The 116,434-nt window shown below is 44.4% G+C and overlaps 3 protein-coding genes and 1 non-coding gene across 9 annotated transcripts; 1 reads left to right on the plus strand and 3 right to left on the minus strand.

Moving 5' to 3' along the window:
• The first annotated feature begins 2,580 nt into the window (after positions 1-2,580).
• noxo1b (NADPH oxidase organizer 1b) lies at positions 2,581-6,642 on the plus strand. The gene is made up of 8 exons (XM_023809152.2): positions 2,581-2,717; positions 2,915-2,995; positions 3,081-3,153; positions 3,247-3,430; positions 3,586-3,791; positions 4,205-4,318; positions 4,898-5,015; positions 5,574-6,642. Exons 1-8 carry the CDS (start codon positions 2,652-2,654, stop codon positions 6,151-6,153), a joined length of 1,422 nt encoding a protein of 473 aa, XP_023664920.2. The 5' UTR covers positions 2,581-2,651; the 3' UTR covers positions 6,154-6,642.
• Positions 6,643-31,214: 24,572 nt separating this feature from the next.
• LOC111842571 (peptidyl-prolyl cis-trans isomerase FKBP10-like) lies at positions 31,215-38,345 on the minus strand. 2 transcript variants are annotated; one of them, XM_023809306.2, is made up of 10 exons: positions 38,024-38,345; positions 35,633-35,778; positions 34,902-35,091; positions 34,660-34,805; positions 34,018-34,207; positions 33,700-33,845; positions 33,235-33,424; positions 32,816-32,955; positions 32,375-32,538; positions 31,215-32,077 (listed from the first exon to the last, which is right to left on the minus strand). In XM_023809306.2, exons 1-10 carry the CDS (start codon positions 38,209-38,211, stop codon positions 31,889-31,891), a joined length of 1,689 nt encoding a protein of 562 aa, XP_023665074.2. In that variant the 5' UTR covers positions 38,212-38,345; the 3' UTR covers positions 31,215-31,888. The 2 variants fall into 2 exon arrangements, with proteins under 2 accessions (XP_023665074.2, XP_023665073.2); XM_023809305.2 differs by having other exon boundaries at positions 32,816-32,958; positions 38,024-38,344.
• A 2,349-nt stretch (positions 38,346-40,694) lies between these two features.
• trnam-cau (transfer RNA methionine (anticodon CAU)) lies at positions 40,695-40,766 on the minus strand. The gene has a single exon. It is a non-coding gene; the product is annotated as a tRNA-Met (tRNA).
• Positions 40,767-51,309: 10,543 nt separating this feature from the next.
• rhbdf1b (rhomboid 5 homolog 1b (Drosophila)) lies at positions 51,310-86,949 on the minus strand. Of its 5 annotated transcripts, none has more exons than XM_023809182.2 (19): positions 86,586-86,949; positions 66,765-66,909; positions 64,849-64,988; positions 63,861-63,968; positions 59,575-59,788; positions 59,067-59,273; positions 58,710-58,832; positions 58,304-58,467; positions 57,312-57,563; positions 56,772-56,883; positions 56,556-56,630; positions 55,991-56,152; positions 55,736-55,836; positions 55,385-55,448; positions 55,125-55,216; positions 54,799-54,874; positions 53,707-53,807; positions 52,878-53,031; positions 51,310-52,391 (listed from the first exon to the last, which is right to left on the minus strand). In XM_023809182.2, the coding sequence occupies exons 2-19, from the start codon at positions 66,879-66,881 to the stop codon at positions 51,972-51,974; spliced, it is 2,682 nt and encodes an 893-aa protein (XP_023664950.2). In that variant the 5' UTR covers positions 66,882-66,909; positions 86,586-86,949; the 3' UTR covers positions 51,310-51,971. The 5 variants fall into 5 exon arrangements, with proteins under 5 accessions (XP_023664950.2, XP_023664951.2, XP_023664952.1 ...); XM_023809183.2 differs by lacking the exon at positions 86,586-86,949 and adding an exon at positions 86,142-86,253; XM_023809184.2 differs by lacking the exon at positions 63,861-63,968.
• Positions 86,950-116,434: the final 29,485 nt, after the last annotated feature.

Raw genomic sequence — 116,434 nt, forward strand, 5'->3', positions numbered from 1 at the left:
CCTGCTTTGCCTTTCAGAAACATGTTAACCAAACAGACATATCATGATATGCTCCATCTTTGAAAGAATCCTCTGCATTTCTCTCCTGCTGCATGGGAGGAACTGAAACATGGAATGGGGCATGCATGTTTGCACGTGTGAAAGTTATCTGGTCTAAATCCTTGGAACAACTGGTAATAGGTGTGGTTGCAGTGTTTACAACTTATTATTTACATTTCACTAAAGCACTCGTGCTTCAAAGCAATAGAAATTACCTGAGCCAGTTATTAGTCAATCATTAATCACAGGGGTGTTAATGTACAAACACTATCAATAAATACTTCTTAAAGAGTGATAACAAGGAAATAGAGCAATATGATAAATATTTTGAAATCTCCTCTGAGAAGATTTTGGACAAACCTATAAGGGACATTGCAGTGTTTCACACATTAACCATATAACAACAGCTGCAAGATTAATTATGTTTTATAATGTTGAATTATTGGATCTCTTACCACACACAGTGACAGCCATGTGAATCACAGTAAATCAAAGCACAATTATAACCTTTAATTCTAACTAACCTTAATTCCACTTTCAGACGAACACAACTGGAACACGATTAAAAAAATAACGGAAAGTTAAAAAAGCAAAGAAATTGCTACAAATCACTGAGGCAGCAATAATACTTTAGGCTGAGGACCAAGACCTGCGGTGAGTGATTTATTAGTAAAATGATGTAATGCTAAAATGACATACTGACGTAATGCACTTGTAATCCAGTTAAACTTCTCAGTCTTGTGTAACCTGCCTAAAAGGAATGTTGTACAATCTTGGTTAAATAACCTGTAAACAGTAGATAAGTCTGGTTTTTACAAATAATGTAGTTGAATATTATACATTAGATTAGAAAATCAGACAAATAACTCGTAAGACACAGAGATAACATCTAAACTCCACAAACATAGAACGTAACCTAAATGATAGAGGAAATGTCACACCATTTCCTTGACATGAAGCAGTGTTGTTGGGTTACTGTAAATGTCTATATAAATATATGTTTAAATATAGCCAGTTTCCTGGTTTACCCAGGGTGATAAAGGCTTTTTGTTTCTTGAAGAAACAGTTTCTTTTCCTAGCTTCCCTGTGTTTAGATTTTTATCAGAAATGTCAACCATTGACCCAGAAGTTCCTACACAATGCCTTGCAACATCCATCCATACATACATCTTCCTTAACTACAGTGGACCTAGAACCTCTCCCAGAAGTAGAGTGAAAAGGCAGAGGTAGATGAGATGCCAATCTATCACAAGGCACACACTTTCATCATGAATTCACATGTTTTGAGACCCTAATTGACATAACAGCATGTTTTTGACTATGGGAGTACTAGAGGAAACCCACAGAGACACAGGAGACCATGAAAACTCCTTATAAACACACAGAGATTGGAACCACCAAGCACAGGGCAGTAAGGCTTGAGTGCCATCTAAGAACTGTGCTGTGCCATCAATAGCACAGTTATAGCTTTTACGCCATCTGTGAAATTACACAGTGACATCAACACAATGCATCCATCCAAATCAGACCCCTGTTTCTGCCATCCATCGATGACAGCATTCAGTGTAACAAAAGCCTGCCAAAACACATTTCTGGTGACCTGTCGGTTTTCACTCGGCTGCTGTGAAAGCAACAGGGATTCTGCGAGGTTGTCTGTGAAGTCACCTGTGGCAGAGATCAGGCATAAGGGGATTAAGGGACAGCCGTGAACTGAAGGCTCCTTGACAAGGCCAGGTGTGATAGCTATTCCAGATGGCAATGACCGCTTTGACCTTGGGTAGTGACACGCACTGGGGCCTGTTTTGTCAGCAGCCTCAGATCATTGTGCCAGCTTTCTCTGCCAGCTGCCTCTCACCAATCACACTTTGAAAAGTCACCTGCGCCAGTCTAAGTAATTAAATCAAGATGACAGTTCCGTGAAGATTTCTATGATTTATGGAATTTAATCAGTTGTCCACAGAGGACAATGCATGTTTACACTTGGTAAACATCTTTCACAAGATTTTTTTTGTGTGTGTGTGTGTCGGAGTTACTGAAACGGAACGGTTTTACTAAGACTGAGAGATCCCTCTGCTCAGGTGTCTGACAACTACAGCAATGAAGGAATATTTGTTCTTAATTCAGTGTCACTTAGCTGTCAACACAAATTACGTGTGGCAATACAAAATTGCTAAAGATGTGCAAACATTTTGAAATTTTAAGACTAACACGCAGAAAACATTTTAAAATTATGATTATTCTTTTACTATGCTATAGGAAAAGGTTCGTTGTTATTTATACTTTATCAAAAAAGCAATTATTAAATTCTAAGCCCTTTTAAAATTTGTCTCGTGATCCTCATTTTAAAATCTTAGCTCAAGACAAAACGTTTTATTTGTAATGTTACATTAGATTAAGGGTTCGCCAGCTCAGTATACGTTCGTCACCTGTTATTGTATAACGTCGGTATTTTTGGTTTTTATGTGCACCTATTTTCCGTATTTGTGAAATACGTATGACGTCTCATCAACTCCGCCTTATTCCAGTGTTATAAAACGGGACTTGAGAAGTTGAGAGTCAAGAGTTGATATTCTGCTTTGAACTCTATAGTACTGTAGGTTACAGTCGCAAAAATGAATGATCAGCGTTTTCCTTTACGTGTTAGACTCACTGGAGTGATGTACAAGGACGCGGACAAGGTAAGGAGCAATAACTATGGAAAAAATATGTTTTTTCATTTTTTCCAAATCCATCTCAAGGAGTTCTGAACCGGATTGATTCTGTCTTTATAAATAAACCACCACAAGAATCACGCCAACTTTAAAAATATTATTGCAACAATTCAGTAAAGAAATTATCATTTTAAAATATATATATGTTTTATTTTCTTTTGCAGAGGTTCCTGACTGTGGTGCTTTGGTCAGATGAGAGTGAAATTATTATTTACAGGTCTTTTCAGGAATTCAAGAAACTGCACGTAAGTTAATCACGTTTCAGATATTAGACCAGTACCTGAAAAGTCCTTTAATTTAATAATTCTGACTTTCATTTTGTTCCAACAGAAGAGTTTGAAACGGAAACTTGCTACAGAAAGCCGGTTTCGTAAATCAGAGCGGGTCCTTCCCAGGTTTCCAGGTATACATTGATATAAAGATATAATGTATTTACTTACACATCAGAAAGCCATCGAAGACCGTAGTGTGTGAAAAAATGCAAAATTTGTTCCAGCAAAAACCATAACGCATAACCTTCAAAGAAAGGGTCCGAGCAGGTCGATGCTCCGCTTGAAGTACATGGAGAATTACTGTACCGAGCTGTTGGCATGTGGACACAACATCGTTCAGAGTTTCGAGATGATACAGTTCTTCACGCCGCAAAATCACGATCTACAACCGGATTATGCTAAAAATAGGTACGTGATTTAGCAGCTAACTATAAAAAAACATTACGCACTTTGAATTTAATGTGAACCAAACATACCTTAAATTACGGTGTATTTGAGTCATCTTTACGAGGCTTAAAATGTTCAGCCACAACGTAATGTCCTAATCTTGTATTCTTTTTCAGTATTGTAATCATGCCATCGGAAGACATCGGAAGCCAAGACACAGATTATGTGGACAGCAAGCGTCTCAGTTTTGGTAACATATCCCAGCCCTTCCTATCTGAGACGTACCGTTGTGTCGCCGCATACGAAACCAAAGATACAAAGAACAGGCCGTTCAGCGTAGCTGTAAACGAGACTGTGGATGTGCTCATCAAAGACAAAGGAGGTATGCATCTTACAGTTGTCCTGGGTGGTTATAAGCATTGGGTAAAACAACCGGATTATCACATTTTCACAACTGTAGAAAAAATGGAATAGAAATATGTAATTCTGGGAACTTGGAATTTGGAAATTCATTTTAACACGATAAATCATGGATAATTAAAAAAAAAAGATTATGATGGTGTTTTTAATGTCATTCATGTTTTATTTTAAAAGCAGATTATGTAAGTCTTGGAAATGTTCCCTTTAAAATAGATGAGATAGAGAAAGTGATTTAAAAAAAGCCATATATGTGTATGATTAGAATTATATTAAAAGATTTCCTCTATCAAAGATATATTTGAAATACTTCTATGAGCTTCACATGGCAATGTCTGAGGTCCACAGTTAGTATTGACGCCATCTCGTCCCAATCAGGCTGGTGGCTTGTGGAGAACACGGAGAAGCACCTGGCTTGGTTCCCGGCGCCTTATCTAGAGAGCTGCGAGGATGATGATGAAGAAGATGACCTGAGTGAGTGCCCTATGGAAGGTTAGTGGCAACCGTAACCAGCAACTGAGTGTTCGGTTTCCATGTCAAAAGAATGCACTGCCCCCCCCCCCCGCCTCCCCCCAGTGATGTTAAAAAGGATGTGGGTAATAATGGCTTTCTGAAAGAGACTACAGATGCTCCTCTACTTACAAACTTTCAACTTACAAACTTTCAGACATACAAAGGAACAGGACTGTACGTCCAAATTGTGTTCATTGGGCTCCCATTTCCTTTCCTTTTTTCTGCCCGCCAATTCCAGCTAGTACGACATCTAGCCGCTACTCCCGCCGCACTGCAGCGTAGTGTTCATACTCCCAGCATACTAGTTCTTTGTACTTGTGTATACCCTTAAAATGATGTTGAATAACGACTTACGAACATTTCAAGTTATGAACTGTCTGTTTGCTCCTAACCCACCTACCCATTGGTCACCAAAAAAAAGACATGTACAGAGTATCTTTGGACACTCCAGAGCACCCTATTCATAAACTCCCTGAAGCACACAAGCATCCATTAAATCGCAGTTACAGCGGAAGTTCCTGTGTCTTTGTGTAACCGGGTTCCTCTGTCGGTCCACAGGCAGGCTGTACTGTATGGCAAGATGCTATCGGGCCACCAAAGAAGACGAGGTGTCTGTGAACATCGGCTCTGTCGTCGAGGTGCTTCAGAAGTCTGCCGACGGCTGGTGGTTCGTCAGGTGGAGCATTCCTTATGCTGAGAAGCCTGGGGAGGGGAACCATGTATTCGAGCTCCAGAGCACTGAAAGCGTTCTCCTTGCCAGCTGGATTATCCGCTTGGCATGTTGCTGGGCAGGCAGAAGCAGCAGTGAATTCTTGTAAATGTAACTTTCGTTTTTTGCTCCACTGTTTTTTACTATACCATTCAAAAGAGAATACAGGAAGGAGAGTAGCAGAAATGTTTGCTCTACAGTTTAGTGTAGCGGTGGTCAGTGTGTGTGTGGGTTTTTGCTACAACTCGCTAATTAGATTACTAATTAGAGGGCTGATTATCTGAAGAGTCCTCACACCTGGGTTTGAACAACTGACCTATTGGTTACCCCAAAAACCTGCATACACACCGGCCCTTTGCGGATAAGATGAAAGTGATGAATAATCTTTTTGAGGTTTTATTGGGCGGACAGAGAAACAATAGTGGTGGAGGTGGGGGCAGGGGGGAAGCACCCCTCAGTCCATCGCAGTTGGGACCCACTGCAACTCTTCAGTTTATTCTCTAACTCTTGTATTTTGTCCCACAGGCACAAAGGAAATGCTGGCTATGTGCCGTCCATGTATCTGCGGCCATACTGCAACCCCCACTTGCGCTTTCAGGCGCTACAGAAGGACATGCGCAGCTCCAGCCTATGTCTGGCACAACTGCACCTCCAAGAGGCAGCGCCGGGTCTTACTCCACCCAAGGGGGACAGCCTCAGGCCCACCTTCAGACCAAGGTCCCAGTCCATGGAACTTCTGTCTGCTAGCCCCATCCGATCAATCACGGAGGAGCCAGCAACAGGCAAAGATTGCGAAGGCAGGCCGAGCGTGGCCAGCGAGGGCAGTGAGCTGAGCTTTAGCGATGACTGTGGTTCCCTCTGCGGCAGCTCCGTCAGCGCAAGCTGCTCTGACAAAGAGGAGCAGAGGCCAGGCTCCCAGGCGGCCAACAGCCATGGTGACCAGGCCGATGGGCGAAAGCCGTCCAGCACCACCTCAGTTCCGAAGGTGCCTCCACGCCCAAGAGTCCAGGAGATTTTATCCCGCTGTACAACTATTACTCGCAAGGCTGCCCAGACCTACGTAGCCAGCCAGTTAATGGAACATGGAGAGAGAGAGATTTGCTAAACTCCAGGTACAGGACATTAATAAGCTTAGGCCTAAAGTATTATCTGTTTCAGTTATGATGTTTATAACTTTATATTTATGAAATACTAATTTTTAATGAAATAGTCTATTTTATACTGTAGTCCAAGTTTTTATTTTATAAACACAGTAATTCATTTTAGGCTGATTTCTAGAAGATGATTAAATGTAGTATCACATGAATTTTTTTATATTTATAAGTTTAGTTAGTATTTCAAATACTGTGTTAACATAAATGTCCGGCAAAGATGGTTTCTGTAGTGCTCATTTCTCTTCATATGCTGTCATACAATGGTCTAATCTTTATTCAAATATTCCTTTATCATTTGTATTTTCCATACTGGAAAGCATTCTTGTGTTTTATATGCATCTTACTCCTCTGCTGTTATTCAGTTCACTGTGCCACAGTAAATTATTCTGCAAAGCTATATATTTATTGATAGTACCTAATAAAATTGTGCAATTTCAGTATTCTGGAGTTTTGTTGATTTCAGTGTCTCACTGTAGCAGCTCTCCTCAATTTACAAGCCTTTGAATGGGGAAGGTTCAATAGGGCCAGTTCTAGGTTGTCCAGTTGTGCAATGTTACATTGTCATTTCATGTCTTCTACAGTGTTAATTTAGCTGTACCCTTCAGGCAATACCTTTCACAACAGGAAGAAATACCACTGACTCCTGAGATGAAGGTCAATTGTCATCCACTGCACAGCGTGACGTTTCCTGTCACAACAGTCAATCTCCTTCTGGCTGTTTGGTGATTGACATATGTGTTCCTTAGAAAACAACCTGTTACATGCAATAGGAACCTTAACATGCTACCTACATGACATACTAAAGAACAGTGACTCTGTTGTCCCTCCAATGGCAAAAAAATGGCCTTCCTTCCTTTCTCTTTACTTTAAAGAAGGCAAAAACTGTTGAGAAAGGGCATGTCTCTCTGTCCGCTGTGGAATAGTGTGGGGGACCCTAGGAGAATCTCGGCCTGAGGAAAGCAGCCTCCTGGGGGCAGCAGACATCCCCAAGTCTGTTGCATTGTAATTATTCTGCAGAGAACTGTAGCAGGGACCAGAATTTTAATTGACAGCACTAATATATATATATATATATATATATATATATATTAGTGCTGTCAATTAAAATTCTGGTCCCTGCTACAGTTCTCTGCAGAATAATTACAATCAGATTACAGGGTTGCTGTGGATTAATTTCGATTAATCGCAATTAAATATCATTAATTTTTAATCTATATTAATCACATTTCATTTTGCATGAGCAAACAGACTCAAGAAAAAAGAGAATATATATGCACTTAACATGTTTATTGAACATCTTGAACACGAGTTTGATGCATTCCATCTGCCACAGAAGTGCAATACTGAGGGGTTAATTCTATAATAATGCAGCTTCTAAAATAATTAAGCTAACAGACACAGGAACTGATACTGGGCTGGGAGGACGGGGTGATCTCGCCCCAAACAGTTGGGAGAAATCAGGAACTGACAGTGTGCGAGCAGGTCAGGGTGACCTCATCCCAGACAGCTGGAAAACAGGAACACATCATATAAGCGATACTTATTTTAACTTTTGTTTAACATAAAGGGGGGGGGAACATGTACTCACGGACTTACTAGAGCAAATGTCAAAATATGTTGCAGTCAAGTAGATGGAAAAGTACCGGGAAGGGGGGGGGACACCCCAGAAGGCCTATAAAGAGACAGAGCCGACACCTACTGTATAAATAGTTCGAGCTTCTTGTTGTACATGCTGAATGTATGTCAGATGGTCGCTCCCTGATTATAATCTGTCAGAGAATAAACTGGTGACTTGCAACTACTCCTCGTCTGTGCTGTGAATCTCTTATCATCAACGGACCCGGCGGAGTGTGACTCCAACAATACCATGGACCCATATCAAAAAGCAAGATTTTTTTGCTTAGCCGGACAACTTGTCGGATTTAAGGTACCTCAGTTTATATGGTCTTCATCTTCGTTCACTTACAATTAGCCCGAACTACCGTAAATCTGACAAATAATCCCGACTAATGAAATCCTATTCTAGCTCAGTTAATTGCCATTGTTAGCAATATCAGTTGATAACACATTACGCGCGGTGCATTACGTATAAAACTCTGTACTCCGAACTCGGGAGCCTCTGGGCTGTTCCGATATTTGTCGGATCTCCGAGAAACGGGAGCGCACATGTCGTCACTTCCAGCTTCAAAACTCCGGAATACGTCTCGAAATACCAGTTCCGAGGACAAATGGAATGCACCAAAACTGCCCGAAATGGGTTGACATAGAGATTTCAGGGATTTTGAGTCATTCTGCGCTGCGGATGGGTTAATTGCGTTAAAAATTTGAATCAGATTAATAATGATGATGGATGAATCCGCGTTAACCCGTTAATTTTGACAGCCCTAATATATATATATCCGTTCCGGACTAAAAAGTTCGAGTTCTGATCGAATTTTTCCCATAAGAAATAATGGAAAACCAATTTATTGGTTCCCACCCCCCCCCCCAACCAAAATTACACCTAAATATGTTTTTCTTTCTTTTTAGCATTTAAACACAAATTGAGCAGGATAAAACAAGAAGAGCATTTTTTTCTTAATGGCTTTCAAAACGATAAAGATCTTATCCCAACATTACCCCTGTCCTGCCCCGATCGTCCACTCCTTACGTGTGCCACGCCCCCTCGCTAACCTCGTGTGGGATCCCCATGTAATCTGCTGTTTCTGGTTGTTGTCATTAGTCCTCTCTATTTATAAGTCCGCGTTTCAGTTTGTTTCCCCAGTCCGGTCATTGGGTGCGTTGAACAGATAATTCATAAGACATTGGCTTTTTTTGTCCAGATGTTTTTGTTCTGTCAAGATACAGGGCGTCTTTGTGGGTCACAACGTTATGTTCAATAAATATGCTTGTAATGGTTGAAATTTATGTCTAGTTGTATATGATGGATGTTAACACAATCAAAAATCAGCTTGTAGTGAATCCTATAGCTAGACTCCAGACTATTTTGTTTACAAGTCTAGGCCACATTGGCTGGTGTGATTTCACAATATCGATAAGTCTGTCAAGTTATAGGGATTTAATGATAGTGATAGCAGTGATGATAATGATGATGACCCTCCCCACCTGGCACATAAAAAAAAGCAAGAATCAAGTTTTTACAATGAAGAGACATATGTTAGAGTCACTAGGTGTGGACATTCTCTTTTGTTTCATGGACTATCAGTCATAGTTGTAGTTATAAATGCAAGTAATAGAGCTATTAGCTTAAATACCCTGTTGTGTGTACACAGTATCTGTTAAATTGAAGCAGGAACTTCTTTAAATGGTGACATAAAAGAATTCAATCATGCAGTTATTACAAAGTTACTTATATGGATTTATAAGAATTAGAGAGAAAGTCGAGTGTGATTTCATGAAACATACGTTTGAAAATGTTACATAAAAGCATAATTTAACCAGTTTGGTTTCCTTCCAGGAAACATTTCCTGGGTTAGGAATTTCAGACATGACCACATATGTAAAGCAAAAGCGTACACTTGAAGTATTGCAACAGCTTTTTCATGATCAGCAAAGTGCTGGCATTCATATAAACCTCTGTAATCTTGTGTATAATGGAATTCAATGATTCTACAAAATAGGTTGTAGTGAATCTATCCTTTAAGTGCGGGTAGCTGTATTTCTTTTATGGACTGTAGGCTGTTGATTGTCCATCTGCTACAACTGCTGTGATTCCATAATGTTGATAAGCTGATCAGTTAGGGGAAGCTCCTGGATATATTTAAAGGGGGATATCATGAAGGTGATAACAATGATGACAGTGATGATGATGATGATGATGATGATAAACATCATTCCCAATTGTTTATTAATGAAGAAAACTGAGGCTCCAAAGCCTGTTGATGGTGGGACTATCATTGTCAGATGCCAGGAGTCACTACTAACCACAGTTATTGTACTCATCAAAGTTGAGGCAGCTGGAATAATTAGGGGTCCAACCGTTGTAGCTGATTGATCCCTATAGTTTTTTCTTATTGTGCTTTGTGTTGAAGTAATTAGCTTGAGTAGCTTGTCAGCATTTGCATGGCTAAACCACTGGCCATATGACACAGACCTGTTGTGGTTGCTGTGGTTACAGTCACTCTAAAGAGGAGGGACTTACCCACCAGTCACGTGTACATGGGGTTGATTACCTGGAAGCAGGAAGTTTTTACAGCTACATGAATGGCTGCATAAAAAACTCAGGCATGTGTTTAAAGTAATTTCCTTGGATATACGGACTAGAGATAAAGTATGTTTTGTAGTTTCATTCATGGTAGGCATAATGCCGTGAAATAATAAGCAAACATTTACTGAAAGGAACCCAGCTTCCTTTTATAAAGCAGGTCTTGAGTCATATACTTGGGCATATGTTCTCAGTCAAGTGTGTACACTTCCCAAACTACCCCGAGACCTGGCAGACTCAGTTCATTGAAGTGTTTGTTTGTCTGACATCAAGCTGTGGTTATTTTTTTAAAAATCTCAATGCGAGTAAAACAGAGATTGTAATTTTTGAAGCTCCAGAGGGAGTTAAAATTGTAGCTGGTGAACTTGGGCCACTTTTTAAATATGCTAATCCATATGCGAAGAACCTTGGATCTTATATTCGACTCTGGTCTCAAATTTGGTTACCAAATAAATGCTGTGGTTAAGTCCTCATTTTATTATCTTAGAGTCTTAAATAACATTAATCATGTGCTTTTCTGTAAAGATTTCGAGATCATAATCCATGTTCTTAGTCCATTGTGTCTTGATTATTGTCTGGATGGCAGCATATGTTGTTCCAAAACTAGATTATTTATTGTGGGATCAGTCAAACTTCATTGTCTCGTCTACAGCTCCCGCAAAATGCTGCGACATGTTCATTAACTAAATCCAAGAGGTCATGCCATATTACTCCAGTTTTAGCTTCATTGCACTGGCTGCCAGTGAATTTGAGAGTTGGTTTAAAAAATTTTCTGTTTGTGTTTCAAGCACTGAATGGGCTAGCACCAGATAATTTGAGTGAGCTTATCCATCCGTACTGTCCAAGTGAAGCATTAAGGTCTTCTGACAAGCTTATGCTTTTTGTCCGAAAATGTCACTTGTGGCAAAAAAAGGGAACACGCCCCTTCTGTATTTCAGAAAATTGACAAATAATTACATCCCGGGTATGATGTCTCTTCAGCAAGATGACCGTCTTCCTCTGCTGTGAGGGGAGCTTTATAAACTCCGCATTTCGGTGACGGCACTCTCTGAGGTGCGCAGAGCGGGGAGTGACCAGATCTCTGTAGGTGGGTGTACCTACTTTTGGTCTGGTCGCACTGACGGCTTCCATACTCAGGGAGTAGCTGTTGCTGTAGCGTATCGGCTCCTTCCGATGGTGTCTGATGTCACTCCTTTCAATGAGCGTATTATGAGATTATGAGACTCAGGCTAAGGCACTCCTTGGTTGTCTTGTCTGTCGTCTTAGTGTATGCTCCGACCACGGTGAGTGATGTCTCATTGAGGGAGACACTTTACTGGCAACTTTGCTCGGTGGTTGAAGTGTGCCCACGAGGTGACACTCCTCTGGTAATGCGTGACTTCAATGCAAGCACTGGCACTGACAGGGTTGGCTATGAGGATTGTGTTGGTCCCCATGGGTCTGGAGACCGGGGTGAAAGTGGCTCCATGTTCCAAAAGGTCAGGGGCTGCAGGTCACTGGATCCTGGTTCCAACGCCCCGAGCCACATCATTGGACTTGGCACTCCAGTATTGGTGGTGTGGTGAAGGAGATAGATCACATCCTCGTGAGCAGACGCTGGAGACTCCTGCCCAGTTTGTGAAATCTGAGCACAGACTTGTTGTTGCTATTCTGAAGATTCAGCTTAGATCCAGTAGGCTTCCACCTACTAGGAAAAGATAAAGATAAAGATGCTTTATTGTCATTGTACAAGTACAATGAGATTTTGTTTGGAGTGCACCAGCAGATACACAGTAAAAAATTACAATAAAGTCCAAAGAATAAAATATGTACACACACACAAACATTCAGAGTGAGTAAGGTGCTGGTAAATTAGTGCAATATAATCATACTCATGAATGGTTATGATTTTGTATAAAGTGCAGTGCATGAGCAATTTCGCAGAGGTAGAATTAGAGTTATACAGCAAGTTTAAGTACACAAATATTCAGAATGTTAGGGATGAGTGCTTTGAATTCAGAAGTTTGATAGCCTTAGGGTAGAAGCTGTTCCTCAGCCGGGTCCTGCGTGCGTACAGGGTTCTGTACCGTCTACCAGATGGTAGAGGTGTTAAGAGTGTGTGTCCAGCGTGGGTTGGGTCCTTCATTATTTTCTCAGCTCTGCAGCTGCACCGGGTTTGATGGGGAGGTGGAGGTTTGGTTACGCATACGCACTGTCTATGGTCTGTTGGTGAGAAAATCCAAGACCCAGTTGCACAGGTGTGTGTACAGTACAAGGTTGTGCAGTTTGATGGCCAGCTTGATGGGGGGGGGATGGTGTTAAAGGCCGAGCTGTAGTCAATAAACAGCATCCGCAGGTAGCTGTCCCACTACTCCAGGTGTGATAGGGCAGTGTGGAGGGCCAGTGTAATGGCATCCTCAGCTGACCTGTTTGACCTGAAGGTAAACTGATGTTGGTCCAGGGAGGGAGGGATGTTGTTCTTGATGTGTGCTAAGACCAGCCGCTCAAAGCACTTCATAACAATGGGGGTCAGGGCCACTGGATGGTAGTCGTTCAATTTTCTGACCACTGCCTGTTTAGGGACGGGGATGATGGTGGGGACGGTGGCCTGTTCCAGGGAGATGTGGAACAGGCTGGTGAAGAATGCAGTCAGCTGACCTGCACAGTGTTTCAGGACTTGTCCCGGGACACCGTCGGGCCCTGCTGCTTTGTTGGGGTTGATGAGCCTGAGGGCCCTTCTCACCTCATGTGGGTTGAGCACCAGGGTGTTCGGTGGGGCCTCCCGCAGGTCCAGTGTGGTGTGGTGATGGTTGGTGTCTTTGTCGAACCGTGCAAAGAAGTGGTTCAGATCGTCAGGGAGGGATGAGCACTGGTTGGACAGGTGTTGCTGTTTTTGTAGTCGATGAGGCTGAACTTAGCCTGACTCTAAGATCAAGCTGTTTCTGATGAGTTTGCAGACTTGGGTGTGACTGCTGACTTTAATGTGATGTGGAAGACCTTCTGCGATAAGACCCTGAAGGTTGCTAAGGGCTGTGTTGGTGTTGTCAGTGTTCCCAGAAGGAGGTGTTTCATCCCGCAGGGCATCCTGGATATTATCAAGAGGAGTCACAGCGCATGACTTGGTGGCAACTCCAGTCTCTACCGGGAACTGAGGTCGGCTGTGAGGTCTCTGAAGGCAGATAAGGAGACGTTTGATAGACGATTCTGTGAGCAGGTGACACACCAGCTGTGGTCCAGTGACCTATGTCCTGCTTACAGAGGAATCAAAGCACATCTGAATCCGTTCCTCAGAGACTTGCAGTCAGGGTGGGTGATGGGACGGTCCTTACGGATGACACTGCAGTTGTGACCCGCTGGGCTGACTACTTTGAGCAGTTGTTTAAGGCTGACCCTCCAGCTAGGATGTTGGACATCTCTGAGTCCACAGTTCTCGAAGCAGATCCTCCGATCAGCTGTGAACCACCCAATCTCACTTAGATTGCAAAGTTGGTGAATCAGCTTGGGTCAGGGAAGGCCACAGTAATCTGTGGTATCCGGGGTGAACTTCTCCAGGCCGGTGGTAAGGCTGTCCTCCTGGCATTGCAGGCAATCTTTGCTTCCATTTGGGAGTCAGGTGTCATTCCAACTGACTGGAAAACGGGACTTGTAGTCCCTATCTGGAAAGAGAAGGGTGATCGCCTGGATTGCAGCAACTACAGGGGGATAACACTGTAGGGCCCTTCTCACCTCATGTGGGTTGAGCACCAGGGTGTTCGGTGGGGCCTCCCGCAGGTCCAGTTTGGTGTGGTGATGGTTGGTGTCTTTGTCGAACCGTGCAAAGAAGTGGTTCAGATCGTCAGGGAGGGATGAGCACTGGTTGGACAGGTGTTGCTGTTTTTGTAGTCGATGAGGCTGAACTTAGCCTGACTCTAAGATCAAGCTGTTTCTGATGAGTTTGCAGACTTGGGTGTGACTGCTGACTCTAATGTGATGTGGAAGACCTTCTGCGATAAGACCCTGAAGGTTGCTAAGGGCTGTGTTGGTGTTGTCAGTGTTTCCAGAAGGAGGTGTTTCATCCCGCAGGGCATCCTGGATATTATCAAGAGGAGTCACAGCGCATGACTTGGTGGCAACTCCAGTCTCTACCGGGAACTGAGGTCGGCTGTGAGGTCTCTGAAGGCAGATAAGGAGACGTTTGTTAGACGATTCTGTGAGCAGGTGACACACCAGCTGTGGTCCAGTGACCTATGTCCTGCTTACAGAGGAATCAAAGCACATCTGAATCCGTTCCTCAGAGACTTGCAGTCAGGGTGGGTGATGGGACGGTCCTTACGGATGACACTGCAGTTGTGACCCGCTGGGCTGACTACTTTGAGCAGTTGTTTAAGGCTGACCCTCCAGCTAGGATGTTGGACATCTCTGAGTCCACAGTTCTCGAAGCAGATCCTCCGATCAGCTGTGAACCACCCAATCTCACTTAGATTGCAAAGTTGGTGAATCAGCTTGGGTCAGGGAAGGCCACAGTAATCTGTGGTATCCGGGGTGAACTTCTCCAGGCCGGTGGTAAGGCTGTCCTCCTGGCATTGCAGGCAATCTTTGCTTCCATTTGGGAGTCAGGTGTCATTCCAACTGACTGGAAAACGGGACTTGTAGTCCCTATCTGGAAAGAGAAGGGTGATCGCCTGGATTGCAGCAACTACAGGGGGATAACACTGCTCTCAGTGCCGGGTAAGGTTCTTCCTAGGGTCATCCTCAACAGGATCCGTGATCACTTGCTTGCCTCTCAGCGACCGGAGCAGTTTGGTTTTAGGCCTAAGAAGTCTACCATCGACTGTATCCTTGCACTGAGGGTTCTCTGTCGATTTTTGTAAAGCGTTCAACTCAGTTGATTAAGTTGCCCTGTGGGACATTCTGAGACTGCACGGGATCCCCCCCAAAGTTACTGAATGTCATGGCTGGCCTGTACACAGGTACTGTGAGCGCAGAGTGAAGGGAGAACCTCTGCGTTCTTCCCAGTTGATTCTGCGGTTCACCAGGGGTTTGTTCTTGATCCTACTCTGTTCAATAATTGTATGGACTGGGTGTTGGGCAGGCTTGTGGGGTCCATTGGCTGTGGGGTGTCCTTTGGTGAAGAAAGATTTAGTGATCTTGACTTTCCTGATGATGCCGTGATCTTAGCGGAGTCAATGGAGGCTCTGATTGGGGCTCTCGAGAGACTGAACGAGAGTGTCTGGGATTGCGGGTGTCCTGGATAAAGACCAAGATCCAGGTATTTAGTGACTTCTTAGGCACAGCCATCAGTACTGTGTCTGTCTGCAGGGAGAATGTCAACCTTGTCAAGAGATTTACCTACCTTGGTGGCGACATTCATGTCACTGGTGACTCTTCCTATGAAGTCAGCAGAGGAATTGGAAAAGCATGGGGGGTCATGAGGTCACTGGAAAGGGGTGTGTGGCGCTCCTGATATCTTTGCAAGAGGAAGAAGGTCCAAGTCTTTAGAGTCCTGGTGCTCCCTGTCTTGCTGTATGGCTGTGAGACATGGACGCTATCCAGTGAGCTGAGATGAAGACTGGACTCCTTCAGTACTGTATCTCACTGGAGAATCCTTGAGTACCGCTGGTTTGAGTTTGTGTTGAACGAGCAGTTGCTAGATGAGTCCCGATTAAGGCACATTACCTGCATTGTGACGGAGCGTCAGTTACGGCACTACGGCCATGTGGCACATTTCCCTGAGGGTGATCCGGCTCACAGGATCCTCATTGCTGAGGACCCAAGTGACTGGACCAGGCCAAGGGGCCGCCCACGTAACACCTGGCTGTGGCAGATGGATACCCATTTCCAGAGGGTGGGACTGAACCGTGTATCTGCCTGTCAAGGATCTGGGCAGCTCGGGCGCAGGAACTAGGCATAGTGCACAAAAAAGGGTGGACGACCCACTGGCAGCTTCCAGGAACAAAAAATGGGGTTTATTAAATAAACAGAAAACACTACAAACACAACAAAACCAAAATGGACACCGAGGGGTGAAAAACTAAAGTGAATAAACTAAAACTACAAATCACAAATAAACATAAACTGGGCAGGGAAACATAATACAGATCTAACCTCAAAACCATAAGACAATCACATCTGAATACAATCACATCTGAATACAATCAACAACAACAACAACGAACCACTCGGGAACTGAACAGAAGCAGGAACTAAAATATTAAGGGGTAACGAGACTAACACAGGACAGGTGAGGCTAATTAACAAAGACCAGGGAAATGGGGCACATGTGAAACTACTTAACTCAAAGGAACTAAAAACAAGGAAACTAAGAACTAACCAAGGAATAAGGAACCAACACTGGGGAATTACAGACAGGTAAAGACAAGCAGGGCCACAAGGAACAAAACAAAAACCAACTACAAAACCAAGAACTAGAGAAACTCAAATGAAACACTAAGGATCAAAAATACAAAAACAGAGGCGGCAGGATTCAAACACAGACAACTGGCTGCTCAACATGTTGGGCCATGAGGCCAACAGAGAACAGGGTGGAAAACACAAAGACTAACATGAAGGATGGGATGACCAGCAACACCTGCTGGTCAAACGGGGAAGGGACACAGAGTGAGACAACAAGGGCTGACCCTGACACTGCCTGGGGGATTGCTGGCTGAGATCCAGAGGAGTTTCGCTGTGTGGTGGGTGTGGCAACGCACTGCATCTGTGCATGCTCCCTAACCTGACCTTATCTGACTTGAGTTACATCCATCTAATTAACCAAACTGGTTATTTCAGTAGTGAGCCTTAAGCATAGAGCAGCAGACAGCATAGGCGTTATGCTAGTGTGTCACAGAATACATGCTCACAGACAAGGCACAATCTAGATAAACCACATGTTTTCAGGCTGATTGGAGACTGGGAGAATATGCAAAGTACACATTGACTTAGGGGTGGGAAACAGACCTATGACCCCATAGGGGAGATTCGTGTGAGGGAAAGTGCTGGTCACTAAGCCACCCTATTTTAAAAAAAAGGCATTTATGTTACTTTAAATTTAAATTCTTCATTCTTTAAATAAATTAGACAATGAGAATAAATAAGATTTGGTGAGACTCTCCACACGCCACTTTGAGAATCTGCTTACCCAGGTTGGGTTTTGGATACTGGAGGACTGTCTTGTTATGCTAGTGGGCTGCAATCCTTCATTCCACAGTCACACGCACATGTTCATTCGCATGCCAAAGAAAATGACACATGTCAACCACGCTGAACGGCCACATGTTCATTGTGCATGGCATTAAGATTTATCAGACACAAACAGTAGCAGCCTGTAGGGCTTCTCAGGAAGTTAAGCTGACACAGATTTTTATTAGGGTTGTACAATTAGGGAGAGAAGATCAAGGTAAGATGCACGACACAAGAACAATGCCGTTAGTTGCATGAAACAAACAATACCTCACACTGAGGAATAGAGCAGACCAGCTTAAATAAAAAAGGAACAGGCGTGGCTAGTTCGGCTAATTATGGTTGCACACGTGCCATGACAGTTTGTACTATGCGTACAAACAAGGTGTAGTCTATGCACCTTGTCTGTTTGGCACTATATGTGTGTTTGTTTCTGCGCTCTGCTCTTACTGCTGCATGCACCAGAATATCTCCCTAGAATCAACTAAATCAATCTTAATCTTAATTTTATGTGTCTGAGAATGCAGCTCAGCTAGTCCAATCATTTGTACATGACTAGACTAGCACATCTCTTTACTGACAAGTTAACGAGCTTGTTTTGTCTAGCCACTGCAAATGATTTAATATATGGCAGCCTGTCTGGTATTCAATCAGCCCAAATGCTCTCATGTTACACCCCTCCTTGTCTCTCTTCATTGGCTACATACAGGGACTTGCATCACGCTGACTTTCAGAGCTATTAATGGACAGACACTCACCTCCCTTAAGATGCTTCTCAAGACATACATCCCCTTTCACCCTCTTCATGCAGAAAATCAGTGCTGCTTGGATTTCCCTCTCATCAAAGACGTTTCTTATGTGTGGTTCCCCAATGGTGAAATGAGCTGCCAAACCACATCTGGTCATCAGATACCTTCATGCAAGGTTCACCTGTTCCAGGAACACTTATTCTACTTTAAATCTCGTAGTACTGCACTTTGTCTGTTGGTAAGAATAGCTATCCTAATAAATTCTTGCTTTGTTTGAAAGATGTTGCATAGTGCCCATGCAAACCCTTGTCCATGGTTGAAAGCTCCCACAATGGGTACGCCAGTGATGGAACTGGATCTTGGGTCAGTGGTAGAAGTTGCATTATGTGAACATGTAGTTTTTCTCTCCTCAGACCACTGACAGTATAGGTATTCACTTTAGATCTTTATCCCTGCATATTTCTTCTGCATGCAACTTGTCAACTATAAGCACCGAATATTAGCTTATATATACAAGCCATATGATGTTTGCTGTTTTTACGAGAGAGTTCACTAAGCAAATAGTTCTCATATTTGACCTAATACAAATGACAATGGCAAAATAACAGTGACATGGACTTTCAAATTTATGAAGCTGTTTTTGCTGCCCTCCACTGGTACTCTGGCAAACTGCTGCTTAACTGATTGCACTTAAATTGTCTCACCATCCGTTTTCCATAACTACTCATCCATACCAATGCCATGCTGAGTCAATCCATGCTACACCTGCCTCACTGCGAATCATATAACTGGAGTGCATATAGCAGTACAAAGCGTAACAATCACCGAATATGAATTTACTAGATGGTTTTGGTCACATATTGGTTAAACTGGACTGGCGATTCCTTTAAAATCATTGTCCTTAATGATCATGGAGTGCTTAATTATTAATTTCTTTTTTAGGATAAAGGAGGAGTGACACCATACTAAATTATTTCCATGAGTAATTGTCCAGTTTGTGTGTTGTCTTAGGATGGGGTGCCATTATGTCAATACACCCACTCTGGACCATGTCATGAATCTGTTTTCATAATTTGGGTCATGGCCACTCCCATCATGCATCAGAACCTAGAAGCTTAACCACAGCCGAGCCCCTCTATTGTAGCTTTTATCAGTGTTTCCCAACCCGCTCCTTGCCCCCCCCCCAGACAGTCCACATTCCTACTGCCTCCCAGCTCACTGCCAGACAGGACAAACACGGACTGTCCTGGGGTCCCCGATGACCAGGTTGGGAAACACTGGCTTACATGACTGGTCTTAAGGAAACACCAAGACAAAAAATAACAGATTAGGGAATTACCCTGAACTGTACCTCCATCAATTAGTTTCCTTCACTATCTAAAATACCCCTAATTAACAAAGAGATCAACAAAGGCTCAGCTTATCACATGGATCAGTCTACTCAGTTATCCATCCATCCATCCATCCATTTACTTCCGCTTATCCGAGGTCGGGTCACGGGGGCAGCAGTCTCAGCAGGGAAACCCAGACTTCCCTCTCCCCGGCCACTTCCTCCAGCTCCTCTGGGGGGATCCCGAGGCGTTCCCAGGCCAGCCGAGAGACATAGTCCCTCCAGCGTGTCCTGGGTCTTCCCCGGGGCCTCCTCCCAGTGGGACATGCCCGGAACACCTCACCAGGGAGGCGTCCAGGAGGCATCCTAAGCAGATGCCCGAGCCACCTCATCTGGCTCCTCTCGATGCGGAGGAGCAGCGGCTCTACTCTGAGTCCCTCCCGAATGACCGAGCTCCTCACCCTATCTCTAAGGGAGAGCCCAGCCACCCTGCGGAGAAAACTAAGTTCTAATCATTAACATCCCACATCAGGAAACATAAAAATATTACAGGCAAAATGCAATTGTAATACAATATTGTGCAGATTTACAAACGAGTCTCTGCGTAGGGATTTTATGGAAATAACATTTATTATTGTGTAGAACCCAGTATAAAATAATATATAATTTACAAAGTAGATATAATAATAAATAAACATACTGTCTGACAACTAAATATAATGACTCGCAATAATAAATCGGTTAATAAATATGTCAATGCATCAAGATGAGAACCATAAAATATGTAGTCCACAGGTTTAACTGAATTCAAATAGTTGAGATACTGAAGTGGTTATTCTTGTCAGTGGTTTTTAAAATGAAAATACATGCCTGACAGTCACTGATTCTTATCGGATTTATGCTGACATGAAGTGCTACATACCACATATAACACCATGCTATATAGAGCTATATACTGTAACAGTCTGAAACCCAAGCAGTCATACCATATAATGAACACAGAAGGCATCATGCAGTCACTTCGTATGTAGTTTTGTATGGACTAATCAACTTTTAACCCCTAGGCATGTTTTCAGAACTGATTGCCATATTGTGGCTTTTTCAAGCAAACTGATACCTTCATGATAGTGTACCTACTGTACTGTTGGTGAGTAGTGTGTATCAGAATACTGCTCATCTATATCCATTTGGGGATAGCAGCCTTCTTTTTACTGGTACTAAAAATGTAAAAAAAAAAAAGGTCAGAAACTGATTTTGTGCTTTATTTGTATGATTGCTGAGTTTTGCTTTTGTTATTGTATTTAATCGCATCGAATTAGACATTTTGACCTACCTCCAGATTTAAGATGGTAAGTGTTCTAACTTTTCTTGAAATTTGTGACTGAAAAGCATTGTTTCCAGCCTGCAAATGTAATCAAAGTGGTTATAGATTTTTGTTACTTGGAGTCCTCATGGGGGTGGCATGGTGGTGCAGTGGTTAGTATTGTTGCCCCGCACTGTGTGGACCACAGTTCACAGCTCCATGGGTGGAGTTTGCATGTTCACCCTGTGTTGCTGTACATACACATATATTAATATTACATTGTAGGTCATTTGGTCCACACAATGTGATAAGAACTTATTTTGAAGCTGTGGGCACCAACTTTTCTGTGACTGCATCAAAAAACTAAAAATATTGTATTTTGTTTGCTTACTTATGCTTAAGGTTAAGCCTGGTGGGAGAGCTCGTCGTTGTTGAGATTAGGGTTATTCCCATGGAAATTAATGGAGAATCGCCACACAGTGAATGATATGTGACTGTGCCCTGCAATGGGTTAGTACCCCATACTGGGTTGTTCCCTGCCTTGTGCGCAAAGTCTCTGTCTACGAGTACCAAATTTTACCTTACTGTCCAATATAACCCAGACCTTGACACGCTCATTTTTACAGGATAGTCAACATTATGAGCTTCGCATTGGGGTCGTCATAATGTTTTGGCTCATTGATGTATAATCACTGAAGAAGAGCTGAAGCCAGATGAAGAGAAAGTGATAGATGTGTTGCAAATGCCACCACCAGAAGACAGGAAAGCCCTCATGAATTTCATGGGTATGATTCACTACCTTGCCAAGTTAACGTGCCCCTCTCTGAAAGCTGCTGCAGAGTAACACACAGTGGCACTAGGAAAATGAACATGTAAAGAGCTTTGAAAGTTCTTTGATGTGGAAAAACCAGTAACACTCACTGTAGATGCCAGCACAAAGGGTATTGGAGCAGTCATCCCCCAAGTTGGGAAACCTGTGGCTTTCAGGTCATGCCCATGGATGTGGCTTTCAGGTCATCCCCATGGATGTGGCTTTCAGGTCATCCCCATGGATGTGGCTTTCAGGTGATCCCCATGGATGTGGCTTTCAGGTCATCCCCATGGATGTGGCTTTCAGGTCATCCCCATGGATGTGGCTTTCAGGTCATCCCCATGGAAAAATTCTTTATACTCCTCCCCCACCTTCATCTCTGCAGGTGAGAGCAAGCTGACCACAATGGGCAGCCAACCCATGGTGGCTGAGCTCACCTGACCTTCCTCAGGGAGCCACAGGTGTGGCAAGGCTGGGCTTGAACCGGCAGCCTTCTGATCACAGTTACAAAAACTTGACACACACTGCCCCCAACTGTGCTTATTAATTGTCAACGCAGGTATTCCAAAACAGAGATGATACTAATTCCTATAGTCTCTGGATGTTAGTTTTATCAGTGATAATATGGCAAAGAATCAAAGGTTGAGAATGGTCACAAACCCCTTGAAAGTATTTTCAAAAAGACACTGCACAGCACGATGGCAGTGTAGTCAGGTTTCTGAGAGTACTACAACTCTGAGAAATGTTTTACGGGCATCTACTACACCAGCAGATGGTGTATTTAGGTCACGATCGAGGTATGGCTCTCTCATTTGGTATCTGAGTCTCTCACTCACCAACTCGGCCATTTCCAGGGAATGAAATGCTCGGTTACAGCACGCCCTTACATGCATCACTGGCTCTCACTGGCCATTATCGAGGAAGAGAAGCAGCATTCACGTCATATTTCTGAGGACAAGCGGTATAATGAAAAGAATTAATCTTTTCAGGGAAGTGAATGTGAGTGTATAGTTCCTGTAAAGGACTCATTCCCCATGAATGAATCGTTCACGGATGTCACAGCATTACAGGAGAGCCGTAACTGCAAGGACATGCAACCATCTACAACTTGCCGACAAAACGGATGTACAAAGCGAAATAAGGCTTTATTTTACTTATGTTGTTGACAGTGAGGGGAAACCAACAGGCACCGCAAAGCTGGTGTGTATAAGATGTTTTAAATCAATGCAGACGAAGGGTGCCAACACGTTGAACTTGGCGACACATCCCGACTTATCTGAAGAATTTAAAGAGCGACAGGTTAGTGAATGTTATAGATGATCAGGCTTGTCCCTCAAGTATAAGGCAAACAAGTGGAATTTTGTGGCCAGTGGTGGCTTAATGGTTAGGGAAATGCCCTTGTAATTGAAAGGTTGCTGGTTTGAATCCCTGACCAGCAAGGCACCACTGAAGTAGCCTGAGCAAAGTACTGCCCCCAAGCACTGCTTCCCCAGGCAGCCCCCTGCTATGTCACATATGGGTTAAATGCAGAGGATACATTGTGGTGTGTCAGCACTGATCTCTAAATTCAAATATTGACAATATATGTTGTTAGGCTTAATTAATTAAAAAAATTAAAAAGTTTCGTGTTCTGTCATCTATTTGTCCATCAGTTAGAACAGGGGTGGGCAGTCTTATTCGCAAAGGGCCGCAGTGTATGTGGGTTATTGCTGAAACTCCCTAATTAGAGGACTGGTTGGCTGAAGAGTCCTCACACCTGGGTTTGAACAGCTGATCTACAGGTTATCCCAAAAACCTGCATACACACCGGCCCTTTGCGGATAAGATTGGCCACCCCTGAGTTAGAACATATGAACATAAAAAATTTACAAACAGGAGGAGGCCATTCAGCCCATCAAGCTCGTTTGGGGAGAACTAGCTCAGACTTGTTAAAATCTTATCTAGCTCTGATTTAAATGAACCCAGGGTTTTAGTTTGCGCTACAATAACAGGAAGACTATTCCATACTCTAGCTATACGCTGTGTAAAGAAGTGCTTCCTCAAATTCAGTTTAAAATGTTCTCCAGCTAATTTCCACTTACAGCCACGAGTTCTAGTATTTAAACTAATATTAAAGTAGCCATTTAGCTGAACAGCATCCAGACCTGTTAGAATCTTATATACCTGGATCATGTCCCCCCTTAGTCTCCTTTGCTCAAGGCTGAACAGATTCAGCTCAGCTAACTTGTCCTCAGAAAACATTTCTCTAAGACCAGGAATCATTCTTGTAGCCCTATGTTGCACCCTTTCCAAGGCAGCAATGTCCTTTTTAAGGTATGGTGACCAAACCTGCACACAATATTCTAGGTGGGGTCTTACCAAGGAATTATATAATCGTAGCATCACCTCCCTTGACTTAAACTCCACACACTTAGAGATGTGGGACATGGAAGCATCAACATACACACTGAGGTCTTTCTCATAATCAGCTACCTTTATTTCAGTGGAACCCATAAAGTATCTGTACTTTATATTTCTGCTCCCTGCATGGATTACCTTGCATTTACTTACATTAAATTTCATCTGCCAGGTATCAGCCCAGTTGCTAATTAACTCAAGATCCCGTTGTAGCCTCTGTGCTGCTAATTTAGTATCTGCTACACCACCCACCTTGGTGTCGTCTGCAAATTTAACCAGTTTACTGTATATATAGGTGTCAATATCATTAATGTAAATTAGGAACAATAGTGGTCCTAAAATTGAACCCTGTAGTACCCCACTATGAACACAGGCCCATTGTGACATTGTGCCTCTAATAACTACTTGCTGCTTCCTGTCTGTTAACCAGTTTTCGATCCAAGCTGCTGCAGTTCCTAAAATCCCTGCAGCTTTGATCTTATGCAAAAGCTGTTTGTGGGGGACAACATCAAAGGCCTTCTGGAAATAGATCACATCGTAGGCCTTTTTGTGAACAATTTCTCTTGTAGCTTCCTCAAACAACTCAAGTAGATTAGTTAAACAAGATCTACCTCTCCTAAATCCATGTTGGCTATCCCTCAGAATGCTATTTGAATCCAGGTAATCTACCATTTCCACTTGGATTATAGCTTCCATTACTTTTCCAGTTATGCAAGTTAAACTGATTGGCCTATAGCTCGCTGGATTACTTCTATCCCCTTTTTTGAATATGGGCATCATATTAACAATCAGAAGATACCACACCAGCAGATAAGGATTTCTGGAATATTAAAGTTAAATGGTGGCTAATAATATCCCTCATCTCTTTTAAAACTACAGGTAAGATGCCATCAGGGCCCTGCAATTTATTTATTTTGAGCTTAGCTAGGCTTTGTTATACTGTACATACATTGGTCATAGATTACTCTGTATTTGTACTAAATGGTGGTAAGTTACTCGTGCTCTCTATTGTGAACACCCATGTAAAATAATCATTAAACTCATTTACTATATTAATTTCATTTTCAATTATAAGGCCCTTACTATCATGCAAATTAGTGATTTCAGCTTTTAGAGCGCTTTTGGAGTTTTAAAATATTGGAAGAAACTTTTAATGTCATCCTTAGCCTCCAATGCAATCTTCCTTTCTACATTTCTCTTAGCGAGTCTAATGTTATTTTATAACTCAACCTGTAGACTTAGCTACTCCTGCTTTATTTTGAAATCATTAGTTATTTTCCATTTGTGAAACAGAGCCCTTTTCCTCCTGACTTTATTTTTAATTTTCATAGTAAACCTCCTTGGTTGCAGTTTCCTAGATTTACTTTTGCTGGAAACAGGTGTGAAGTCCTCTTGCACTTGCAACAATGTGCTTTTAAAAAATTCCCATGCCAACAGTTTTATAACTCAACCTGTAGACTTAGCTACTCCTGCTTTATTTTGAAATCATTAGTTATTTTCCATTTGTGAAACAGAGCCCTTTTCCTCCTGACCTTATTTGTAATTTTCATAGTAAACCTCCTTGGTTGCAGTTTCCTAGATTTACTTTTGCTGGAAACAGGTGTGAAGTCCTCTTGCACTTGCAACAATGTGCTTTTAAAAAATTCCCATGCCAACAGTTTTGCTATTTAACTCCATCCAGTTTACAGTTTCTAGTTTCAGTCTCCTAGTTTCAGTTTTCCTGATGTCTGATTGAAGGTGTCTCTTTGCCTTTCGTCTAGTACTCTCATTCAGGAAAGCGAAATGTGTTGAAAAGTGGTGCATTTCTCGAGGCTTTGGATGCTCACTAGAGTCACCTGCTGGTCAAAAGAGCTTAGTGCAGGAAATGATGCAAAACGTAGGCCAGTGCAAACCAGTTTGTCAAACCAGCATTATTACAGTGTATATTGTAATGACGAGTTAATACATTTCTGGTATTCACAATCCTAAATGTGTTTAGTTTTTGTTCAGTTTTGTGTTTTGAGTTACAGAAACAAGGATACAACAAGGTAACAAGGAAGATGGGGCACTTAGTGGTAAGGTGGAGGGCAAGGAGTTGCTCTGAGTCACTGCTGCCTGGTTAGCCCACATTATTCACAGGCTCTTCCTCACTGAGAAGCCTCCTCTGTGTTCTCTGGGCTCACCGGAGTCCTTGCCTTGTCAGGAGAATGTAGTCCTCCACCAGTGTGCCTGAGTCTGCCAGACTGCTGAAGGGCAGCGATATCCATGTTCGCTCTCTTGAGCTTGTCATTTATGACTGGTGTTTTTCTGGCGATGCTGATGGTTTTCAGAAAGGCTGGTCATCATTGTCCAGACATTCCAGCTTCCCAGTTTTAGAGCTGGTCTATTACTTTCAGTTCTTTTGTTACCTGGTGCAATAATCACAGTATGCTGTTTCGATGGTTATTAATCTCTGAGCACTAGATGAAGATAGCAAATTTGGTGGGACAGCACCTTACTTAGTGAGGACTGCCTTACTTATTGGATGATTGCTGTCCAGTGAGATCCAAGAATCTCTCCCATCGTTGGGAGCAATCCTGCAACTATGCTGTTTGCCAGTCAGGCAGTAGCTTGTAATAGATGGCAATAAGATAATCATTCTGCTATTACTAATAGTGTGTCAGTTGACCTAGTGGGACTAGGCAGATGTACTGGGATGAGACACAGATAGAAAGTTCATGATTTATATTAAGAAATAAAAGGTTGTTGCACATTGCTGGGGCTAAGATGACCTAATTTTTTATAAATAATTTCACCCACCTTTGAAAAGACAGGGAGCAAAAGAGGATACAGAAATATACAAACGGGGGGGTCACAGCGTTTATGCCCAGTCCAGCACTGCAACAGGTCCACAGATCTTGCCCACTTAAACACTGCTGGACCTCAAGTGTGGCATCAGTAGTATAGGGTGACCAAATAATCCATGTCAAGGAGGATACTTTGAGCAAGGACAGGATTTGTAAAGTACCATTTCAATTAAAAGTGCCTGGATTTCACTAGATCAAAAGAGGTCTGGCCCAGTGTTGCCTAAACATTGCGTCTGCGTCTCTCTCTCCCTCCTTATCGCAGAGCATAAGGTATGAGAAGCATTACTCTGGGTTACCTGAGGTTGCCGATCCCGTTTTGCAGCTGTGTACAATATGGCTAAACAGGAGCAAACTGTATTGCATGCATGTGCCCAGTAATGGACTGCCATCCAGTCCAGGGTCTTCCCTGCTCTTTGCCCTGCTCTCCCTAGCTTGGGATTCCAAGCTGACCACAACCCTGTACTGGATCAGCAATTAGGATGGATGGCGAAAGGATGGGTGTATAGCACACTCATGTAGCAGGAGCAGTGTGTATAATTAATGCGAAATAACCGGGAGAAAAAAGATAAAGGAGACCCAACAGCTAACCTCTGGCTCTGGTGTCTGACTCTGGAGCTGCCATGATTTCTTAGTGCTCCTGTCTTTGTTAACTTTGTTAATGTCAAATCATGATTGTTTCAGCTTTTTACAGAATTGCTTTTACTCACACTGAACTGAGCATTAATGAATCAAGTCCACCTAAATTATCTCCAGTTTTTATTTGTGAAGTAGTGGATTTAATGTGCAAGTTTCCACCGAATGAGAGCAAGGACAACGACCAAACACTGCACTCCTCCATCAGGCACAGAGGACGACGGGCGGGTCCTGTGGTTCACTGGAGACGCAAAGGCATCGGTGCTGCACTCCCTGAAATTTGCCTCTCGAATGTCTGCTCTCTTTCCAAGAAGTTGGACGAACTTTCGCTTCTCATCTGAACTAATAAGATGTATTTCAGCTTTTTGCTTTGTCGAAACATAACTCAATTCATCTATTCCGGACGACGCTGTTCAGGTATCTGGTTACCAGCTATTCAGAGCAGATCAGAGGAATGCTCCGTGCGGTAAATCACTCAGTGGCAGCATGTTTACAAACAACAATGGATGCACCGACACATCCGCAGTCTCTATATACTCATCCATGGATTTAGAGGCACTTTTTGTCTACCTACGATCTGGCAAAGAAATTCCCCAGCACTGTGATTTTCATTATGGGGGATTTAATCATCGCCGTATGAAACATGACCTGTAAAAATAGCACCAACTAATAAGCTGTCCTACACCGTAGAACAGAACTCTGGAGCACTTTAACACCAACATTAAAGGTGCTGCCATTTCCCTATACTCCCCTTGGCAACTCTGACCATGCCCTGATTATGCTCGTGCCCAACTATAAAAGGAAACTGGAACCGTCTAAACCTACAAAGACTATTTGTCAACAGTGGACCCCTGAAGCTGTTTTCAGTTACATGTTTTTCACTATTCTAACTGCCTTCTTTGCAGTACCGTATCGGTATTTATTATTCAAGGTACAGTATGCAAGGTACAGTATGCAAGGTACAGTACAGAATCCTCTTGCTTCCTCCCTAGTGTGGTCTAACGAGCCACACCTGTTACACTTTTGCCTTACCTCTCATTAGTGGTGTGCGATACTACAAGACTTGGTATCGATTCGATACCAAGTAAATACAGGGCCAGTGTCAGTACCGATACCGATATCGATACTTTTCATTAATTAAGGTGGATGCATCACCAGATTGCTAAATCTGAATTAATTTTAATTACCTTTAAGTGTTTTTGTGATTTTTTTTTTTAATTAATTAGTTAAAATCCAGGACAAAATTTTGGCAAAGATTATAAGTAAATAAAGGCTCGGCTTTGAAAAAGAAAAAATAAAATAGTGAAAATACAATAAAGTACAATAAAAATACAATAAAGTGAAAACATGCTCAAAGAAATGTGTGCAAATGAGCCTGTTTGCTTGCCTGGCACCACTGAGTCATGTGACGGTACATCAGAACACAAGACAGAGAAGGAGTAGCAAAGCCTGCTCCGCGCTGTGACAGCTAGGGGCAGCAATTGAGAGCATGCAGTAGCACATTCAGGAGAGAAATTAAAATTAAAGTATCGATCTCATTAAATTGGTATTGATCAATATCAACACCAACATTATTATCGATATTATTGATACTTGGATCGATCTGCCCACCACTACCTCTCATTCTTGTCCGTGACTGATTATCTCCAGCTCCCTCTCGTCTTGCTCCCTTGTTATTCTTTGTGTAAAAGTGCTTCCCACGTTTAGCATTAACGTCAATCCTGCCTGTGACCTGTCCTGCTAGCTCTGTTCTGTATTCTCAGTTTTGATCTGCTGTGATCTTGGTTCTTTCTGTTAGGTCTTTTAGTTGAAATAAACCTTGTTTGTTTGTTCCATCTTCTGCTCCTGTGTCCTTTGTCCCTCAGTGCGTGACGTGATAAACATTTTATTGTCATGAAAATCAAAGAATAGCTATTTTAATGTGATATTTCTGAACATCAACCAGTGTTTAGTGTTAGGTAAGTAATAATTTCCAACCACATTACCACAGTGTCTTGATCAAAGCAAAATTGACCTAATAGTGGATGTCACATATAGCAAGCCACATTATGGGAATTATTGTAGAACTTTGAGCGACCTCTAAATTCATCCCAAACTGCTTCAGATTTTATCAAAATCTTACCTACATCAAGTTGAACATATTCAGACTTGTGGAGGCAGGTTCTGATCAAGCTGAATTTTCATCATAGTCCTGTGGACTATGTCGGGTTTTGTAAATAAAAGTAGAACTTCTCTCGCCTTATCATCATCTTGACTCTTGGTAGTTGCACAATAGTGCCATCTGGTGGTACAACTTTAAAGCAGTATGTTTCACACTGGAGAAAATTATGACATTGGTCGAACTTGGTCTTTGAGTGCAGTCTATGTATGCGTATGTGTATTGAATTCATTGTATAAACAGGTTATTTTAGCTGTCTTTTAAAACATTGTAGACATTGGTGAGCTGTTAAAGGTACATTTTTTTTTTGCTCAATGGAAAAAAAATTCACGGTATTTGGGGTAAAATCTAACATTAGAAATATAAATTGCACTGCAGTACAATGACATTAAGGTGCATTTTCCCGATTAGTGTTAATAAATGGTGGAATAAAAGGACTAAAAAATAATTATATTAAAAAGTGCAGTATATGCAAAAAAAAATTATATAAAATATACTTATGTACAGGTGGGATGTTATCATTGTCTATTGTATTATTAGTGTCTGAAACAAAATGCCTAATGTGTAATGCTACCACTGTGCATTGTTTGGTTTCTCCTTCTTGAGTGTGTTCATACCAATTGCATATTAGACTCAGGCCTTGGTAGCATGGGGGCACAGTGGGTATCACTGCAGCTTCACACCTCCCTTCTGTGGACTAACATCCCATCCGGGGTGTCCGGCTGCATGCTGTGTCCTGGAATAAGCTCCAGCCTCACTTTCACACTCTACTGGAAAGTGGCTGTAAGATGAACTGAGTGATTCGGATTTCTGATGACATGACTCGTATATCAGCGTTTCCCAATCTGGTTTTCAGGGACCCAGACAGTGGCCGCTTTCGCTCCCTCCCAGCCCCCGGTAGCAAAAATGTGGACTGACTGCGGGTGCCCAAGGATTGGATTGGGAAACACTACTATATATGGCTGACTATTCTTGACCCAGTTCCAAAGTCAATCTTTTGGGGGGGGGGGAAAGAAAACCATAAACCAAGCTTAAAGAAAGAAGTTAACCTGAGCAACTTGGATTTGGGTGGAAATTTACAAAAAAAAAAAAAAGAACTGCTGAGGATGTATTTAAGCATGGAAGTGTGGAACTATGATTATACCAATGTGACTTACAGCATTCATTATAAATAACTGGTTTTAATGTAATATGCTGCTTCCAGAAGAACTGGATGGAAAGCAGTTTCCACCCAGGAGTGGATCTCAGACAACTGAAAATCACTAAGGGGTTTCAGCCAATCTTCAGACCATGAACAAGTCACACTGTTAAAAGAATCCCCGGGATCACATAGTCCGAGTGCAAATTTGGACCTAATTATTTATTGGTATTGGGCTTTCTTTCAATGCTTTTGCAGTTTTAGTTTTTTTTTTATGACATTTACCTTGCATTGGTGTATGCAGAAGGACTTCAAAGGAATACAAAGTTCCTATAAAACAGCCCTTTATTCTGTGACCAAGTACAAAAATGCAAACCTTTGTCGGTAATCCTTGCAGATATACAACACACAAGCCCACGCTGCCTACTTCCATCAGTCACTGCATGCTCTTTATCTGAGCAAATGCACTGTAGATGCTCGCCTGCCAGAGTTCACTTGGGCCATCTATGTTTTTTTACTGTTTTGAGAGAAAATTGTTCAAATTCTCTCTCAAACTTGCTTGTTCTATCAAATTCCATGGACACCCTGAAACCCTCCAGAACTGATACCCGATGCTGCTAGTGATGTCACATAAGTCATGACATGGCAACACGGAAGCTAAGCCGCAGGACTTAGACCTAGTTGTTGGACTCAAAACAGTGGGCCCTCAAAATCTGCAACCGTTTCAAACAAGCATAGATTCTGCTACGGTAAAGGTTGCCCACAATGTTTTCACAGAACTACCTTCACTTTAAATGCTGAGGAAGCAAGTGTGTTTCGGTGTAAGTGTGTTTAACAATTTTGCATTTAGACAGTTGACAATTTGATAACAGGCCAGGTATTGGATTAATGTGGTGAAGGCAGACTAATTTGTATGTCACTGATGGTTGAGATGGGGGGTGCACACCCCATCCTAGTTCCATCTTGACCACAGGTTCCATCCGCACACCCCCGCTCTCCTCTCACAGTTCCTCATGCCTGGACCTCTCTGCATCCTCCTGCGCTTTCAGCTTCAGCTCAGCTGAGGTGATCTTGCCGTCCCGGTTGCGGTCCTGATTGTGGAACATGTCCCTGATGACCTCGTCAGGGTCCTGACCAGGCCGGAGGCGACCTTTACCCTCTGCCACCAGGTCCTTAATGAATGCTGAGAACTAGTATGAAAGACAGGATGGATTCCCATTGTCACGGGCAAAATGCATACCTTCAAAAATAACCATGGCGTTAATGGCACTGGTCAGCAGAAAGTGTTCCTCACAGTACCTCACTGTCTGCAGGGATTCAACATGATCAGCTGCTCTCAGGATTTCCTGGCTTGTGGTGTTTGACTGCATATGGACCCCATAACGGGCAGAGTCCCCACCCACTCTGATACCCAATCCCATCCTGATCCAGCGTCCAAACGGCAGCAACCCTAACTGGTTAGACTGTGGGTTTATGAGGCTACGAACCTCTTCCAGAGGCACCACGTCGTCTTTGTTCACATCCAAATCCTGGAAGAGGTCTGCTGGGCTTTCCACGAGCCACACAAACAGGAAGCCCGGTGGTACGCCCTTTTGGAGAGCCAGCAGTTCCACCTCAAAGTGCAGCACTGCGCTGCCTGGGACGATACCCGCTGCCAAGACACCAGAGGAAAGAGGCGGATCACCTGGAATTGTGACTAACTGAAGATGAAATACATCCTATTATCACGTGACATCCTGTGATTTGTTAGGCCCAAATCTGTTTCTTGAGCTCACAACCATAGAAAGAGGGTATGTGTTAGTCAGACATACATGTCTCCTGAATATTTAGGATATACAGTCTTACCCCAGTCTTAAAGCCACACAATATATAACCACAATGAGCAGATAAAAGCTAGCCAGATGTTTGCTGAAGCCTGCATGGTTTACCTCCTTTCTCTCCATGGCCCAGGTGGGGTGGCACAATAACCACCCTCTTCTCACCCACACACATCCCCCGTAACCCCTGATCCAGGCCATCAATCACCTTGTTGGCCCCCAGGAGGGTTTCCTGTGGTTTTTCATAGTCCCTTCTGGGTAGAAATCAGGGTCAGACATTCGAGGGCAGGCATTCCATTCAAAGAGAAGGGGTTTCTATTCCCTGATCAACAGTCAGTGGGGCAGTCACGTTGTTCATATCTGCTGTACTTCAATGTGTGTTTGGGCATTGACTCTGTACGCCTTGCCTGAAATGTCTCCTATGTGGCATTTGAGAAGAAATTCTTCGGAGACCGTATTGCCCAGTAGTGGGAATGTAGCCGGTATCATGACCTAATGTAGCCGACGCGGTGCGTGGGTGGGGTGCTCACGAAGAGAAGAGAAGCATGCCATCCAGCAGGGAGCAGTTGTAGTGGTACTGGATCAAGTCATCGGGGCCACTGGTCAGGTTGCACTCCACAGGCTTGTGAGTAACCTGGACCTCTACTGTATCCTTGGGGTTGTGGAAATCAATGACATGGATGTCAAAGACCAATGTTGCGTATCTAGGGATGTCCTCACCTGATGTTTGGGTGGACACAGGGACAAAGTCAGCCAAGTAGACATTATGTACCAGTGTCTCAGGTGATATTTGTGCCAAGTCGTGGAAGACTGTAGATCGTCTAGTACTGGAAACCAGTCAACTAATATCTAAACAGTACGTGTTAAGTTCATCGAACTTCACCAATGATGACATATAGCACAATAAAGGTCTCTGTATAGAAGGAAACACACCAATCATATGAAACACTTTTGCAAGCTATTTAAAGTGTGTGTGACTAGGGCCATGGACTGACCAGCTCCGTTCTCCCCATAGGCCAGATGTGGAGGAATGGTGACGCGCCTCATCTCTCCTATACACACTCCTAGAAGGGCCTTCTCCATGCCCGGGATCACATAGCCCAATCCAATGTAGGTGTTGTATGTACTGTTCCTCAGGTAGCTGTGGCAAATGCAGAAAGGATTTAGTTGATCAAAGCAATCCTATTGTTGGTATGTCCTGTAGTAATAGGTAGAAAGATTTTCATGTATTTTTGTCCCACACCTTGTGTTCTTTGAGGTTTTAGTGAGGCACAGTCATAGGTCAAGTGGAAACCCCCCCGCCGCCAAATTACCTTGAGTCAAACACTGTGCCATCCAGGAAAGTCCCATTGTAGTGGTAGCGCATGAAGTCCCCAGCTACAGACTTCCGCGTGCAGGGATCTGGGATCACCTGGCTGTCTACGATGATGTCATCCTTGGGGTTGTGCAGATCCACCAGCAGTACATCGAATGTCAGACTGGCCTGGGGAGGGATCACGGTGCCTGAAGTGGGGAAATAGTCACGTGGCAATTTCTTGATCAACTGCTACAAGTGGGATTAAAAATATCTTGCAAAATGTAAGAATAAGTAGAAATGTATCATGCATGTAGATTACAGACACATGTATCCGACATGACAGTCACCTATATCAAGCACAGTTGGGTAATTCAGGTCTAGAGGGTGAAAGTCCAGACTGAGATTTTGTTTCAACCAACCAGTTGAGCATAGAGTCACAGTCATAGAGTATTCAACTGGTTGGTTGAAACAAAATCTCAGTCTGGACTTTTACTCTCTGGACCTGAATTACCCAACTCTGATATCAAGTATACGTGTTACCTGACTTATTGTATTTCTAACATTTTTCAGCAGTTACATACTTTTATAAATGTTTAATTTATTTGAAATCTACAATGAAGCCTTCAAAGGCCCTGCCTGTGGAAGATGCTTTAGTTACCATATCCAGTTTCTCCATAAGCCAGGAACGGAGGAATGATGATGTTCCTTTTCTCGCCCACACACATGCCCAGAAGCCCCTCCTCCATGCCTTGGATCAGCCACGTCTTCCCAACATAGGTGTTGTAAGTCTGCTTCCTGTTGTAGCTGCAGTAGGCACCCAAAAGTCAGACAACCATTTAACCTCCATCTCCATCCAGCCCACCCCTCCACTAGACAGGCCTCAAAGATTACAAAGGTCACCTTGAGTCAAAGGGCGTGCCATCCAGCAGAGTCCCGTTGTAGTGATAGCGCACGAAGTCTGATCTCTGCACGGTGCGGTTGCAGTGCTTGGGTTTGTAGAGTACATGCGTTTGCACCTTGTCCTTTGCGTTCCAGATATCCAGCAGGAGCACATCAAACACAACAGCTGTGTCCGGAGGAACCACTTTGCCTAGGGAAGAGTGGCATTGCCATCAGCAAACAATGCCACTTTGTGCCGTCACTGATGCAAATGCTGCTTCCCTGTTTGTTAGCTAGCCATGAAAGGCTCCATGGAATCAGTTATTCGCTAATTCTATAGAACAAACTACTAATTCAAAAAGAGCAAGATATCCTGCATACCCTGCTGCCTGCAATACTCCTACTACCGGTGACATCCTGCATGCCCTTGTGCAAACACCTGGACTTAAACAGGAGCGTATAAATCCGGACTTCGTTAATCTGACTTCCTCTGCCAGCCCCCTATGAGTCTGGATCTTCCCAGGGTTTCTTTCTATAATGGAGTTTCTCTTGCCACTGTTGCCTCTGGCTTGCTCACAGTTTTTTAATTTTTTTGCTGGGAGACAATGTAATAATGTGAAAATGTGCTATACCGATAAAATTGAAACAAAACTGAAAAATCACATAGGGAGCCTATATAAGCAAGGCCCCAAAGTTTCCTGAATATCACATGACTTGTCAGTACAAATACTAAGACACTTGACGTCTAGTACCTGCACCCTGGCTGCCGTACGCCAGGTGCGGAGGCACGGTGATCCTTCTGCGCTCGTTGATGCACATGCCCTGGATTCCACGGTCCATGCCAGCGATTAGCCGTCCCAGACCGATCTGGCCACTGGAAGCACTGCCCCGGTCATAGCTGACATGTGACATGGCATGTGACAGGGGATGTGACAGGGGATGGTCAGACCATGACGTGTTACTATACATTTTAAAATTACACTAGATCCAAAAAAATCAATCAACCACAAAATGTTGAGACACAAGACAAAATAAAAATACATGACATCGGGGCTAAAATACTCAGAGCTAGGCTTACAATGCTCCGGGCTACAGCCCCAAGTGATTGGACCCGACAACGCCCATGAGACGCCCAAAAGTTAGTAATCTGTAGGAATCCACTGTATCGTTAAGTTTATTAAAGCATGCAACATACTACTGTTGTTGGTACATCATGGAAGTGATTGATAAGCACTGAAGTGGCGGTGAAGAAAGGAACAGCTCAGCAGCCACGACATCTTTTTAAAAGAGGAGATCTTGTGGATATGAAACTTATGGATAAACAAGGTAAAAAAAAAAAAAAAAGAAAGACTGTGGTGGCATGGAGGTGCTTTTTGCAATTTAAAGTCCGACACGTTTATTAAACATAAGGATATGCCGAATTTATTCAAATAAGTTAAGAAACATGCATTTCTTGCTTTGGTAAGTTACTGGGAACACAACAGAGTTCAATTTTGTGCTGAGTCAAGGGTGTTTGAAAGTTTGATTTTCAGAGAGCACAACTAAATTTAAATGCAAAGGTTTGTTTATGAGGGGAAGAAGGCAAAAGAAATCAAATTAAATATGGAGGGAGGGGTTAAATTCAGTCATATCAAATATTTGGTGGCACACATCCTCCCCATCCAACCTGGTTTTTGGTATTCACACAAAGTCAGAAAGTCCTGGTGAATAACATTTAATTTAAGACCAAATCATATATTTATGTGGAAACCTACACTAATAATCAGTCTTGCATTCAGACATATTTAATGCAAAAATACTTGGCTATGATATCAGACAACATCCTATCCATGCAAGTGGATTCAGATGAAACAGCTCCGTAAATAAATGACAAACATTACAACACACCATAAGGGTATTTAAATGCTTTTCAGAACAAGAACGAAAGCAATCCCGTCTGTAGATCCCGAAAAAGCAGTTGACAGACTAAAAAGTCAGACAGCTAACTAATCTGTATCTTTAGTATCACTGATTTTATCCAGGGTTTTTGCAATAACTAAAAATTCTGTTTAACACCCCCCTCACCACACATACATCTGACAGTTACCTTATTAACTGGAATATTTAACAAAATATCTAAATATCACAATTAGACTTTGTTCAAGTTTTTATCATCAATTAAAATGTCAAGGTCCATTAACAACCTAAAGTGAATAAAGATCTTTGTAGGCTACAGAAAGGTACTCGATATAGGTATACAGATAATCCAACACAAAGCAGAATATCCGTCTATACATTTTCTGGAACTCTTAGTCCTATGCAAGGTCGCACGAGGGTCCGGAGCCTCAGGGAGCAACCCAAAATGGGGCAAATCGGTAACTCCAAGTAGCCTCGTTATGTCTTTGGACTGTGGGGGGAACCCGGCGAACCCGGAGAAAACCCCATGACGACAGGAGGAGAACATGGAACCGCGGGAGAGACTAGAACCCAGGTCTCAGAGACAGGAGGCAAACAACGCTAACTGCAGCACCACAGTACCACTCCAAAGCAGAACTTCAGTAATTAATTTGAAATTAGTGCTGTAACGATTACATAGTTAAAAACCTAGGCCAAACTATTTTCCTACCTTAACCTGTCTTCTTGGTTATAACCCGACATTTTTTAAATACAATAACGACAATAATGTAATAAACGGCTTCCATGCTAAGCTGAAACCCCCTAGCATGATATAAATACAAAACTCATTATACACAAACAGTACCAGAAATTAAAGTCTTAACACAGCGCCGGGAAATTCTAATTCCACAGGCGCTACAATATTATCTTCAGCATTAAAGTCATATGCCTATGGGAAACAAACTAATATTTTTATGGCAACCATTTGAATCTCTACTGAAGATACAAGCATATTAGGAACATTGCTGCGGCTGCAAAGACAGTTATAGCAGTATAATGCATCCTGCGTCCATGCCGGTGATGTTCAGCGACTTGACACGTCCGCAGAAACTCAGCGCAGAAAACTGCGAAAGGCGGCGCATTCAGCAAAGGTACTGAAGCTACGTGTCAATCATCCTTTAATTCAAAAGAAGCATGCACAAGTTGTCCGCTGGCAAAAGTAAAAGCAGTCCCCTTAGTTTGTGTAACTGTGTTATTTTAAACTTTACCTCGAATCAAACTGCTTGCCGTCCGCGAACGTGCCGTTGTAATGATAGCGAACGTGATCTCCATTTTCTACTTCTCTCGCGCAAGTTTTGGGAACAGAATAGCGATCGACAGTTACGTCCTCCAAAGGGCTGGGATTACACCGCACATACAGTGCTGTTAAGTAAAGTATCCAAATCATCGCATTCATTTTAAATACTTATGCACTTTCCGCAGCTCTGGAATAACGGGCCTAAAAGTAAGATGTAAACTGGTTGCGTCGCCGCTGCAGCCTCCCCCCTATTTCTAAGCTGGAGAGACGTGTGCTGGCCCTGCCCAACTCAAGCGAGGAGGGGTTACCTCCCCTAGAACCCTCCTCCCTGTAAAAGAAAATCTATAAAGCCAGGGTCAGGGAGCAGCACCAAGGCCAATGTCGACAGATACTGTGATCAAAATTTTTGCATGATTTATAGTTGTCTGAAAATTGGTTATTTTGTTAACCTCCTAGGATTTTCGCCCAACCTACATAAATCTGGTGTCATTCAAATCAGGAGACAGTCCTTTTCAAGATTTATACAAAAAACTTAAACTTTCGGTAAGGTATGGCCGCCAGCCACACCCTGACTGTACTGGTGCCTCGCCCATTTCAATCAGACAGCTATATCTCAGGCATGCTTCAGCCAATCATTACCAAATATGTCTCACTAATGTAGGGCTGTACCCCAGAGAGACCCTACAAATTTCGTGTCGATCGATCAAACTGGAGCGCTACGGCCACTGTTTATATATGTCTAAGACCCACCTAGGCTAATTCAGCTAAAATGAGTTACCAGATCAGGTAGGAAGGTGTCTACCGATTTCATCCATCTTACCCACAGCAGGGGGTGGCTCAGTGGGCTAAGCCTGTGTGCCTGTAATCAGAAGGTCGTCGTTTCGAACCCAGCTTCGGTGGGTACTTGAGCTAGGCAGCCCGATGTGCACATCTGCCTGTTACGCCTACACCTTCTGCTTTCTGTCTGACTTTCTACTACCGTGGCTGCCGGTTCTCTATTACCTGTCCTATAGTCCTACGCTTTGGACCCTTCCGTCTCTGCAAGCAAAAAGTTATTATTATTATTACTACCGCTTTTTTAGAAATGCAATTTTTTTTACGAGTCTTGCCACAGATTTTGTCCGTGTACGGACAGGTTGACGATTCCTGACCAAGGGGAGGTGGATGGAATCATATTTGTACCAATATTATCAAGCAAAACTTCTCACTGAAGCAAAAGAAATGTCATCTCAAAAGTATAAAACTTGCAAACAAATTTATAACTTGCAAATGTCATCTCAAAAGTAAAATTTATAACTTGCAAACAAATTATTGGTCTTTTGATATTGGTCCTCCTTTACGCTGCCAGCTTCCTCACTTCCCTGACTTTTTGTTTACAGTTCTGACACAAACTTCTCGCGTGGGCGGGTTTTTTCAGGGACGCGTCCCCATTGGCTAATAAGTTTTTGACTGACAGGTCAGTGCCACGGACATTTTTAACAGCGGGACTGGACATTCACTACCCACTAACTAATTTTTACTAGATCCAACAACAAGATTAACAAAGTGTAAGGTTTGATGTTGTTTGTGCTACACTATGCATTTTATTGTACTAAATTAGAAGTAAAGTTCAGCTTTGCTATGTAATTTAGCTTAATCCTGACCTCTGTTGTGTACTGAGAAGAGTTTATGGGTGTGATACGTAACTTCAGTATATCGAGCACAAACTGTGATTGTGTAAACTGTATTAACTAGCTAGCACAGTTCCCTATTATCTGGATTGCAGTCATTCGCTTGTGAAACTTGAAAGCTCTGCTAGGTGGCAGCAGTGAGCAGAGAAGACCAGCACCACGCAGGCTGTGGTATCCTCACCGCCGGCCTCGGTGATAGCAAACAGGGGATGACTGCCCCAAACATGGGGGTGGGACGGTCTTTTTTCACAGGCCTTAAAGTCCATGGTAGGAGAAAGGGATCCGGATGTGCATGTTTGCGCTTTTCTGCAGGCGAATGGTCGGGGATGGCAGCTCTGAATGGACTGGCGGACTGACACCTCCTGCCTGCGCAGGGCACTGCTGGAGGACGACTGCTCCGAATGCACTGTCACCATGTAACAGATCCATTATTACATAAAATTCCCCATGCTCATCCAAACTTAGGTTTGCACAATTATTTATTTATTTCCATCTACCTCAATCTTGCATTTTCTCACACTTCTGCTTCTATAATACAGCATCTGTCATAATACTGTATTCGTTCAAACTGGTACTGTTACTGCTTTTGTGAACTACAGTGTATGTTGTCCTATCTTGTAATGTTGTGTTGTTGCTGATATTTATCTTGCACATTCTCTCTCTCTTTGCTGTCCATGCGCTCCTCAGAGTTTTGTCCTGCCTGCACTTGTGTAGTCTTGTGTTGTTTCTGTTTTCGTTCTCTGTGCTGCATCGTGGTTCTAGAGGAGCGGTGTATATGGCTGAAGTGACAATAAGCCTATGTGACTTGACTTAATCTCAGCCCTTGAGGGGCATTGGTCTGCATCTTGTCTCCTGAGTCGCCTATGCCTGATTTCCTCTAGTATTCATGATGGGGGAGTGAGTGCTAAGATCTTGGAGAAGGTCAAATCAAATCACTTTATTTGTCCCCGAAGGGCAATTTGAGAATAATTCTAGCAGAGGATGGTTTCGATCCATCGACCTCTGGGTTATGGGCCCAGCACGCTTCCGCTGCGCCACTCTGCTGCTTAAAGAAACACTCGTCAAGGCAGTAAATCTCATTTGCCAAAATATATTTAAATAAATTCTTACTGATTTGAAGGGAAATCTGAACTAGGAATGTACCCCAAAGAGTGCAAATAAGAAAAAGTTGGTTTATAGGAGTAGATTTGGAACATCCAAAAATGAAGTCTTCTGGAATAATGTGACAGACAAAACTAACTGTGATGCTCGCTGGCAGACACACTGTAAACCACGAGCCTCTGTTTAATTATCTCTGGTTGATTCATTTATGTCGGCGACTGCATGATGGTGCAGTGGTTTGCACTTCTGCCTCACACCGCTGGGGTTTGGGTCTCTGCCTCACACCGCTGGGGTTTGGGTCTCTGCCTCACACCGCTGGGGTTTGGGTCTCTGCCTCACACCGCTGGGGTTTGGGTCTCTGCCTCACACCGCTGGGGTTTGGGTCTCTGCCTCACACCGCTGGGGTTTGGGTCTCTGCCTCACACCGCTGGGGTTTGGGTCTCTGCCTCACACCGCTGGGGTTTGGGTCTCTGCTTCACACCGCTGGGGTTTGGGTCTCTGCCTCAGCTCTACATGTGTGGTGTTTGCATGCTTTCTCTGTATTCTCAGGGGGTCTCCTCTGGGCAGGGGTGGGTTACTGAACAGGCTTGCCTATGCTGCAGAGTGATCAGGGGGGCCCTTTTGGTTGTCTAGTTTATAATTCTTTTTCTATGATAAATGTGTCTTGAGTGCACATTGTTGATGCAGTCAACACGCACTTGATCAGAGTGTAATGTTTTAAGGTTACTGCTATTGAGATGTGTTTATTCTCTGCTGCACTCGTGATCGCTGCATATGACTGATGTGAAGATGCATTACATTCCTTTTGACTTTGTAGAAATTATTTTGTATTTAATATTTTATAGTTTCATGGTTAATTGTTGTATCATTTTGGGGAGTGGAGGCAGACAAGGGTGTACGGAAAGTGTAGCCTTGGGGGCCCCGAATTTGTTAATCCACTCCTGCCTCTGGGTATTTTGCCCTGCCCACCCCTCCCCCCCCACTCCAAAAGCATGCTGGAGTGAACTGGAAATGCTAGATTGTAAATGGTGTGCATGTGTGCCCTACAGTGGGTTGGTTACTTACCTTGCAACCTTAACCTCTGGGATACATCCAGACCCGCATGTCTCTACATAGGATAACTGGGTGCAGAAGTTGAATGTTTCATTTATGATATTTAGGGTAGCAAAAATAGAAAAAAAAAATAAAAAGTTATAACTGAGATTCATTTTCAGTGTACAAAAATAGGTAGGGTTACTAGTCAAGACAGCTTTTGGCTCCCTGGTGGCCTCTAGAATACAGGATATTACTTAAGAACAGTAATATGAACTTATTAACATTGATGAAATTAGTCTTTAGATTTATCATTTCACCCAAATAAATGCAACTGTGAAGTAGTTTTTGAAGAAAAGGATCTGTGATTTCATTAGGTGGTGTTAGCATGTGGCATTTTATCCATACAGCCGGTCCAGGTTACTCAACAGACATAATGTACATAACATGCAAAAACTCATGGTTTTTCTGCATGAAGAGGTGACTCACAGTTAACTTTTATACAGCAGAATATAATCTCAAAGTATATCTTTGTCTGAATTTCATGCTAAAGTAATAATTTCGCTAAAGCATCTTAATAGGAATAAATAATTATATCTGATTTTCTTATCACTGTACTTACTATATGCTGAAATTGAAGAGTTCAAGGGTGTAACAGAGGATTTGGTGATGGGTGGGAACACTATGGGTATCTGATGATAGTGAAGATAGATTTCAGCCTACCAACTGACCTCCCAAACTGATATTGTATTGCACGGGTGTCAAACTCCAGTCCTGGAGGGCCAGAGCCCTGCACATTGTTGGGTTTCCCCTCATTTAACACACCTGATTCAACTCCTTGTGCTAATTACCACAAAACTCTTGAGCTGAATCATTTGTGGTGGAACAGGGAAAGACCTAAGCTACACAGGGCTCCGGCCCCCCAGGACTGCAGTTTGACACCCCTGTTGTATTGTAACCACATACCTGTAGTATTTTTTACGATCCGCTTCCGTCATGTCCCTGTTTGGCCAGCAGAGGGTGCTGGCCATCCTATAACCACTTAAGTGTTCTTAGCGTGATGTCCCTTACAATCGTTCTTTGAGGAACATTTTTAAACATTTGAATAATTTTCTCCTGTATTTATTGACAAACTGGAGATCCTCTGCCCATCTTCGATCTTCAAAGACACCGCCTTTTGCCGATACTGCTTTTGTACTAAATCATGATTACAATTACCTACTGACATCAAATGTTTGAAATCACATCATTATTATTTTTTTACCTCATTACGAGCCCTAAATTGCCCCATTCCCAACTTTCTTTGTAATGTGTTGTAGGCCTGAAATGAAGGAATTGATGTATATTAACAAATGAAATGCAGTTGACTGGACAAAACATGAAAAAACTTGGGTTCTTACTGTCTGCAATGAAATAAAAGTCAAAGTAAATTTCAAAATAACTTTTCTTTAATTTGCATTTTCTATACCATCTCAGCTTCATCTGATTTGGGGTTGTAAGAAAAAAAAGCCTTTCAAAGACATATTTTGTGTTTTCTACAAAACAGGAGTCCTATGTTATTGGTAATACTGTACTTGTCTTACCAAGCTTGCATATAGTGGAGGAACCACAAACTTGAACATTTGAAATGGCATCATGGCATCGACATAATGAGTAAAGGTATTGAACAAGTGCAATTGTTGTTTATACATTAAGACCATTTTAAGCTACAGCTACTGGACAATGAAACTGAAACACTAGCCAAAATAGTGTTTTATGCCTATATATGCATGGCCTGGTGGCCAATCTTCACTGATTGCACATTCCATCAGTAGAGTGTAAAGGTTGAATTAGCAGAGGAAAAGCACAGCCTTACATAAAATATTGCCTTCTATACAACATAATGGGAAACATCAGAGTTCTTGTCTCTCTGATGCATCTATGACCAGGACAGACAATCTTTGTTGTATATTGAGAGCCATGGTATCGAGGGTAATGTTGCCATACCATCACAAAGGATGGACCACATCCAACAGGAGTAACTGTGGACACAAGAGGAAGCTGTCTGAAAGGCATATCTGGGTAGTAACCTGGACTGTATCCAAAAAAGATAAATCCACAGCTGCCCAATTCACTGCAGAATTAAATCCGCACATTTGGTCACTCGTGCCAATGCCAAACATTGGTTTCAATGGTTCCAGCAGTGAAATCTTGGGCCGTGGACAATGTGAAACATGTATTATTCTCTGATGAGTCCACCTTCGCTGTCTTTCCCACATCCCACAGTTTACCACCTAGACTAGTGCGTACCCAGAATGCAGCACAGAGGTGGATCAATGATGCAATATCATGGCATTCCCTAGTAGGAGAGAGACCCGCCAACCTCTGTCCTACTGGCTGGAGCAGGGTGAGAGGTTCTGGTGATCTTTCAACCGACACAGTAATATTCTGGTGAAATACTGTCCCTCATCAAGAACAGGTGTGACTGCAGAGCACCAATTAGTCTGCTGTGGGAACTGAGGGCTGCTTGGCAGCTTCTTCACTCCTGCAATGACCCAACAGACTTACCATTCATCCCGGCCTCAGGGCCTCCATTCACTCTGGGGATTGCATCCCTCACGTCCCCAAACTGAAGGAGCTCAGATCATGCTCTTCCACCACTGTGGTGTCGCCTGCAAACTTGATTATGAAGTTTGAGCCATGAACAGGTTTTCAGTCATAGGTGAAGAGGCAGTAAAGGAGAGGGCTGTGCACACATTCTTGTGCTACTCCATTCTTCAATTTGATGGTGGAGGAGTGACAATTGATTCTAAGAGACCAGTGTGTTGGTAAGGAAGTACAGAGGGAAGAGTTGATGCCCTGGTTGGAGAGCTTGTAGATCAGCTTGGATGAGGTTAGTGTTGAAAGCTGAGCTGAAATCTATTAATAGCATCCTAACATAGGAGTTGCTATTGTTCAGGTGAGTCAAGGCAAAGTTGAGAGCTGTGGTGATGGCATCCTCTGTTGATCTGTTGGAGCGATAAGCCACGTGGGGTCACATGATGGTCTCTCTCCATGGTCTCTAAACGTCTCCCGTGCATGAGCTTTTGCCTCCCTTACAGCCCTTCTGGCCTGTAAGCAGTCCTTTAGCTCAGCTCCGGGACCCCTGGCTCAGAGCACTAAGGTGCAATCTGCCACCTCCAATGCTAAACCTAATATAATTAACCTTAAAATTAATTTGAGTTCAATTTTGGAAAAAATGCAAATTGACCCAAAGAAATGTATATTTATAAAATCATCCGTATTATACAATTCGTTTAACATACATCTGCCTAAATTAGTATGTTTCTATCTATCTGATTTTTTATTTGAAATGGAAAAACCGCACTACGCATCACTTTTTGGCCAGTGAAATAGATGAGGATACACGGCAGGTTGTTACAGCAAAATAGAAAATGTTGAAAAGACAGACTAACATTTTGAACTCTTCCGGCAAAGCAACAAAGACAGCCCAAGCAGAGCAGAAATGAACCAAAAAACCTCATGGAATAACAAGCAGAGACGGTGAGGAAAGGAGCAGCGTATGTGGATGCTAATGCTAATGAGAACAAGCAGAGATGGTGAGCAATTCATTCAAACTCAATATCCCCAGTCTCACTTGGCACGTTTATCACAACAGGTGTGATGAACAGTCGTACTGACCAGCAGGTTTTATTGGCGGATTTCTCAGCAATATATCAGCGGGTTCATTGCATTAGCATGACTGTCCTAGATGAAAAACAATTATAAGTTAATGATTTTCATTTTTGTAACTAAAATACCATTGTACAAAGGTTAAAAAATGACAACAGTTTGAATCTGGAGATCAGGTTGTCACACATCCCCAACATGGCCACATGGACTATTTTCTGTGGAATACTAAAGAGGCTGGAATGCACGTTCAGTGTCATACTTCACTGTTATCATAACTGATCATTTCCTTGGCGCTCATGCAAGACGGCCCTCCTGGGGCGTGGGAGGGGCCAGTGCTGATTATGCTGGCACACTCTGCTCTCCCCCCAAGCTCTTCCTGTTTCCTGTTATAGAAAAGCTTGTGAGGTGAAAGCACTTAGTGCCAGGTGTGTGATGAGGCCTGCACCTTCGGCAGTGGTAAGTCTGCACTTGTGCAGATTACTGATTAGAGCTGTAAATTATAGGCAGGACTGACAAGGAATTTCTTAGTATAATGTACAGTCAACTCTTCAACGTTGCGTCTGTTACAGGATCCCTACGATCTGGAAAAACCACATAAAATTTTTTCGTCCCCTTGGTAAGTAAAGCAAGCATGCGAGCAAAGCAAAGCAAAAAGATGCGAGGAATGCGAGATAAAAAGATCACTGTGAGGTATAGTGAGAACCTGGTATAAACACACTTGACATCCTCCAAACCAGGAATATACATATAAGCTATGTTTTTATAAGTCACTATACTTTTTGTGTGTCATCGGCGAGCCTTTGCATGTCATCTGCGGCTTTTGGAAAACTCTCAAACTCCCCTGTGATACATGGAAATGGTGATGGGGGGAAATTGCAATGCAGAAAGGCCAATGATGTCACACAATCACACAACACACAGTGAAATGAAATACTGTGACTCCAGGAGGAACATTATTTTGTGTCACAGTGTATTGTACTTAGCTAGGAAAACAATAAAGCTTTAATTGACTTGCCTTGACAATTGGGGGTGGGGGGGGGGGGGTGCATTAACCACTTATATTAAATATCACCACGAAATTTGTACCATATGAAATATAATGTCTCCCCATTTGAGTATAAACAAAAGTGTATTCAATCTAGCAGGAAGTTTTCTGAACAAAAAAAGTGCATGTAAGTGATGAAAATAGTGTCTGAAATGTCATTGCAATGCTATAGTTTATTGGACCACTTAATAAATGAATTACCTCAGATAATAAATTTAAAGCCTTCAGAATATTTTTTGTTGCAGCTGTAACTTTTTTGTGTTTACAGTGTAATACAGTTTGTATACAGTTGTCAGTGTTAAATATGAGTCTGTAATTAAGTGTAGGTAACTAAGAGAACCATTATTAACTGCACAAAGGAGCATAAGATGTATATAAGAAAGCTTACAAAAGCCATGCAACTAACATTTAGACAAGCATCCTCTTCTGTAGAGTAATGTGCTCATAAACAGACAAGCCAGCCCGTCGTTTTGCGAACAGGGATTTGCTTGTGTTTTAATACAGAAACAATGGCACGATTTTGGATTGTCTGTCTAACTGCAACTTATTATTTTGACACTGAGCACTGCAGACATTGTGGACCTGCTTGTGACAGGCAGGCAGCCAGCATATGGAGCTGGGAGCTCAGTGGGGGGTTAATTAGCCAGGGCTGGCCTCCACAGAGCTGGTTGAGGGATAAAAGGGGGCAGAGAACTGAAGCCGGCAGCTAAGTGCCTGTGATAAGTGGGAGAGGAACAATATCATCATGGCTGACGGCAGCGTGCCTCCTCCCCGCTCCACTGTGCCTCCTCCCCGCTCCACTGTGCCTCCTCCCCGCTCCTCCTCATCAGCTAACGGAGGTATGGCAGGCAGTGTCCTATGAAATTAACTGCAAAGGTCAGGTTTTCTTGAAGTTTGGGTTTTGGGGGTCTGAAACTTTCCTGGAATTATAAGGTACATGTCGTACATTATCTCCTACAACCCTATACTGCATAAGCAGTTCAAAGATGGATGCATGCATGAATGGATGGATGGGTATGTTACATCAACAATGAAAGCAATCTACAGTTGTAGGTGACTCCAAATATATTTGACTGAGCCTGTGTGGATCAGTGCAGCCCATTCTCAATACTTCTGTCAAATGCAGGAGACTCCATCCCTTTAGAAGTGTGTTGCAGGTGGGGCGAGAATGATGAGAGGGACCCCAACCACCAACTCCTACCTGGCCAATCATAAACTCCCCAGCGGACTGTGGTGATGCATCATCACCCTTATTGTAGGCTTGATTGTAGCTATGTTTACATCAGCACTGTAATTACAGGTATCTAATTCTAATTTAGGGTTAGGGTTAGGGTTAGTTTGACCTTCGTCTATTGTGATTTTTCAATATGTGTTATATAGCCTATTCAAAATACTCCTCTCTACTCTGTCATAGGCCTCACACTAAACCTGTACTCCAACCAAAACTGCAGAGATTAGAGATGTGTGGAAGTGTGTTTTAGACACAAATTTTCAACCATAGCTTCTAGCTTGCAGACATTCATGTAAAAGTTTTCTTTTCTGGCAATGAATGAGTTTGTATCTTCAAGCAAGCTGGTTTACCTATCAGCAGTGTGTGTGCATGTGATGTGGTAGTGTTGTGTTGGTCAGGCTCCTGAGGTTGCCACACTTGAAGGAGCCATCCAGCGTTTCCTGTGATGACAAACTAACTGCATCTACAATGCTGGTGTTTCAGTAATGATGTGTGTTCACTGGCCAAACTGTTTCAAAATCTCAGACAATGGAGGCATTCTGAACAGCTTCACCTTCATGAGTGAGACCAATATGATGGAGGAGCAAGCTATTAAATAACAATTAACATAACACCTTTTTTTGATAGGGTTTTCATCTTGATATTTATTTCGATAGTTCCAAATATCCAAGAAGCCTGGAGGAGAACATCAATCCCAAGTGCAGTGTTGTGCTTGGAAGACACAATGCTGAGATTAAGTACTAAGTATTTTAATAGGAATAAATAACACAGTTAACTAGTGTGTGTGGGTATTGTGGGTATTGAATGTCATAACTTTCCAGGGTCAGAAAGAAAAAAGTCTGCAATCCCCTAAAAATATACTATTTAAATAATAAATGAATAGGTTTATAGTCATAAAAACCACCCATGGCCTGGATTTCCCATTACCCTTTGAAAAATACCATTCAGCCTTGAAACAGGGCAGGACATGTTTACATCCTTGGTATAGCGGTCAAGCAACACCCTAAATGCAGTGTCTTCTACACTTTGCATTACTGACCACCCCCAGGTGAAGTAAAGAATGTTAACTCTCTGGGATATATGAGAAGGTAAGCTAACATCCGGTGCTCGTAGTTGACATGAATGCAGAAGAAATGGCCAGAGATGAAGATCTGAGTGACTTTGACAGATGACGGCATCAGAGCATCTTGGACACAGCAAGGCTTGTGGGGGTGCTCATGGTCAGCCGAGGTGAGTACCTGCTGAGAGTGGTCCAAGGAGGGAAGGACCACCAACCACCAACAACATATTCAGCAGCCAAGACTCATAGATGCGAGATGTGTACGAAGGCTATCACATCTGGAACAACCCAACAGAAGGGCTACTGTAGCTCAAATAGAAGACGATTTTCACAATTTTCACGTAAGTACTGTGTCACAAGTTCACAACACATGGGGCATACACAGTATGTTTATGTATTATTTCAGTTACAAATAATACATATACATATTCTTCCTGTCAGTATTTTAATGCAAGCTTTACTATCTCTCACAGTAATTTTTCAAATGTCAGCAAATGTTTTCTAGAAAATAAAAAACTGAAAAATGCTGCTTCCGTAAGTAAAAGGTGAATCTACTACATTGCAGATCTAGATCCCATGGTGAACCTCTGGCTTTTTTTGTAAATTGCAGTCAACAGGCAACATCCGAGCAACAGTGTAAAAAGCTGGTAGCTACTTAAAGCCCAAAATACTTAAAGCTGTTATTGCAGCCTTTTGTTTTTGTTTTATAATTACATGCATTGTTCAGTCATTCATTGCAAAGGATAATTACTGCTAAATTCTGGCAAAGGCTTAAGGTCATAGTTGGATATTTCACTAATGAAGAAAAGCAGAAACACTTTATGTTAAAAGGAAGAACTAATTTGATATAAACATGTTGATTATTAATTATTAATAGTTTTTTTCTTTTAAATATCGTGATAATTATCGGATGGTGAACCTTTTATCGCGATATTATTGTGCCGTGAGTTCTTGGTATCGTTACATCCCTAATAGACAATATGTAGGTTTTGCACTTAGTGGGATTTCAAAGGAGGTGTTATTCCCTGTGCATGCAGATGTACTGTCTTCCATTGAAAAATGACAATAAGAACAAATGGCTCTTAATGAAAATGAAATGCGACAATTGCTCAGATTCGGCAAGAAAATGAAAAGTTAATAGCACAAGGCATTGTGCATACAGGCCACCATCAATTTATGTCTGGAAAATCAGATGTAAAGCTGACTTAAGAATTGACATCTTCCACTTTTCAAACTCATCTTTGATATGCACTAAAAGTTGGTTGACTTTTGTGATATCTGAATACTGAGGTGAAAAAACACACAGAAGTGGGGATATTTCTACCGTCTGCTAATAGAAACCAGCCCTGCCCAGCTTACAAGGATATTCATACTTAGTGCCAAACGAAATCCACCATTTTCTTTCAGAGATTTTTATCTGGCCAGATTCTTGTACAATCTACGTCCTCGTGAAAATGAGTGAACGATGCTCATGCAGTGCTCTTTCTTCATTGGTGCTGTATTATGCCTGTTTGTTTGACGTTGCCACAGCAACAGCAGGATAATTATTGATCACCACTTGTTCCTTTGTCTGGAATGTTATTCAAGATAATTGCTTGGAATTTCAAAGCAGTACATCAAGGCCTTTAAACATGCTACAATTTTACATTTTTTTTTCTAATTACACAAAGATAGAGGAAGCACCAATTTCTTCTCAGACTACTGAGTATGTTATTTGTTGGTCTAACCTGCAAAAATACTTAACCCTTTGGGTTTTGGCACTTTGACGTAGATATTTAAGATTACAGCTTTGTATCTAGCAAAATACAGATGTATAGCTGTCCAGACTGATTTATCGATGTCATCATCATCATGATGTGCCTTGGCATTTAATGGAACAGCATCTATTTACACTGAGTCACTCATCAGAGCCTTTGATCTCTCTCATCCTATTCAGGCAGCAAACATTGCCTGGGAATTCCTGTGTGAAAACAAGCCCCATACTAGATGATTCCCATTTTGCTCTCTCAATGGTGGAATGAGCTACCCAAAAATGTCTGAGTACCTCATGTTTTAAGAACCATCTTTCCTGGGAACACCTAACCTCATCCTACCACCTACCCTTCCCAGGGTCTCATGCAGCTGACTTTTTACTTAAAATGATTTTATATAAACCATCACGACTTGATGCTCAGCACTTGTATTCTGCAGACAGACATAGTTGCTACTAGATTTCCTTGGTGTTTTTTGAATGATTTTTTTGATGTAATGTTATAAATGGTGTTTTGTATAGCTTCTGTTCAAATAACTGTCTTGCAGTTGTTACTGGTTGTTACTCATTGGTGGCTTAGATATATCAAAGTTCTCGGAAGGTATTTGTCCCCTATCTACTGTGTGACAGTCTAATGTGATAGAGACCCCCCAAAGATTAACCTACAGCCCAAACACACACAAACTGGAGAAATAAAAAGACAAATACTTCACTGGGTAGCTTGAGGTTTTTTCTAGCTGTATTCTTAGTTACAAGTAAGTTGGTGGTAGCTAAAACACTACCGTATCGTTTTCCATCACCACATCTGTAGTAACGTACAAATAAAAGGTTAAATTTGAGTGCTCCATCTAGTGTAACAAAAATATGGCAGTAGTACATTTATCAACAAGGCACCAAAGGCATATTGTAAAATTGTTTTGTTCGTACTCCCATTTCGTTTTGACGTTAAAATCCTAGGCCTGGTTGGTGAAGTGCTTACGAAATAAAATAAATGCTAAATGAAGGAAGTACTCTGAGGTTACGTCTGACTCTGCAGGTCACTTTCCTCTGCTTCTTCTCAAATGCATTAAAAAATGTGTGACATTCTGGACAAAATCTAGACATCTTCAATCAGATTACATTAACAACCTGGTCAGTGTGAAATAAGTGAGTCTTATAACTGGGAGAGGTGGTAATATAGTGACCAAACTGACCAAATAATAATAATAATAAAATAATAATAATAATAATAATAATAATAATCACTGTCTCAGTTTGCAGAGGAGGGGCATGATAGGAGAAAATAAGGGATGTGTTGCCCAAGGTGGTTGGCGCAGAGGAAAGTACAGAAAGCAGGAGGAGTCTGGTCATCAGTCAAGCCCTCTGGTTGTCCAATGAGCTCAGTGGAGGTGAGCGTTGAGGTCGTACTTCTCGCAGAACTTGTCTGTGAAGGGGATGCAGGTGAGCAGCTCGCACCACTCGCACTTGATGGGGTAGACATAGAAGAGCACGGCCAGGCCGGCCAGCAGCCCCACGAACACCAGCAAGGCGGCGATGATCTGGCAGCGCTTGCGGTACATGTCTATGCGGCCGAAGCTGATGTAGGGCAGGAACGCGAAGGAGAGGAAGAAACCCGAGATGAAGCCCGAGATGTGGGCGAAGTTGTCGATCCAGGGCAGCAGGCCAAAAGCAAAGAGGAAGATCACCACACACAGCAGCTTGGCCAGGGCTCTCCACGGCCGGGCCAGTATCTGCCAGCTCTGGATGAGCTCGACGAAGAGGCACGCCAGGATTCCAAACTGTGAGCCTGCTGGACCAACCTGACAGACCCGGGACAGAGGACAGGGACACTTGTCACTCACTGAAAAGGGCCGGAAATCACTGCTTTTAAATCATCCAAAGCCAAATATACCCAATTCTTCATTTCAAGGTTTAGCTGTCACTAGAGCTGTATCTTTGAATGAGATCCCAGTACAAGTGATCTGACAGTAGACAGCAGATAATGGCAGCATGTGGCTAAATGGCAGTTACTTTTTGCTTTTATTGAGAGTGACTTGCTCTAACTGACACATTCATTCTGCTGCCAGTTATATTGCTGTGTTCAATGGCAATTACCTTCGTTTAGGTTTTTTATTTCCAGGCCTTTGGTCACAAGCCTAGCTTCTATCCACTATACCATCTGCTGCCCTCTAACTCTACGGACTACACAGATTTAGTTGCACAGACCCAGAAAGCACCTGGGTGTAAACACTGGTATTTTGTGCGAGTTATGGATTGTCAGCCCAAAAGCTACTGGCCCATCCAACCTCAGCTCGGTAGGGCAGAAAGATGGCGCTGGCCAGGTTGCCGGTGATGCCGCTCAGGATGTAGATGATGGAGATGCGCAGCCAGCCCGCCAGCTTCTCCAGGTCCCTCAGGATGGTCATCTGGAAGCACACTGACACCAGGCAGTGCAGGATCCTGGATCGGGACCGAACACAGCAGGTCAGATTAGGTGAGCTGATGATACACATTTAACATAAAACACTCCTACATGTAAGGTCAATATGTAGACCAGGGTTTCCTAATCCGATCCTCGGGGACTCAGACAGTCCACGTTTTTGTTCCTTCCCAGCTCGTGGCAAAAATGTGAACTGTCTGGCAGAGAGGGAACAAAAACAAGGACCGGCTGTGGGTCCCGGATTGCCTGATTGGAAAACTCTGATGTAAACTTTTTGTCTTGCAAATGCAGTTTATACATTTTAAGCATTACCAACATTGATGTTTACCACCACCCTAGCCAGACACTTAAGTGGGCTCCCTCTGTTGGCCACAAACAGTCACTACACTAAATATACAAACACATTCCTTATTTAAGAGATGCTGAAGTAGCATATTCTGTTAACTAGCTATGATCTTCTGGCATTAATTTCTAGCAAATGTTACATGCGACCATGAAGCGATTGTATCCAGCAATGCTGCAAAAAGATAGGAAATTTCCTAACAGAAAGACAGCCTAAGCTGAGCAGTATCTTCATGCCTGATAAGGGTGCAGCGAACGCTGAGGTTCTGACTGAGAGTAAGCATCTTCTGCATGCCCAAACCCATGTAGAGGGCAGCTGTGTCCCCACATTGCCAACTCATGCCCAAACTCACCCAGCGTGCAGAAAAAGCGAGAGCCACAACCTATAGAACTGGTCTGGGATCTCTGGGTTGAGGAACGGAAGCAGTCCGCACACGTCATCCATGCAGTGAACCTGGAAGAGGCGGAATGGCAAAGAACCGCAGCGGATGTCACTTTGGGCCGAGAGAGCAATCATTTTAAATCATTTTAACATACACACACAACTGTCAGTACTAATGCTAATACAGCTGTTATTAAATAACAATACTGTACCTTGAGAAACGTAGTTTACATTGCATTTTTACATGTTGTATCACCTTCTTCATTGGGGCTAGGCAATTACCTACACCAATTCCTTAACCGCTACACTACCTATTGCCCAGTAATCTACTCACTGCATGGATTTCATTACACTTAATTCTTCCCCAGAGCGATCGCTGTAATTTTGTATCTGTTATAATTTCCTGCACTACCGGTGGTTGCCGTGGAAACACAGATCTCAGGCCGAGGCACACATGAAGCAGAGAGGAATGTAGTCAGGGGCCCACAGTGCATCGTTACAGGATAACTCCTCTGACAGTTTTCCTTCCTCTCCTTCCCTACAGTAAAATCACTGCAAACTCTAACAGCTGTCAGCCAGCTGGACCCACTCAGCTAAGTTCTGAAGTACAGCTCGCCTGGGCCCCTGCGACTTGAAGTGGACCTTGCACCGATTCCTGGAAGCGGGTGATGGCGTATGAATGATGCAGGCGGTTGTACTGTGAAACCGTACTAAATGATTGCCTGATATCCCCACTGCCCCTGTAGCAAATCAGCTGCACATTACCCTGTTTACATAAGTACACAGCTCATGTCCCATTAGCCAACCCCTCTGATTCCATTCCCATCCTGACACTTACCGCCAGATGGGAACGAAATGGCTATATGGGAAAATGATCATAATAACGGCTAAATTAATCTACTATAAATGTAGGAACACGGCAGTGTTGACTCAGTAAAAACTAGAAAAAACATGCTCTTGGAACAATAAGACGACTCAGCATTTTACATCAGCGTCAAAAGGAGCGTTCAGGTAGACCTGTTGGGGGAAGCGGGTACGGGAGCAGCAGCCCCTGTCCGCTCACCTGGGAGCAGAGGGTGGCTTCTTCATGGAAGTAGCCCTTCATGAAGTCACAGTACTCTCGAGACGTAATTTCACACCTGCACAAGTGGGGCAAGGAGCATATTCAGCGTTCAGTTTGTACACACGAAGCATGAGGCGGCAGCCAGAACTCAGAAGCTGCCTTGATATTCAGCAGCTCGTTGCAATGCACAACAGAAGATGCAAAAAACATGCACCAGCATCCATCGCGTAAATGACACTGTAGCGCAGCAGCTGTCCGAAATAGAACTGTACGTCGGTAACCCAGCAGGATGGTACATCCGTGCTCATAGCTCCCACAATACTCACCTCCCTTTGGTGCCTATGCAGCAGGGCCGGCCGGTGATAGCACAGTCTATGTGAGGGAGATTGGTGTGATTTCCTTTGCTGTCCCTGCAGATCTGGGCAGAGCAAGATTCTGATTTATTCAGCTTGCTACAGATTCAAACTTGAGTTAGTTTTTTGTAATTTGAATACAAATTCATTGCATAGAAACACATGGTTCTCATTGTACACATTGAGAGATAAAAAAAGAAACTGCCACCAGTGGAAAGTCCACTCGCACTCACTGGCCACTTGGTGATGTCATCCGGCCACTCGTGAGGGGACACTGAAGCAGGTTCCAGGCAAATTCTGCAGAGAGGATAAAAGAGTGACTTGAGAGAACAGCGCTGCTGAAATAGTGCTGCGTTTCAGTCAGACAGCGTGCAGAGAAACAACCTATTGCCTGAGGAGATAAGAAAACAAGTGTAGAAGTAATGAATCACCGCAGCTGTGTAGAAGACCTCCTGCATGAATCCACTGACTACAACGTACTGTATCTTGTGCGTGGGGCCCCTGAATCACAGGGACTGTACTTTATAGTGGATTTTAAGCACGAGTCATCCTGCCATATCCTGCGGCACAAGCCGATGTCTCACCTTGGGTCCTGGTGGCAAACGGAGCCGTACTGGCGTTCTTTGCCGTTGAGGAGGGGGACGCTTTTGTGCTGTGGCCATTTAACCCAAACCGCCAGGGTGGTCTACAGGCAGGTAGAGAAGGACACAGCTGATCTCATGCAGCACAACTGTTTGTTGATATGCACTCGTGTTCATTTACATATTCGTTCATAGTAAGACGACGCTGTCTCTGTGTGGGTGTGACTGTGCACGTCTGTGCCGCGCACGAGGACTCACAGAGCACTCCTCCGCAGACGTCTGCACGCAGCCTGAGCGGTCGTTGCGCACACAGCAGGCCGAGTCTCGCTCCCGGTTCCTCTTCTCCTGCATGAGGTCATACACCTGCTGGTCCTGCCGCATGCAGGGCGAGAACTTGGCCCCCAAGTGGATCAGCGCCTCCTACAGGACAAGCACCAAAACTTGATTAGCCATATCTGTGCCAAAGCCAGGGCTACCCACCCTATTCAAAACAGAGTTACGGTACCAAAAACTCGCCTCATAATCCTAGACCCGGGCGGACAATGCATATTCAGATTTACGTCCTAAGAGTTTAAATATATTAAATTTATTTTAAATCTTTGAAATAAAACCATAAGTTTTACAGTGTTTCTCTCTAGCCTGCTATTAACTCAAACTGTGTGTCAAATAACAGGTAGGGCTGGGTTAAGGGTTATCAGATCAGGTCGCTCATACCTTCAAATTAAGGTAAGAAAAATAACTGCAAAAGTCTAAGCACCTCTAATTAAACAAACAAACAACTAGCTAAAATACTGTTTAAACGTACATACTGTTTAATGCTTACCGAACTTGGGCCCACCCAGAAATTTTCTTGTTGCACAAACTTGACATTTTCATAAACACCTTTGTTTCTTAAAACCTATGACACCAAACAACAGGAATTAGGAAAGTTTGCAGAAGCAGATGCTGCAGAAACACCCCTACAGGCAAAACGGTCCCTGCCACTGTTTTCAGACAAACTGTGGAGCGGATGAAGGCGTCGTGGCGGAGCGGCACTCACAGAATCAACCGTCTCGTGCTGCGAGAAGCCTACGGGGGCGATGCCGTAGATACACACTGCCAGGATCGTGATCACCAGGTGCACAAACGTAATCCAGTACGTGAAAAAAGGCCTGTGTGGGAATTGTGCATAAACGCCACGAGTGTGAAAGTGGTCATGGGGCTGGACAGGTCACAAATTAAACAGTATTGTTACTATTTGAAGCCAGGGGGGGGGAATGAAGCCGGCACACTCATCTGAGGCAAGTCATTTAGTCAAAGGGCGAGAAAAAAATAAATAAATAACACTAGCTGGCTAGTAAGAAATCTGCATGTCCAGAACTAGTCCAGTTGGCTAGAAAAAAAGTTCCATCCCGTTTGTAGGTGCTTGCTCAGAATAACTTCAAATAAAGTTCAACCTGACTCAGTACTTAACTGGCATTATTCATGCAAGGCACCTTGCTTTAAGCTACTGCCCAGCAAAGAGATACCTATTCCGTTCCCAGAGGTCTGGCTTCTAAAGGCAGCCGTTTCTCGGTGGTCCAGGTCCTGTTGGCGTTACCTGTGGTCGTCCATGTCCTCGATCTGCCTCTTGACGTAGCTGTCAATGCGCTTCCGGTAGGTGCGGTTGGTGAGTCTGCCCACCATGCCCAGACCGTAGGGCCGCTTCTCGCGAGCAAACAGCTTCTTGACGGGCACGGCGATGCGCTGGCCCCGCCGCTGCCCACTGACGCTCACCACCTCCTGCCGTAGCCGTACCTTGGGCTGTATCTGGGAGCCCTCCTTGCTCTTACGCCAGCCGCGCTCCAGAGGCCTGGGGGGGTGGGACAAGCGAGATGGAAATATCTGAATAAATATCTTTGATAAAATGATGCCGCTTGAGAGTTCAGGCAACCCTGAGGTCACAAAGCAGAGATTAACCTCCATTGCAGTGTTTCTCAACCCAGTCCCCAGAGACCCCCCCAAACAGAGCACATTTTTGCTCCCTCCCAGCACACCTGAACCAAACAATCAAGGACACCGAATACCTGGTACAGGTGTGTTGGGGGCTGGGAGGCACCAAAGGTGTGGGCTGTTTTGGTGTCTCCAAGGACTGATTTGAGAAATACTGCTCTATACTACCAACATCACCAATCTGTTAGCTGAGGGGAGGGGGGAGGGGCTACAAACTGGCCAAATATCAGAATCAAGGTGCGGCTAAACAGCTCCCATTAGATATGCGGAAAACCATTTAATAATGAACAAACTAAACTTTTGGTTGTAATCAGTGTGCAAAATACCCGTCAATATTCGGAGGGGGTCCTCATCTCCCTATTGTTGCGCTTTTGAGGCTTTCAGGGGGTCTTATGGGTTAATCGGGGGTGTTGGACCCCCATGGACCCCCCCCCCCGTATTTCGCACACTGGTTGCAACACACTCTCTTGTTGCCAAGTCTCCATAGCGACGGGGTAGCATTACGATGTTCGTGTTAACATATCACTGTAAGGGACTGACATGTGCTGTCACGCACACACACGCACACACACACACACGCACACACACACACACACTCACAGCATGAGGTGGGTCCTCTCCAGCTCACTCTTGTCCAGCGCGCTGCCCGTCATGTCGCTGTCATCTGTCGCTCGGCTGTCCTCGGCCTCTTTGATGGCGGCCTCGGATGGTGACTCGAACACCTCATCTGCATACGTGGAGAGCTCCTCCTGCATCAGGCAATCCTGCGTGCATGAGTACATGTGGATCAGAACAGCGTCGCCTCATCAAATCACGTCATCGATCCATGATGAGACACAAGCAGGTATTTTTCAGTAATTTCTCCAGGGGGCAGCATTGTAACAGTATACCAGTACACACATACATAAACATGCATCATAGGTATGTACGCCAAAAGGACTGGATTTATGTCAGTTTAAACAGTACAGGCAGCAGCAAAGAAGAAGTGAAACTCCCTCTTCCCTACCCTAGCAAAGAAGGAGGTGTCCAGCTCATCTGCAAAATCTACTGTGTCTTCTTCCAGGAAACTGGCGGGGGTGAAACTCCGCTTCTGCGTCCGACGGAGAGTGCTTTCCCGGATTGACCGACCCTGAGGCAAAATAAAAAAACAAACAAACAGGGGGAAGAAAACCACATGTCCTCATTACCACTCAGGCACAAACAAACAGAACCCAAACACGGCTTGCTTCACACAGCTCAAAAAACTGACACTATGCCTAGTCTTCCAGGGAATGGCTCATTTGTGAAAAATATCTGGATATGAACATATTTCTCTATATAAAAACAGATGAGGCGCGGGCTGCCAGTGCCGGGGGGGGCTGACCTTGACCAGAGCGGCGGCCGCCCGGAAGCTCATCTTGGCCACGGACTCGCGCTTACGCCTTCGTGGCAGGCGGCTGAAGCCGGAGCGGGAGCTGGTGAAGGAGCAGAGCGAGGTGGCGCCGGGGGTGACGGGGGTCTGGGGCACGCTGTAGCCGTCCACCTCCTCCACCATGCGGAAGGCACGGCCCCTGGCCAAGGGATCCACGATCTGGGGGGGGGGGGGGACAGAGAAGAGGCCTAGAGCTTCAAATGACCCTCTGACCAGCCTGCACTCCTTTACTAACGTCCATCATGACAACAAACCAAACATTTATTTATCAATTCACACAGAAATCCGCATATTCCTTGCTTGCAAAATTTCCCAACGTTTATCTCATTAGCCAAAAAGATACTTAGATACTTCGGTCAATGAAATGAAATGCAGCTTGTCTTGGACGCATATTGAGCTAACGAGGCCTTTGGTAAGCTGTAGGAGAGCCGAAAGCCCGGAGAGCCTCGGGCCGGCTTACCTTCTGCATGCCATGCTGGGACGCCGGCACATAGAGTGGCGGCGGCGTCTCAGTGCTGGTCAGCGAGAGGTTGTCCTGGCTGGACAGGTCCATCTCCCGCATGGCCTGGGGCTTCAGCTTGCCGTATCGCTGGCTGCAGTGCCGAAGACTCTTCCGCTGCCATCTCTGCGTGGCATCGCTGTCCTTGCCGACGCCGAACCAGTCCGCCGTGCCTCTGGACACCGCACCCAAACAGAGCACAGTTAGTATCGGGCGACGCAGACCTCCACCAGACCACAGGGTGAGCCTCAGTGGACAAGACTGATTAAATCGATCAATGATAGTGAGACTCACAAAAGCCCATCCTGGTCTCTATGTTTCTGGTTTCAAGTATCAAAATCTTGTCCGTTTATAAAGATGCCTCATTTACAAAATACACAGCAGACCACTGGTTAAGATAATCCCACCGACGAGAATCTGTAAGCGCATTTAGAGTCGCAGGTGATTATGTGGCATATTTACGTCCGTTCACCCGTTCAGGCAGTTGAATCTTCCTCCTAAGCGCTCAGCCCTGGGGTACAGAAACCGCTCCTCTCACCGTGTGCTAAAGCTTCAGCCCTGTGTCCTCCATGCTACCGAAGGCTGAAAAGCTACATGGGAGAAGCCACAGTCCTGGTGTGGGGGCTGCCCCTGTGTCGAGCCAGCACGACACGTCGATGCTGGAGCCGGCCAGCGGCCCGCCACGTTCAGGCAGCAGCCTGGGCCTCCGCGACTGCTCCAAGATCTGACGTCCACCGGCACAGACGCGCAATGAGGGGATGGAAATCAGCCCCGTTACCTGCCTCCCGGTCCGTGTATCGAAATGACGACCCTAGACGCGCAGTTCTGTTGGCCTCGTTTTTTTTTTTTTTTTTTTTTTGCCGTGTTTGACGAGCTCCTCGCATTAGCTCGCCCGCGTCTGTGTGCGTGTGAGTGGAGAGGCAGCACTGGGCGAGTCAGAGGGAGCGGAGGGTGGGAGGGTGTCCGACACAGCGAGCGCACGAGTGTTTGGAGAAGCGAGCGCTCAGCAATAACAGAGCTGGCCGCTGCGTGGTTACAGCGGGGGGCACCCGGAGGAGGCCTTTTAAGGCAGAAACGGGGGCCATGAAACGCAGGCCTGCCTCTTCATGTTCAACGGCAGGAAAAGCATTAACAGAGGCATACGGGCTTTGCTTATGAACGGAGCAGGAAACCGGAGGAAGCTCCTGCGGGTGGCGAAGCTGCAAGAGGCTCGCGCGTCCCGTCGCATGGGGCACGAGCTCGCGAGCGTCGCAAGTCGCGGCTAAGCTCACGCTCATCTCACGTGCTACCGTAGGGCTAATTTAGCACTGGGTGTAATCGAACAACTTCGTGCGCAATGCTGTAATCTAACATCCGCCGTCGTTAACGAGTCCAACCGGTGCATACCTACTGTACGCATACATAGACATACACACAAAAATATGCACAGGAATTCATAGCTGATGCATTTATTCACAGCAACCTGCAATTATCACCCATTTACACAGCTGCTGCTTAACGAGCTGCCGCCCGTCTATTTATGTTCACGCAATTTGGTGTGTTTAACACGCTTCAGTGATAATAATGTAATATACTCATAACAGAGCATAAGCTATGATAATTGTTCTGACGGAGGGGACAGGCTGCAGCAGCCAATCAAATTATGCTAAGCAGCCCGGTAGCAAAAGGAAGGAACAGGAGTCAGTGACAGCGAAGGGCGGCTACAATGGGAGCTGCCTGGAGCCGTGACTGAACACAATGGGCAGGCCGCTAATGCAAGAGTGCGTCAAAGCGAGTTATTAATGATGCACTGCCAAAAAAATTAATTACCACTCATTTCCTGAAAGCGAAGCCCGGTGTTCAGAGTAATAGTTTTTTTTTTCTGTGAAGCCTTCTGGAAGTTTCAGGGATGGCATTAAACGTGCGAGTAGGGGCCGGCCGGCCTGGTGCGAAGACACGCGAAGCTTTGGCACGTGGCACACTGGTCCGTTTAGTCGATTCTGCAAAGAGAACGGCCCGCTGGCTAACGCTAAGGGCTGCTCTTTGTGTTAAGTCTCTGCTGTAACGTAGCCTCGTACTCAGCAAGAAAGCAAATATAGTTATAAAGAAGAAAAAAAAGCAACTGAGCAGATCCCATCTCAACCTATTCCCGTCAGCACACAGCAGGAGACTCGCAGTAGCTGATGGTCGCCCAGTATCGGCTTCCATTAAGACCCCCATATCTCCTTACCTATCCTGACCATCCCATGAGGCCAGGAAGACCATGCTTCTTGCTCAGTAAATATCCATCCAAAAACGGCTCCAAATCCTTCTTTTCTGAAAAATCTGTAATTTCCGATATGGGCGTCTGCAGGTCACATGTCACCTCCTGCATCCACGGCCTTAGTAACACATCTGGGAAGCAAACTCTTCTGGGAAAGTATCCCCCCCCCGGCGGCGTGAGTCAGCGTGTCTCCCCGCAGCACGCTCGACACACCACGTCTCCTGACAGATGCGTCCCTTCAAAGTCTTGTTTGGGAATACTGGGTAAACAGCGCACCCACGAACATGCCGGCTTTTCGCAGAAGGGGAGGGGCATGGAGCTCGGGGGGGGGGGGGACGGGACTGGGAGGTGCATCTTCTGGCTGCTCTCTAGTGAGAGACCTTGTGAAGATATAACTTGGTGTGCTGAACAGTGAAGTGCAATGTTCGGATCGCGGGAGCCCGGAGCCCTTGGGCGGACGTTCTTGGCACGTTCTTTGTTCTTCAGGCATGCCACATGAGCCGTGACCCTCCCACACTCGGGGGACAGACCCATATCTCCAATTATAAGATCCTTCAATTTTCCACCAGTGTGTCCATTCAGCTGTCAGTGGAACCTCTTCCTTTTTCACTCCGATAGGTGTCCTTTCTAACGTACCGTTTCATTCACGGGTCAAATTAAGCAATACAAAAAAACAAAAATCAAACAACTGGAAGATTTTTCTTTTCCCATGAACTCAGCCTGACAGCAGCTGAATTATCTGGAGCTTAATAAAAGTCACGCGGTCCGGCAGCTGCACACCCTGCTGGATGCACTGCCCCCCCCCCCCCGACAAACAGCTGTGGACACACCCAGTTCATCTAACCGATGAAATGCTTCCGCGGGGTGGAAGAAATTACAGGCAGTCTCCACACTGCCAAGCCCAGCTTAAGGGTGTGTCTAAGAACGTGCCCTGGCTTGGCGACCCCCCCCCCCCCAGGGAAACGGCTCCATTCACAACCTGCACAAAATAGTTTGATGGGGAGGTCAACAGCGACTATGCCGAGAGACACCACAGTGGCAGGTGCGTAGGAATCTTCACAAGGTGCTAGTATGTGTTGGGTTTCCTCTTCAATCTCACCCCCCCCCCCCCCCCCCGCTTGTCTCTGCCAACCTCTCTCAGCTGCCGGCGAAGCAGCACACCTGCTACCGAGTCACCTGGAACCAAAACCATGCCCACCAAAAGCTGAGCCAGCTAGCAGCTCCAACTGGCACCAGCTCTCAGCCACGAACCCCAAAGCGCATGCCTGTCAGATGATCCTTCTGAGGCCCAGTGACCTGAAATGTTGCTCAGCCATCTACTGTATGCTGATGCACCGTCAAACAATGGATAAAATGCATGACAAGAACGCAGCACAGGTAGATTCCAAGGGCTTTTTTAAAGAGAAACGAATGTCTTAGATGGTGAGATCATCACCATTGTGCCGGGAATAGAGACCGCTTGCCGTCTGCGGCAGGCGTGGTAGATCACACTGAAGATCAGTCAGTGCTGCAGAAGCAGGAACAGAAGAATGAAGAAAGCTGCATCCTCCGCATGCAAATCTGGCAACATCACCCCAAAGAATGTCTTATGCTTAGTATGAAGTTGAAGGTGTATCTGTTGGCTCTTTCTGTAAGAATGACATGCGTTTGCCTGTGTAACCCAAGCCCAGGAGCGAAGCACACTGACTCGTGTAGAGAAGGTCGATTGGTACATGAGGGCAAATAAACAACCTGCATCCCTAGAGGAGTGTGGAAGTTTTTTTGTGTATAGAAGGATGAGGAGCATGAGTAACAGTCACGGGGAGTATTCACACAGCGCCACAGAAGCTACTGAGATATTCCTCATGAAGCTCTGCAAATTTTTTTTGGCAAGTTTTTGATGTACAACCTGTGGTACTCGAGACCCACCCCCCCCTTCCCCTCCCACCACTACCACCTCCTTGACTCACGGGGGGTGCTGGGATGGAGGTGAGGTTAGAGTGCAGCCTGCTGTCCCCTACAGTACCTGAGGACGATTTTGGACAGGGACTGACGTCTCCTGGGAACACGGCACACGGTGCGCTGCCCCTTAACAGGCAACGTGCTAATCCGCTCAAAGTGAACCTTCTTGTTGCTGGAGACGGGCACAGTTTGTGGGAGGGGGAAGAGGGAAGGAAGGAAAAAGGAAAACAAGGGAGGATAAGGACAGGAAAGATAGACTTGAGTTCAGTTGTAAGAAAGCAGGCAAGCAAGCAGCTGAAGACCCTGACAGCCACAATACTGTAATAGACAGGTGGGCTGCACATGCATCAACTCAGACCTGGGCAATTATCTTCTGCGGAGGGCCAAATTCCAGCTTCACCTTGTCCTGCTTTTCATGTCTCATGAAAGGTACCAAAGATGACCTGTTCTTTTTTGTGGAGGGGGTCATTTTTATTATTTGGTTTGCGAGGAGCAGGTGTATTCGTAATTATTTATGGGACTTATAGGGGAAAAAATCATTTTCTCCATTTTAATGAGTAAAAATAGCTCACCAGGCAGCTTCTGCCCAGGTCTGGTCTAATTATTTCCAAACACTGTTTTGCAAACCCAAAGAAGGTACTGCACCACTACACAGAAACACAGATCTGCAACTGAGAATAAGTTAAATGTAAAATGCCATGCAAGCCAGACTTGTACAGACCGGTCAGTTGGTTCTGGTGTCATGCTGGAGTTTTTGTCATGAGATAAAACTGACAGGCAGTCAAACACCTATATGACTCATCCACACAAACCGAGCAGCTTGGCCCCTCAACCCAGCATGGCTCATACTTCGGATATAAACCAGAGAGAGGGCAGGAACTGGCCACATGCGCCAAAAACACTTCTTGCATCTTACGGTTATTTCCTTAAGAAAAGACTAAAGTATGCGCCTCTTCCGTATTCATTTACGATATGAGTCCGTGAGGCTCATCATAAAAAAGAAAGCTTCGGGAGAACGTGCTGGTGCGCGCGAAACGGCGCGAGCGGTTTACCTCTTTATGGTCTGGGTGATGGACGGCTGGCGCTGCAAGGGGTTGCGCCGCAGCTCGCGGGGGTCGTGGTACGGCGAGTTCACGTGCGCGCTCTCCGCCGGCACGCTCAGGCTGCGCAGGAAGCTCTGCGGCTTCGCCGGCTTCGCGGCAGGAAAAGGATGTACGGTTAGTGGGTTTGTTCCCATAAACAAGCCGCCGGTAAGCTTAGACACCGCATCGCGCCTCGCAGTATTAAACAGTTTCAAAACATATCGAAAAATTAAAGACTGCGACCCGGCCGGCGCGGTGCACCTGGGTTTTTGGCAGAGCGCTGTTTTAGCGAGGCTCCCCTCATGCAGACCGCTAACGGCAAAATGCTCTCGTATTTCAGTGTGGTAGAAAACAGGTCAGACATCAAATAGATGTCCTTTGCTACGAACATGATATTATATGGCTTATGCTTTGTGGTTGGTTGAATAAACAGCATCTCGTTTAATTTGACTAAAAAGATAGGATGCATAAAAAGTCATATAAAATATACGTTGGGCATACACTAGATCCTGGGCAAAAAAACATAAATGAATAAATAAACAAACAAACAATAACGGGCCATCCCCTAAATAAGCTTTGGCCTTTTTTTTACCCAGGAGTGTACATATGATAAATACACAGAATATCTATACATATATTCTAACGTTTTAAGCAGTACATGATTGTGGGGATTCTGAAGCTTATTATAGGCACAGGAAACCCTGGACAGGACGCAGGCCATCACAGGCCACACACCCTAACACCCTATGGTAGGGTGACCATTCATCCTCTTTTTCCTGGACTTGTCATCTTTTTTATAACCTAGAAATGTCCAGATTTTTTTTTTTTTACGTTGACATTTGCTTCCTACTGTCAGAATACTTTCTGTGTGCATATTTGCATTTTTTGATGCTTCTCTTTACATCCTAACCCGTTTTCCTCTTTGTTGCAAAGGAAAATATGGTCACCCTACCCCAGGGTTGCCAGCTCTGATGCATCTGGCGTGACACTCACGCTTTCAGACTCTCACATTAATGTAAGAAATCTTATGGTGAATTTATTCTATTCCATTATAAACCTAAAATTAGCTACATCAAAAGCGCTGGGGTAGTTTGCAAACCCTGCAGACTATTTACAAGGTAATAAAACTGTTACATACATGTAAATGCATGCGCAGACTTGTCTCGATTTGAAAATGTCAGTCTAGCCAGCTGACTAAAGTTTGTTACACTGGTACCTTATGAGCAACTTTGAGATAAGAGTTTGCCTAACTGCATGTTTTATGAGGGACATCAGTGGTGAGATTCAAACCCAAAATCTTGGAGGCTTTATTCAACACCCAATCAGCCATTCTGCCACCCATGATAAAATGTTTCTAAATATGTATACATTTATATTACGTATGCTTACACTTTCCTGAAAACACCCTTCCATTCTTTTCAAAATTTTTATGAAAGACAATGGCATGATAGCTCAATGGGCGGCACTGTTGCCTCACACCTTCAGAGTTGGGGGGTTTAGATCTCACCTTTGTGCTGAAGGTGGTGTTTTTGCAAGTTCTCCCTTTGTAGCTAACTAGTTTCCCCTGGGGAAGCCTGCTGTCCAAAGACGTGCATTTAGGCAAACTGGTGTCTCTAAATAGCACATAGTATACTGCTTTATGTCAGGTTGTGCCCTGCAATTTACCGGCACCCCCACTGGGGAGTACCCCAGCCTAGTGTCCTGTGCTACCCGGGACAGGTTCCAAGCCGCCACTGACCCCGACCAAGATAAGCAGGTGAAAGATGAATGTAGAGGAGCGTGCTCTGATTTGACAACATTTCATTGAATCTGACTGAATTACATGGTAAAAAGAAAAACTAAGAGATGAGAGAGGCAGAGGAGGTTCGGGCAGGAGGCCGTAGTACCTGAGCAAAGGTGGGGGGCTCGTCGAAGGACAGCTGGGGGGCCGCGGGGATGTCCAACTTGAGCCATGGCGGCTTCTTTCTCTGCAGGCTGGTGCTCTCAGGGCGTGGCTCAGCCATGCTGTCCTGCCAGGGCCACGCCTGCCAGCTGGGGGGGCCACACGCACAGACACACACACAGACGCAGACACGCGCAAACACACACAGACGCACAAACACACACAGACGCAGACACGCGCAAACACAAACACGCACAGACGCAGACACGCACAGACACACACACAGACGCAGACACGCGCAAACACAAACACGCACAGACGCAGACACGCGCAAACACAAACACGCACAGACGCAGACACGCGCAAACACAAACACGCACAGACACACACACAGACGCAGACACGCGCAAACACACACAGACGCACAAACACACACAGACGCGCAAACACACACAGACGCACAAACACACACAGACACGCACAAAAACACACAGACACGCGCGCACACACACAGACACACACACACACGCACAAACACACGCAAACACACAGACACGCATGCACACACATGCACGCGCACACACACAAAGAGACAAAAGAAACAGGATGAGTCAGAGAAAGGCCCCAGGAGGCGACCAACAAATACAGAGGGAGAGGCGTTGTGGGAATGGGTGGGGGTGGGACACTACTGCATATCACACGGGTCAGAGACGGTGGCCCATGGGATCCACTCTGACATGCCCCCCCCCCATTAAAGAGTAGTAATTTAATCATTTTAAAAGATTGTTATGCATGCTTTCATGAAATATTATCAGGTCACTCATTGAAATGCTCAACATTAACATATCAACAAAGCTAGTTCATAAGTGGCTATTTAATTTTGTGACAAATTTATTTTAGAGTATAACTTTCAATCAACAAAACGCGGACATTTCCCTCTACATAAACAGGAACACACATGCACACACATTTTATCCACGTCATTTTGTCTGTTAAATTTCAAACGCACTTCTAAAATGGTTTGACAAATTTAAAATCAGTTTCATTAATTAAATCCAAAGTCTATGGCAGGCAAAAGTTAAAGTGAGAGGTAATTCCTCCTTAGGCGTTTAACAAAAAATGTTGCAGTACTGGTGAGGACCACAATGTGGTGCCAGCACACCAGGCCTGATCTCACCCAAATCAATCAATCCACTGCTGGAAAGGAGAACAGAATGTGGAGTGAAATATAGGACAGGCTACAGCTATTTATTTCTATTCAGAATATTAGATCAATGGGCAATGAGCCATTACTGTTTCTGCTATGTCGTTAAACACTAACTTTCTCTGCTTGCTAATAACGGAATAATACAGGGGTCACCAACCTGGCTTCTGATGAGCCACACCTGGTCCTGGTATTTTCCTGAGGACTAGTGTGGCTCATCAGAAACCAGGTAGGATAGAAAACCTACTGGATACTAGCTCTCCAGGACCGGAGTGGGAGACCCCTGGAATAATATATCATTTAAGTATCCTTGTTGGGGGGATATAGGGTTAGAACCCCTACGACAATCCTTTGCTCTTCTACCACAATGAGGTTCTATTGACATGTGATAAAGAAACGTCTTGAAAATACCACCACTGGCTCTTGGAACAGCTGGAACACTGGCCTGAGCAAAAGGAACCGAGTGGCGGAGGAATGATGAGGTCAACCGAAGCACTTTTAGAAATGTCTCCGCATGGTGGCTAATGATGCAAACATCACTGGGTGGAGTCGATTCCGAGGCCGACTGCTCCACGATCCCGTCGGAAGAGGAGCGCAGACCAGCCCAGGACCCCACGCCACCATCGCTTTCACACGCCACACTCCACAGAGTCATATTTCAAAGTGACCACAAGGGCAAGAACCTGTGTGACTCTTCACGTTTCCCCCTCGCTGCAGCTGCACTGCGGCTTCTCCTTGCAACGGCTCACATTCCTGATGCCATTTTACACTCCATATGCTGCAGTTGACATCTTTTCAGCTGTAACCTGAGTCTATAATTAGAAAGCGTGCATGCTGTGTAATGTATACATTAAAGGCAAATTCACAGCTCCAGGATGTTGTGGATCAGATCCAAAGACATGTATGGGAATATAGAGGGAGGGAGGAGGCACATTGCTGTGGACTTCGATATCAGGACCACACATGCCATGAGGCTGGAAGGAAACAGCAGGCAGAAGCCCCATGCACAGACCTGTGTGTGTCAAGGACCCCCATAGCTGGATTGTTTTGGCATTTGGGGGCAACTTGATGTGTGTATGTGTGTGTGTGTGTGTGTGTGTGTGTGTGGTTGGGGGGTGGGGGGGGGGGGGGGGAGGCGATGCCAAGAACAGGAGGAGCTCACAGATACAGCTCAATGGTCATATGACATCTGGGAGACAGACCTACATGGAAATGTTTTACCAAAGCGGTCAATTGTCGCATTATTTATTTACCGGTCTCTCAGCAAAAGCGGTTACCCAAAGTAACTTAAATGGCTTGCATTTTTCCTCAGCTTAGTCTTTGCAGTAGAATCCAGGGTTCTGCTAAGATGCCGCCTCCTCTTCAGGAGGCTGAATCTTTATACTGGTGGTCGTTACTCCGGTGTAGTAATTTTGCCTCTAATTATGCCAGTATAGTAAATATGCCTGTAAGGAATCCAGCGCCCTGTGCTACCTTACAGTCAGCTCATACCCACAAAACTGGAAGGGATACTGGCACAGTAAAACAAGATTAAGTGATTTCAGATACCAGTCTGCCAGTATTTATCCAAGAATCTCCATAACAAACTCCAAAAACAGGAGAAGTGGGTGATCTGCTGTCCAACTGAATATTGAACTCTTCCCAATCAGACCACCACCAAATCTCACCATCTGCCTGTCCAGCGCTTCGGTCCAAAAACGGTTCCATGATTTTCCTCCCATTGAGCCCTTGACAGACCACCTGCTGTCAGATGCATGACTAAAGCAGATCCCCTCTACTGCCAAATGCCCATTAATTGAATAGTTTAGTGTTGTTTCCCTAAATGCAGCCATTTATAAAAGCTATGAAAATTTAACTTTGGCAGTCCAATGGGAACAGGCTGTAAGTCCAAGCCTTTGGTAGTAAGAATGGTGGGCACAATCTCACAGACCCAGCAGAATCTTACAGCCGTGACAGGTCTTTATTTTTTCAGCTTCTTTGCAGTCACTTGTACGCCAAACACCCTTCATCGCTAATTTGCTGCTTTGTCTCAAAGGGTTTGGTAGAATTTAGAATAGGTGTGATGTCTCTTGCTTTGGGTACAAATGTATGCCCAAAAGATCACTGACCAATCTGCCACAGATGAGAAGGACACACCAAACTTTGGAAGAGACATTCATGAAACAGCTTAGGCTACTAAGACCCTTTACATCAGGGGTGGGGAACCTGTTCCATGGAGGGCCGGTGTGGTTGTGGGTTTTTGGGATGGCCTCTCAATCAGCCATTAATATAAAGCAGTGGTTTTTCTCAGTTCCAGTCCCGGACCCCCACTGTTATTGGCTGATTGAGAGGCCATCCCAAAAACCCGCACCCACACCGGACCTCCATGGAACAGGTTCCCCACTCCTGCTTTACAATGATTCTTGTACTTAGAGTCCCAAGTGGTACATTCTATTCTGATCTAGTTCCACTTCACCTGTTAGTAGTCACTGTCTGGGATTGGAATGAGAGAGAATGACATTACTGTGTTCGATAAGTTTGTAAATATGAGGGGGCGGGGGGACATTCCAGAGAAGCACTAAGCGTGAAACTCATTTAACCTCGGGATGCATCATCTGTGATTAATTGCAGCTATTGCGTTGCTCCCATCCAGATGCTGCAAGAACAGGAAGACTTTGAAATCCCAGCCCTCAGCCGCGTCTCCTGCCAGGATCACATGCCCCATGGTCCAGGTATCCAAGGGAGGTCCTTCGGAGAAATGAGGGAACCTCATGGCTTCCAAGAGCAGGATGGGGCTTCAGCCTGTACTCAATCTTGAGCCTGGAGTTTTCATTCTTGAATTACTGAAAAACTCTACTTCAAGGCAGAATTACATATCGCCCGTGTTTGGCTGCAGTCCTCTCCCGTGACCAATTTGTCGGCTAAGCAGTCCTTTTCTTGTTGTGATTGATCCCCGTACGTAGTATTTCAGCCAAGGTCAACAAACCACTTGCTACTCAATACCAGGACACCACCCATGAAGACTAAATCCTTTCCAAAACATTAGGCATGAAACATTATTGTATCAGATTATGTTTAGTTGGACTTTCGGGCAAAGGCGAACCCTCGGGGAGAGGCATGGGCAATTCCAAACAAATTTAGAAGTGCCGCTCTTGCAATACGGCAACTGACCTCCATCAGCTGCTAAATGTACAATATCCAGACAGCTGCTACGAATCAGCCCCCATGTAATCTATAAGACAATGTTTCATACAGTTTTTTGCGAACAAAGGCACCATTGTTTGGCAGATACAAGTTTTCTGTGTTTGCCAGATGCATTTTTGAGATTGCATGTTAGGTCTGCTGAAAAGAGGCACTAAACCTCATGCTGAAGAGAGCAAAATGATCTTTCTCGCGCCAAGTCCGAAGACGAGAGAACCTTAACACGCGAGCCAGTCCCTATCTCCTAGCTTCCTGACAATGGAGTCACAGATTCCAGGCGAATTTAGAGACCCATGACCACGTGGATGAGCAGGCAAAGCGTGCCGTGCCGGTTGCTCCTCGGAGGTAGGGTGCTTCTGCATAATGCATTCACAGCTGGAATGCATCACAACTGGCTTGGTGGGGAGGCCTTTTGTCAACCTGCCACGCAGGTATGAGGCATATACTTCAAAAGGAGTTTACAACTACTATACTTACTGTTCGTCATTATCTCTGTCTTTTTTTTAATATAGCAGAACACCACATGTAATTTAAATTTTAACACGATTGAAAGCATTACGGAACAAAACTGTACAGGAAACAGGAGCAGTTTTTCTGGACACCTAAGTCCAGGTGCAGGAAACTCCAGCTACTCTCAGTATCCCTACTCTCTCTTTGGCTGCCTGTCACCACACCCCCTTGTTCCCAGGAAGAGACACAGCATCTGTTCTGCTGTTAATTAATGCTTCATTTCCAGTTTTTTCCCCTCTATGTAAAAAAAGGAAAACAGCCTCCTTCCACCATCGTTAAGATTAACGCGATTGTTCTTACTGAGAACTAATTTTATTTTGGCTCCCCCTCCCTCTGTGGTCCTGAAAGGGCAACCTGAAAGGGCACTATATAGAGGCCCTGTTGTTTTTGTGTATGGGGAAAAAATAGAAGCATTCAATCTTGATACAACCTTTCTATTTCCCCTCCCTCTTCAGGAATGCAAAGTTACATTGAGGACTATTCCAACATTTTTTTCTGTTCAGTGAGAAACACACCCGGCATTTCACGAAATCTCCACTTCTCTGCTAAAATACAACTACAAGCTTGAATGTCTCCTTAAGAATCCTCCCGCTATTGTTTGCACGCTATTTATTCTTAATAAATAAAAGAACACTCCAGTGAACTGCCTTTCAGGACATGAGGACCAGCCCATGGTGCGGCTGCCATCTTCCACATACAGCGGTATTTAAAACAGACTCTTATGGACACAACAGGACACTGATGTCTGCATCTTGTCAGCGGCACACGTCTGTGATTGATTATCTCGTTTACGCTCACTTCCTTCCCGAAAGCAACAGCACATCCGGGCCCTTCTGGCCACAGTCCCTCCTTCCTTCCCTGGGAATGGCCTCTCACTGGCCCAAGCAAGGCGCCAGCTGTTCCCCACGACCGACTTGTAGCCTTAGTGTCAGCAGCAGATGTGCTGTCTCTCCGTCCTGGAGCACACTGCAATTTGCTCACTAACTCTGGTGCATATATCCTCCACTGCAAGAGGACCGTCTAAAGAGGAGCAAAAACCAATAAAACGGAAAGCTGCTGGGGGTGTGTGATGACTGACTGTAGGGCTGTGGGTTCAAATCTTGTCTGGCGCGTGGAATTTATGTGTGTTTCCAACAAGTTCTCGTCCCATTGTCCAAATATACTTGGGACTAGTGTGCACAAATTGCCCATAGTATTTTTTTTGTGTGTGCTTGCCCTGTGATGGCCTGACTAGGGCACACCCTGCTCTGCACTTTAGCCTAAGCTGTTAAAGATGAATTAAACCACTCTTAAAACCTTTTTCCCAACATAAGGCTTTCCGAACAGCAATATAAATATTTGCAAATGATAACTGAAGTTCCTCATAGAGTGTAAATCTGAAGACAAGGCAAACAGGTGGATAAAAACACAATTAAACTGTGATTAATTCAACTTCACAGAAAACACAATATGCCAGGCTTTACGTACAGTCAGAGAGACTCAGATCTCAAATTACTGCGCCTGCCTGCCTAAAAACACATCCCTCTTTAGGAGGAAGGAGGATTGGCGAGAAGATAGATCAGGCTTTTCTGTGGGTTCGGTCATTCTGGACAGAAAACACATGATTCTCAAAATGACCTCTCTGTGGAGAAAAAAAAACTAAAAAAAAAACAAAGGAATTCTGTCGGAGGCACTCGTTGAAGAGGTAGACTGGAGTTCACACAAGGGCCCATGAAAGGTGACACCGATCCGGAGGAAGGACACGGGATTCTATCAGGGGTTGGTGGTCAATATAAGTTCTTAAATCAAGCGAATCTACATGTTTCGTTTGCTTGAGCTGCAAAAATGTGTTTTCCTCGTAAACATTGTTTTGACCTTGTGACAGTGCCTTTCTACTACGGGGTGCAATGCAGGAGTTTTTTGAAAAAGGAGGGAGCCTCCGCTTGCTTGCATGTGCACAGAGCCTGGCAATGGTCTCCTCACACATGCGAGGAAATGCTCTGCATACCTCCCAGCAGCCGATGCCGTGGCTGTTTCACGCCATTAAGCCTGTGGGCACGGACGGGGTCAGGTGGGGCCGCCTGTGGGCACGGACGGGGTCAGGTGGGGCCGCCTGTCGGCACGGACGGGGTCAGGTGGGGCCGCCTGTGGGCACGGACGGGGTCAGGTGGGGTCGCCTGTCGGCACGGACGGGGTCAGGTGGGGTCGCCTGTCGGCACGGACGGGGTCAGGTGGGGCCGCCTGTCGGCACGGACGGGGTCAGGTGGGGCCGCCTGTGGGCACGGACGGGGTCAGGTGGGGCCGCGCTGTGTGGCGTGAGGTGCTCTCACTGCTGACATGAGGCCTCCTGGGGTGCTAAAGAGGTTGGGATCCCAAGAATACAAAAAAGTGTCCTATCAGCGAGCATGGACAGATCAGCATAAGTCACAGGCCAGTGGACTGTCAGAATGACAAGACGGCAGGCCAACGGTAAATGCACAGGCATCGGAATTTGACCAATAGACAGGGCTGCATGCCAGAATAGTGGGGAAATTCCTGTTTAAGAATAAATGTTTCCACTGAAGTGTGTCTGACCCCTTTTCATAATATGTATCCTAATTCTGACATCTAAAAACATGACTGCAGAGATAGACTTTGGGAAGTGGCTATTAACGCCTTGGGATTGGTGCTGATTGCATGGCAAGGATGCCGCTCTTCGGTAAAGCAGCCGAGTGTAATCACACACAGATCCGCTTTGGCGGATTCAAATATTCACTACAGAACAGATAAATAAAATAAGCTTATTACTGAGCTGTGTAACATCAGCTTCTTTACACTGACAGGCAGTGAACATGTGGATGTTGCTATGGATGAGCAGTGATCCAGTACCTGCACCGCAGTAGGAATCCAAAACAAGTCATTTTTTTAGCTTCTAAATCTGATAAACCAAACACCAGTAACAGCAGGACCTCACAGTATTCTATTACATAGTACCACTCAGGGCTGACTCTAGCTATAGGCGGTCGGGTCCCCAAGTTACCTGCTTTGTAAAGGAAGTGAAATGATCATCACTTTTCTAGGTAGTGGGGCTCCCAATGCAAAACTTTGCCTAGAGCCCCTGAAAAGGGAGAGTCGGCTCTGGTTCCTCTATATTGTAATAATGAAACTTATTTTCATAAAGGAAAAATAATGTACAGCTAACCTTGGGCCATACTAAAGAAATGCGGAAGGTAAAATCCGAAACAAAAAAAGATATAACAATTGAAGCATAATATGTTGCCATATTTTCCTTCCTATACTACATTATAATCCACCTGTAATACAAACCTATCTAAATACACTTACAATTAAATTATTAAATAGAAAATATTTTAGAAAATGCATGCCATTTAAATTCATTGTTGAGAACAGCATAGTGTTTTATTCTGTTTGCTCATCGTTTTAAACATGCAATTATCACTCTTTTCTGTTGTGAGGATTAAGTACAGTTACATTTGGATTACTGTCAGAAACCATTTTTTGCATACCTCAGAACAACAATCTGTAAACAAACGGCACTGCGTCTGACATGACAGCACCGAGAAGGGTATGAAGCGTGACCGTTCAGGAGAACGGCGCTGGGAGTTTGGTGTCACTGTGACGTGACAGTTTTTGGCTGTCAGAGTGTTCACTTCAGGGTGGACAGGGCAACGGGATGAAAGGGAAGAAAACTTGCATACTTTAGTAAGCAAGAATTGTGCATGCACACGTTGCAATTCTTCCACCAAAGTGTTTGGAAATGAAAACTGATCATATGGGTAAATACAGAAATAGATTCTTTTGGTATAAATAATTCATGTGTATTATAATTTGCTGCATAGTCTGAGATCTCAAAACATTTGTCTACTTTTGTTTACATTGAAATACTGCAAAGGACTTTTCAATAATTTAAGCCCATCTTTTATAAAATGCCAGAGGGCAGTAAGACGTTTTGTATGTGACAGCAGTTTTGGAGAAATTTTCTTCACGAACTCTATAGAGTCACCATTACTGCCATATCAGATGGCTTCTGCTACAGATCTCTCTCCACATCCGTGGCCCCAGAATGCACAAGATTGCTCCAAACACTTGTCACAATGAGGGAACATTCCTTTAAACCTTCTTTCAAAAAGGATACAGTTTCCATGTTATGAAGGATATAGCTGCTTATATCTATGACAAAGGTGAGCTTCTATTGTTCCAAAAGATCATGGAGTTTCTGATCTTACATTACGACAATCATGGTATATAAGGCCAATTAAGGCATAAATTGTTTGAGAGATCCCTTTTGTTAAGGTCTTGTTCAATAGAGTGAAAAATGATATTTATTATTCACTAAATACGTGATGCATCTGGACCCACAGCATACTTACAGTAGTACATTACCATAAGCTACAAATGCGTACTGTCAAACAGACAGATATCAGTATAGTGAGCAGTTTTTCATCTTAACAGACAAATCCTACGTTTGGGCAAAAAAAAACTGCATCACTACAAATAGCTGAGCTATTAAGCACATCAGCAAGCTCCAGCAGTAGGTAGTAGTGCTTCTGCTGAAGACGTGCCTCAGATTCCTTCTAGGCACATTTAGTCAATAGGTACCCACCGGTTCCTTGATTCAATGTCTACATGAGTAGAACATGAGATAATTAACGTACATTGTTGGTACTAACAGCTGAATTGTGGACTAAACCTTAACATATTTTCCCTAGAGAAGCTCGATATGAAGTCACACTTGACCAAAGTTACCTAACGTGTTAAAGAGGGACAGGAACATTCCAGTCTGGTGTTCCTCACTTGTCTAAAGCTGTTTCTTGTGGGAAATGGTCTTATCTCACCACAGTGATGTTCCACTGAACCACCCATTGCCTGTACAGCAAGCATTCCCCGACCTTGCAGACGCACCAGTGAGGGCCCACAAATCTGTTTAGAATTCACCTGCAATTTTAGTGCTAATAAAAGCAAACCATTGTCATCAGGCATCATAATCATAACTATACGGTCATCATCGCGACTTTAATTTCCAACAGCTGTGCCGATTCTTGGGTCATCTTACAGATTCAGCCTGCAAATCTCCTGTCCGATTGGTGGTTTCCGCCTTTGCCAGCCTAAACGCACAAAGCAGTGGCTGTCAGCCCGGACTGCTATATTAGTTTCTTATGATATGAGAAATATTTTGGATGGGCAGAACTCATTCCAAGAGCCTATATCCTTCCGGGAATCCCCCTTTTTCCTGCCTTGTCCACCAACAAACGCTTCATTGTTTCCAGGAGGTCAAACACTGTCCTGCTAATTGAGCTGAGACGGTATCCCTAAGAGCATGCCTAAAGGACATGTGATGTGCCCCTAAATACTTTCCAGCATGATATCAGTCCAAGGCACGACACATAGAAGGCCTCATTGTTTGTTTTTCATTTGCTACAGGCAGCATTGGCTGTCAAGGTGCCGAAATGATACCAGTCCATTTTTGTCTTGCTAATTGTCTGTAAGATTGCATTATCCTTGGAGACCTGATGCATCACATGCAAATACATTTAAGCAGGTACTGAGCACCCCCAAAGGAAATGTGGGGTAAAGCCAAAACCAGACGTTTTAATGCCTGACTTTCAGACTCCAATGGTAAATATAGAAACAACACCAAAAAAAGCAAGGAAAAACAAGACTAGATAAGCAATAGGTCACTCCACACAATCTCTGACTTCAAAGACGGAATGGACCTCCAGCATGCAGAGAGACCCATGCTGGTGTTTTTCCAACAGGCCGTGCTGATCTGAGAGCCAGAGACAGGAAGGGGAATCGGAGGATGGCAGAAGAAAAGAATGAGAAGGAAAAGATCCAGTACAGGAAACAAAGGACAGAGCTCTTACGCCATGCTAGGAGCAGCATGCTGCATTGCTAAAGGGCACGGCCAAGGATACGGGAGTTCCATTACCACAAGAGCTACTGTACACAGTGTGACTAATGTGTGTCACAATGTAATGTATTGTAAGTTACTAGCAAGTAATTCAGATGATACAGTCTGTGCATATGCAGGTGAAAAAACGGTAAGAGCTAAAAAGGAGATATTTTGTATCATAAACTCAATTATACTCCTGTAACACCGCAGAACACTACAAATGATCCCCAAACCCTCCATAAACTCTTCACAAATAACTGAATTCCCATACTTATTCAGTGGTGGCCAGAGCCAGACGCACTGGGCACACTGCGATGGCGCCACACAGAAAGCCACAAAATCACATTTTAGGAGCTCGGTGTTACCTAAAAGGCATATTGCATGGAGTGTGGCAAGAAACCACAATGCCCAGGAAAAAATCCACACAAACGAGGGGAGAACCTGCAAACTCCACACACTCAAAGCCAAAGTTGAAACTCAAACCACAGCCCAGGAGGTGAGATCAGAGTGCCCCCCCCCACTGAGCCATCATGTCACCCCATTTTGCTAAGTGATGCCTTAAAAATAACCTTTTCACAATAATAAAATAATAACTAAGTGCTGGCATACAGAACTGAAAGGAGAAAGTCAGAAAACTTTGTTCCAGGAAGTCCATAGTACCCAGTGTTCCACACCATACATGTCTGCCACTGTAACAAGCCTTTAGGTTTTCACCAGATATAAAATATTGGGTGAACTATTATGACTTTATATTTATGAAACGTATAAGCAGCGTTTGCCTTGCAGTCATTGAAAATTGGTCTTTAAAACCTTTTGAAAAATGAGATCATTTGATGAAGCTTGAATAATTATCCATAAGTGGCATTCAGTCCAGGGTCTGTCTGGGCTCATGGGCCCCATCCACAACCCCGCCCTGGATTGAGAAGACAAAGGGCTGGATGAATATTAACAACAACCATGCACACTTCTTACATTCTGACAGTGAATATTCCCTGTAATACACACTCAGTGACAAAACAAGTTAAGCACCCAGAAGTAATGGATTTGGATGTAATTTGGTACAAGTGCAGACCAGCAATGGGTATACATATGATTCAATTTGCAAGGCACTGGCACATCTAGTCACCAGACACAGAGGATGCCTCCTGGGTGCATTAGACAGCATTACCAGCACTTGATGGAGTTTGATAGGGGTCACATTGTGGGTCTGCATGAGACTGGGTGGCCGTATCATGCAGGTGCCCGGCATGTGGGGCATGCAGATGTCACAGTCGCCTTATTTTGGAACCAATGGACACGTGAGGGCGCCTAAACACATCGTGAAGGTTCCGGTCGCCCAAGACAGACCACACCAAGGGAGGATCATCATATTGTGCGCCAGGAATTACAGAACCCCATGACATCTGCGCCTGCCATCTGGACACAGGTATTGGACTCTCTACGACACCCTGTGTCATTCCGCACTGTGTCTCGATGACTGGCATCATCCGGACTGCGGGTTCACTGTCCCATGTTTGGAGTGCTGCCGTAACCAGTGGCGTTGTACCACGTTCAGCGATGAATCTCGGTTCCGCATTACTACGGATGACTGTCATGTGCGCCCAGGGGAGAAGACCAATCCTACCAATGTTGTGGGGAGACACACCGGTGATACTCCAGGTGTCATGGCGTGAGAAGCTGTAGGGTATGACATCAGGTCATCTCTGGTAGTGATTCAGGGGACCTTGACGGCACAGCGCTACATCAGTGACATCCTGCATCTGCATGTCTTACCCCTCCTGAGATGGCACCCTGGTACAGTATTTAAACAAGAAAATGCCCATCCACACATGGCATGTGTGTCTATGGACTGCCGGCATCATGCTGAGGTTCTCCTGTGACCAGCCAGGACCCCTGATATTTCCCCAATCAAACATGTGTGGGATCAGCTCAGACGTCAACTCAGACCCAGTGCCAATCTGCAGGATCTCGAGGGCCAGTTACAACAGCTGTGGGCCGACATGCCGCAGGAGAGGATACAACAGCTGTACGACTCCCTGCCACACTGTATCACCGCATGTATCCAGGCCCGGGGGGGTGCCACACCCTACTGACATGAGACCAGCAGTGTGCCCATACTGCCAACTCTGTTTGATCTGATATTATAATCATTGAGATACAGTCACATGACCTTTCACCATGTGCAGATTCATTTCATTTCCACCACTCCATCTGGGTGCTTAACTTTTTTCGTCACTGAGTATATAAGAAAACGATGATAAGACTGGTACAAGTGCAACAGATGGTACAAGTGCAACAGGGGGATGGCCAGGTCCTCCTACAACCCATACAAGGGTTTGAATGTCGGCTGTTTGCTGGGGAAATCGTTGGGGTTCGAACCAAAAACCGCTTGGGGCATGGTGCTGCTCGATTGGCTGCTATTTGACAGGCGGTGCTTGGGGAAAGCAATCGGAGTGCTGGAACTTCTGGCAAACATAGGACCATTGTGTTTCCCGCTGAGAGCGAGAGATAAAATCATACAGCTTTTCCAAAGTTACAATAACAACCCATTAAATGACTTACTTAAATACTGATCACTATATTTGTTTTTCTAAAATGAATGATACAAAATTCAAGAACCTTTGCAAAAGTGGTTCCATTTTTGGATTCCGCTCAATGAGTTTCAGTGCGGTGGTTCTCATATTCCAATAGAATTTGCAGCTACATTCATTAATCATCTGACTACTCCAACAGTTAATCTGAGTGACTTTTTGAGACTTAGCTCTTCACATTTAGATGAAAAACACAAAAAAAATGCATAATTCCATTTAAAGAGGATCGGGCAAAAGTGAGTCTCTTTGTCAGTCTGTACAGTGTCTTGCTTCACTGCTCCTTACAGATGTTTGATCACCATTGTGTGAGAATGGTGAGAATGCGCAAAAGACACAATGGAGTTCATTGACATCCAGGGGCTTCAGATTAAATAAGGTCTTCTTCTGTTGAGCTACTGTACAGTGAATCAAGATGGAAATTACATATAACTGCCTCATATGGAAGAAGAAAATGTTGTCAGAAAAATGGCCCAATTAAAGCCTATTTGAGTTGTTCAACTAAACCCCCACTCCCATGTTTCAAAGGCGTTCAAGGCTGCATTGTTAACAGTATGAAAAAAAATATGCTCCGCTGCACAAAAGAGCACAAAGAGCAAGTAATCCTGTTAGATGTGTTAAAATTTTAAGGAGGAAAAACAGTTCTGGTTCATTTCAAGCACATATGACAGAACATCCTCAGTAGTAAAGTTTAGAAACTTCTTAAGAACTTAATCTCAGTCCAGCCCTAATGGAAAAACTCATGGTCTATAAGATCTTGATCATTTGTGACAACAAGCACTATCTGGAAGGGACGTTTAGGTAACTGGATCTGACTTCGCTACCACCTCCACCTCCCACTCCACCCTGCTAGATAAGAAGCCACGCTTTGACCCCGCAAGTCCAAAAGAGTGAAGAGCAATCACCAGAAAAAAAGGCCTGTTGAGGACTAGTCTTACATCACAGCTGGTGACAACAAATAGGCCTAATGTCACTCTTCAAATCTTTCCATAAAAGCATTTTGAGTTTCAATGATTTGTCACGTAAAAACGTATATTTTGTATATGTAATAAATATTTTATAACACTATATAACATCATTGAACTTAACATACAATGTTCCCAGCTAAACATAATGACTTTTTCATCCAGCATCTCCATTCTTGTCAAAACAGGTTCTTCTTTATGGGCAAGCAGCCCACAACAATGTCTCTCCTTGCCACACAGCAACCACAGAGTAATGCATCTCCATGCGATAGAGCCCGAAAGCAGTTATTGCATCTCCACTACCCAGTGGAAAGGCCAGCAGATGAACTGACACACCCCGACATTCCAACGACCACAGAAACCTGTACTCTACAAACACTTATCCAGTGGGATGTCACCAGATAATCCTATGCTCACACCAGCCCACAACTGCTGTGTAAGGGGTCCAGATCCAGTGCAACAAGTGTTAAGCCCTGATACTATACACATGAAAATGGAGGTTTTACGTTGTGAGTAAACACTATGTATGAGCCTAGTACAGCTCACAGGCGCAATGTGCTTCTAATTTCAGTTCAGCCGGCCCAAATTCAGCAGTCAGATTTAATCATCCGCAAACAGCAAGCCAATGAATGTTGCACTTTTTTTTGTCAATGATTTGGATATTTCTTGATACCCATTCCTAACTTCTGAAAAAAAAAATTCAGAGGTACCTTGTGAGAGAAAATGATGAATAAAATACTCATTATGGCCAAAAAAATCTGAAGGAGGGTGGACAGCCTGCCACAGGGATATACAAATTATGTCGGAGGCCCCCAGGGTCCGTCTGCCCACTGTGCCAAAGATAGCATCTACGTGCTTGATCGCACTATTTATAATCCCCATCTCAGGAGCACCGCCCAGTCCATCCATATTACACCACCAGCACCATCATGTCACGGCTCAGGTCAGAGCCTCCACTCCCAAACGTTCAGGCTTTTAAAGGCGGAGCTGCGTATTTGGAGGACCCTGCTGTCCGCATGGTTTATTTCTGATCTGTGATCTACCGCTAGGAAGTATCAGGCGACAGTATTTTAAGGTTTTCGTTTTTTATTTTTAAACGTGAAACAGTGAAACCTGCGAAACAGCAGACAGCGTGCGAGGGATTCTGAAGAGTGCCTGTCAACTGCGGACCACCACTGATTCTGTCCATTTACTATCAGGACAAAAAAATACACGTTCGGCTCAGAAAAACAAAATGCTGCATCAATTTATAGACAGATTGATGAGAGCAATGGGAGACGTCCTCTCTACCCCTCCTTCAGGCATCAGAGACAACCAATTGAACACATCAAAGGCCGTCCTTGACAACTTCTGAGATTAAGGGATGAATTACATGTCAGACCACCAAACTCAACTCATATCTTTATCACCTTTCTTCTCTAAAGCAAAATCAAAACAATCAAGATGAAAAACAATCAATAAATATTAAAGTGTGTCCCATTTGAAAAAGAGGCCCTCATCCTGGCTCTCATCCTGGCCCAAAGCCCCCCCCCCCCCCAGCAGTCATAATAGGACAGGAGAGCATTTAAAGACTTCCTGCTCTGCTGCTGAGGATCCTTGAGATTCCTGCACAACTCCCCTTAAGCTCCGGCAGGAAGGAGGTAGACACAGTCTGATCAGAGGGTCTGGGAAAAGGAGAACATACCTCCCAGATGCCTCCCACGGCCTCCAGGGCACCAAGCGCGGGCTGTGAAATACACCCGGCACATTGCGTCACAGCTAATTTACTGTCCCGCTGAAAACAAGTCAGAGCCACTCCCTGTCGCCTCTAAGACGTAACGGAGGGAGGCGAAGCTGGCAGCGAGGAGAATAGGGCTTACACAGTCAAACCACAAACAGGAAACACACACAGCAGGGCCAGGCAACCCTTCCTTTGAATATCCGCTGGCCAAAAGTAGGGGGGAGGACAATTCAGAACACCCACAGACCCTGGAGTGGCAAAAGCCAAGAATCCCAAACAGAGTGAAAGAATCATGGGTGTGTATGGATGGTAGCATTGTCTCAGAAATTTATAGTTACATTTGGAAGAGATATTTTTTGCAAGTTTCAGTTTTACGGCCAAAGGCTATTGACCTCACATTTCCTGTTCCTTTCAAACTGCCCCCCCACTTTCCAGTCGACAGTCAAATGCAAATGAGCGCCTGGTCATTATCACAGCCCTTTTATTGTCGAACCCCTTTCCACATCTACGAGTAAGATATGTCTGAGGAGGCAGCCCTGCGCAAACGGGGACATCAACATGGTTCATAAACAGAGGCCGTTGTGCAATAAAAAAAAGCTCTGGGGTTAAATAGAACTTTAAGTTTCCACAGAATAGGTGAAATGAACCAAGAATTACAATGTAAGGAATGCGAGTAATGTGCACAATTCCCAATTTTCACCACATTTTAAGGTTAAAATGGCACAAACAACACGCAGGCATGTCATAGAACAGCAGAGCTAAAGCCCTGAATCCACGGCGATATGGTCCTGAGTAATCTTCCCATGAGAGGACTCGCCTGTCTTTCCATTTGTTAATTTGTCAGTCCTTGTGGGATTGGTCTGAACTCATCCGTTGTAAATGAATGCAAAGGAGCATTGTCTGAAAAAGCTGCAGAACAAGTTGGTTTGCCAGTGCGGCATGGAGATAAACATGGATGCCTGTTTATTTTCCTGTGTGAAATTCCAGCAGGCAAAGATACCGCTGTAAGGAGGTAAAAGAATATGTAATGGTATAGTGCCGTGATAAAATACAGGTCTACACGTACAAACTAATCCTGAAACACCAATAAAACGCAGGATAGGTACAAAGAGGAGGAGGTATAATCCAAACGAAGGAGATCATTCTGGAATTTATGTCTTCTAGTATCATTCAAACTGATGAAGGCTCTTTAGGTTACGTCTGGCCGTATCTGGTGCTCCACCAGGTTCTGCAAAGGATAAACGTGGCTCTCTTCCATTTCAGATGGGCTTTCAGGATATCCACTGATCACCCAGTCACAAGTACAGTGGAAACGCCAACAGTGACACTCATACCTGGCACTTTTGTCCCAACAGTGAACTGAGTTCATGAAAGGTACGTACATATAGAGGCAATACCACATGGGTGTAAGAGACCTCAAAATATGTGGTGAGTGAATAGAGTGACTAATTGTCCACAGAGTACACCTTCCATTAATTCAGCTTCCTATGAGAGCATGAAACTATAAAAATACATCACTGACACCTCAGCGTGGTCTCATGACGAATTTTTTTTAAAAAGTCCTACTGTATAACTACTAACTGTGCTTTCATTGACAGAAGCGGCAAACCAGTGACAGAGATGAGCTTAGAGCAACATAAACACGAATAACTGCAATTCCCACACACTGTATGCACTGGACATTCACAGAGCTGCACTGATTACTAAAATCAAAGTGGAGAAAATCGATAGCCACGTGGCCCTTCATGACCTCCATTACTCTTCATCTCTGTCACCGGTGAGTCCTACAGTGCTTGCAGGGTGCAGGGATGGAAGCTGGATACCTTCCCTAGTAGAACATTTCTGGGTTCAATTATGGGGGCTGTTGCCAGGGTAAGGTATTGTACCCGCAGGCAGATTCTGCAAGCTAAAGCACAATTTTCGATGCCCACGCTCACAAGACACAGTGAGATTTAACTAGTGCCTGGGGTGTCAACATGCGTGCCCGTTTTATGTTTTTAATTGTTCTTTTTGGAGGGGTGGGTGGCAGCGTGGGCTTGAAATTACAACCGCAATGCCACGTGCCCAAAGTTCGCCTACACAGGTGTTTTTCACATTTAACTCACAGTGAAAGACTGCGACATTTGCAGGATCGTTCAGAAAAAGAATAAAAAACATCTACGGCTTAGTCCACTTACCTTTGTCTTAAAAAAAATTTACGTTACGTTTTTAATTTTTATATATTGAACTAATTCCTACTAATCCCTTTTAATCACTTGCCCTAGTCCTAGGCCCATGTTTAAGCTGTTAGACCTAACTACACATTCATCATGTGCATTTTATTGCACGACTATGAATAAAAGTGTTCGCCATCCATTCATCTTCCGGCTGCCCATCCAACACATGGTTACGTTGACTTGTTCGATAAAATGTCCCATGTCCGATAAAAAAAATGCATTTACAAAATTTTACACAGCCTACGACAATGCCGCAAGCTCTGGAAATCAATTCTATCAACTAACCAACTTTAGCCTAATTGAGTCGTTCTGCACTATAAAGAGAAATGAGTCTAGTAGACATGGCGCCGTTTCCACATTAAAATAAATTTACTATCTAATTAGGCAAAAATATTTTATGCATATACTGCCTATATATGCCTACTTTCTAATGTAAACATGTTATTTAAAACCGCGACGATACATATTTTAAAATCGGTGCCTCAACACACCAGCCCTGTAATGACAACTGCATCTAATACAAATTAAAATCATACCAGGATGTATTCAGTGGATTCAAGAGGCATCCTGGGTTTTTCTAGCAACCGCGACGCTGCCAGTGTGATTTACAAAGCCAATGATTAACAGTAAAACAAACAAATGAGAAGGAACAACAATTAAACTGTAAACTTCAAAGAGCTTTCTGTAGAACGGATACTGGAATAAGTTAAACTCGGGAAGAGGACACGCAGAATGAGGAGGGAAACACTTCGGGAGCAATCAGAATATCTCAATCTCCAGCCAATTATAACAGGGGGAATTTAGGCATGAGGTAATAAACGGGCTCAAAAAGTCTTACAGCTACAAGACAATAAACAAAAACAGCCGGGTGACGGTAATGGACCAGTTGGTTATTCGTGGGCGAGTCTGGGAGCTGCGAGTGGGCGCAGAATAAAAAACCGCCTTTCAGCTAATACTGGTTGTTAGTTTATGTTAAGGCAGAGCTCTCTAAGTATAATAACAGACCGAACCCAGGGTGCATACTTCAAGATCACGTATGTTATTTTATAACTAAGTTTTAATGACAGGTCTCCGCTGGGCTAGCGAATGGCGATTATATTTCTCCTTATATTCGAAATTCACTTACGGTGTATTTTATGGACTCCTGGCTCGGTATTTCAGCGTGTCCTTCCAGCCGTGAGATGACTTGCACATTAAATAGGCAGCGGCTGAACACGAACGCGAGTCACTCCAGATACAGTGCGATCTATTTAAGGCCGGTAGCGCTACACTGGTCACAAAGTAGCTTTTAACTCCCCCAAACGATACTATGTGATCGACATATTGAACCTGGATGGTAGTCTAAATAAACCAATCAACTACCTTACGTTTCATTAGGAATATCCTAGCTTGATTATTTGAATATGTTACAGAATGTATATGTAAGCATTAATTTTGGTCGTAATGCTGGATCAAAACATCAACAGTGAAATGTATATATTGCTTCCAGTGCTAACAAGACATGGATGACATTCCAGGGAGACCAAGACATAGATACCTATCTGAGCACCAAAGCAAGCAAGCAACTTACCCTTAACGTAGATATGTGGGCGTTCAAATCTTCGTCAAATTATTGAAGCCGGCTTTAACGTGCTGGGATTCCGTGTGCCCAGATGCGTATTATCTGTCAGTTCATAATCACAGAGTCCAGCCAGAAGTCAACTGAAAATCATGACCGTAAGATCTGTAGTAGCCCCGGAACCGCGAAGCAATCACCAGCCAAAGCCCGCAGTTACGCGCACGAAGCATGCAAAGCTGAAGCGTGCAGATCCCGGGAAATAGATGAGGATTTCCCGTCCTGCTCCTTGCAGCGCCCGGCACATTCCCACACAGCCGCGGCAGCCCCACCAAGCTGAATTTCTGCCTGTCAGTCCCGTAGTTTCACTGACTATGAGCCCCGCCCATGACAAAGAATGACAACGGGTCTGATGTAATGGCCGAGCTGCTGTCATATGTCGCAGCCAATCGGTGCGGCTCAGTCAACGCAGCGCGGCATATAGATGTTAAGGAACGACCATCACTAATAGAGGCCGGGGTCTACGGGGGGAGAAAAGAAAACTGTAGCCCAGAAAGACTATGAATCAATTCACTGTCATGCATCTTAAGGCGTCATCTGAAATATCTGGGACGAAGAAATGCATTCATACAGATTATATTTAACCGTGAATTTAACCTTTTAACAGAGAAATAATATATAACATCACATAATTAAAATTATATTGACGGAAAAAATCATCAAAATATCAGGACTATTTTACTTTTACAAAATCAAAACGTATTCCTTAATGTTACAGATTCACCTTATAGGTGATATAGGTAGTCTCTCCAGCCAGTTTCACTTTTCCTCAGTTGGTTTGGGGGGGGGCGCTGGCAGTAATTCATGCCCAAGGCACCATCAGCTAGGACTGATACTGAGGTCCACAGTCTTTCAATCAGTTAGGCCTCAATTCCCCAAGATGAGAATTTCGATGCAGTTTATTTTGTATCTACTAAAATATGACTGGACTCTAGTCTCCGCCATGGTTCCTGGTATGCGGAGTTTGCATGTTCTCCCGGTGTCATCATGGGGTTTCCTCTGAGTACTCTGGTTTCCCTCCATGGTCTAAGCACATACTCAGGTTAATTGGAGTTGCCTGATTGCCCATAGGTGTGCATATGTGAGTGAATGGGGTGTGAGTGAATGGTGTGTGAATGTGCCCTGTGATTGGTTTGCATCCCATCCTGGGTTGTTCCCTGCCTTGAACCCATAGCTTCTGGGATAGGCTCTGAACCCCCCGTGACACTGAATTGGACAAGCAGGTTCAGAAAATGGATGGATAATACAAGTAATAATGTAATGTAAGGTTTCTTGTGGTACTCTTATCCTGTGAATATATGTTATATGGACAAAAGTATTGGGACACACCACTTACTCATTGAATTCAGGTATTTCATTCCAAACCATACCCACAGGTGTATAAAATCAAGCACCTAGCCATGCAGTCAGGGTTACAAACATCTCTGAAAGAATGAGTCATTCTGAAGAGGTCAGTGTATTCAAGCGTGGTGCTGTCATAGGATGCCACCTTTGCAATAAATGTGATGAGATTCTTCCAGGTAGATATTCCACGGTCAACTGTAAGTGGAATTATTGCAATGTGGAAGCATTTAGGAACAACAGAAACTCAGCCATGAAGTGGCAGACCACGTAAAGTAACTGAGTGGGGTCGCCGAGAGGCACATAATGTGTAAAAGTCGCCAATGCTCTGATGACTCAGTAACTGCAGAGTTACAAACTTCCTCTGGCATTAACCCCAGCATGGAAACTGTGAGCCAGGAGCTTCATGGAATGGGCTTCCATGGCCGAGCAGCAGAATGCAAGCCTCACATCACTAAGCACAATGGCAAGCATCAAATGGAGTGGTGTAAAGCACGATGCCACTGGACACTGGAGCAGTGGAAACATGTTCTGTGGAGTGATGAATCACGCTTCTCTGGCTGGCAGTCTGATGCACGAGTCTGGGTCTGGCAGATGCCAGGAGAACATTACCTACCTGACTGCATTGTGCCAACTTAATGTTTGGTGGAGGAGGGATATTGCTATGGGGTTGTTTTTCAGGGGTTGGGCTAGGCCCCTTAGTTCCAGTGAAGGGAACTCTTAATGCTTCAGCATACCAAGACGTTTTGGACAATTCTATGCATCCAACTTTGTGGGACCAATTTGAGGAAGGCCCTTTTCTGTTCCAGCATGACTGTGTCCCAGTGCACAAAGCAAGATCCATAAAGACATGGTCGGGTGAGTTTGGTGTGGAAGAACTTGACTGGCCCACACAGAGCCCTGACCTGAACCCCATGAAACACCTTTAGGATGAACTAGGAATGGAGATTGCAAGCCAGGCCTACATGCCCAACATCTGTGCCTGACCTCACTGGATGACAAAAACCCCCCAGACACACCCCAATATCTTGTGGAAAGCCTGCCCAGTAAAGTGGCAGCTGTTATAGTTCCAAAGGGGGGGACCAACTCCATATTGATCGATTGTGTGTGTGTGTGTGTGTGTGTGTGTGTGTGTGTGGTCCAGGTATACATTACAGTCTGGGGACCAAATGTTCCCACAATTTGATAACAACCTGTTATTTTGATGTTGTAGGAACCTTTTCTTGGTCCCCACAAGGGGAAAATCAGTTTTTATAAAAATCTGTGACTGCAATCAAAAAACTAAAACTGTCAAAAGTATGAGCTAGATAGGGTTAAGGTTGTTATTGCTGGGATTAGGGTTTTGTCCTTAGAAACAAATGCATAGTCCTCACAAATATATCAATACAAATGTGTGTGTGTGTGTGTGTGTGTGTGTGTGTGTGTGTGTGTATTTTACAGTTCAGCACATGCCTCTTAACCTTTGTCTAAACTAAATATAAATTAAATGTATAATTATTTGAAATCAAACATTTTATTATTGATGGCCATTATTGTCAGGTAAACACAATGTAGAAAGACAGGCCTGTAGTAGCAGTGCTGCGGCAGCAACGCGGGCGGTGTGGACAAACGTACGGATCAGCGGCGCAGCAGCAACGCGGGCGGTGTGGACAAAGGTACGGATCAGCGGCGCAGCAGCAACGCGGGCGGTGTGGACAAACGTACGGATCAGCGGCGCCGCAGCAACACGGGCGGTGTGGACAAAGGTACGGATCAGCGGCGCAGCAGCAACGCGGGCGGTGTGGACAAAGGTACGGATCAGCGGCGCAGCAGCAACGCGAGCGGTGTGGACAAACGTACGGATCAGCGGCGCCGCAGCAACGCGGGCGGTGTGGACAAAGGTACGGATCAGCGGCGCAGCAGCAACGCGGGCGGTGTGGACAAAGGTACGGATCAGCGGCGCAGCAGCAACGCGGGCGGTGTGGACAAAGGTACGGATCAGCGGCGCAGCAGCAACGCGGGCGGTGTGGACAAACGTACGGGTCAGCGGCGCAGCAGCAACGCGGGCGGTGTGGACAAACGTACGGATCAGCGGCGCAGCAGCAACGCGGGCGGTGTGGACAAACGTACGGATCAGCGGCGCAGCAGCCACGCGGGTGGTGTGGACAAACGTACGGATCAGCGGCGCAGCAGCAACGCGGGCGGTGTGGACAAAGGTACGGATCAGCGGCGCAGCAGCAACGCGGGCGGTGTGGACAAACGTACGGATCAGCGGCGCAGCAGCAACGCGGGCGGTGTGGACAAACACAGCGATCGGCGCCACACCAGCTCTGCACCAACCATGATGCACACGCCCCGCAGCCAAAGTGTCCTGGGCCTTATCGATAAAACAACTAGTCATCTTACAAGACTAGATGGCGATGATACGTACAAGTAGAACAACCTAGTCAATTGGACAGTTACATGGTTTCACTTAATATTTAAACACTGACAATAAATATCAGGTATAAATCATTAAACGTCATATTAGACATATGTATTTATGAAAGTATCTCAAGAAAATAAACTGTAAATAAATTAAAGAATTAAATAGACTTTAATGTGGTAATGTGGTATTTATATGTGTACAAAGATATTTTTGAAGGATACATGAAAGACTATGGTGAAGAAGAACAATAAACTGCAGGAAGCATCTCAATGGGCAGGAAATGGATTTAAAAAATAAAACAAACAGATAATAGTGCCCAGCTGCCTTTTCCTTATGGACAAAAATAACAAAATTTCCTCAAACAGCATTATCAATCTTTAATGGTGGAATTTCTACCTCAGCAAACCATCCATTTCATGGCTAATTTGATGATTTTTCGCTAATGTTTTGTACATATTCATATTTCACTGAAGTGTGGTTTTTTTTCCCCCATACTGCCAGTTAAAATGGTTCAGTTGTGATTTTAACCAGTGCATTACAATCAGTGATGTTATATCACGTATGTTATGTCTCCAGGTTGATATTTTTTACAATTTACATTTTTAAGCAGTGCAGAATTTAAAAATGGGCCCCATTAGAGTGTTAGTAAAAGTATGTAAAAAGAAACAGACTCGTATTCCAGTACCAAATTAAATGTTAAAATTATACAAAATCTTTCGTATTAAAAATCTATCCATATTCTGACCCCCTATCCTGGGGGGTATTAAAATGTATTTCTTTAATTCCATCTGGGCAGACCTCTGAATAATTAAACGAGGTTTACCACACTCATCGTCAAGCAATCCCAGCTTGGATATTTGGTGTAAAAATGCTAGCTATCTAGGTCAAGCCCCACAAATGTGAGCACATGCAGCGGCAGACAGCAGCGTGAGCCAGGCCAGAGGCTGCCTTTGTTATATAAACCCCATGTGTGGGTCCTCCATTTGATAATAACAGACCTTCAGTTTAATAATAATAATCATTGGCACTGCAGACTTTTTATTCAAAACAACTCACACAGCTTACAGTTCTGCACCTTTTTTTCCATTTACAAAAGCACTGACCGTCCCAGGATTTGGACTTGCAAGGTGACGGAAATGCAGCAATTCCTTTTACCTGCCATCAGCTCCGTTATGTCAAGGATGCTGCTGCACCTCACTTACATCACACAGCTCTGAAGTCCTCCACAGCGCGTTCAGGAAAGCGGAGAGGCTTATTGCTCACGATTCCCACGTCCTTTTCTTACCCACAGATTACTAGTCACTCATGTCACTGCACATTGTCCTGTCATACTTCAAACACGCCTTCAAACCACTCAAATTATCACATCTTCCAGTGGCTACATGGCACCATCTAGTATCCAATATGGAGACCTTCCGCTTTCGTAAATAAATCCAATAGAATGGTAAATCTTATATCTATAAAACATGTTAAGCAACTACCTTGTAACTAGATGCAAGAACACTGTGCATCCTTAAGACATATGATCATCACTAAAGTTCTTTATAGTCTTACTTTTAGTCCAGTAGTGTGAAACTGCAGGTTAGATATTGTAGTCTTGTGCCTACAAATACAAGAGCTTGCAGGGTGCACTCTTTGGTTGTGCCCTGTCTTGCCTGTGATATTCTCCTGGCTCCACAACCCCTGTCCAGGATTAGCAGTTGGAAGAATAATGGATGTGGGTGGATGTTTTGACTGGTGTTGAGAGGCATGCAGTGCGTGCAGTTTGGTATTCTAGTGATATGCTCTGTGACTCGAGATTTATGTAGTCAAATTAATGGGATACAGATGGATTACATTAAATATTAAATCTAAAAGCAGATGGCAGAAGAAAAAATGTTAGCAGTTGCTGTTTTTAATTAGCAATAAAATACTCACATGTCATCCTGCACAGTATGTTTGCAGTTATGACAAGTATGAGTTTATTTGAGCAGTGATGATACCTATCATCTATACCTTTTACTCAGCACATTGACTCTGGAGTCTGAGCCAGGAAGCATGGAACACAAGATAGGGGACACGCTACACTGGATGGCGTTCCATCGTAGGGCAAACATGGCAGTTGATTTAGAGAAACCAGTTCCCTTAATTACATGTATTTGTACTGTGGGAGGTAACACAGGTTTATGGGAGTTCTGAGGGCAGAACGAAAATGATTGGTTCAGAGACATAACCGATCGGATCTTGGTCAGATGTCAGACCAACCAATAAGATGTCTTGGTCCCACCTGCTCTAGTTGCTTGAATCAGCCTCCTCTACAATCTGGTTGGTCATCTCTCTCAACCAATCGTTTTTTGTTTTGTCCTCAGAAGATTTACGTGAAAGTAAAACTGCCATGAGTGTAACACACAAACACATGGAGAACATGCAAACTCGACACAGAGCCGGAGCTGGTCTCCCTGTGACTCTAGCATGTTACCTTCAAATTATCAGCAACTCCTGATATGAGCAAAATGACCTGCAAGAGAGTCAGACCTACGTTTATTCCAAAGGACACTTAAAACAAAAACACGTACAGCTCACTAATGGACACCAGCAATGATGTGAAATGTGTTATTTCCACAATGTGGCACCGCAATACTGTAGGGATGACTGGTGTCATTTGGCGTGAAAAGCTTTTCCTGCTTCATTCCTGCCATTCTTCAGGGTTTCTGCTTTCAAGCAATAAGATCTGCTGATAGCCGCAAGACTGAATGCATTAATACTGCAGTGCTTTTTCAATATACTGGAAGTAAACTGCAGCCACTGGCTTACTGAAAGCCAAGAAAAGAAGCAAATGTATCCACACAATAATGGATACGATGGCTGTCTATTACAGGGCCCCAAAATGCACCGGCACTCACTAAGAGCAATGAAATCATCCCATAAATCCCATAAACAGCATGTATTTGGCCATGGAGCAAAACATATGTGAATGGCGGGAGAGAACATAGAGCTGCTACAGAAAATGATGCGTGTGAGGTTTTCCTGCTGTTGCTGGGAAATTCTTTTCGGTTCCAAAAATGACTGGTAGCTTATTTATACTTTGTGGTTTCAAAGCAGAAGAGCGTATATGTGGCTGTAACAAATGAGGCAGTTTTTTCCGAACAGAAGACGTGAGGCGCAGACCTGCATCTACACTATGTCACTGGATGAGGAGAAGGCAGCAGGAAGTCCTGGTTGCCGTTTCTTTATTTTTAAGTGACTGTTCAGGGGTGCGCATTTTACGGCACAGCTCATAACGTTGCTGCCTTTGCCGTGGTCTGTTAGCGGCACAAATCTACGCAAAATATCGCCTGACAGTTTCGAAGCTGTCCTATAACCGCAAGCATCCACATCCCGCCGAACCGTGAAGCCCAACATCGTGCATATGTATAAACACCTTGTAGTTCTGTCTGCTGCTGCATGCGTCCAGAGGCGGGCTTGATGATGTTATATCTCACTACACCCAGCCGACCCTCTGTCACCTAAGACGGACATAGTAAATACCGCAGGGGCGGAATTTGCTACAAGATCAGCGTTGCCATTACTGCGAGACGTACAACATGCGGGTGGTAACTGTGGATTAATGGGTAACCCAAAAGTCACATTCATCTCACGCTGGATTACTTGCTCTTTTTACACTGTGCATGAGGCTGCCACAGTGCACAGTGATCCCTACATTTCACCTACAGATGCAGGCGGAAATTTGGCGACTTTAGGAATGCGGTCTGACTGCATTGTAATGCACCAAAGGCGGAGAGTTACAGGTTAAAGTTCAGAATTCACTGGTTTTATGGCAGAAAGCACATTTGAGGCTAAGCAGTGGGTCACATGACTGTGGTAACCACACATTGGAGGAGGTGTCTGCATGGTCTATAGGTATCTTCTGACTGAATTTAAACCCTACTGGGACCAGACCCAGTTCTAAGATTGAATAGAGAATACCTGGGAACTATGGGAACTAATTTGCTACAATTTAAATATAAAACTGAACTGCACTGTATTGCATAGGCGTTTCCATAGATAGCAAAAAAAAACTGATAATAAACAAAGACATTGATCTTTCCTGTAGTTGCATCTTACTGGATTCAGAACACCTCCGCAGATTTGCACAGTGGAGCTGGGTGCTGTGTGAGCCAATACCCATGCCAAATATTAAATAGGATCCTGTGACACGCTAACTCACTCTTCACTGTGCTACCTGCCCAAATGGATTGGTGCCATTTCAGCTCTTAGGAACGGCACGCCTGCAGCGGGTAGCGAATTTTGTGGCCTGTCGACAATTTGAGCTTTGAAAGGGACTCTGGAATAAAATGTGAGAGTGCAAAGGAATCAGCAGAGGAACAGATGAGAGCTGCCTGCCATGGAGATTGGAAAGGCTGGGTTTGGGTGGTTTATAATGAGCTGTATTGAATGTAGCTGGGCATGAACAAAACCACATTTAACCTCCCACTAGACTGTAAAACCATGGCATATACCATCAAAGCTGGCTTATTTTTTTAATTTATAAAAAGAGCACTTAATAATGAGCCCCTTATGTAAGGCTGAACATTATGTGCTTTTTTGGAGAATATTATAACCTTATCAGACCACCTGTGGTGTACATCAGCTCTGTGGAACTGCTAGGGAGCATATGAGTATAATTGGGCATTTGGTGAATTTCCAGCAGTTTCTTTTTTATAGGAGAAAACAAGAAAAAGGAGTCACTTAATTAAAAGCATTTTCTCATTCTCTGGTCTCCCTTTAAACTATAAAATCCAGGCTGCCATTATGGTAGTTGCATAACAACGAAGACCTGGCGGCGAATACGTGTTTTGGGGCTGAAGCCAGAGTGAAGTTGTCATAACAAGAGGAGAACATGCATTTGTCCACATGGAATGCTAATGATACAAGAGATTGAAAAAGAAAAAACATATCTGGAATAAGCAAATTAAAGCTCAGAACGATTAATTAAGGATTGACTCCATTGGTGCCAATTACATTTGCTGTGCAAAAATGACATACATTCGGGTGACTGGGAAGGATGTGCTGTTTTATTGGGCGGTAGTCCACCTTCAATACAATGTTTGAAGTAGCCAGAACATTTACCTATCAGTAAATGGTCGATATCTCCATCGTTCTTTCTGACACGGGTTGGCAGAGAGGAGAGGGGAAATGTAGAATTGGTATCCATATCGGACTGTCAGCTCAGCAGGAAAACTCATCTTCTTGGCGTAATCTCTCATATAGATGAGTCCGAGCAAGAGGACTAAAGCTGAATTTGAGAGAATGAACAAAAAGCGAAGGGAAAAACATTAAGGTCACTTGGTGCCTGTCAGAAAGAGGAGGAGAGTGACTTCTGAGACGACTACAAGCGGGACCATGCAGGACTGCAGCTGATCTTAGAATTTAATATAATTTTTTTTTAATTACATTGCGGTCTGAGTGAATCCTCACTGGAGCACCATGAACACAAAGATGGAACACAATGAAATTGTCATTTTCCCCCATTTTATTGTATAATATGGATTTCATTTTTAAAATCTTAAAACAGCACACAAAACAACATGATCAAAAAACAAACACAGGTATAAACAAAATGTATTTGAGTCAATTGTATGTGAATTAATAAAAATATGTATTTCAGTTTTCAGACCCTTTCAGATGCTTTACTGTGACCAATTACTTTGGGCTGATAGGTTGGTTGTGGCTCTGGCCAGCACTTTCAGCTCTGGGACCTGGTGTAGGCTGATGTGTCTCTTTCCAAATCACGTCTAATCAACTAAATTTACCACTTAATTAAAAAAATGTAATTAAGTGGCTGCAGAAAAATTATGATCAATGGATCATAATGTGGGTCAATGCAGGTCCTCAAGTTCAGTAAATTTAAGGCACAATTTAAGGCTCCATATTTCTATGTACAGCAAAATTAAAGACTAGCTCAGAATGTCTGGCCCTCCGCTTCAATCCTAAAAGTGCCCCTTCTGCCAGTCACTTTCCTCAGTGAGGTGACATCAGCCGCCTGACAGGGCTCTTTTAGCCCAGCACATCCCACATGCCCAGAATATCCGTTGTTTTTTTTTGCCAGAACCTGTCTTAGCTGCCTAGGGTGTCCCTGAGCCAAAAAGAGCTGTGGGAAGAGAGTGGCAGTGTGCAAATAGATGGTTGAAATTGACTCCTGGAGATCCCGTTTCCATTGATGATAATTTTTCGCCTGTGGTAAATTTAATTGATCAGATGTGATTTGGAAAGGGACAGATCTGGCCGTACAAGGTCCTTGAGCTGTAAGTGATAGTCAGAGCAACAACCACGCTATCAGACCAAAGTAGTAGTTTGCAGGATTCTGCGGAGGCACAGAGGGCACCCAAGCATTGCTGAAGCTTTGAGGTTTAGAAGAACACAGTGGCCTCTATATAACCTTCAATGGAAGTAAAACAGAACCGTGGAGACACTTCCTTATGCCGCTTGTCCAAATTGAGCAAAATGGGGAAAAACGCTCGTCGGAGACGTGACCAAAACCTGAAGCTTACTCAGTCAGAAGTGCAGAAGATCTCTGTGGAGATGGGAGAAGCTGCCAGAAGAGGAGCTGTCTCTGCAGCACTCCACAGCCTGTTTTAGTAGAGTGGACTGATATTGCAGGCATAACATCTGGGGGACAGCAGACAGTGGCATGACATCTGGGGGATATCAGACAGTGGCATGACATCTGGGGGATATCAGACAGTGGCATGACATCTGGGGGATATCAGACAGTGGCATGACAACTGGGGGATATCAGACAGTGGCATGACAACTGGGGGATATCAGACAGTGGCATGACATCTGGGGGATATCAGACAGTGGCATGACAACTGGGGGATATCAGACAGTGGCATGACAACTGGGGGATATCAGACAGTGGCATGACAACTGGGGGATATCAGACAGTGGCATGACAACTGGGGGATATCAGACAGTGGCATGACATCTGGGGGATATCAGACAGTGGCATGACAACTGGGGGATATCAGACAGTGGCATGACAACTGGGGGATATCAGACAGTGGCATGACAACTGGGGGATATCAGACAGTGGCATGACAACTGGGGGATATCAGACAGTGGCATGACATCTGGGGGATATCAGACAGTGGCATGACAACTGGGGGATATCAGACAGTGGCATGACAACTGGGGGATATCAGACAGTGGCATGACAACTGGGGGATATCAGACAGTGGCATGACAACTGGGGGATATCAGACAGTGGCATGACATCTGGGGGATATCAGACAATGCTCACAGCCTGTTATATAAGAAACTTATAGCAGGGCTGGGCCGGCCATTTGGCGTACCGGGTGTTTTCCCAGTGGGCCGTGGGGTTGTGGGTTTGTCATGGACAAAATTTTATCGTAGGTGTGTATGTGTGGTGGGCCGGCGTGGGCAAAAGCCCAGGTTGGATTTTAAATCCTAGCCCATCCCTGGTCTGAATGTGCTCTGAATGCACTGCAAACTGTCTCTAATCATGTTTTTGTCTCTGCCTTTCTTTAACTGTGTTGTGTATAGTGGTGCTGAGTTTCTATTCCTTTCAGCCAGTCTGACACACAATGGACATTCTGGAAATGATAATGCTAAGATAATCTCCATGTAATGCTTAATTAGAGTGGTTCCTACTGTGGGTGTCCCTAGAAACCATGTTCTGTTTAATTCCTATGAGAACACGCAGGGTGAATAGCCCTTTAAGTGGCATTGGTGGTGAATTTGATGCAGAATCATTGATGCAGATCGATGCAGAGATAAGCAAAAGATAGCTGTGGGCAATTTCACACTTTATTGTGTATAATCCTGGGAGGTCATTTATTTGGTGGGTCTACAGACTGAGTGAAGGAACAATTTAAGGCACAGTTTAATTTAAGGCACAGTCCTTTGCTGGTGACGTAGCTTCCCAGCCACAGTAGTGGGACAGATGCACCCAGACCTTGCAGCATTTGCCAGAACCTGGTCTTAGCCACCTGGATCGTGTCCCAGAGGCAACAAGAGCTGTGGGAAGAGAGTGGCCGTGAGCGATTAGATGGCAGAACTGCAAGTGCATCCAGGCTGCCCTGTTATCGTTAATCAGTAACAGATAAAAGGGACGAGGGCATGTACAGCACACAAAAAAACATAATGAGCTCAGAATGGACAGTGTCAGAGGTGCATATAACACTCTCTTCATGAATTAATCAAAGAACAAACCCAGACTAAATCACTGGCCCTCACTTACAAGGAGAGCACTCAGTGAGGTTCTACTGAACTACAGTCAAGAGCTACAGGTACAGGTGCACGACAGGTCAGGATTATCTGTTATGGAAGATGGCTGGGTAAACAGAGACAGCCAGAAGGCTGCATGAATATTGGATTACAGTAATAAACGAAGTGCATGCAAATTCTGCTAAATTTTATCTTTAGGGTCAGCATTTTATTTTTGTTGAATTTTCTATGTACTGTGACTTGGCTTATTTCTTTGCCCTGATGCTGTTTGCTGGATTTTGTCAGCTCCCATTAGGAAATGATTTCGAGCTCTCTGGCTTGTCTGAGAGAAGCGCGGTGGGCTGATGATAGAGGCCAGGATGGTCCGTGGGACACCGTGAGCTGAGAGAGTGGCAGCAGTGAGCTTCCAGCATAAACAGCACCCTTTGCCTGTCAGAACGGGTTTCTCTCGGCCCCCAAAAATCTGTCACAGCGGCAGGGATGCATAATGCAAGGTCAACAGCCTGTAATCCTCCAACAGCCCCCTTTGTTGGCTTTCTGGGAAAAGGTTCAAAGCCCTGTGACCAGCCCGCCGACAAAACCCCGCGGTCAGAGCAGGCCTCAGCACACACATGCCCTCGCTGGGACTAGAAACTCCATTTTTTCATTCACTCTACAAAAACCAGCAGGCAGAACCTAAGATGTTTGTTCTTTATTGTATGAGAGCTTGCTTGTCAGATTCACTTCTCTCTCCGATTCAGCGGCAGTCACCCACATATAGAGCTGCTTGGGCTGGCTGCTGATTTGAAAATGCATGTATTGTGGAGTGCCAACTGGAAACTCTGCTGGTTAGGACTCTGGGTCCATGATCAGAAGGTTATTGGTTCAAAGCCCCATGGCTGGCAGAGTAATAATATCACTGTTGGACCACCGAGCAAGACCCTTAACCCCAATTGCTCCAGAAATCCTGGCTAAACTTGATCGTGACTTGTACATTAGCAAAATTGTATGCTGTATAATAAAAATAATAATAATAATAATAATAATAATGTATTGCATGCATTTACTCTAATCAACGTGTAATTCAGTGTGTATTTGCCCTGTAATGGACCAGAATCCTGTCCAGGGCTAGAAGAGGGATGGCTGGATGGATGTAAGTAGCTGTACATAAGCAGAAAAGTGTCCATTCTGTTTCCTTGGGACAATAGAACAAATGAAAAAATGCTAGATCAGACAAATGGTTAATGAGGTACAGTAGAGGGGCTGTGATCTGTAGACATCTGCCCTCTCGTTAAGATGAGATACAGCAGAACTCTTTGAGCAGAAACAACGTGAATGACGACTGGACACTCTGTGAAAAAGGCACCTCTTGGGTAAGTGGAGGATATTCTGTGGCTGTCACTTCACTCTTAGTGTCTCAGGTAGTGAGAATCAGACAGAACGTCTCAGAACGTTTCGCCACTGCAGTCTCTATCCATCCGAGAGTCATTCCTATTGTGGTACTTTATGCGGCTCAGTACTGCCCACAAATGAAAAACTGAGATGACTTCTGCGGCAGATCAAACCGTGACGTCGAACTTCACGTCTTAATTTGCTGAACTCTCCTGAGGACCAGGCTAACATTCAGGGCATCCACCTTTGGTAAGCAGAATCTCACACATGTCACATGCCCAACAACCCCAAAGAATGTTGGCTCTGCAGAATAATGGAATGAGAAACAAGTGGAGAGAGACCGACAGGCATGTGAACGTTCCAGCTGTCTCTGGAGCACCTGCTGAAGACGTTCAGGTCCCAGCGTTCTGAACGTCTCACATGGGATTGTAATCTACCCTCGACATCTCCTCACCAGCAACGAGAATCTGACGTCCCTGCGTACAAAAAAAGGAAGCCTGTTAAACATTCAGAACTGAATATAAAACATTAATAGGACCAAACAGATGGGAGGCAGGTGAGTATTTTAGGATTTGAGAAGATTAATATATTTCTTCTCTTCACAGACAGGTGGTTGTGGCTTTAGATCCATAATATGGTATCATAACGTGAGGATGGTGACGTTCATCTCTTTGTATCCATGGTTATATGTCCAGATTAATCATAACACCAGGTTTCTGTAATTTCTGTAATATTTGAAGTTGCAACTGTATAATTTGAAGTTAATTAGAGAACTCAAACATTGTGGAGGTTGCGATACACGTGAAAATATGTAAAATGTGCCCTTGATGTACTTAAAAACGAAAAAAAAAAACAGAATATGATCTGAATGTGGAAAGACAATTTTGAATTGCCCTTATTAACTTGCCACATTCGAAAACCTAATTCAGCACAGAAAATGCTTGAGACGAAACGCTTCATTTGGAAAGATTATTCATTAAAACGGACTTACAAAAGTAGAAGCTGCTAGATGTTTTTAGCCTGGAGAAGCTGAGGTCACGGCAATGCGGCTTCCAATTAAAAATGCAAGGGCAGAGTATTGACTTTTTTTCCGACTGCAGAGGCTGGGGGCTCCGTCGTCTCACAGCCATTCATGAGGCATTCAGCTTGAAACAAAATAGACGCCATCCATGTTCTCTTCAGAACTGTTGCATCATAATCGGGTCACTGACAGATCAAGGCGTGTGCTGCTTTTTGTGTAACCGTCAGTCAGCCAGCAGCAGCTCTGAGGCCTGTCTCACAGGTTAGGCCACAATCGAGCCCCCTCTCCCACACGCTCCCAGCGCGCTGATCTGCAGTCTGTAAGGAGACGTTCAGTCAGCCTTCCTCAGTGTTCTGGGCCAGTACAGCACAAGACAAATTTCCCATGGCCTCTGTAAAGAGCCCCTTGAAAGGTTTATCCAGAGCCTGCAGATCCAACCTGTGTTTCTAGCCTGATAGACATTCTTGGTGTTAATTAACTGGAAATTTACTGCGATATATATATTCTTTGCTACCCTTGTCCCACAACATTAGATCATTAATGTTATAATCAATTGTAAAGGTTAACCATGTAAAAACACTATTATGGGAACAGCTGGGTGTTGAGAACTAATAAAAGGCTAAGATGTGGAATCCACGTAAATTACAGTAATGACAATGTATATCCAACCCTGTTTTGTAAGCCTTCAGTTTACAGTTTAGCTTTTTCACTATCTCTCTCCAGTGTAACACTTTATTCTTTTCTTTAATCCTCTTAAGGCAAGCCTAGGGAGAACACACATTTGGTGGTGAGTGAATGTGTCTTAGTGTGCATGTGTGTGTGTGTGTGTGTGTGTGTGTTAAAGGGTGCTGAGCCGCAAGCTAATGCCCTGCTGAAGAATGGTGTTTCCCAGCAACCCTGCCCTTGTTCCAAAGCAGCCTTTTTACAATTTATTTTTCTGGGCAAAATGACTAGAGACTAAGGCTGTTAAAATAATAATTTATTATTTGAAGTTATGTAATTTTACAAGTTATTCTAGGCTGTGTGTAACTTCAAAAATATCTCTGAAAGCCCAGTAATACAGAATGCATTTCAACTGATCAGCAGACAAGCTAGGAAATCTAGTTCAACAGCTACTAAAAGATGGTACAAATATATAAACTTAAATAAAAAAGCGCTAAATATTCTAAATCTTTATTTCATACACTATTGTAGTCAGAATTATATGTTTGATGGAATATTTGTTTCTATTCATGTTGGCAAAGTTGGCAGATATTTCTATGGCACATACAGAGAAATTTAGTGCAGAATGTTGGAGCAAAGCCAGAAATTAGTAACGCACAAGTTAGCTAGTGAAGTCCAAGTTAATTTACGTGAAGGACCAGTGAGGAGAATGGGGCAGTGAAATCTAAGAGGAATGAATTCAGACCTGCAGCTCTCCATTGGCTTCTCAGTGACTCAGTCTCTTATCTCTTATCTCTCGTTGTTATCCTATGCTCACACACTCCCAGAAATACTCCAGCTCACTTTTGTTACTGAAAAATACTACAGGTGCCTGTTGATGTTAGCATCAGCTAGTCAGGTGAGTAAACAAGCCCCACGGAGATGGCATGATGGCAGAGTCATTCCTAGGCAGCCATACACATCCTGCTGGTCTGTACTGCCCGTCTTCACATGTGCACTCAGATGAGCCGGAGTCTGGCTCTCAGTACTGCAGACTCCTGTAGTTCCCTGCACTTCAGCCCGCAGAGACTTCTGCAGTCGTCTTCAATGGCCTTTCGTCTGTTTATCAGGCAAAGGTGATCCTGACAGACAGGTTCCTGGGCCTTTATCTGCAATATCACACGTCACAGGAACCTAAGACGAAGCCCACCTGCAGACCCCGATGGGGACTCGACTTGGCGATTTCACATCTCCATTGGAGTCAGACACCTCGTATGTGGATGAAAGTATGAAATTCTACCTCAAATTAATGACACATGCATGGTAACTCAGGGCAGATGTTTATCTGGTATTTCTTTGTTTATCTACATGACAAAAACAAAGGAAACTGAAAATGCATTTCACTGTTGTGCCCCCTGAATGCTGTTCAAACATTTTTTTGGGTGGAAGGCGTGTGGTTCTGTGCCCATGATCAGATAGTCGCTGGATCAAATCCTGTGGCCAGCAGCGTGTTGTCACTGTTTGCACCTAAAGGGCCTTAATCCCACTTACTCCTGGGGTGCTGGATGCTGGCTGGCAATCCAGCTACCCAATACCCATTAAAGCTGCCCACAGCTGTAACGCCATGTGGTGCAGAAAGGTTGGTGGCCTCAGTATGCTGTCATGCAGTGTCACATTGGGGTGGAGTCACTGCAGTGCGGTTTAATGATGCAGGGTGATGAGTGACAGTCTGCACCTGATCTCATGGAGAAAAGAACAGGACTGGTGACAGAACCTAAGAGATATGGGGCGTGTGGGTGACATTCTGACCAACCTGAGAGGGAGGCAATCACGAACGATGAAATTCAGATATGAAGGGTACCTTCCTGGGAAACGGCGGGTAAAAATAGCCTCAGCTATAAGCTTTTTTTAGTTGTTGGATTTGAGCTTTTGTGCATCTTTGCATAGTAGTTTTTTTCCTGCGGATAATAACTGACAGTTTAATTACGGCAGGCTGTAAATCACAAAGCTGCCAGATACTGTGGCACCATCCAGCTCTGAGACTTTCAGAGCCTCCATCTGTCAGCGAGGCCACTGCTGATGTCACACGGTCTTTGGTGGCCTTCGGGGCCCTGATGTGGCTGAGTGGGTCAGGCACCTCCACCACACACACACACACACACACGCACACACACACACACACACACACACACACACCGCAGAACCGTGTCAGATGGAAACGATTAGGTCAATTACGCTAAGGATTCACGCTCGCCTGCATCATCAGAACAATTTACTGGCCATTACTGCTTCATACGCTGATTTTGGAGCAGTACTTTGGCTGTAATTGGTACTTCTAAACCCTTTCTGTAATCAATAGCCAATCAGCTGGCAAAGCCTGTTCTCTTACTAGTTGCAGAAACTAGTGTATCTGTTAATAAAATCTAAGTCATGTTTTACATGTAACTTATATTTTACATGTTTTGTGTACCTGGGCAGGCAGGGAAGATGGACAATAAAATAAAAAACACAACAAAAATGACCTTGCCTCACAGAAAAATTTTAACTTCTCAAATGTTTCTGGATTTTAGATTATATACAATCATTTTTTTCAATGTATTATTTCCCTCACAAGCTGCAATGGATTTAACATCTAAGTTATTGATTAGGATATCTGTGTTGTTGATATGATGTTAAATAATAACAGCGTACTGGACATGGTGCCCGTCCCATCTGCCTGTGACATTTGCACGATCCTCTTGGCAGATCTGTTCTGGTTTGTTCCGGTTTTTGGGACAATGCTTGCAGTGCTCATTTGGTGCCAAAGGTGGCCTTATGATTGGGGCTTTGATTGGGCCACTCGGTGACATTCACTCTTTCAGTCCCGAGCAGTCACTCGAACCGCTGTTGCCTGGGTCCTGTTCTGAGCGTCATTGTCCTCCTGAATGGCGAATCTTCTTGAAAAGCTCAGCCTTTCAGCAGACTGAAACGAGTTCAGTATTTTCCTCTGCTTTTCTCCATGCCATTTTCCTTTCCTTTCTAACAGCCTTCCTACTCCTTGCCGCCGATGTGAAGCATCCCCACAGCGTGATTCTGGCACCGTCATACTTTATGTAGGGATGTGCTTTTCGATGCATGGCCAGTGTTGTGTTTATGCCACACAGTGTTTTGAATTTCTGCCAAGCAACACTTTCATGAAGTCATGTGACCGTAAAGCCCTTTCCCACAAGTTGCTCTCACGGTCTCTGACAGAATCCAGATGGGCTTTGAGATGATTTTCTTTTTCATTTAAATGGCTTCCTTCATGCCAGCACCAATATCGGCCGATGTTAAGCAAAGTTTCTGATATTGTTTGCTGATGCAAGTCTGTATCCACCAAATGTTCTCTGTGTTCTAAGTGTTTCAAAGCAATTCCTAGTTGCCACCTTCTTTGGAGTTTTGCCTTTTTCCCTGCAATGTTTGGATGGTGTGATACATTTTCCTTTTTCTGGTCCCACGATGCTCACTGGAATATCCAAACACTTCAGTACATTTTAACCCATTTCCAACTCTATGATTAAAAACATTTATTTCTAACACTGCACTCACATCAGTGGTTCATGGGCATTTTTCCAGGGAAATCTATTCTCTCATAACAAGTCACCATAGCATATAAATTGAATGCCACTTAAGTGCTTGTTGTGACCTGAAATATGGATATGCAGGATTTCATATTTTGGTTTGTGTCTGAACTACTTTTGCAAGGTCCTAAAAATAAATTAAAATGTAAACAGAGAACGTCTACGGTGTTAGTGCAAGTTTATTGCGCAATTTATGAATAAGAAATTACAAACCGCAGCAATCATGTGATGTTCTTTAAAACCTCTCAACACATTAGATTTAAGCTGACAAGTTGCATGAAAGCTCATGAGACACTAAAACGCGGTTTGTTTTCCTCCTATTCATTTACACCAGTGTTTGTCAAGCCTGTGTGCGGCGACCCGCAGACAGTCCATGTTTATGATGTAGGTGCACGTTGTGGGAGACACCGATTTACACACCAGCAGCCGTATGTGTCCAGCAAGAGCAAATAAATGAGGGCACTTTAATCAAGCCCCTGCATTACCGCATGCTAAAGCATCTGATTCTTTGATTACTGTAATTATGAATGGATTGCGTCTGAGTAAAAATGAAAAGTGACTGAGGCGGCTGATGAAGATGGAGCACTCCGCATAGTGAGGGTCTTTGTAATGACACTTACATAACCGGATCATTGAATATGCACCTGTCTGATGTGTGCTGACTTATCACCTCAAAGGTAACATCCGCCTTAAAATAAGAACATGGAAAGAAATCATAATGAAGCAGAAATGTTGCCATCTGAGTTGATTTAATTGACAAGAAGGTGACAGTTAGGTGACGGTTAACAGTAAAAACGGGCATGCAAATCAGGAGTGATTCTGCACACAGAGTCTGTCAGGGTCAGCCCCTGCTGTGGTCCTTCCGTGTCCCTTCCCTGTTTGACCAGCAGGTGCTGCTGGTCATCCTGTTCTTTGTGTTAGTCTTTGTTCTCCCCTGTTACCTGTCTAGCCACATGGCTCAACGTGTTGAGCATGTGATTGTCTGAGTACCCTTCTCAGACAAATTCCTTCTGCGATGCCCCGGCCGCCCGCGCCCGGCCTACAGGGGGCTGTCGTCTCTGCGACGCTCCGGCCGCCCGCGCCCGGTCCACAGGGGGCCGCTTTCGTCTCTGCTCTGCCTGCGCCCGGCCCACAGGGGGCCGCCGCTTCTGCTCTGCCCGCGCCCGGTCCACAAGGGGCCGCCGCCTCTGCTTCTGCTCTGCCTGCGCCCGGCCCACAGGGGGCCGCCGCCTCTGCTCTGCCTGCGCCCGGCCCACAGGGGGCAAGGCCTTTTGACTTTGCTCCTGCATCTCCGCCCAAGACCGTCCTGGCCCCAAGCCCCAAGATCCGGACGCCTACCTCCACCCAAGCAGACCTTTCCTGGCGCGGGTGGAGGTCCAGCAGAGGGTCAGGCCGGTTCTCTGTCTCCCGAAAGGGGAGACGGGGACACACTAGGCGGTCCAACCGCCTAGACGCAGTCCCTTCCTTGTCACCCTCTGGTCCTAGTTTCCGTCCCTGTCCTGCAGTCCCCTTCACATCACCCTCCAGTTCCTGTCCTGTTCCCTCCTCATCGCTCCCCAGTTCCAGTCCTGCAGTCCCTTCCTCGTTGCCCTCCAGTCCCAGTTCCCGTCCTGCCATCGTCACCTCGTCATTGTCCTCTGGTTCCCGTCCTCATCCTGCAGTCCCTTCCTCCTCATCATCCTCCAGTCCTTCACTCCCTTCCTCGTCACCCTCCAGTTCCTGTTCTCGTCCTGCTATCCCTTCCACCTCGCCCTCCAATCGGCCACCAGGCCCACACCCTACCCAACCTTTCCCTTTTATGTTTCCTGGCCAGCTACCCCAACAAGTCCCATTTCTACCCTTCCCTTTCAGTTCATCTGCCCCATTTCAGTCCCAGTCCCATGTTCCTGGTCCTTTCCCTCACCCTGCTCCTTTTGTTCCTTGCCCTTCTGGTTCCCCTACACCATTTCCTTTTCCACCTCGTGTCCCTAGTCCTGTTCCTCAGAGTCCACGTCCGTTTGTTCCAGGTCCCCAAGTTCTGCCCCCTACTGTGATCCCTCGTCTAGTGTTCTTGTCCCAGCTCCTGGTGTCTGCCCTATCTGTTTTTGTTCCCCTCTTGTCCGAGTTCTTGATTTTGTCTGTCCAGTTCCTTGGTTTTCGTTAGTGGGTTCCCTGTCTTGTTCTACGTCCTAGTCCTGTCCGCCTGTTCTTTGTGGCCCTGGCAGTGCCCTTGCGCGCGCCCGGTGTTCGCGCGTTCGGTGGGGGGTACTGTCAGGGTCAGCCCCTGCTGTGGTCCTTCCGTGTCCCTTCCCTGTTTGACCAGCAGGTGCTGCTGGTCATCCTGTTCTTTGTGTTAGTCTTTGTTCTCCCCTGTTACCTGTCTAGCCACATGGCTCAACATGTTGAGCATGTGATTGTCTGAGTACCCTTCTGTCCTGTGTTCGAATCCCGCCACCTCCTGTTTTTGTATTTTGGTTTTGTTCCTTGTGCCCTTGCCTGTGTTTTTACCTGTTTAATTCCCTAGTGTTTTTTGGTATGTTTTTCTAGTTCCTGTGATTTGTATTTGGTTCAGTTCTATGTGCCCCTGCTTGTGTTTCTACCGGTCTAGATTCCCCAGTGTTAGTATCTGTTTCCTTGGTTAGTTATTAGTTTCCCTGTTTTCAGTTCCTTTTGAGTTCATTAGTTTCACCTGTGCCCTGTTTCCTTGGTTTTGTTAATTAGCCTCACCTGTCCTGTGTTAGTCTCGTTACCCATTAGTATTTTAGTTCCTGCCTGTGTTCAGTTCCCGAGTGGTTCATTGTCTATGTCTAGGTTGTTTGTGATTGCGTGTTAGTTGATTTGTATTTCTTGTGTTTCATGGTTAGTTTCAGAGATTCCCAGTATTAGTTGTGTATTTAGGTTTTGTTATTTAGTTTTGTTACTTAATCCCTTTTTAGTTTTCGACCCCTCGTGGTCCTTTTGTTTTGTTAGCCCTTCCTTGTGTTTTCCGTTTTCCTTAATAAACCCCTTTTTGTTCTGGAGCCGCCAGTGGGTCGTCCACCCTTCTGTGCCTGCGATGCCTCGTTCCCGTACCCGAGATGCCCGCAACCATGACAGAGTCTGTGTTTTAAAGGAGGGGTGAGGGGCCGGCTCTAGCTACAGGTAGAACAGACCGCTGCCCAGGGCCCCCGATTTACCTGTGTTGCAGAGGAAGTGAAAAGATTATCGCTTTTCTTGGTGGGTGGTTTCCCAAGTAAATTCTGATTTATACTCCAGAGTCGAGACCATGCAGAGCTTACGCTGCAGCCTATGCAAGAGGCCAATGCCACTGCAAGCATTTATACTCGTGCACTGGTGCGTCTGTGTCGTTCTGCAGTTACACGGCCAAAAGCTATTTGACTGAATGTTTTGCTTTGCCAGTGGCTGAATTTTTACTTTGTTCAATTTTTACTTTTAACTTGGCAAACTGCAATTTTAATGATTGTTCCTTTTCAAGATGATCTAGTACTGTATATGTTTAAAAATCAGTTTAAAGTTTACTGTTGCTGCTTTTTCATGAGCTCTGCAGGTGCTCTCCACGCAGGTGCTCATATTGTGATATCTGAAATGTTCCAGTATGGGCCAGTCCTAGTGTGAACGTCCTCAACCAGTCATGGGAGGTATCAGACATGGTGATGAGCGGATGTGCTTCGAGACCGAGGTGGCCAGTGCAATCTTCTGCGCTTCTGGAGCTGTTTGAAGGTGACAGACACAAAGAGGCTCAAAAAAACGATACAGAAGGCTGGCTCTGTGGTTGGCGAGAAGCTGGACACTTGGGACACTGTGGTAGATTGGAGAAAGCTGGCTAGACTTCAGCCTATTGTTGGAAATGCGGATCCCCCACTTCACAGGCTTGCGGTCGGTCAGAGAAGCATCTTCTGACCTGCAAATAGTGCTCCACTGAACACCACAGTAAATCTCACCTCCCCACAGCCATCACACTCTACAACTCATCCCAAAGTCACCCATCCACACAATCAGCTGTTTTTCCCTCCCTCCCTTAGTTAGCCTTTCAGTACGACTGTTACATGCTGCTATGATTTGCAATACCTGGTCTGCGGCTAAAAATCGGTGCAACAATTAATAGCTAGCTCAACTGTTATATACAAGTACAATGCGTGTACATTAAGCAATATCATGACAAAATTATTTAATTCAGGATGAGACACTGAAGTAAATAATTCAGACATTTACCACTTAACTTTGAAACTCGAACAAAGTCATGGTTTCTTTGGACCAGAAACGAAACAGATTGGCCATCCCTGAGGGTTTATTACATGGGGGGGGGGGTTACATGTGTGGCATGTGTTCTGCCCCCCCCCCCCCCCATTCAGGTTTCCCTCACCTGCCTGCAGGTCAGTGACACCCCGTACTCATTTCAAAGGTTCCCCCAGCCTAAGCTGGGACCTGCGTAGGAAGTCAAATTGGCAGGACTTTAAAGCAGCAGGTCGAGGGGCCGGGGGGGTTGGGTTTCGGCTGTGCCCCCCCCCTCTCCCCCAATTCATTGCTGCTCCCAACTGCTTGGGGAGTATTAGAGGACAGGGCTGCCATCTATGACATATGAACGATTTGTAGAGCAGAGTAATTTGTGGAAAAAAAAAAAGCACAAAAAAAAGCACATGGAGAATATGCGGACCAGCAGTGCACCGGTGCAAGAGCAGTTCACACGCCTGTCGTAATGCACACATCAGCAGCACACGGATGTGACAGACTCATCTCAACCAGACCCTCATGGCACAGGCTTGAACTATGATACGAATACTTATGTAAGCCACATGTAGTAGTAGTGGTATCCAAATGCTTGTTCTTTGTTTGGAAAATATGGGGAACTTGCATCAGATTTCTCAGGCATTGTAGAAAAACGGTAACAAAACAGACATGCGAAGATTGGACAGCTTAGGCTCTATAAGGCCATAAAAACGTAATAAAAGATAAACACATGAATGTGATGAGATAAACACAGAACATCACATTCCTTTAAAGGGTGACACATATAATTATTGTGAAGTATTGATTGCTGGTGAAAAACTGGATTTCCGTTTTTTCATGGAAGTTTGGAGGAAGTATTTTAGAGCACGTATTATTGTGGTGAATATTAATTATAGTATAGCATGACACTATTTCCTGAGTTTACCAGCATATAGTTCTTCAAATTCCTGACTTTCAGACAAACTGGATTTCATGGAGAATCAGGTATGGTGTGTAATCACAGCCACCTTTCGTCTCACACACATCTGGGGAAAAGGCAGACACATGTCCACTGAAATCCAGCCTGGTTTCTCCGCACTATGAAGTAAAGACTTTGACAGAGACAGACTGTCTGTGATTTGCGCCTTGGGGATGGGGATCCTGAGCCTCACAGACTGGTACTCACTCACAGGGGCCGAGTCATTCAAATGCACTTTAGAAAGTCAAACCTTACTTCAATAAACAAGAAAATGTATTACAGAGCCCTATAGAATGATATAAAGAGAAATCAATATCAATTTATCTTGTTCAAAAGAGTATAAATGTTTTAAAGAGCAGAAAGACATTTTTTTTCCAAGCAATAAATAAACAATAACTTAAACGTTTAAATGGGCAACTGGGGTAGTAGTTTATAATCAGAAAATGCAGGCTACTTGAAGTTGGGCAATCCAGGTGGATTAAGTTACTGAAGTAAGGTGGCTATAGTATTCTAAGACCTAAACGTCACATTTACCAATTTGGTTTCAGTTTTTTTTCTCAGCCTTACCCTGGATGAGGCCTGACACTCTGATATACAAGGCTGTCGACTCGAGACGCGGATTACCTGGTGCAGCAGAGGGACGCCTCACCGGAGGATTATAAACTATGAGAAACAAGACCTTTCTTCGGTCCCCTGAGACGGCATGCAAAGCCAGGCATGTCTGAAGAGCAGAACAGAACAGGGAAAGCAAGCAGAGGGCATTTAGCTTCATACTGTAATACAAACTGCAGCCAGTGTGGGACGTCTGGGAGCTGTACATAACCCAGAGTACCTGCAGGGGCCCGTTCAAGATTCACAGATGTGCTTCCTATTGCCAAACGTAAACACCGCTGCAGACATGCAAGTTTCTCTGCTTTATTTCAGCTTTATTTGGATAAATGTGTTATTTCAGGCAGGGCAGTTTAGGAAAAGTTTCCAGAAGTGTCCCATTTTAACCCTGCAACTTTTAGTGACTAAACCCATATAGGGAGGAGGGGCGGAGTCTATTGCAGGTGGAACAGGACACAGAGCAGGGGAACACCCTGGATGGGATGCCGGCCCGACACACACACATGCACTCACACATGCACACACACATGCACTCACACATGCACACACACGCATTTACACATGCACACAAACTAACACACGTACAAACACACGCACACACACACATGAACACACACATGTCGGGTAAAAATATTTTTATGAGGACCGCTCATTCATTTCTATAGGAAAAATGCTAATGCTAACTATGACAACCTTAACCCCTACCCTGCCCTAACCATAACCATAAATAACCAAACAAAATACAAGAGTTTTTGCATTTTTAATTTTTTCATTGCAGTCACGGATTTTAATAAAATACAGTTTTATCATATGGGGACCAGGTTAAAAAAAAAAAAACGGTATTCGTCACTTTGTGGGGACATTTGGTAAGGTAAGGTATACCTGGACCATACACACATGTACTCTCTCTCACACACACACACACACACACACACACACCCTCTGGACTGCAGGAGGAAACATGTCAGCAATATGAAGGAACTGATTGTGGACTACAGGAGGCAGCGGGGCTCTTACATTAACGGTGCTACGGTGGAGAGGGTGAGCACCTTCAAATACCTCGGCGTCCACCTACAGGAGGACCTCACCTGACCCACACACACGTGCTCTGGTCAGCAAGGCGAGGCAGCGGCTCTACCATCTGAGGCAGCTCAGGAGGTTTAAGGTCTCTCCTGCTGCTCTAAAGGCCTTCTACTCGGCTGCCATAGAGAGCATCCTGACCATGAGCATCACATCGTGGTTCAGGAGCTGCTCTGCCCAGGACCGGAAAGCCCTGCAGAGGGTGGTAGCGGCTGAGCACTGCACCAGGTCTGCCTTGCCCTCCCTACAAGACATTTACACCAGCCACTGTACGACCAGAGCAACAAGGATCTTCAAAGACCCCTCCCACCCCAGTAACTCTCTGTTTTGCCTGCTGAACTCAGGCAAACGCTTCCGCAGCCTTATGACCAGAACGGAAAGGTCGAGGAGGAGCTTTTTCCCCCAGGTCATAAGGTTCCTAAACCAGGACAAGTCTCAGTGCCCCTAGGTCTCCCAATGGACTCTACAGTGACTCTTCAGTCACTGTAACACTGACATAATCTTATGAGTACTGCTTTCATACTGTCCAAATTGTTGGTACATTTCTGAGGTCTCTTGCACACTGCACTTATAATACACAGCACAATAACTTTTACGTATAGCTTATGTACAGCTGAACATTTCATATATTTTTTTATCTTATATTATAATTTTTCTTTATTTTTTCTATATTTTGTTATTCTCTTATCATGCACAGCTGTTCGGCGTGACCAGGGTTACATTTCACTGCACGTTGTTATGTGTACAACTGTGTAGGTGACGAATAAACCTCTTGAATCTCTTGAATCTTGACAGTGTGGACCGCAGGACGAGATTCTCAGCGGCGGTGTAGTGAAATAACAGTGCTGCTCGCTGATCCATCACCCTGTCCCGTGTCCCATTTTAGTGAATCCCAAACCATATAAGCTGCCTGCACTCCCACTCTTACCCGATGTTTATCATTTATTTTTGTAAATATCGCAGCAAAGAGTTGCTACCATACGAATGCGGCCTTGCATGCGTCATTTATAGCGACGAGTGTGACTTGATTAGTTTAGGTTCAGGGGTGACATTCCTCCAGATGTCTTGCATACTTTTTTTCATTTCTTCCAGCTCAGATAGCTGCAGGGCCTTGTGTTCAGCACTTAGAATGCCATACAGCCTTTAGAACTTTCAATTTTATCATTAATATAACCCAGTGCACTGATTGTCCTTTTCTGTACTTGTGCACTGGCTAGCCTTGGTCTCATAGCTCCACTTATTAGAAGATATTAGCTACATATATTTCATGTTGTTGTTATTGGACTCTTTATAATCTGTTTGCTGCCAATGTTACTTGTACGCATATGGACTGCAGAATGGGTGCGTGTGGGGGGGGGGGGGGGGGCGCAGGTTACTTTTGGAACATAATTAAGAATGTAGTGATGAAAGGTCATGTAAAGAATTACCAGGTAATTTAATGCAATCCAATAAAATTAATAAAAGCTGAAATTATATCAGTGTTTCTTAGAACTAAAGGTTGTATTTCAAAACACAAGTGGACATGACTTTATGTGCCCCCCCCTCCCTCCCCTTGTTCAGATGCTATCTGTGGTCAGTATTTGCATACATACAGTACCAGTCAAAAGTTTGGACATGCCAAGCCGGCTACAAAGGAGAGTGTAGGAAAAGCGGCCAATGAGAGCTCAGCATATGTGGGACCTCCTTCAGGGCAGCTGGAAAAGCATCCTGGGAGACGACCTCATTACACAGGCATAGAGGAGACAGTAGGTTCAGCCAGTCCCTGGAGCAATTGGGGGATCACTTTGTCGACCATGGGATTTGAACTAGCAACCTTCTGGGTTCCAACCCACAGAGCTGCAACCCCCTCAACAATTATTTTTTTCTGTAATAAATTTTCAGTCAATGAACGCTCCACATATGACATTTTATAGTTTTGATGTCTGATATACAAAGCTGTCGACTCTAAAATGCAGAGAATCGTACAAATTTCTATGGGTTGGTGCGTCCAAACTTTTGATTGGTACTGTAAATGTCCACTCTGCAAATAAAGGTTATTGAATCACCCGCAGGCTCATCCTTGTTTCTTCCCTCCTCTTTCAAGGATCTATGAATTCCATCGACAAAGTGGAGGAAAAGTAGGGTCCCGATTTCCCTGAAAAACACTGATTGCTTTGTTCGTCTTCCAGATGCTTATCTTATTTTGACTATAAGCATGAGCAAACACAAAGGGCGGTGAGAGGAAAACATTCTGGCAGATTCTTTTCAGTTTTCTTCCAGGCAGAAGAAGCCCATCTTGCATTCCAAGCGGGAGCTTTTTTCATGTCTTTCAGCATAAATTTAATCAATATAAAGGCTGTTTGGTCTTTAGATGTTTGGGGGCAGAATTAAAAATGACACTATATTAAGACGAGTGATATGAGTTGTCAGTGTTCACCTGACCTTCTGGACGGGGCACCTTGGTGGGCAAGCTGGAGTGGGCCAGCAGGGTCGCTCCCTGCCAAACCTGTGCCAGGTAGTGGGCACCAGTAGGATGGCGCTATTTATAACTACTCGTCACTAAACTTGGCTCACAGGGCCATTTTGAATTCAGATTATGACAGAGCAGAACAATTCAACAAGTACTGAATGTCTCAAAGCACCACAAACCAGGGGTATATGGATTCCTTGGCAGATTCAGGAAGTCCAGCACTACACGGGGGTGGGCAAGATACCATTCTGCCTGGGGCCCAGAATTTCTTGGTATGCTCCTGACTGTTACTAATGCTAATTTCCATTTTACCATATGCGAATCATAAAGGCTACATTTTCTTTGCAAAAATCAGCTCTTTTGTCTTGTGAGCTGTTGCTGAAAAACTAGAACATGCCTTTGTCACCACCGTGTTAGATTATTATCACAAAGCTTAAAGAACCACTACCTGCATCATTACGGATTAATTTGTTTGCTCTTTAAAGCTCTTAATGGTTGAGCGCCAGCACAAATCTCTGAATGCCGTTACTAACTCCATTGCATTCTCACGTGCAGATCAGCTGCAAATTCCAAAGGAGAATTACATAAAGTGTGAGGAATTTTTGCATTCGTGCACAAAAAACATGGAGCTGTACGCCTTAACCAGGTAAGGCCAAAATTTTAAAAGGCTAAGAAATTTTATACCGCTTTTTAATTCATGGGCAAAGACTGCAACCCACAGTCACATATCACAATTATGTTATAGCTTATAAGCTTACCTGTCAGGCATTTTATGCCTGTTCACCAGCAGTTCTTTTGTTTTAACCCATATTTTACTGTTTGACTATTTCAATTCAGTTTTTACTCTGAGCTGTTTTTATTAAAGGTGGTTTACAGTATAATCATCATCATCAAACAATGAACAGAAAAGTGTCATTAGTAAGGCTTCCCTTTCTGCCAGCCATAAATACAGTCATCCATGCTTCCTCAGTATCTTCATAGTTGGCCCTAAGCATGCTGGGATATTAGCTTTTTAGTTAATGAATAAATCTGCCCATGTGCAAGCCCTTGTATTTAATGCATGTACTGTCTTCAGTAAGTAGGGCTTCCCTGCAGAGAGAGGAAGGGGTGCTTTGGCTGTATCTAAATATATCTTTAACCATCTGCATTTCTGAATAAAACAATCTGAAACATTTTTAAGTGCTTGTCACCGTATTTTCTTTATAAGCTGCTGTGGGGGCCAGACCTGGTTAAACACTTCAAAGGACAGTCATTCCCTGGGAGTCCAGGAAGCTCCAGCTGACACAGTTTTTCTGCAGAGGTCATCACCCCCACAAATGCTTGTCAGCTGAAGATCGCTGGGAGGAAGAACCGTGCCATTGTATTTCAGACACACCACGCTAGTCATGTGTGATCACTTTCTGAGCCCGTTCCAGGATGTGCCTGCCAGAGTCAGACATGTTTGCTATACATTAACCAGCAGTCCCTCCTTTGCTCTATATGCTGGTTACTGTGTGAAAGGGAGAAACATGTAGCAAACAAGTAAGCACATTGTTACAGAGATCCATACTGGGAGGTTTTATTTATCTACTACACATTACGCCTTTTTCCTTGTCATTTGTACGTGTTCTGTACCCACTTTCTTCTGCATAGCTGGCTTTTGTGTTTTTTATTGTGTTGTGTATTAATCACCGGTATGGTGTGATAATCCAATGTCTGTGAATGAGCACTTTGCATTCATAGTGCAATGCAAATAGCTTGGCGTCATTTTTAACTTATGCTTCCAGCAACCTGGTAGAACTCAGTCACTGTGCCGTCTGCCAATGAGTAGATGCTGCATTTTTAGCTTCCAGCCTACATTAGGACCAAACTGTTCAGTTAAAGCGATTGTTGAGTGTAGCCACTTCCAGCATCGCATTCTGGTGCTGTGTTGG

Source organism: Paramormyrops kingsleyae, chromosome 5 (assembly GCF_048594095.1).
Source record: "Paramormyrops kingsleyae isolate MSU_618 chromosome 5, PKINGS_0.4, whole genome shotgun sequence".
Classification (NCBI taxonomy): Eukaryota; Metazoa; Chordata; class Actinopteri; order Osteoglossiformes; family Mormyridae; genus Paramormyrops; species Paramormyrops kingsleyae.

Excerpts from the sequence above, each read along its gene's own strand:
- noxo1b (XM_023809152.2), top strand. The coding sequence starts at position 2,652 with ATGAATGATCAGCGTTTTCCTTTACGTGTTAGACTCACTGGAGTGATG. Across the intron at positions 2,996-3,080 it reads AGGAATTCAAGAAACTGCAC|AAGAGTTTGAAACGGAAACT; the intron begins GTAAGTTAATCA and ends TTGTTCCAACAG. Across the intron at positions 3,154-3,246 it reads GGTCCTTCCCAGGTTTCCAG|CAAAAACCATAACGCATAAC; the intron begins GTATACATTGAT and ends AATTTGTTCCAG.
- LOC111842571 (XM_023809305.2), bottom strand. The coding sequence starts at position 38,211 with ATGAATGCGATGATTTGGATACTTTACTTAACAGCACTGTATGTGCGG. Across the intron at positions 35,779-38,023 it reads GGCAAGCAGTTTGATTCGAG|CTATGACCGGGGCAGTGCTT; the intron begins GTAAAGTTTAAA and ends GTCACATGTCAG. Across the intron at positions 32,078-32,374 it reads ACGTGGTGCCTCTGGAAGAG|TTCTCAGCATTCATTAAGGA; the intron begins GTTCGTAGCCTC and ends CTTTCATACTAG.
- rhbdf1b (XM_023809182.2), bottom strand. The coding sequence starts at position 66,881 with ATGGCTGAGCCACGCCCTGAGAGCACCAGCCTGCAGAGAAAGAAGCCG. Across the intron at positions 58,468-58,709 it reads ACACCTCCTTCTTTGCTAGG|GATTGCCTGATGCAGGAGGA; the intron begins GTAGGGAAGAGG and ends TCATGCACGCAG. Across the intron at positions 53,808-54,798 it reads AAGCCACCCTCTGCTCCCAG|GTTCACTGCATGGATGACGT; the intron begins GTGAGCGGACAG and ends CGCCTCTTCCAG.